The 125,990-nt window shown below is 57.1% G+C and overlaps 5 protein-coding genes and 1 long non-coding RNA gene across 15 annotated transcripts; all 6 read right to left on the bottom strand.

Moving 5' to 3' along the window:
• Positions 1-18,212: 18,212 nt before the first annotated feature.
• SNRPE (small nuclear ribonucleoprotein polypeptide E) lies at positions 18,213-20,138 on the bottom strand. Its single transcript, XM_088526932.1, has 5 exons — positions 20,041-20,138; positions 19,911-19,937; positions 18,954-19,016; positions 18,627-18,705; positions 18,213-18,342 (listed from the first exon to the last, which is right to left on the bottom strand). Exons 1-5 carry the CDS (start codon positions 20,092-20,094, stop codon positions 18,287-18,289), a joined length of 279 nt encoding a protein of 92 aa, XP_088383058.1. The 5' UTR covers positions 20,095-20,138; the 3' UTR covers positions 18,213-18,286.
• A 1,811-nt stretch (positions 20,139-21,949) lies between these two features.
• On the bottom strand, positions 21,950-36,598 carry ZC3H11A (zinc finger CCCH-type containing 11A). 5 transcript variants are annotated; one of them, XM_088526865.1, is made up of 19 exons: positions 36,510-36,545; positions 32,519-32,572; positions 31,071-31,123; positions 30,461-30,662; positions 30,214-30,333; positions 29,876-29,999; positions 29,468-29,671; positions 28,954-29,070; positions 28,381-28,461; positions 27,804-27,914; positions 26,926-26,988; positions 26,581-26,676; positions 26,302-26,367; positions 25,345-25,899; positions 25,119-25,195; positions 24,117-24,435; positions 23,781-23,950; positions 23,327-23,394; positions 21,950-22,648 (listed from the first exon to the last, which is right to left on the bottom strand). In XM_088526865.1, the coding sequence occupies exons 4-19, from the start codon at positions 30,512-30,514 to the stop codon at positions 22,402-22,404; spliced, it is 2,472 nt and encodes an 823-aa protein (XP_088382991.1). In that variant the 5' UTR covers positions 30,515-30,662; positions 31,071-31,123; positions 32,519-32,572; positions 36,510-36,545; the 3' UTR covers positions 21,950-22,401. The 5 variants fall into 5 exon arrangements, with proteins under 5 accessions (XP_088382991.1, XP_088382992.1, XP_088382993.1 ...); XM_088526866.1 differs by lacking the exon at positions 32,519-32,572 and having other exon boundaries at positions 36,492-36,598; XM_088526867.1 differs by lacking the exon at positions 32,519-32,572 and having other exon boundaries at positions 36,510-36,562.
• A 5,073-nt stretch (positions 36,599-41,671) lies between these two features.
• ATP2B4 (ATPase plasma membrane Ca2+ transporting 4) lies at positions 41,672-64,053 on the bottom strand. 6 transcript variants are annotated; one of them, XM_088526863.1, is made up of 21 exons: positions 63,816-64,052; positions 61,086-61,283; positions 60,101-60,358; positions 59,168-59,293; positions 58,771-58,896; positions 56,975-57,010; positions 56,158-56,319; positions 55,837-56,051; positions 55,500-55,742; positions 55,165-55,406; positions 54,593-54,827; positions 53,162-53,341; positions 52,907-52,994; positions 52,582-52,688; positions 50,889-51,080; positions 50,585-50,798; positions 49,988-50,199; positions 49,518-49,625; positions 49,224-49,406; positions 47,303-47,419; positions 41,672-42,082 (listed from the first exon to the last, which is right to left on the bottom strand). In XM_088526863.1, exons 1-21 carry the CDS (start codon positions 64,009-64,011, stop codon positions 41,777-41,779), a joined length of 3,744 nt encoding a protein of 1,247 aa, XP_088382989.1. In that variant the 5' UTR covers positions 64,012-64,052; the 3' UTR covers positions 41,672-41,776. The 6 variants fall into 6 exon arrangements, with proteins under 6 accessions (XP_088382989.1, XP_088382988.1, XP_010222615.1 ...); XM_088526862.1 differs by having other exon boundaries at positions 47,330-47,419; XM_010224314.2 differs by having other exon boundaries at positions 41,921-42,082; positions 47,227-47,419.
• A 193-nt stretch (positions 64,054-64,246) lies between these two features.
• LOC148594312 (uncharacterized) lies at positions 64,247-76,668 on the bottom strand. Its single transcript, XR_015913514.1, has 2 exons — positions 76,480-76,668; positions 64,247-64,284 (listed from the first exon to the last, which is right to left on the bottom strand). It is a non-coding gene; the product is annotated as an uncharacterized LOC148594312 (long non-coding RNA).
• An 18,302-nt stretch (positions 76,669-94,970) lies between these two features.
• On the bottom strand, positions 94,971-97,562 carry OPTC (opticin). The gene is made up of 6 exons (XM_088526931.1): positions 97,325-97,562; positions 96,689-96,827; positions 96,005-96,163; positions 95,616-95,818; positions 95,358-95,453; positions 94,971-95,141 (listed from the first exon to the last, which is right to left on the bottom strand). The coding sequence occupies exons 1-6, from the start codon at positions 97,547-97,549 to the stop codon at positions 94,971-94,973; spliced, it is 993 nt and encodes a 330-aa protein (XP_088383057.1). The 5' UTR covers positions 97,550-97,562.
• A 3,311-nt stretch (positions 97,563-100,873) lies between these two features.
• On the bottom strand, positions 100,874-104,073 carry PRELP (proline and arginine rich end leucine rich repeat protein). The gene is given in 4 exon segments (XM_088526858.1): positions 100,874-101,354; positions 103,127-103,684; positions 103,687-103,992; positions 103,995-104,073. Coding segments are annotated over 4 exon segments (1,110 nt in total). The 5' UTR covers positions 104,062-104,073; the 3' UTR covers positions 100,874-101,175.
• Positions 104,074-125,990: the final 21,917 nt, after the last annotated feature.

The following is a 125,990-nucleotide window of genomic DNA, read 5'->3' as shown; positions in this document are numbered from 1 at the left end:
GCCGCGAACACCGGGACCAGCGAGCCCAAAAACCCCATCCCGACGGAGCCAGAGAGGCTGGGATTGCAGGAATTGCCGCCAAAGGAAGGGGAATGTGGGGCATGCAGGGGTGCTGGGACGGATGCTGCACCGAGGCCGCTCGGGATGTCCCCCTGGGCCGCTGGTTCTCCATCCCGCTCCCGGCTGCGCTCCTCTCCCACCGGGAGCAAAGGGATTTAGGGACCAGCTTTGGGTCAAGTAGGGTGATTTTTGTCGCACGGCGCTAATAAGGCAAAAAATGAGGGCAGAGACGCGCATGGGGGAAGCGACCGGTGCCCCCCGTTTGCAAAGGGGGACGCGGTGGCCCGTCCAGCAGCACGTGCCGACACACAAGGGGCTCTTTGTGCGCGCGGCTCCGCGGCACCTGTCCCCCCGTATCCTTATTTACCCTCCTCTCCCCGGCCGGCTCCCAAGGGCCTTGGCAGCTCCTCGGGCCACGTGCCTGGTCCCGGGATGCGGGCACAGTTGCTGCACGCCGGGGCCCCGCGCGCCACTTGTGCCCCACGGCCACTGCCGGCACCGGCGTTCCCGAATCCAGCTGCCGGAGGAACCCCACGACGGCAATGCGTGGCTGGGAGAAGAATTCGGGATTCGGGTCTTTTATCACACCCCGGTCCTGCAGCAGAGCACTCAAATCGCAGGCTGAGGCCCTCCAGGATCTGCAGAGGTTGCAGTGCCCCTGCAGCGGCCAGCACAGGCACGGGGGGATCCTGCATCCGCAGGATCACCCTCAAACCAGCCCTGGCCACGGCTGACTCCTCCACATGGGAATTCCCGTGCGGGACAGACGCGTTATCCCCGTCCGTCCACCCGTGCTGCCAGCGACTCCCGTCCTGCGGCCACCGAGCCCGTCCTGCGGCCACCGAGCCCGGCGCAGGCTCCGGTGCAGCCGCTGCCCCCGGGGACTCCCTTTCCTGCGGGAGGGCAGCAGAACAATAGGGCCGAGCCCGCCATTGTTCGGAGCAGATAAGCGGGGCCGGGGCCGCAACCCTCCCCGCCGCCCGCGCCCACCCCCGGGGCTGCCAAACGGAGCCGCCGCCAACGAGGGGGCACGAGGGGCTGTGCCCCCTAATGCTGCCCATGCCCGGGCACGGCTGAACCTGCAAAACCTGCAGCAAGGAGCATCCCGCACCCCCATCGCTCTCGCCACATCTCTCCGCAATATTTAATTTATAACTTTGCCATCTTTCCTCCCAACAGGGATCTCAGCAGCTTCCAGAATTTAAAAAATTGCAATTTTGGCCAGCAGATTTGGGCGAGGGCTCCCAGGGCTCTGGTTGTGCCCTCCACCCACGTTATCTCGTTCCTCCCGATAAGGCGCCCGGGGGCCGCGCTGGGGACGGGCGCCCGGGCGCCGGAGCCACCAGCTGCGTTTTCACCACCGTGCCGAAAGCAGCGCGGCCCTAACGGAGCATTAAGCGAATTTCAGAGGTTTCGGGGCCATCTCCCAACCTGCTGCCCCAGTCGCAAGCCGGGGACCCGTCACACCAAGGGCCTTTGTTGGGGACTGGAGCGGCTCCAGCCTGGGGGACAAATGGCCCTGCAGCAGGTGGGAAAAGCGGGGCCAAGGGGAGAGCAGCCTCCCGAACAAGGGCAAATGCTCCAAAAGTTGATGCCTTCGGCTCTGCCAACTTTGCTGCTGCTGGAAGTGGCCGCAGGGGTCCAAGTTCATGTGCTCACATGGGCAAACAGCTCTGGCTTTGGAAGAGATTCTCCAAATAGACACAGACAGGGCAAAAAGTACCTGTGTGTTTCCAGTATTTGTTGTCACAAGCTGCACTAATATTTTTCACTTTCGTTTGGGCTCAGTGCAGGTAGAAAGGAGTGAGGCATCTTGCAAAACTTTTGCAATGCTCAAATCTTGCTCCCTGCAGCACAGTGAAACCAAAAGCTCCCGAAATTTGTGAAAATAAACAAATAGAGCCCAGAATAGCCCTGCATGGTTGCCGGGATCCCTGCTGTGCATCCCACGGGAGGACGGCCCGGCCTTGCCAGCAACTTTCCAGCCTCCCGAGGGGCCATCGGCCCCTTGCCAGGCCAGGCATATGAGGATGCAGCTCTGACAAACAGGGTTAGAAAAGGGGCTTTCTAGTTTTGGGGGAAGAAAACACCAATTTTTCACCAAAAGCTTCGGGCTGGGAGCGATGCTGTGTGCAGCAACACGGCTGGCAAAGGGAGAACAAAAGAGCCAAGCGTCTCTTCCCCACCTCCTGCCCCAGGTAGCCCTGCATGGACATTTTTTTTCCCCCAATAAATGCATATTTTTATGAAAATAAACAGCCTGCATTTTATTAGCCCGGTCAGGAGCTTGCAGGGTGCAAAAGCAGGGCAGAGGCGCTGACGGGTGGTCTGCACCATCCAGCACAAGAGCCTGTTAAAGGGTGTCTCTTGGGCACCGACGGCGTTTCTGATTTCTGCAGCTACACGGGCACGGGTGGCACCAGCTGAATGCAAAACCCCATGGGGAGTTTGCAGTGGGACGAGGCTGGAGCAGGCAGGAATATCAGCTCGCACGGATACGGAGCGGACACGATGGCCACCAGCCCGCGGGTTTTCCTGCCAGCCCAAAGGCACCGAACACGCACGGCCGCCCGGTCACCCCAACCCGCTCGAGCCACCGAGATCCTGCAGTTTCCCTGCTTGGGCCTTAGGGGAGCAGGATGCAGCAGGGAGCAGCGGCACCCGCGCTCTCCGCGCACGCCGAATGCACCGGGGAGCTGCAGCCGCCGGGATGCAGCCCCGGCCGGTGCCCACGGGCCGCACAGCCACCGCGCTGGTCCTGGGCCACCTCCAGCATCGTGTGAGCCCACGGGCACCGGGCCAGCAGCCCCCACGCGCCGCTAGCCCCGCGCGCTCACCTTGCAAGCGCTGCAGCCGCTGGCGAGTCCCTGCGGCGCCTTCCCCGGCTACGGACAGCGAGGGCTGCGAGCGCCCCGGGAGCCACCGGGTAAAAATAACCACCCTGAAAGGTTGGATTTACGGTGCGCCTGCCGCCGCGCACGGAAAACCCTTCCTCTGCATCCCGCAAAGCCCTCCAGCAAATAGCAACTTTACGAGCCTGCTCCGTCCTCGCTGCTCACGCCCGTGCCAGGGCACAGCACCCCCGGCGAGGCCTTTTAAAAGGGACATTGCAGCAGAGGGACAAAAAGTCCAACTATCCCCCCCCCGGGGCCATCTCGTCCTCCCTGTGCGGCCTGGAAGGAGGTTTTGCCCCTCGGGAGCCTTTTTGCAGGGGTGGTTTGGGTTCAGATTTGGCAAGGGTGAAAAAAGCAGGAGCACGAGGAGCATCCCGGTAGGATAACCCAAAGGGAGGGCCCTAAGTGCTTTGCCTGAGACAGGGAAACGTGCCCGGCGCGCTCAGCGCTCTTGCCAGGGGCACTTTCCGCAGCAAATGAGTTAAATAGGAGATAACATATTTATAAAAGTGGGCGATCTCCATTCCTACCTATTAGGCTGACGGGAAGGGGATTCGCCTCCCGCGCTGGCGCCTTGTGGGATGCCTGGGAAGGGGGAATCCGGCGCTGGGGAAGACGGCGCCTGTGGCTCCGGTGGCAGCTTCGTCGCTCGTAAGAAAGTGAAACAAATAAACGGCACGAAGGGAGATGCTGCTAAAAACGGGTCGGCAGCAAACGGGCCGGGAAATAAAAGCGCCTTGAGCCTGCCCACGTTTGTCAAAGGACAGCGGCTATTTTTAACACAAAGCCTCTGAAATCACCAGCTTTCAGAAAAAGAAAATAAAAATACCGTCTCAGTGTCAAGCGAATGGATGCTGTACGAAATTAAATTGAACTGAAAGGAAATGGCATGAATTACAAACATGAGTTATTGGCTCAGAAGAGGAGTAACTGAGTGATATGATCTGGTCTGTGCTATGGAGAAAATCGCATTAGCCGAGATAATGGTCCTTTCTCACTCCTAAAGTCTATTACTCCACATTTGCTTTGCAAGTCAAGTGTTCTCCATACGGACGGTACCTCCAAAGACTTAACTGCGACTTGAGCAACACGCGGCTCCAGCCTGCAATTTCTCCCGGGCAGCATCCTTCACTGCAAAGAAGCCTGGGCACAAAATACTGGAAATCACTAGCCTGGGGTGGAAAATAAGCGAGCTTTCTATTTATTTGCACAATTAGCCTGCAAAACCTCTTGTTTACACTCCCTCTGCCGCCGCTGCTCCTCTAACTTTGTCACCGTTTCACTTCGGAGCATCCCATAAGATGCCCACGGATGAGTCCCCACATGGGATAAATCCCACTGCCAGGAATGTTCCCGGCTGCCAAAGGTCCTGGCCAGCGGCGGGTCCCCCAGCTCCCGAGATGCAGCGGGAATCGCTCCGGCCGGAGCGGCAGGATACGGTGCCGAGGAAGGCGCAGCGGTGGCCACAGGGCTCGCGCGCCGTCGCCGTAGCCCAGCGCTCGCCCCGCGACTCAAGTCACCCTCCGGCAGCGCCTCACGGGGCTGCAATGGAGCAAAACGACCCCAAAACTGTCACACGCCACGAACATCCGCACACGGCGCTGCCGGCAAATTGTCCTGCCCGGAGCCCCAGCGTGTTTCCCAACGGGGGTGTCAGAACGCGGCTCAACGCGGTGATGATGTTGGGGATGGAGAACTTGCCTGTCCCCGCTGAGCTCTCCCCAAAATGCTACCCCTGCGTGTGACAGCCCTGTAGGGACAGGCATGCGCGTGGGGTGACCCACGGGATCCCGTGCACCGCATGTGTCAGGGGACGCTGTCCCTCTGTGCACAGTGGTGGACGGGGACCCTCCTCCGCCGCGTCTGGTGGTGCCAGCCGATATCCCGGTGTCCCCACATCCCTGTCCCAAACTGCCCGGACAGCCAGCGTCCCCCTCGGAAGGAACCGGGCAGGCAGCGGGGACAGGAGCCACCTTCACTGGGGAAAGGGCGAGAAATCGACCCGGGGGGGATCCCGGGGGACACTCAGGGGCCACCTCCTGGTGTCGGGGGTGTCCCCAGGGTTACTCCCTCGCCTGCCCCTCGTCCCGGGCTTCCGGAGGACTTTGCAGCCCCGCAACTTTGCAGCGGGGACGGCGCCTTCCCGTTGCCCTCCGGCTGCTCCTAACTAAGCTGGGGGGGACTCTGGACACGGGGTTTGTCGCTTGCCCGACGCCCCCCGCCCCCGCACGGCGCTGCCCGGCCGCGAGCGACGACCGCGACCCGGGGCCGCGTCCCTTCCCCGGGGCCCTGCCCGTGTCCCCGGCCGCACTCACGGCTCCGCGTCCCTTCCCCGGGGCCCCGTCGGTGCCGCTGCCGTCGCCGCCGCTGTCGGTGTCGCCGTGCGGGCTTCAGCTCCGCTCCATGTCGCCGGCGCCTCCGCTGGGAGCTGCCCTGGCGCCGGGCGGAGAGAGGGAGCGAGGAGAAGGAGGAGGAGGACGAGGAGGAGGAGGGAAGGGGAAGGAGGAGGAGGAGGAGGAGGAGGGCCGCCCTCCCAGCCAGCCAGCAGCCGCCTCCGGGGCGGCCCCTGGGCTCTGTCCCCTCCCTCCCGCAGCCCCACGCGTGACACCGCGGGCAGCCACGGGGCGAGACGCGGCGTGGGGAGCCGTCCCGCCGCGGGGACACCCTCTCTGAGCCCCCCGCGCTTCCCCATCCTCACCAGGGTCGGTCTTGTCCGGAGCGGTGGCTCTGGGGCTTCCTTCCCGCATCCCCCGGCCCCAGGCCCTGTTCTGGGGGCTCGAGGTCCGGCCTCCTGCCACGCTGCCCCCACGGGTGCTGTTTTTCTCCCCGTGTTTGGACAGGGGCCTCGGGTTCTCCCGTCGGCTCCAACTTGCCCTCAAACGAGCAGTGCCAAAAACCCAGTGCTTGGGAACGGCTCCTTCCCACCGGATGGAGATGTGGGATGCTCCACAGGGATGGGGTGGGCAGGATGCTCTTGCAGGCGGCTTCCCCCCATCTCACACCAGAGTGGCCCTTTGGGGCATGGAATTCCTAGGGAAGCGCTGGAGCAGGCAGAGCTCCAGCCCGGCACAGAGCATTCCCACAGCTGGATGGCGTTTCCGTGTGGAGAAGCCCACTGGGAGCCCATTCCTGCTGAACCCTCCAGGAAAAGCCGCTGCACCGGAAGCAAGAGGATACTCCAGCCTCTTGGAGCTGCGTGGCGGGGTGTTTGGAAATGACAAACATTTCATTCTGCCTTGTAAAATCTTTAAAATATCGTGTCAGCACGGAAGGGAAACTGTTCATGTTTCACCAAACTGGGAAAATTCCCATCGGCTGGAAGCAGTTTCCTCCCCTCATCCCATCACATTGTTCCACGGGAATTTGTTTTCCCAAGCGCTGTTTCCCCCCAGTCCCAGGACTAGAAAACAACAACAGTCAGAGGCCCCAGGATCTTGGTCCAGCTCCGGCTCAGCTGGGACAGCCCTGATTGTCCAGCTGCCACGTGCCGACCTGGAAAACCGCCTTTGCAGAGAGCATCCCGTGGCCAGAGCGGCAGGGAGAGCCTCCAGCCGCCCTCGCAGGGCTCCGGCGGGAGGAAGAGGAGGAGGAGGAGGGAGGAGCATCCCCCTCAGATGGGACACGGGGACAATGAACAAAGGGCCGAGGACCCACGAGCGCTTTGTTCGGGTCGCCATGGCAACAGCCCGGCCACCACTTTCACTTTCCTTTCCTTCCCCCCCCCCAGTCCTCTGTGGCCTCCGCTGCCCCATAGTGTCCCATGGCCACATGCGCCACCGTCCCCGCATGCCGCCGTGTCCTGTCATCCCCGCATGCATCCCGCCATCCCTGTGTCCGCATGAGCATCCTGCCATCCCCATGCGCATCCCGCCATTCCCGGGACACCCCCCATGTGTCCCTCGCCTGCGGGAAGCAGTGGGCGGAGGGGCCAGGAAAGGCGGGATCCTGCGGGCACGGAGCACGGGCCACGGCGCGGGAAGGCCGAGCCGGCCCTCGCCTTCCTCTTCCCAAACCGGCGGCGGGGAAGAAGCCGCCGGGCGCTTGGACCGGGGCAGGATGCGGCCGCCTGACTCACGCCAGGGCTCGCACAATGGCCTGGCCCCTTTACCCGGGCCGGAGCGGGCAAAGCCGGCAGCGCCGCTCCGACCCGGCTTCCTGCACGGAAGCGGGACCATTGTGCGGGAAGGGGCTCGTGCGCCGAGACGCCAGCCTGGGAAAAGCCGCCGCCGGCCGGAGCGCTGCCCCGTGGAGCGCTCCTAGGGAGGCCTTGGGATGGAAACGCTGCCCCGCAGCAGCCGGGTGGATACGGCACAAACTCTGGGAATGCGGCGGCTCCCAGCCGGAGCTCCGCAGGTCGGAGCGCGCGGGCTGCGAGCGCCGGGGCTGCTCCCTGCACGGCCCCGGCCCGCGGCCGCTCCGGAGGCGCCCGGCTCGGTGCTGCCGTCCCGCGCGGCGCCGGCAGCGCCCCGTACTGCAGGGAGCCGCTCGGCCGGGCGCAGCAAAGCCAGGGCACGTGGGATCCCTCTTGGAGCCATCACTGCCAGGAAAATAAAGTCAAAGCAACCAAATTCTGCAGGAAGACCCAGGGGGGAAATGGGCTGCGGCCACAGGTGAGCTCCAGCTGCGCGGGAGAGTGGAGCGGTGCCGAAATACCTGGGCAGAGCATGAGGAAGGACGGGAATGCTCCCTTCTGGCAGGCGCAGCGCTGCATCCGCAAGTGGCCAAACTTGCTGCTGGATAAAACCTGCTGCCAGGCAGCGCCGGGCACTCGATCCTTCCTGGCACCTCCAAAGGACGTGGAAACCGCGCGTGGCCGAGACACCCCGGGCAGAGCAACCCCCCGTCCGCACGCGGGAGCCTCGGCTGCTCCGCAGAGCGGGCAGCAAAGCGGCGCCCGGGGGGACCCGCGCCGCGCCGGGCAGCGAGGAGCAGCGCGGGGAGATGCCAAGAGGCTGCGGCGCCCGGACCACCCAGCGGGCCGGGCCGGGCCGGGCAGAGCCCACAAGGCGCAGCCGCATTCCCGGCGCCCTCGGCCAGCCGGGCTCCGCAGGGACCCCCGGTGCCACCAGTGCCACCCACCTCCCAGCAGGCCGGGACCCTCCAGCTCAGCCCTGACAGAGGGGCTTTTCTTGTCCCCTGCCTTTGTTTTCTATTTAGTGCTTTTGTTCCCCGCTCTTTGGTCCTTTGTTCCAGCTTGTCCTTTGTTCCAACGCCTTTGGTTTCTCTCCCCTTTGATGCTTTGTCACTCCCTTCATCTTGGTGCTTTTCTTTGCCCGGGTTTTTAAGCTGGCGGTTGTTTTCGCTCCGCTCTGGGCTTGGAATTCTTCTGCCTCGTCCACTCGTCGGGTCACATGGGCCCAGCACGGATTGTCTTTAAATCCCCATTTGTCTTGTTTTGGTGCCTGGATTTCCCTGCCTTTATGTCCTTTCTTAAGAGACTCTTAGCGATTTTTTTTCTTCTCACTGAGGAAAGTAGGGAGGGGGATTGGGGGCTTAATTAATTAGTGAGTGTAATCTTTAGAGGCATGGCACTGCGGGACATGTGGAGCATTATTACTAATCATTATTATTGTTATTAGGATGTTAAGGGTTAGGGAGGATTTAAATACCAGCTAATTGCAGTGGAGAGCTCCCAACTTTGCAAAACTGCTCTGCAAAGAGCCAGACTCGTTTCCCCCAACAACATTTTGGGAAATTGTGGCTCTCGGCACACAAGCGGCCGAGGAAAAACCCCCAGAGAGCCCCAGCTGGGACCATCCAGCTCCAAGGGACGCTAAATCCCTGCATCTCTTGTGAACTACGAGGTTTTTATCGCTCCTGCAACGCTCAGCAGCACAAGAGGCAGCTCGGAGCACGTGCGCAAACACAACCGCAAAATCAGATACCGGGCGGTCAGGATTAGGGAACCGTTTGCACGAGAACGGGCTCCGCGGCACCGCACGGTCCCTGCGCTTTGATTTAGTGCCCCAAACGCTTCCCCCCGGCCTGACGCCAGCGCCGTGTCCTTAGCAAGTCTGATCATGCCGTGACTCGCAGCCTGCGCAGGGGACGGCAGCGCTGCCACCAAGTCCCCGTGCTCCTGTGTCCCCATCAAATGCAAGGGGGGACCCGGCTTCGCCGGCACCAACCACCCCCCGGCACCCCCGTCCCCAGCGCTCGTTTCAAGCAGCTCCCGCTCGCTGCAGCACCAGCTGTTAAACTGAAGCAGCAGCCAAACTTAGCAACAGGATGTACCCTCAGATAATGTGATCGATATCTGAAATGCAGCTTTTCAAGTGAGCGCGAAACCCATCTGTGAAAACTGGGTGTTTTAGGAGATGGGCTCCGATACGGGGTTCCTTTGACTGTCTCTTCACAGCGCCCTGAGTCGTCCTCGCGCGAGTCACTTACAGTAACTCGGTGACGTCCCCGCACCTTGCGGCCGCTCGTTTTGGGGTGACGTAGGCTGCTTTTCCGAGTGGGGCCTCATGAACATGAGCAAGAAGGGCCCTCGCCGAGGGGGGATGTCAGCTTTGTGCCCAAAGGAACAGGCCCAGCTGGATCAGAGCGTGGCAGAGTGCTGCCGGTTGGTGCCTTGGACAACGTGTTTGAGAGGGGATCCGATCAATATGTATAAATACCCGAGGGGAGAACATAAAGATGGGGCCAAACTCTTCTCGGTGGTGGCCAGTGACAGGACAAGGGGTAATGGGCGCAAGTGGAAACACAGGAGGTTCCATCTCCATGTGAGGAAGAACTTCTTCCCTGTGAGGGTACCAGAGCCCAGAGAGGCTGTGGAGGCTCCTCTGGAGACCTTCAAACCCGCCTGGATGCCACTGTGTGCTCTGGGTGTCCCTGCTGGAGCAGGGGTTGGACTAGGTGATCCCTAGAGGTCCCTGCCAACCTCAACCATTCTGTGGTTCTGTGTTTGATTAGACCCAATAACAGCTCAATAACAGCCCAAAGTTATTGCTAAACGCGCTGCACCATCGTGACCCTGCTCAAGAGCATCAGCGGGGCACGCACGGGACTGACGCCTCGGGAAGCCCAAGAGGAGGGTTTTCCAGGCAGGAACATGGGGAAAAAAATAAAGAAAGAAAGAAAAAGGTTGCCAGCTCCGCCAAATGCGGAACCAGGATGCACGGAGTGCGCGCGGGCACGGATTGCTCCCCCTTTTCCTGACCGGGGCTGGCAGCAGCCAGGCAGCTCCACCGGGACCTGGGAGCCGTCTCGCTTCGGTAGGTGCCTGTGTCGGTGCCAACAACCGGCCCGTGTTAAAACCCGTGAAATAAAGGGCGGCCTGGGAAAAGCCATCGTTCCAGTCTGCCCGGTTCTGCTTCCAGGCCTCCCCGGGCCAAGGCGACGCTGGGGCCCGATAAGGCCGGGCCATGAGTCACCGGTGACCGAGCCAAGGCAGGACGGGGGGACACGGGTACGAGGGGCATTGCCCAGCGCGGCCACCCGGCCTGGCCCTTCCCGGCCGGAGCATCCACAGCCCTGCCCGTCCGCAGCCGCGTGGGAGCAGGGATGGGGAGCGGATCGGGAGTGGATCGGGAGCGGATCCCCCCTCGCTCCATCCCGTTCTCAGAAGGGCCGAACCAGTTTCCAGGCCAGAGCTGGCACCAGGAAGGCAAAAAAAAAAAAAAAAAGAACCAAACCCCCCTCATCTCTCTATCTGCAACCATGCAAGGAATATTGTTCAGCGCAGCACAAAAGCATCCCTGAAAATAGAAGCGCCGCGGCCAGGCCTGCCAGTGGCTGTGTGAGATAACGTCTACTTGCAAACAGTGTGCCTTTGTGCCGCTGTCACTGTCCCCATTGTTCAGGAGCCTATTGCCTCGGGGATATTGTTCCCTTCTTTTGTCTCAGCCCCGGCTCCTTTTTGTTTGACTTTACTTACCATTTCATTCCTCTCCTTTGTGCCGGGGCTCTTTCTTTTGTCTCTCCCTCTCTCCCTTTGCTGCCTGTGATTTGTATTTAGCGATTGTTCCGGGCCCATTGGCAGCACAATGGTCCCGGCGCTCTTTTCTCCGCGCTCTTCATTACCTATTCAGGTGGGTTTGTCTGCTCGGAGGTAACGCAAAGAGCGGGGAGGGCTCCCCGAGCGCCCCCGGCTCCAACCTTCGGGAAAAGCCGCTTTTTCCCGGGAAAAGCGGCGCTTTCAGCGGCAGGAAACATCAAGGTCTGACCTTGCTGCAGCGCTCCCTGTCCCCAGAGTGTCCCCCAGTGCCACCAAGGAGCCGGTGGGCTCTGGCCCCGCAGTGCCGGCTCCGGCAGGGAAGGGATTCGCCCCTGCACTCCAGAACAACCTCCGGCTTCTCCGGAGACCACAGGGAAGCAGAGAGGAGCTCGGGGCCTCGCGGGAAGGGGAGAGGCAGCCGGGAAGACGGAGGCCCCGAGGCCGCCCAGCCCCTGCAGGACTGGGGGGTCTGCTGGGCACCATCCTCCTTCCTCCTCCTCCTCCTGGTGCTCGGGGTGTCTGCAGGCACCGCGGGCCGGTCGGGGCTTTGCGGTTCAGCATCTCCCTCCCCTCGAGGAGGAGGAGGAGGAGGCACCGGGAACCCTTTGGGGACAGCAGTGACGGCGGCAGCGAGTGGCCGTCCCCGGGGACAACAAGGCCGCATTGTTCTCCGGGGCTCGGGCCGCATGACCCGGCAGGGCTGTTCTGCGGCTAACGCTGATGAAACAGCGAGGATCAAAGTCCGCTGGGAGCCGCTTCCTCCTCCTCCTCCTCCGCGCAGCCCCGAGGACGGCGCAGACCGAGGGCCTGGCCCCGAACCGGGGTCCCGCGCGGGTGGCATCGCACGGAGCGGGGCAGCGAGCGGGGCCGCGGCCGGGGGGGACGCGGGACGGGGACGCTGGGGGGGTGCCTGGGAATAACCCGAGCAGACTGGGCTCCATTGTGGCATTGTTAGGGCTTCAAAGGACAATGGGGCATTGTTGTCCCTGGGGATGCCATTGTTTGCTTGCTCGGCAGAGCCGCGCCGGGCATGGAGGCTTCCCCGGGGCCGGGCAGGCTCCGTGTGTGGGACACTAAATAACGAGGCCAGCGGGTTCTTACAGCACCTCTGGCCCAAGCCCCATGCACATTTTTTTTTCTTTTTCCTATGTAAAATTAAAAAAAAAAAAAAAAGAAAATCTGGGCGCTGTGCAAAAGTTGGGGGTGGGGAATCAAACGCGGCCATTTCTGTCACCAGCCCCCGAGCGGAGCCCCTTTAACAGGGGTCTGTCCACCCTCCTGGACACTTGTGACATGGCCCCGAATGCGGGTGGTTCCGGGTGCCGCGGGGCTAAAAGGCTGCGTGGGATCCACGCTGGGATCCGCTGGGATCCGCTGCCGCTGAGAATCCTTTCCCAGCACCCAAAGGTGCCCTGGGTGCTGGCTGGGACCCACCTGTCCTTGTCACTGTCCACCTGGCGCCTGGGAAGGGGGAAACCGTGGCTGTCATGAGGGTTTTATACAGGAGAGGAAACAATTACAGCTAATCAAGGTGTAAATACAACCTGTTTTTGTTTGCTTGCTTTTTAATCCCGGGAATTCCCAACATTGCTAGCAAAACAAGGGCGGAATTAGCCTCTCAAAGAGCTCTGAAGCTAATTTCAGTAAAGAAAAAAAGGGATATAGACCCGGCGCTATTGAGGAGCAATAGAAGCAATTTGGGGAAAACAGGGATCCTAAAGCTCCACATGCCAACGCCACCGACCGCAGCCCCATGCCCCAAAGCCCGGCCGGGCTTTGCAAGGCTCAAACGCGACCCGGGAGCTGCTCGGAGCCGCTGGCAGCTCCGTCCCGGCCCTGCAGACGCCGCTCGCGCAGGGAGGCCCGGCCGCCGCGCGTCCCCCCCTCGAGCGGTGCAATTTCCTCTCCGATAAAGAGCTGCCACCACAGGCCCCCTTTCCCTCAGCCCCCGTCTCGCGCGCCCCGTTCGGAGCCCACCTTGGGCTCCTGATATTATCTCACTTCCTCGCTATGAATATTAGCTCTGCTGTTGATTTGCGATAAAGGGATGGGCTCCAAAACACTGTACTCGGGGAGGAGGCCCGTGCCCCGGCGCGGAACAAAGCGGCGCGGAGCGGATGCCGCTACCTGCGCCCGTGTTCGCTTGAAAGCCCCGCTCGGCGCTGCCCTGCCGGCCCCGACACCTGCACGTGGCAGCGGGGCCCTCGCGGCTGCCCGTGCCCTGCAGGTGCCACCGGCTCAGAAATGACGCTCGGGAACGTCCCCGCGCTGCAAGAGACCCCGGGCCAGGGGCGCGGACGCACCTGAGTTGTGCAGCGAGGGCTGGTGCTTCTGCTCCGCTCCGGGTGCTTGTCCGGCTCCTGGTGGGGTGGGAGCGTCCTGGCTCCGGCGGCTGCTCGGATTTTCCCTTCTTCTTTTAAATAACACCCTAATCTACAAGATGCAGCCGAGGGCTCGCAGCATCCCGATGGAGGGATCCCCCCCTAGCTCAGCTACGAGGCCGAACGCGGCCACCTGAGCGGTCACCGCGGCCCTGCTGCCAGCAAGCGCGTTCGCATCCCCGTCCAACGGAGAGCACGGGGAAGGAGAAAAGCGTCCCTGGAAAACTCAGCTTTATTTACAAACCAGATTGCCTGGCAGCAGGAGAGCCAGCGAGACAGCAGGTCGGTGCTCAGAGCGGTTCCACTCAGCTGAGGCCATCACAGCGCTCCAGCAGCTATTACCCCCCTCGGGCGACTATTAGATATCGTTCCTATTTTGCAGGCAAGAGGCTCTGAAGAACAGCAGACAAGGGAAAATTCCAAAAATCAGCAGCCAGAATCAGTGCCAGGCACACAGAAATGCTCAAACTCTGGCCCTTATAACAAGGCAAGTGCTTCTGGAAAGCTCATCCCATTGGGCTTTTCCAGAGAGCTGGGCAAAACGCGCGACAGCACCACGTGTCCTGGGAGTCTAATGGTTGCTAATAAACATTTACACGTGAATCAAATGAACTGCCCCAAACTAAGGCTCTCGGCTGGGTTTCTCTTACTCTTTATGTAGCAGGGTCACTGCTCTGTATAAAATCACCCTCTTTGCTCCAGGGGAAGCAGCGCCGGTGCTGGCAGGGCCTGGATGTACCGTGGGCTACGTCGGGGCTATGCCGGGCAAGGAGCCATCGGGCACAGGGAGCTTGAACTTCACTATTCCAGCTGCAAAAAACCTGAACTCCAGCCCTCCAGGTCCAGGAGGGCAGAGAGCCCCCGAGAACCGGCTCTCCGAGGGGGATTTGCTGTGATTCCTCAGGCCGCATTCCCGGGATTTTGCGCGTGGGGAAGGAGGGAGCGTCGCCCTCTCCGCGGCGCGGGTTTCCGCGGGCTCCGGAGCGAGCAGCCGGGCGGCGGGAACGCGGCGCTGCGGCTGCCGCGGTGGCAGCGCTTCCCGCTGCGGCGCGGGCAGGATGCCCGTGACTCATTTTTCCAAGAGATGCTGCAAACAATAGTAACGATGCCCCTGGTGGGGATGAATGCGAAAAGGCCCGGCGGGGGGGTGGCCATGCTGGGCACCTTGTGTGTGGGCTGCCAAGGGAGGGCACTGCCACTCCGGGACCTGCCGGAGCCGGTTCGGGGGCGTTTTGTTCCGAGCGGGGCCACGGAGCGAAACGGCTGCCCGGCCGCTGCTGTCCCCACCAGGCACCGCGTCTGCTGGGGACGGACACCCGCCTCGTCATCCGGGCTGAAAAAGGGAGAGCTCGGAGGGAAAACGGCCCCGAATTGTTCCAAGCTGCTCCGGGAACAAGACGAGGAGCGGGAAGTCACCGTTACACCCTGATTTAAGGCTCTGGGAGCTCCTGTCTCTATTCAGATGCTGCCTTAAGGGGACAATGTCCAGGCCAGTGGATTCCTCGACCTTCCCGTTGTTGCTCCCTGTACTGTTAGTTTTAGGCATAAGGCGAAGCAGCCCTTGCAATAAGTTTCCAGAGGAGAGGCCCGAGGTGGTGGCACCTCCCAAGAGGCTCCACGGGCTCGAGGAGGTTGTGGGGCACCGTGGAGGGAAAAGCGACGTCTCCCCCGTACAGCCCACGCAGCTACGAGGCTCCTCTCATCATTTACCGATTTCAGCGACACTTTTAAAGGTTACGGAGCGGAAAATGCAGCAAACGCTGACGCTGGCCCGAGCTGAGCAAGCAGCGGGGGGACAAATCCCACCGCAGCGGCGGCTCCGCACAGAGACCGAGACGCGCGAGCAAAACGGCAGCATCATCTTTTGAGAGCAAAAAGCACCAAAACCACCAGCTAACGTCCCCAAAGGCATCTGGCTGGCTCCTGTTTCCTTTCAAGCATGTAGGGGATTACTAGGCAAATCCACAGCATCCTCCCCAGGAAGCACAGAGGGACACTCTCCCATCAGGAGACGGGACCGCGCTGCCTCCCTGCTCGGGCAGGAGGAGGGGACACGGATGTAGCTAAGGCACCTTCCACTCTCTGGCATCACCTTCACCTTAACACAGTCCAAACTGACTGCGCTGACCCCACTGTGGCCCGCGGGGGCTGTCATTCCCCTGCCAGAACCGGTGCAATGGTCTGGGGCTCAAATGCTGCCCGGTGGAGACCTCTGCCTTACCCAAGTGCCACCTTTAGTGCACAAACAGTCCTCAAATGTTGATTCTTAAGAGAGAGCTACAGGTTTGATTGCTATGAATCCATCCTATCTAAAACTACCCTTGATTTTCACCTGTAACATCCAAGGGTGTCTAGAGGCAGGAAAACTCCAGCTGGCAAAGTCCCCCAAAAGCACTTCCTTACCTAGGGACACGAGAGCGCTGCTGCTGCGGGGTGTCTGCTAAGGACAGGAGGTGACATCCCGCTGCAATAATGTCACCTCAGGGCCTCTTCTTCGGGAGTCTGCCCCCAGCCCGGTCCTCCCTGCTGCTATCCCTGAATCCGCCCCCCGCGCTCCAGGGGAAGGAATTTGCACGTTATGGAAAAGTGCAGCTCACAAAAGCAGACGCTTCGCTGCAAGCCGAGCAAGGGGAGCTCTCTAAAGAGGGCCCAGCTGCGAGCGGTCACCTTACCTTCCTCTTCCTCGCCGCGTCCTGCTCGCTCAGGACCAGAACCTCCGATTCCTCATCCCTTGCAGGAGCAGGGATGTCCCAGGGCTCAGGGGCTGGATGAGTCGGGGAAGAAGCTGGTGCCAAGGAGACGCGGGCGCCCTGTCCAGCCACGGCGCTGGCACGGAGCAGCCCAGTTTTCCTTCTTCCAGGTTGTTCGGGAGCCAGTAAAGCCGCTTGAATGCCGGGGAACTCGGTGTTCCTGCCCAGGCTGGTGACACTTGGCTGCAGGGCAGGGGACGGCTCGCCGGGGCCGCAGCACCCCCTTCCGTCTGGCGCCTTCTTTCGCAGCCGGCTCCGCGCGGGACGTCGCCTTCTTGCTGCCTGCAGCTCGGGAAAACTCGGGAAGCCCAAGGGATTCGGGATTAAAAACCCAGCAAGCGCCGAGGTGAGGCAGTGCTGCGGGTTCTGCGGGGACAGACGCGCTCTCCAGGGTTGTTTGTGAGCCCTGGCCGTGCCGTGACACGAGCGGCTCCGTCCTCGGAGCGCCGCAGCCCTTTGCCAGGCTCTTCCCTCCCAGTTTTCCTGGTTTCCTGCTGAGCAGCGTCGCATTCCCCTCCGCGACTCCCCCCTTGCCACACACACAATTACTGCCTATTTTGGTGCCTTATCATGAGATGCTTCAGAGCTGATTAGCCCGGACTTCCTTCCTCCCATCATCAAGCTACTCCAATATCAACATTCACTCGCACTAATTCGATAATATCAAAGAGCAGAGGAGCTCTAGGAGGCATTAAAGCATCTTCAAGTGCAGCATTTGGAGCTGGAAGTAGCAGTGCTGATAAGAACAAGCTATTCCTCTTCATGTCCAGCTTTTTGCAGAGAGCAACCTCTTGTTGGCCATGAACAAAAGGGAAAGACGAATCCCTGTAGGCTCCGAGGCAAATTCCCTGAACCGGAGCAACCTGATTGCAAGAGACTCTGTTAAATAACCTCCATCCCCACATTTGTATGGTATTTTCCATATATACCAGAAAAAAAAAAGTGATTACTTCAAAAAGAGGCTATATAGCTTTAGACAAAGACTCTCGAGATCATTATTTGTTTGTAACAAGAAAAGAGATGCAGGCAGGTAAATTTTCCAGGTGCTGAATCTGAACACTCATTACTGTAACACCTAAACTATTGAGAAAACTTCCTTACCTGCCTGAAAGCTTCAGCTGGAATACCAAAAATAAAATGGGAAGCAGCACTGGGGACCCAGTTACTATTTTATTCCCTGCATGGTAGTTGCTGGTGACATTTTGTGACTTTATTCCCAAATGAGAATGGTAGGTTATTTTTATTCATTGCACATTCAGAAGATTCTGAAACTTCTAAACACTAAAATAAAGCTACTGATTCCATTAGCAGCCTCTACCACTGAATTTGGTTTGGCTACTATAATATGTCACGTTGATTCTCAAAAATTTCTTACCTGGAATATCTGCAACAATATTCCCCATTCCTACAATATTTCTGACTTCTTGGAATGGGGGAAATGTGCTGGGTGATCTTTGCCAGAAGACTCGTATCTTGTATCTTTCTTCTGTGAGACAAGATTCTTCCATCTTGAACTTACTTTCATGATTAAAAGGATACATAAATTTCAAGATGAATTTCTCTCCACCACAGGTACAATTGTAACTGAAACTTTTCTCTTTTTAATCAGAAAAGCAATAGAGGAGACTGATAACAACAAGTAAAAAAACGTATCAAGAGGCTAATAATAAAAGATATATATAAAAAAGCAACCAATATATCCCAACCTATCTAACAGAACCATGGCTTAATTTGGGCACCCTGGCCAAAGAAGTCGGAATTAAAGATGCTGTCCAAACCAACTCCCATATTCTCATATTCTTGGGAAAAACCTGTAATGACTTCACTAGAAGCAGGTTCAAGCAGTGCCTGGGGCTCCAGTTTCCCCTCTGGACAAGTCCATCTTGGCACCATAATGCAGATTTAACAGCCCAGAATGCAAAGATTTTTTTTTTTCCATCAGAAACTGCACAGATCCACGGTGAGAAGAACTTCAAACACATTTCTCCCCCTCCTCACCTCACAGAAAGACACAGGACTGAAAACAAGCAGATTCACATCTATGGTTACTGTGAAAAATGTTTATTTGTGAAATACATCTTCTATCGTTCTCAAGTTAAAAAAAAATAATAATAACCCCACAAAGAAGCAGGTCATTTTAAACTCAGCATGCACCCCCAGCTACACGTAGCTTCCTGTCTACCTCTAAGTCACCTTCCTGCAATCTAACACTTTATCCACTCTGGCACACAGTAGCTATTGTTTTTAAGGAAAAAAAAAATTCTAGTTAGAAACACTTTGGAGAAGAGTGATATTGTCCCCTTTTAGCATGATCCGACCTGCAACACAGAGAAAGGAAAAGGGGCATTAGAAAGATACCAGGGTCTGGGGATAAGCTCATGTTTTCAAATAACATTCCACAAAGATGTTTGCAAGATGCCACATGGTAAATGGTGTGGGATTTTTTAGACCATAGCCAGGGAAGTCTCTTCCCTATTGGACACAGGGCAGCATTACCAGCCTGGCAGGACACATCCCACACGGACAGTTGACACTGCAGTGTATCAAAAAGGTCAATTAACCACATTTCAGACCATTTATCATTTAGATTACACCCACATACCCAGCTGTTTCCTTGATTTTGTTTTGGAGTGAATCTCCTCTGCGTCGTCCAGGACCAAGTTCATATATTCATCAAAGCCCTAAAAAACAAAACAAACAAAAAGCAGTTGGTGAACAAAGTTCCCTGCTCTCAACTTCAGCAAGAGTGATATTAATTATTGTTAAATATGGTGATGCAGGCTGGATAATTAGGGATTCATGACAGAGAAAAGAAGTGCATTTTTACTCTGTGCTTTTTTATTTTTAAGTCTGCTGTTCTTTTTTGACAGAATTTATGAACGTGGATAAACAAGCACAGAGAACAATAAAGGCTCCTCCTGGTACTCACAATGATGCAGCCTTCTATCCGCATGTTCACTTGCTCGTAGAGCCACACCTGGATCCTGGATCTCTGGAAGCGATGGGGAGCAAAATATGAACATAAACATCCTGAGCAACTTTGCTCCTCTCTGCTGTGCACTAAGAACTCAGCTGCACCCTCAATACCAACAGCCACTGGGGCTCTGTAATTTTTAAAGGACAAATTCTCAAGTTTGGTTTCAATCCTGCCCTCAGAAAGGTGTTTTTTTCCCCATTTGAGGCACTCGTGCTGCACGGGTACTCGGGTGTGTTTTAACACCGACACAGAGGGCAGCCCCACGCGTGCGAAGCCGACACCAGACCCGTTGTGGGGATAATCTGAAACGTGGGAGAGAAGCCCTGAGCCCAGAACCAGCTGCTCCGGACTGGGATTGCGGGAAACTCGCAGCTAACGAAGATCAGCTTTAAAAGCCAGCGTGGAAATGAGAGCGCTCCCCGTATGGGATCCTCCACATGGGGCAGGGATCCCTTTGCCCTCCCGGGGGCCCCTTTGCCCTCCCTGGGGCCCTCGCCCTCCCCAGGGTCCCTTCATCCTTCCCTCGTCCGCCTGGTATCCCCAGGGTCCCCTGATCATCTCCAGGCCTCCCTCACCCTCCCCAGGACCCCTTTGCTTTCCCGGGGGGTCTATCCGCCCTTCCTGGCTCCCCTTGTCCCCTCCAGGGTCCCCTCCCCGAGGTCCCTTCGTTTTTCCCTTTACCCCCCTGGAGCCCCTTCGCCCACCCCCCACGGGGTCCCTTCACTCTCCCCGGGCTCCCCTCGTCCTTTCCAGGCCCCCCTCGCCCTCCTGGGGGTCCCTTCGCTCTTCCCAGGCCCCCCTCGCCCCCCTGGGGCCTCCTCGCCCTCTCCGAGGCCCCTTCCCCCGCCCTGCCGGGTCCCTTCACCCTCCCCAGGTCCCTTCGTCCCTCCCAGACCCCCCGGCACTCACGTTTTGCAGGTAGCGGAAGATGAGGTTCTGGAGCGCGGCGTTAAGGGCGGCACCGAGAGCAGCACACGGAGCGCGGCGCCCCGCCCGGCCCGCGCCCCCCGCTCCCCGCCCCGCTCCCCGGTAAGGATACGATGGGCTGCACCATCACCTTCTGCACCTTCTGGCCCTGCCCGCGGTACGCCATGGCTGCGCCGCCTCGCCTCGCGCGCCCGCCGCCGCCGCCGGAAGCCGCGGGGCACGCCGGGAGAGCGCGCCGCGCGGCCGGAAGTCGCCCGCGCGGCCGCTCTGCCACGGGCGGGAGGACCGCGTCTCCACTGCTCCGCGCAGGCGCAAAGCGGACGGGGGGGGTCAGGCAGATTTGGGGAGAGGGGCAAATTTGGGGGGCTGCCCCCCCACGGGGCACTCAGGGCAGCAGCCCCAGCACCTTGGGGGGCTCCAGGGGGCTCGACCCCCTCCCCAGCCTGGGATGGGGCACCCAGGACCTCAACTTGTCCCCCCTCCTGCACTGGGAGGCAGGGGAGACCCCCCATTTCCATCCCCCCTCCCAGGACCCCCCATTTCCCACCCCGCTCCCGCAGACAGAGCCGCCGCGTCCAACTTTGCTAGGCCGGGTTTATTGGAAAACACCTGCAGCTTCAACAGTTCAACTAAGGGGGAGGCGGGGGGGTGGGCTACGTCTCGTACAATCCCTTAAATAGAATACAAATATAAAATGGAGGAGTAAAATATTTACAGGAACAATGGCAGACGCAGACTGCCGTCCCCGGGGCGGGGAAGGCTGACGTGAGAACGGAAGATTCTGCTGAAACCAGAACACGGAGAGGAAAATTTTACGAGGGGGGAACGTTTTCCACGCCACAGTCTTTCCCTGTGCTTCTCTCCTTCCCAAAGTCACTCCCGTCTGTGCAGAAGTCGCATGGTGGAAAATGTCCTTCAGCAGGATGAGGGTCGGCGCTGCCCTGCGCCGCGTGGAGGAAGGTGACAACGTGGTGACCCTGCTGGACCCAGCCGCGCCGTTTCTTCAGAAGGGGCTTTTCCAGCTTTGGTTCACCCCTTTCCTCTGGGAACTAAGACATCGCAGTGGGTTATCAAAGCACACGAGTGTGTCCTTCCAGAGAGAGAAATATTTACAATGCGCTAAACTCATTTTCCTCTGCCAGCAGCAAATGCCTGAGGGCCCCTTCAGCTTCACGAATCATAATAGGAAGAGACTAAAGTTCTTCAGAGATTTAAGAAAATAATTTAAAAATGTATCTGTTAGGGAAAAATGCTCACTGGTGGCAGGGTACTCAATACACCCCAGTCTCAGCTCTTTTCTGCAGGGCCACGCTTTCAAACTGCACGTGCAAATGGCCAATAACCTCCTGTCCTGGCTCCAAGCTGTCCCTCTGCAAGGAGCTCAGGCCTCCATGGTGGGCTGGGCGTACGGGGAGGTGAACAGATGCCCAGGAGATGCCTCGAAAGGAGAGCACAAAACTCAGCACTACCCAGCCCCAAGGTTGTGCCTGGGCACCGGCTGCCTGTTGGGTCAATGCCAACAAGTGACCACAGGGCCCCACAGAGGCCCAGCGGGCACCGGGTCAAATAAAGCTGAAATAAAGTGTGTTAATGTTGGTCTGAGCAGCTGCCACTTCGCAGCAGAAGAGCCAGCAGCTCGGGGGAGTGATTCTTGGAACCAAGAGGCACTTAAACCAATTCCTCAGTTCCTGCAGCCTATGAGAATCATGACTTCTCATCCCTGAATCCTATTCACATCAGCAAAAAGCACCAAAAGCCCCACGCTTTGATAGAGTACAATAAACTAGGAAGGGGGGATTCTAGCTGTACTGTATAGCTGCTGCTTTTCACATTGATATTGTATTATCCCTGATAATTGAAGAGAAATAAGGCTGGATGGACTGACTCCAACCACCACCCTTGGCAGCATGTTTGGTCCAAAATGCTAGAATTATTCTGCTCCCTCCTATCCCTTCATTTTCATTCATTTGCCCTAGAAGAGTCAAATCAAAATGGTAACATACATAAATAAAAATCAAGAGTTGACATAGTAACTCCAGGCTTTAGTATCAATAGTCCAAGAAATAAGAACGCAAAAACCATGAAGTACACCCAAAATGGCCTTGCCAAGGGGTGGGGTGCAGGGCAGGGAATGAAGCTTTCAGTTTAAGCCTTCAGAGCATCACTGACTCGGTAGATTAATTCACAACCTTCAGAGCTTGTAGATGAACGTCTTTCTGGTCTGAAATAACGAAGTGCTTTGTCCTCCCAACACTGAAGGCAGCCCCCAACAGTAACAGAACGGATGCGCAGGACTTCAACTCTGAACAGCAGGGAAATTTAGGACAACTGAGTGCAGATATTGCCAATTTCTACCAGTCCAACTGTGCTTTAAGACTCATTGCAAAGCCTCAGCTAGAAAAAAAGATCATCTTGGGGTATCCAACAAAATATACATTTTTTTTTTTTTTCTGGAAACAGAAGAAGATGAAGTTCAGCTGTCAATCATTTCAGAAAGTTCAAGGAGGAGGTCATCCTCGTCCTTCCCTGGGTCCAGATCAATTTCTGCTTCCAGTTTGCCTCCTGAGATTTCCCAAATCAGCTTCTCAAAGTCGTCGTCTACGGATAGAGGTGCTTTCCCAGCCCCTGTGGAGCTCAACCGGCGGGTTTTCACCACGGCTTGCGACGAGGTCGAGCTCGACACCTCCGACTGTGCCACGGGACCGGCCTGGCTCACAGCGCTTGGGAGAACAACAACAACCATCAGCACAGGACATTCCTCAACTGCAGATCCACTTTCTGGCAACCAGCCCTTAAAAATGCAGTTAATCCCTTTTACACTTTGCACAGGGATTATTATTCAACTAAGATGGGGCTACTCTAGATTCCCATACGCTAATGTTAGCAGATAAATCCCTGAACTGAAAATGTATCTGTGAAAACAGAGCAGCTGGAGATCCAGCAAATAGTTCAATTTTTGTAGCCACAGACATTTTGCTACATTTAATAATTTGACCACTAATTTGACCGTTACTCAATCTCTGCTAATACCTGCTTACTATTTTAGCTATTTTCTATGACGTGCTCTGCAGACTTGGCTCCCAAATACAAGAATTTGATCCTCATCCACCACTTGTCTTTGACCCCACCTCCAGCTTCACCCCATCTTCATTCAGCTCTTCAGATAACCCAAGAAGTCACTGTCAACTTGCAGCATTTTCAGAGAAGTATCTAAATAACAATTCTTGCTTGCTGCTGGATAATTCACTCACGATTTGTCCTAGCAGAGTCCTTATTTTTTTGCTTTTGATTTTGGCATTAATTATTTCAAAACTCTGATTTTTTTCCACATATAAAAGAATGTACAGTGCAAGTGAAAGCTACAGTGACCAAGAAAAATAACAAGTTTTGGTTGTCACCTGTCTTTGGGTTTTTCTCTTTCAGGTTTGGTGACCAGACTATCCTCTGGCAGGGCTGGAACAACATCCTGTGAAGAAGTGAGACAATATTTATTTATGACACACAAGTAAATGACTCCTTAGTAGATGCTTCTTCCACACTGCTTCTCCTCTGGCATTGCTGAGCTTTAGCAAAATCCAGTACCAGGTTGAGGAAAGTTAATATTATTTCCAGCTCACAAACAACCTCATGTTTAAGAATACAACATTAATGGAAATTCCACATAGAAATCATAGAAGAATATTACAAAACACCATCATTTATCTAATAAAGACTAGCAAGGCATAACAATCATCTTTAGACCACTACTGGACTTAAGATGGACCAAAAGACCTATAGAACCCCCTTGTTTTCTATCTTTTATCCACAAGAGTGAAACAAAAACACCAATTTAGTGGCAGACAGCGTCCTTACCAGAGCTGCTTTCTTAGCTGGTGGTTCCATCGTGTCCTCCTCGCTGCTGCTCAGTGGTTTCACAGCTGCCACAGCGGAGGGATGGCTCTCAGCTGCCTTACATTTCAGGGCCTGTTTTACAGGGGAGGTGGCTTTCCCATCCGACAGCTTCATGTTCACCTTGGATTTGGCTAGAACAAAAGAGAAAGAGCTGACATCGTCTGAGCCACAAGAAATATCCAGATCCTTCCTGCAATCCTTCCTCAGATCATTAAAATATACCTGCTCAGTAGACTTGCACTGCCGTTTTCCACACACACACAGCAAAACTTTGGAAAACCTGTAATAAACACTTACTTTTAGCTTTCCGGTCCAGAGGCTGAGATGCCTGTTTCCCTGAGGACACAGCAGCATCCTTTCCTGGGCTGTCAACCCCATCTTCCTGGGATTTCACCAATAACCTCTTTGCAATCTGACAGTTTGGCCCTGATACCACAGTGGATTCAGGACTCCCACATGCTGGGGTTTTAGCTGCTTTTTCCACAGTGGATGACACAGCAGCTGCTTCCTTCAGAAGTTTCTCCTCTTGCTGCTGTTTCAGTTGTCGCTTCTCCCTCATTATCTCTTCCAGGCTCTTCACCTGAACTTTAGAATTAGCTGCACTCTGATCAGAGGACTAGAAAAAAAGAGGAACAATTAGACAAAAATCTATACAGATTTAGTTAAGAAAATATGATTTGCTGTCCCTCTGCAAAGGGTTCCATGTGGAACACAATACATTAGCATAATTCAAATAACTGACTTTTTTTCTTGCTATGAAAATATTGTTTCATATGCCTGCAATTCCCAGCATGAAAAGCTTCTTCAATACAGCAAAAGCCTCCAGCTGTAATCTCTTCCATTCTTGTCAAGCAACAGCCATGCAAACTCCTAATACAGCACTCTCTGATAGACTGCTTACCTCTAATATAAAGTTCTATTTTTTTTCCTATTAAAATGCTTGTCTAAGGTCTTAAAAACCCCTTTGAGTCTGACAGAGTAAGTCACCGAGAGCAAAAACATTCGCTCCCCATTAACCATTAGATTAAATCTTGTGCTAATAGGATTTCTTTTTCATTGTCAGGTTTAATGAATGAGAAGTTTGAGGGCACAATGTTGCCCTAACTATTGGAAGTGATGGGATTTAGACTTAAATTCAGCCCTTCTCCCAAGCAGGGAAAGACAAGAGCTGGGAATACACAGCCAGTTACAGATCGACAAGACAGGACAGAACTTACCAGCTGTTCTATGAATATATACACATGTACATTACATATGTACATATACACACACATAGATATGTATTTGCTCAAGACTCACCTCTGGAGGTGCAGGAACAGCTTTGGGAGGAGGCCTATTCACTTCCACTACCTTCTTATCTCCTCTTCTTCCAGGTGCTTGAAAAACAAAGAAAAATCATTTTCAAAAGGAGAAATAAACAAACCTGGTTATTTTTCTTTCCCTGGAGTGTTAAGTTTCCTCATGTCTAACAGCGAAATCAAAGGGAAGGCTGCAGCACACGTTCATGCACAGCACATTTTATTACCTATTAGCTTTGTGATCCGTAACAACCTCCTCCCTGCCGGTGCAGGTTCGGGTTGGGCCGGTGGAGCTGGAACATTTTCTGCACTCTGTTGCATCCGCAGAGCTTTCTCCTGCTTGATTTCTTCCAAGGTTTTAATACGCACCTCTCCTCCTGGCTTGGCTTTACCTGTTGGCTCTTCTGGCTGTACTTTGCCAGGTATGGACGGAGTTTGCACGCTCTGCTTCTTGGCATCATTCTCAGCCTTTGCCTTCACAGGTGAATCTTCTGCTTTTTGCTTTTGTTCTGCTTTTTGCTTCTGTTCTGCTTTTTGCTTCTGTTCTGCTTTTTGCTTCTGTTCTTCCAATCGCTTGTGTTTTTTTTCAGCTAGGGCTTCTGAGAAGGTTTTGATGCGAACTGCAGCAGAAGGTCTTGCCCCTGGGCTGGGATCTTCGGTTCCACAGGGCCCTTCAGCCTGAGGCTTAGCTTGAGGTTCTCCTCGTCTCTGAATAGCTCTCTCGAGACGGATTTCTTCCAGAGTTTTCACATGAATCTCTCCTGCTGGCTTGGCAGCTTTCTCTGTCATCACCATCAAAAAAAAAAGCCACAAGAAAAGGAGTTCAGCAAAAACCAGGTCCCCAGAGTTTGTTACAGTACTAAGGGAAGTTAATGATCTTGACTATGTCAAGACTATCTAAACCGTGTCTCTCCCTCAGTATCTCTAAGGTTGGCACTTGGTAGTGATTTTGTCCCACTTGGGCCTTCATCTGCTCATGGCCCAAAGCAGGAACGTGAAATCTCGATGAGGCACAAGTGAAAAGGAAACACTCATCAGGAACTAGACCTCTGACAGGAGCCATCAGGAGAGTTCTAACATTCAAACAAAGGGCATAAGGCCTTTTTTAAAACTAACTTGGAGGTCTGTGTGGAAGTAGTAGAGGTTCATGGAAAGGAAAGGCAGATTTAGCATCTAGTTATTACCTGTCTCTGTACTGGTCTGTTCAGAAGGCAAACCCAGCCTCTCCTTCAGAGACCTGGGGACTTGAACTGCAAGGGAGAACAGACAAAATCAGGCAGGCTGCATAAACCTCAGCTTTGTGCTTACATTTCAAAAGTAGACAGCAGATTGCTGCACTGGGATTCAAAGCAACCCTGAGGCCTCAGAGAAAACACAGAGAGAACCAGAAGAGGAAAGCACAAATGGTAAGCCTAAACTGAGGATTTGTGTATCAAAATCGGGTATCTGTTTAATAGCTGTACCTCTCTTTGGTGCCTTTTCAGCATTTTCCAGACTCTCTATCTTCTTTCCTAGCCTTTCAGCGAGGCTGCGCTTCAGTGGAAGGCCACCTTCATCAGCTTCAGGCAGAGAGAAAACAGGAAACACTTAAAGAAGGTTTCTCCAAAGGAAGATCTTAGAACAGTCAAGAAGAAACTTCATTTTTTTTCCAGATATATTTTCTTGTATCTGTCCTCCAGTTGCTAATGCAATTGCCATTTCTACAACCAAAGTGCATGTCTGCCAGAATGTATTTTCTTCTCTCTCATCTCAAACACCCTCGAATCTAGATGAAAGCATCCAAGCAACAGCTCACAAAAAGCTCTTACCAAGGGTGCTTTTCCGTTTTCCCACTCTCTCTCCAAGGTTCAATCGAATTACAGGCTCCTCCCCTAAAACGGCAAAGTTTGGACTTTAGTTCACACAAAACAGCAGCCAGCAAAAATGTTACCTGCAAACCTCCATTTATACACTTATTCTGAACCCCTCTCCCCCAAATATTACAAGATTGCCATATTTTGAGAGTCAAACTATACAAACTAATATTTCACCTGTAAAAATCACTTAGAAAAACACTAATAGTTCTGAGTCCTTGATTCAACTTCCTGCGAAGCTGGTGACTAATGAACCAGAGCACGCATGAAAGCTACACTTCAGGCAGGACGGAAGGTTACACACCATGTAATAAGCAAGATAAATACCATGTGCAAACTCTTATCACAGTTCTGTTCACAAATGCCACTCCTGTCCTCTTTACTGCTTCAAAAATTGGTTTCTTGTGTGTATAACACTATCTCCTATAGCTCTTTCCATTCATCTCTCAGCTGCTTTTCAGCTCTCCCTTATTTGCATGCTGACATTTGGTTTGCCTTTACCCTCTTTTTCTCTGCTGCATTTCATTTAAATACTAATTGTGACCCAGGCTGTCAGTACAAGAGCTCGTGCACGGGTCCCACTGGGCTTCAGGAGCAGTGAAGTCAGGGACACACAGGTCAGGAGTCTGTAGGATGGTGATATATGACCAGCTATGGCTTTATGTCACACTGACAAAACCCACTTTTTGATCTCCTATTGCAACAGGACAAACTATTATTCCTGCAAAGTTTTTAATAGAAAAAGGCAGCACCAGCAGACTAAGATGCCTGAATCAGACCTAACCTTTAGCTTTAGGAAGCTCTGAAATGGCAACTGTGGCATTCCTTATTACCTTGCTTTGTAGATAGTGTCACAGTCCTGACCACTGTCCGAACATTTTCCTTTTCTGGCACAGGAATAGTCTGAGATTGCAGTGGATGAATAGGAACTCCTGAAGGACCTTCTGATCAGAGCAAGCAAAAAGATGAGAATGTTTAGCAGGGGATGAAAGAAAAACACCAAAGAACTATCACAAAGACCGAAAGTTATTAAGTATTTATTGCTGCCCAACACCAAATGACCAGTGCATGGAAATAAGAGCTTGAGCAATCTGCCTCTGATCTGCAATTGAAATTTCAATTTCAAGAAAGTAGCTTTTATGCTCGTGGAGCTTGAGAGCTCCAGTGGAAAGAACAGGTAAGTTTGTTCCCCAAGCAACTTCCAGTCAAAATCAATCGTGGGTCTCTACCCATTAGCGCAAAACAAAAATTTCCTTCTTTTGCAAATAATTATATCACCAATGCAGAGCCAGATACTCATATATATATATACATATATGTATATATATATATATACACACACACACACACACACATATATATATATAAAGCAGCAGAGAAGTTAGTGAGAAAGGGAGGATATCAACTCACCACCTTGCTTTTTTGATCTTTCCTTCAGTTTCTTCAATTTAATTTCTTCAAGTGTTTTTATCCCAAAATTCAACTTCTCATCTGAAAACACAAAATAATTAATGGAACAGAGGCTTAAAGGGATATGATGAGAAGCACAGATCCTCACACTTCTTAGCACCCAGCAATTTTCCAGAGCACTTAGAATCAACCCATGTGCCTCATCCCCCAAAGACATTTGCAGGCATTAAAAGTCCACTCTGTGCTCCCATTTTGGAGCACAAACCTAAGTCAAGGGACAAATAAGGAATCAGGTAGGAATGAGATCATGGAAACAAATAAGTGCATTCACCTCTACCATATACTCTTATATACTTACAATGTACTGCTTTTGAGTTAATTGTCAAGCTCTCCTTTATCTGTCATAAGATGTTACCTACATAAACACAAAGTTTTTCCCCTACAATAAAGGTTTCCTTGGTGTTTTCTCAGAGAAGTAAAGCTCCAATAGCACGCCTACACAATATTCCAGTTGTCTTCAAAAATACACTTGGAAGACAAGTGGGATTCATCCTACTGCAGGTGTTAGAATACCTTGTTTTGTAGTAGCATTAGATTTCCTAGTGGAAATTATCCGCAATCCGTTAGGAGTTTCTGAGGCTGGTTGCTGGACAGGTGTTTTCGTTTCATCTCCTTCTTCAGAAAGTTGATCTGCAGGGGAAAAATAAACCTATTCAATTAAGTAGGAAGAATTAGACAAGAATATCAGCCTGTCTACACGTGTAACTTGCACATGGACGTTTCAGTCCATGCTCAATATTCTACCCATATTCTTAACTGGAACAGAAGCAGTTTTAGATTAAAATAATGATAATGACTATTTTTATTATAGGCTGGACACAATTTTTGAGAAAATCAGGGAGGGGACTTTCAACAACACCAGCTGAAACAAGATTGTTTCTAAGCTTTCCTCCAGGACAGGGGGTTCTGGACACAGCCTGCCAACCATCTAGTGGTTCTTGCAGGAAAATCAGTTAGTTTTCAGATACTCCACAATTTACGTGTTCATTTATGGCACAAAAGCCTCAAAAACCTAAAGTATGCTCACCATCATCATCTTCATCATCATCTGCAGCATTGATTACAACTGGAGGATGTGTAGGACTTGGGACATTTTCAGAGTTCTCCACTTTCATTACTCCCCTCAGCTGCGGAGAGGGATTTGACTGGACAGAAAGTTTATTCTGCTGCAGAGACAGCTGAGCTGCTTTCACATCATCTTCCGCAGACTCAGGTGGACCTGGCAGTGTAGCTAGAGGAAGAACAGGATCATTTGTAGTTTGGTCATTTAAAACTTTGACCCCAATGTTGCACTCACTGAATAAAAATGGCAGGTAAGAAAAGACATTTACCTATCTGGCAACTGAATCTACCCCCTCCTTTTCCCTACTCTGTCACTGGTTACACTGTGAAAAATGGCTTTACTTTACACACAAAATCTCCTAAAACTACTCACTTTTGCTTGGTGGTAAGAAGAGGCCATCCACGTAACGTCCCTTGGTGTGATGAAAAGCACAGTTGGATTTCTGACAGCCCACTGGCTGATTCTCCCAATAGCAAGGAATCTCGCTGCGCTTTTTCTAAAGACAGAAGGAAACAAAACCTCAGTATTTCATACATTTCAGGGTGAAAATTTTGCATCTAAAATATTATTACCCCCCGATTTCCTTCCACATCACCTGTGGTGCTGCAGACCTGTTTTACTTTAAAGCAAACGCATCTATCCTGCACTTAGAACAGGAAAAAATGCTTTACTGATTTATTTTGAAAGTACACTGTAAGGCAGACACTCACATCAATTTCCATATGTCTGAACCTGCAGATATTCCTGAAACACCGACCCTCCTGCCAGAGTGTGCAGACTGTTTCATTCCCCAGAGCAGCTTCGCAGTGGCGGAAGGGGCAACTGTCTCCCTGTAACCAAGAGGAAAAGAACAATAAAAGCAAACAGTACAGCCTGAAAATGCTCATTAGAATCTGGATTAAATTACCTAAAAATGAAGTTACTAAAAATCATTAATTAAAAAACAGCCAGTCATACCTTGTTACACGTGGAATAGAAATAGAAATAGCAATCATCTCCCTGGTTAGCCATGTCGACCGAATTCCCAAATAAAGCTGGGCTACAAGCGTCGTCTCTCCACAGGGACCTCCTGCACTCTTGACAAGTGCTGCTTTCACTCTTTCTTGGGCTGAAAGTCTTCTACAGGCTTGATCAGTGAAATCTTCTTTTAAAAGTAACCCTGAAAAAAACATTGACAACTGGAATAAAAAATCTGATTACAAAGTTGGAAGCATTTTCCAGCTTTTGTCTGCTAAGCGAATTAGTCTCAAGAGGGATGCAACACCTCAAAATCAGCTGGCTTCAAAAATATCCCCGTATTAAAACAAATTTCTGTAAAATTGCATGAATTTGTCATAAAGGCTTCTCTTCTACACCCTTAGCAATATTTATTTGCAGCAGAGCATAGGAAAAAAAACACAGAAATGTTGCATGTAGCTCTAATCACAGCACTTGAGTTCCAACAAGTGACCCTACAGTAGAGCTATCAGTCAGTGATTAACTATGGGTATTAAACGATTTCAACAAAACGCAGTTTGACACATGAAATATTATTTTCCAATAGCCCTAGATCTTCAAGTTCACATACCTGGACAATCTCAGCAAAGGTACTGATCTTCCAAGACTTCCAGTTAACTTCTCCTGTAGGCCGAACCAACACTGAATCCGTGAATTAATAATAAAGGGGTAGAAAGAATTTTCCTCCTCACATTGCCAAGGGAACCTCTCATCCACAATTCAAACTTAGGATGTGCTTTTAAACATCTTACAACTAATGGAGGAAGCAAGTCCATTTGAATACTCTGAGAGACTGGAGACAGCCAGGGTTAGTTAGCTCTTCAAAAAATAAAAATTAAAAATAATGAAAAAAAAAAAAACCCAGTTCATTTAAAGATGAACTTGTGACTCAAAGTGGCTGCAAAAATGAAGATCCATCTTCCACAGCCGGACAATTTATATAAACATATATTTTTGTTTTAATTTAAAATTCAGTAAGTTCCAATTTCTGGTCTTCAAGATTTCTTCACCTATTAAGAAAACACAAAAACCTTCCCCCATCTTTATTACCTGTATAGCAAAAACATACTTGTGTGTATAAATACACAAATATGCATATACATATACACATATGTGCTTATACACACACCAACAGTGAGTCATAATAAAATCAGCAAGAGTGGTAACAAAAATCACACATTTTGGCTATTGGCCAAAGACAGTGCAGAAAAAGTGTCTCATTTTGAGGGAACTGGCAAAAACGGAAGGGCTACTTGATATTTTGATGAATATCTGAGGCTTTGAGAGTGATTTGGGGGCCAGCACACAAATATGCATGCTGAATGTACATGCATACAGTATCCACGTATCTATACACACAAGCTTGCACAGTATGTGTTGCATGATATCCATGTAATCAAGACCACCACTTGTAGCCCGGATCAGGCACGTAGAGTTGCAATCAGTTAGGAGCAGGGACACGGGAGATCAAGGATACAGCAAGCTCGGAGAGGCAGGGAAACGCTCGCTTTGGACATGGCGTGGCTGCATGATACCAAGATTTTGGAATTCTTTGATTATTTTGTCCAATTATTGGGTTTTTGAATATACATACGGAATTTTACAGGAGAACAAATACTAAGTTTGCCATCACATGCTGTTCCCTAATCCAGATATCCACCATTATCCATTGCTGTAATATCAAGGGTTGGAAAGGACAGTTTTGGTCCAATTCTTAACAGCAAATGATTTTTTTGATAAACAGAAGCTGAAATTGGTTCCATTTAGCCACAAACAGGTTTTTTTTGTTGTTTTTTTTTTTTTTTTGATAGGAAGTCATGACATTTTGCTTCTTTTAAAAGACAATAAATGCTATAAAACCTGCAACCAGACCAGATTTAAAAAATAATAAAGTGATTCTGATCCCTATCACTAAATGCTACACATTTCTGCGCTAAATAATTTCTTACTCTTTTGGACAAAACTGAATGAAATTAATTTCTTATAAATTAATAATAGAAGGTTGGACCTTTTACTCACACAAACACTAGTGAATTTTCCAGGATATTTTTTTGGCAGGGAATTTTCCCAAATCTAAAATAAAGAGAGGAAAAGTTGGTTTCTTGTATTAGTTATTGGTTTCGACTGCTTGACAAAGGGGATTAAGCGCAAGGCTTCTCCAGCACTGCAGTGATCACTCCCTTCTGACCTTTAGCATCCCAAAAAACAAACTTTGTGCCATACAAATTCCTACGCAGCTTCTAAAAATGACTGGTGCTCTTTTGCATGGACGCCTGACAAGAAACATTTTGCCAAGTGTGTTACCAATATCGGTGTTAATTAAATGTAATTTCAAGCACATTTTTTTTTCCAGTTTGCACAAGCCAACACTTAAACAGATGGTAATTAAGGACCATTGCTTTGCTGAGCAGAGGTACTGAAATACAAATCAGAAGGAATTCATGGTCTAGAAGGTGGCGTTTCTTTTCCTTAAGAAGAGGGAGAGGCAACTGTATAATGTAGGGTTCCTACATCCACCATGAAAAGAAAAAAAATGCCCCTATAGCTGTAGGTGTTTACAATGCCCGAGCAGGTCAGCTGCTTAAATTTAACCCATTTTGCTTGTTGCCTTCCATATTCCTAAATACACCCCGAATGCTGTTCAGAATTTGAATCTGAATGGATCTTGTTTAAGAAACAGGAAGAAAGAGAACTAAAACAAAACAAAAGCTCAGGGCTATACATTGCAGAAAAGTCCTTTCTTAAATAGAAAAAGTTAACTCAAAACTTACTTTTTCTTTTAACTGAGGTCAGTTGACTTGGCAATCTGAGTACCAAACAAAAATCACCTTAACTAGCCCTTGAAAACCCAAATAAAAATGAGTAACTCTGGTGCACTCAGCAAGTCTCCCAGAAGCTGGTAAGAATTTTAATGCCCTTTCTTTTTTTTTTTTTTCCCTCCTTCCAGAAATGTAGCAAAGTTTTCCTATTAGGATTGAACTGTGCTTACCATTACGAATTCATTTTAAATTTCCAGCTTGGTGACAAGCAATTGTTCTGTACTGAACTTACAGAGGAGAAAAGAGGGGCACAATTTTCTTTTTTTCACTCCAACAACTGCACGAAGGGAAGATTTTTCAGTCCTTATAGCACTGTGCTTATTAACTACAGATTTATCCACGGGAATTTTTTTGGACATAAAGGACAAACCACTTCACTTTTGGCAGTCCCTGTTCCTGGCCTACTTTTGTGTGCTTTTAATTCTTTATAAAGCAGCAAATATGCTTAGCAACCTTGTTCATAAGGGCAGTAGAGGTGTCCGAAGACAAGAAGGAAGAGCCCTAAGAACTGCATGATCAAATCCCATTTGTTAGAGCCCCTAGAGCTGGAAGAGCAACATGCACTAGATGTTAAAATTTTCTGTAAGAAACAGTGCATAAGATGCTGCATATATGAACAACACACACTTGGCTCTTTAAGTGATCTGAAGCACAGAACAATCTCCTGCTTAAAACCTCCTCCCTCCTACAAGCGATCTCATCCTTTGTAGCAAAGTCCAAAGCTCAGAGTAGAGCAATCAATACTCTCTACATTTGCTTTAATAAATTCTCAAGAGTATCTAATTGCAGACTTGGTGCACGTTCAAAAACTGAGCAGGGACAGGGGACAAGATGTCACTCAGGAGCCATGAAGAGCAAGGTGGCCAGCGAGGAAGAGGAGCTGGAGTGACCTGGCCTTCTTCCCCAGCAACTCAGCAGAGAATTGGTTTCAAGACTAAAATCATCCCTCAGATCAAGAGCTATAAAAGCACCTTTGATTTCAGGCTTTCCACACAGCTTGCAAAGTCAGGAGGAGGCAACGTGAGGACAGCAGCGTTTCAGCAAGACCCATGAACAAGCGGCTTAAGGATGTCACACGCTGGGGACCTGTGGAATGAGTTGAGAACAGCCCCGACCACCCTCCCAGGAAAGGCTGCACACACAAGTTGTGCTCCACCTTCTGCTGAAGTTGCTCTAACACATGAAAGGAAGATGTCTGCTGAGTGGCTCTTTGCTGCTCCAAGAGATCCTGTGGAAAATGCTTTGCATCCTGGGATGCCTGAAGGATTTGATGGGTTTTAGCAGAAAAAGCAAAATGACAGCAAGTCCCTTAAGATACTGCTAGGATGTTCCTGGTCCTCTCGTGCTCAGAGGAAGCCCCAAACCACTAAACCTAAAACAAACGTAAAACATGGCACTGACAACAGTGCCAGGGGGTTCATAATTATCAACAGCTACAAAGCCAGGGTGAGGGAATTAGGGAAAAGCCACACCAATTTGGAAACTGGGTTCTTATAGGACACTTGCTGCTGTAGATTTTTTTTAGCAAAGTCTAAAACCTCCTTGTTTTCTAAAAGGGAACTCCTGCTGCAGCACTCTGAGGAGCTCAGTGTATCACAGAAGACACCCCGCAGGTCATCGTGGTCACGCAGTCTGTGATGGGGTCCACACATCAGTTGCTAAATGTGTTTTTCTGCATTCCGATTTCTCCAACACACAAGCACCTTTGCAGAAAAGGATGTTCTAGGCGACAACTGATCACACAGTGCTGCAGCCTGTAGGAATTGCTGAAAATTGCTGAAAAGCCTCGGTCCAATGTGCAAAAGGGACGACTTGCAGATGCGACGGTCTCTGGTGAGTACCCAGCTTGTTGTGGCTTTTTTTTCTTCTTCTCCTCCTCTCTTCTCCTCAAGCGTATGCTGGTGATGCCATACCAGGCAAACCAAGGATCAACACGGACGAAATCCCACAAAACGGAACCCTTGACTCTTCCTCTAGGCAACGGCACACGCTTCAACACAATTCTCTCAACAACAGAGCTCTCTCCATCTTGCTCAGCAGCAACAGGCACAACATGTGCAGCTGCAGCAGTACCCGCGGGTCCAAATCCTTAGCAAATTTTTTAGATGGGACCTTATGCTGTTGTTTTAAGTGTGTGGCTTTCCCTTAGTCCCTAACCCCTTCCTCCCTATGCTATTAGGTGGCTCTCCCCTGCCTTTCCCTCTGCCCATCATGAATTTCCCCTCTTTGCTGTCAGAACAGGCCCTGGAAGTAAATTCCAAATGGAGGGCACTGGTGAAGCTGCTGCAGATGCTCAGCATGAAGGAACACACACTCATTCCTCTCCTGTGTCTGAAATCAATGTCAGGCCCTGGCAGCAACTTGCTGGGGGAGTAATGACAATTTGTCTTCCTCACTGAAATGTTTCATTAAATCTCAAAAAGAGGCCGTTTCCCCTGGAAAGCAGTGACTTGGAAGGGTGCCATTTTAGATGAGAAGGTACAGCAAGAGGAAGTTTTTTCTAGGCTAACGCTCTTCCTGAAACACTAGGCCATCCATATTAAAAAAAAAAATGCCTATCAAATTCTTTGGAAACAAAAAACAAACATCTTTTTTTTTTCTCCTTTTCTTAAACAAACTAAAGGAGAGATTACAACAACTGGGTGCACCCAGAGTTAGTCAGAGGCGGGGGGCAGCTCTGCGGGCAATGGAGGGGCCACGCACCCCTCGTGCACAGAGCTACAAAGGGAAGGCACGAGCTTTTCGCTGGAGATCATCTATCCCCTTAAGGCCCTGCGTCGGGATCCGAAGGTCGCTCAAGTGACCGTGCCTGGAGACACCCCAAGGCGCCTCTTGCGCGGGGAGGCCGCGGAGGCCGCAGGGAAACGGGGGAGCGCTCAGGGGAGGCCGGAGAAAGGGCAGGGGGAGCAGCGGGGAGGCCCTGGGGGCCTCGTCCGGAGCCGCCGGGAGCGGCTCCCCGCTCGCGGGAGCCCCTGGGCGCTGCTCCCTCCCCGGCGGAGCCCGAGCGGCCCCGCAGAAGCGGAGGGAGAACCGGGAGGAGACAAGGCCGCGGCCTGGGCGCTGCGGCCTGTTCCCCCTGAGGGGAGCGGGAGGGCCCCGGGGCCTGGCGGGGGTGACGGGGGGACCCCGGGCCCTTCCCCCGCCCGCGGCGGTCTACGAACGGCTCTAGTTACCGGCTAGCAACACTTTACCGAACCCCTGCGGAACTGCCGCCGCCGCCTGCTCCCCGCGCTCCGCCGAGGCCACCGCTCGGGCCGTCGCCTGCAGCCACTGCCAGCCTCAAAGATGGCGCCCTTCACATACGGGCACCGCCGCGAGCCCGCTGCCAAGATGGCGGCCAACGCCGGCTTCGACGCGTCCGATTCCGCCCGCTTGACGCTCTGGGGGCGGAACCGCCCTCCCTACGCGACAGCGAAGAACGCGCGGGCGGGTGCCGCCCAACGGCGCAATAACCGCGGTGCGGGCGGGAGCCGCGAGCAAAGCGGAGGGGCGCGGGCGCGGGCGGCCGGCAAAGCTGTGCGAGCGGCTCTTTTCTCCTCCTCCTCTTCCTCCTGCAGCTGCCAGGGGCGCCCTGAGTTACTCTAGCACTGAACAAAACCGTTCACTAAGGAGGGAAACTGCGGGGGAAAAAAAACCCTTCCCATCTGTGTGCCGCAGACACAGCATGACTCTTGCCCTCTTGGGATTTTTGGGTTTAAATCTCTGCATTTTGGGCTGACACAGGCAGTTCGAGTCCGCCCAAAGCTTTTGCTAGGGCAGGAGGCTTCATGGGGCTCAAGGCTTCAAGGGGCTCCATGGCCCCGAGGTCTTGCTGCAGTGTCTAGACCTGGGGAGGGGACAAGAGGTGGCCTCGACCCTGCTGCCACCAAGCAGGCAGATCCAACCCACCCATTCCGATCGGGATTGGGAGCATTCCCAAGGGACCCGTGTGCTCCCAGCATCCCAATGTGCTCCCAGGAGCATTCCCAAAGGACCCGTGTGCTCCCAGCATCCCAATGTGCTCCCAGGAGCATTCCCAAAGGACCGTGTGCAGCATCCCAATGTGCTCCCACGCGGAGTTACCACGGCGGCCTGGAGACTGGTGGCACCTCAGAGCCAAGATGGAGGTGGCCGCGAGGCCTCCATGCTGAGGCGGCACCAGAAATTCGGCCCTGGAAAAGCTCCTTTGCATGGAAAAAAGGGGCCCACAGGCCAGTTCCAGCCTCAAGAGCCCCCCATCATGGTGCAAACACCCTTCTCCACCTCCCATCCCTCTTCCCTGGCGCCCGGAGGCGGCCGCGGCTCCGTGTTAGCCCCCCACGCACTCGCGCACTGGTTCTGCTCAACAGCCAAAGCTTTTATTGATCGAAACCATCACCCTGCGGCCCCGCTCCTTTAATTAATTTTGCATTTTTTAATATGTACCCCCTTTCCCCCCGACACGACCGCTCTTCCATTGCCTCTGCTCAGAGCCTGGTTTCTCAGAAGCAGCTCACGGACAAGTCATTCCCGTTGCTTTTTCTCCCAAGAACCATATAAATTACATGCAAAACATTGTACAGAGAGATTAATATCAAAATGCAATACAGATCAGGTGCACTTTAAGCTGGACTGTAGGATATGGCAAACACACCAGGGTACATATTGCTTTGAAACCACCATTTTTTTTGTTTTTTTGTTGTTTGTTTTAAATGGCATGCATACCACATTATATTCAGCCTGTTATTTCGTAGTTTTCTGTCTTTTATACAAAAATACCAGTGCTTAGTATACGAGTTACCGGGGAAAAAAATAAAAGGAAAAAAAAAAAACATATCTGCGTGCTGTTTTTGATAGGAAGTTTTGTTGTAAGAGCGCTGCATAAATATATATACACACACAAATGTCGGATTAATACTGTATATATATATATATTTATTTAAGGGGAGGAAATAAACTAAAGACAGTTTTAGCCATGGGCTTTGCCGAAGGAAAACGGAGCTCTTGGTTTGGTGCTGTTGGAGCAGGAGGAGAAGAGGGAGCAGGCGAGGCCGGCGGGCTGGAAGATGCCGGAGAGGAACAGCCACGTGCCCAAAATCTTGGTGGATGGGACGGGAATAGGAGCGCTGTGACCGCAGGGGTTGAGCCCTGGGCGGGAGCCGGGGAGCGAGGTCCAAGCGCCCCTTTTCCGAGGGGCTCCGGTGGCTTCGAGGCTGCGGTGCCTCCGAGGACGGTGCTGGCGATGGCCCCGGGCTCCCGTTTTCCCGTTAAACCCAACGTCTGCGACCCCAGCAGGGTTAGAGGACAGCGGCTGCCCATGCTAAAATGTGGCTTCGTTTTTTTCCTTCTCGAGATAGGTTCAGGTCTCCTTTTTCCCCCCCCTCAAAGCTTATTGCACAAAACCTTTGAAAATTGTCTAGCTTCTGTGCAAATAATAATAAACACGAATTGCAGAATGCCAGGGCCTCAAAAGGACGGTCCAGCAATGCACGCAGGAAGTGAGGTGATGTCTTTGGTACCAATTCGCCAATTTATTGAACAGAAAACCACCACCACCAGAGACCCTAGGATGCGCAAGAACTGGATGCAAAATTATGTTCAGAGTGTTTTAATAACAAAGCATTCCAAGGCAAGTTAACACGGATCACAGGGTATTACTTCAGTTCCTGTCTGGCATGGCACTCTCCCCCGTGCACGCTCGTGGCAGTTCAAATAAAGCAAAAATCTCCCCCTCCTTCAAGGCATCTTGCAGAGAAGTCCCCAAAAGTTCATGCCGCCGGCCAGGCCTTTTAGCGTAGAGCACCAATCTCCCCCACCGGCTGTGTAATGTCCTCAATAACTTAACCCAATAGTCATCTGCTGCCAGTATATCACGGAAACTAAATAGAAAAAAATACTTTACAGAAGATGTATGCACAATAAACGCTTATACTTCAAGCAACCAGCCATACCAACATAATTTATATAAAAAAACATTTGTGTCATCCAACTAACATCTAGTATAAAGATGGCTGCTCAGAGAAAAGGAAGCTGACTGGCATCCAATCGCTGATATACTAAATTACCTGTCACTTTGAACCGCCGTCGCGCGGCCACGTGCCAGCACCGACACGTGGCTCAAGGCTTATTTTTTCCTTTAAACAAAATACATATGGCTGACGTAAAAATATCAGTTTCTGATCTAAAGAAAACTATATTTTTTGCATAATATTTATATATAATTATTTCTCCCCCTCCTAATATGGAAACTAGAACAACAAAAATATATCAACTAAAGAACAACCAGACCCTTGTGGCAACCTGCCAGTCACAGATTTCCGGGAGTGACTTTAAAGAGCCTCCAAAGTTAGCTTTTTGATGTTTTTTGTTGTTTTAAGTCTTTTTTTCCCTAAAACAGGTCTGAGGTAATAAAAAAATATCAAAAGAAACAAACAAAAAAAAAATCAGTGCCCCCCCCACAAAGTATTCAATAAATATGTAAGCTTGTAAGAACACCTTTTTTTTTTTTTTTTTCTTTTTTTTGCAAGTATTTAAAATAGAAAAAGTGATCTTTTTAAGCAATGTCATCTCTAGAACGGAACAAGCTCCCTTTTCCTTTTCCTCTCCTGTCGACTCGGGTCCGGCTTGGGAAACCCGCCGGCCCCGACCCGGCCCCCCTGGTTCTGCCCAAGGTGCCCTCTGAGCTCGCGTGAAGGACGGAGGGGGGGACAGCGACGGGGTTGTCTGCATGGGGGTCTCGACACGGGATTTGCAACCGAGATGGGCAGTGGTGGCAACTTCTCGCTGTTGGCAGTGTAGGGAGCCCAGTGCCCACCAGCACCGAGGCGGGAGAAGGGCCTGGGAGAGGAACGGAGCCACCTCGTCCTTCCTCCCACCCCAAGGAAGGGACACGTCGGTGCTGGACTGGGAAGGGACCCAAGACGTTGGGTTTTGGTTGCTGTCGTTTAAGGAACACTTATTTCTTGGCAAAAGGACTGGGCTCTCGCGTGGCAGGCGGTGCTGCAGGCAGTGCTTGGAGAAGGCACGGGAGATTCTGCTGTGCGTTCTTCAGAAAACGAAAATAAAAAGAAATCAGCCACCCCCCCGTCACTGAGACCCCTCTGCTTACAGGCTGGGCAAAGGCAACCTCATAGAGCCACTTACAACCAGGTTCTGGCCAAATCCAACGGGACAAAGGAGAGGAAGCAGTGGGGCTTCTTCCAGCCTCTTCCAACTGGGGCCAACAACTGGGAATGAACCTACAGGAACCTGCAGTGAAGAAACTAAGCCCAGGCAAACCCAATCTCCTGGTCTGGGCCATTCTTGGCTTTGCAAGGGGGGCGGTTCAGAGAAAAACTGCCCAGGACAACCAGGCCTTTGGAGAGAGATGGTTAGGAGAGACCTGTGGCCATCTCCTTCCTTTCCAGCAGCTCCAGAGCCCACCTGGTTTGTCCCTTCTAGGACCTATGGCTTGACCCAGACGCTCATTCAGGGCTCCTGAAGAGTTCACCACAGCTCCTGCTCCATGGTAGGAAATAGTTAAGCCTAAATGCACAAGCCACAACATGCAAGGGCCAAAAGCTCCTCTGTTCCTGCTGGCAGGAGCTGGAAAGGTTTGCGTGGCTCTTCCAAGACTTTCACAGCTATTCAAGAGCAGGAGAGGGGTATTTCTTAACATCCCCCAGGAGGCAGTCCCATGTCTCACGATCCCGGGGTTTCTCTTCACCACTCTCACACTGCCAGTTCACTTCCACCTTGGTTTTGTTGGAAAAAACCCCAACATCTTTCAAATCCAGCAAGGTGACAGCAAAGTCCCCTTCATCCCTTGGTCTAACAGCTACTGCTTTGGAAATCGAGACACGTGCGGTGCCTGCACACACAACTGTAAAGGCTCCAAAAAGGTACCGTTTTTAGAGGTGGAAGACTGGTGTGCATCCCTGTATCTACCAACCTGCAGGTAAACACCTCCCCTGGCTGCTCAATTTCCGCGCCACGCTGCTAGCTCCCCCGCTTCCACGTTACCAGGGGCCAATTTCACGAGCAAAGGAACAAACCCCAACATTAGGAGAAAAATAAACAGAAAAAAACAAACAAAAAAACAAACCTTAGAAACCACAAGTGGAAAAATAAAGTCACAAGTGCACCCCCAGCCCTCGGCGGGGAGCGTGCATGTAAGACTACGACGATCTGAGCTTCCTTTGAACATGCATTTCTCAAAGTGAACCCCCCCACGGATGCATGGAGCCCAACTCTCGGACTTGGCTGTTTGGCTCGGGCGAGTACCACTGAAAATCAAGGATGAGGATGCACGCGTTTGGCTTAGCCGCCTCCCAACACCCAGCAATGTGGTACTCTGGCTCCCGCTGCGAAATAATTGTTTAAAAAAAAAAGGAAAAAAATAAAGATATACGGATGAGCAGTTTGACATGGAGTGACCGCGGTGTGTGATCAGTTACTGGTGCTGCTATCACACAGGCGAGGGGCGAAGGTGGAGGAGGAGGGGGGGGTTGAAGTTCTAAGGTCAAACCGATGTCTCCAAGCTGTGTAAGGGGCTCTCGGCCTCCGGGACGGTGACCTCGACTTGATCGCTGTCCACTGCATTGTTATTTTTGTTGAGGGCCGTAGATCCATCCGGGCTACCCCTGCCTTGCTTTTTGAGTCCATCAGTCTCGGGGTCGTCTTCGGCGCCGTCAAGGAATGGTGTTCGAGGCTCGTCCTCCTCCAGGATGAACTCTGGGTGAGTCATGAAGTTATGAATGGAGCTTCTGGATTCGGGTTTCTCGAGGCCTTCGTACAAGGAGCTACGGAACGCATTCACCACCTTGATCTGCCGGCGGCCCAGGCGAGGGGAATGAAAAGGAGAGACGTTAGTAGTGGCGACACGAGGCCAGAGCTTCCAGGAGAAATAAAACACAATTAAAACAAACAAAAAAAGACACCATAAAATAAAAAAAGGGACAACAACAATCACCACCACTGAACAGATAGCTAAGTCAAAATGAGAGATCTATGGTGAACTAGGAGGGCCAACATGGATCAGACTCAGGCACTAGGTGTGTGATGGGGAATCAACCAACTATGGGGCGACTTCAGAAGCTGCAAGAAAAGACACACAAAAAAAATCAACTCAAACAGGTCATTTTGAATGAACGAAAGCCAAAAGGCATTAGTTGTCATTATGTGTGTGCACGCGCATCTGTGTGTGTAAACAAGGACAAAAAAGTGGAACTACAGCTCTAAAAAGGTGGGTTAGGCAAACACAGTGGGTTCACTTCCAGGCAAAAACTCTACTATGGGAGTGATGCGTTTGTTTTTTTTCTATTTCATTTTTAGACCTACAGAAAGCAATGGGTTTACAGGCATCACAAACTTGTTCAGGCCCATGTGAAGCAGAGGGTCCCAGTGGATGCCACGAAAACAGGACCCAGCTAATCATGCAAGAAGGAAGCCAGATCCGTGCGAGTTTCCCTGCTTGCTGCCACCTAATCCCGGGCTGGCGCTCCGGATCCCTCCCTACATGCTGGAGGGCACCTAAAGCTTCCCAAAGGCAGCTACTCTTTGGGATGCTCTGCATGAAAAACAAGCCCAAACCTTGCTGGAAGCCACTGTGAACCCCCAGGCTCTCAGCACTGCCAAAAGCCAGGCTCGAGGCGTTACAAGCAGGAGATGCAGAGCCCAGCTTGGACAGCTAAGGGTCTGCAGTGCCACCTCCGTTGCTCTAGAAGGGAGAGGGCTGGAAACGAGGCAGGACGGCAGCTGGCACTGGATTCACTGCTCTCCCTGCCGCTCCTCTGGGAATCCAGCCTGGAATGCTGCGGGTGGAGGGGTGACGAGCAGCAGGTCCAGCAAAGGAAGAGGGAAGGAGGCAGCGCAGGGCTCTCCCCTCGGTGCTGCAGCCACCCCAGCACTCACATGGGCACGTTAGGGACAAGCCACACGGGCACCCCGGGTGCCGGGGAGCGCCCTGGCTCCCCTCGATGACGGGGCTACAACCACAAGGTGCCAAAAGGCGTAAACTGCAAGAGAGCTTCAAACACAGGGGCTTCCTGTGCAGAGCCCCAAAGCCTCCCCAGCCGCAGAGGATCTGGCAAAAATCACACACATGGCTTGGCCTTTTACTGCAAACCCCAAAGGCCACAGAGGATCTGGCGAAAATCACACACGTGGCAAACCCTGAAGTCCCCATGCACCTCATACCGTGCTGTCCCCACCAGCACGGCGCCCACGAGTAGCCTCTCTGCAGAGAGGACCTCATCTCACCACAACAGGGCACATCAGCACCCTTGGGCCTTGCATCCCCCTTCCAGCCACCTGGAAACTAGATTTTCCCCTCTCTTTCCGAAGCAAGGGCAGAACTATTGGCAGAAGTTGTCAGCAAGGGTCAAATACCTTGCTGAAGTTCTCAGTGTATTATAGATTCTTTGGTTAACCAGGGAGTGCTTCAGGCCAGGAGAACTTGACTGCTCCTTTCTGAAGGAATTGCCCTCAAACCACAGTGAGACTTCACTCCTCAGCCCTCGGGAGCAAAGCCTTGGAGCTTCCCTGTCCCTCGGCCTGGAGCCGAGTGAGCAGAGACCACGCGGAGCTGCCAGAGGGAGAACGATGTTTGCATCACCTGCAAGCTGATGAGGCAAATAAAATATATATATATACATCTATGTATTTTACCAGTCCTTCGGGAAGATGCTGCAGATCTGCACCTGAACAGAGAGGACAAGCCCCTTCCAAGTGTGGGGATGAGCCAGGTTAAACAATCTCCTTGTTCTGCTGGTACCACAGGCAGGCTAGGAGCGAAGCCAAGAGCACCAGAGCCATGAGAGCCTCCTAGAGATCTTTGGTCTCAGCACAACAAAACACGCACAAAAACCAGCCCTGAGGCATCACTCGAGGTGCCCAAAACCTTGGAGGTTTTACCTGCAGGATATTCCAGGGGTCCCCTCTGACAAGGGATGTGAGTCTGTTCTCCATCCATCTCCAAGATGGTACCACAGTGCCATGGGCAGCACCGCAGCATCCCGCCGGCCCAGGCTCGGCACATCCCGGCTAGAAACAAGCCAATTCTCGCACACACGGACGGGCACAGGGACAGGCGCACACATACACAGGCTGGACAACACACACCCAAAGAGAGGGGCATCAGCCAGGGACCCCCGTGACACCAGAGCACCGGGCGGCCTGTGGAAATGGAGGGTTTAGGGGCTGGAAACAGGAATTCAGAGCCACTAATGACCACAGTGAGATCCTAGAGGAACTCGGTGTTTAGTGCCAAGGCCCAGGAGCAGGGAGATGGCTGGACCAGCTTCCACCAACACCGACATCCCCAAATGGCAACGGACAAATCAAAGCACCGACCCCTAAGGAAGCAGCACACAAAACACCTAACCAAGAATAACAGGGCTGGAGAAGCTAACGGGCACTGAGGTGACTTAGAGTAACTTCAGGATTAGTCCAGTGCAAGCTCTCTCCCTGCCACTGCACCAACAACTTCTGCTACACCCTTCCTCGGATATTCTTGTTGTGACTCGAGCATCTCTTGCAACAACTAATTTCTGACCTTCAATAAATAAATGCTCCTTTGCCAAAGGCACTCGAGAGCAGGAAAATGTTTTGAATAAGCCAGACAGTGCAAATAAAGCCACTGCCCTCCTCAAACAAGCAGGTGCTGAGGCTCAGAACAGACCCCTTCCTTGCAGGGTTTCTCCTTAGGCCATCTCCTTAGGTTTTGGAGGAGGGACACGGGACAGTTTACCTGGGCTGGCAGTAAGACAAGGGGCAGCTTCTCTCACCAGAAACCCCTCGAGGAGACACTTTCCAACTCTTCAGAGCCTCCGATGTGCCTAAACGGCACCTCTCGCCCACGCTTCCGAGCCCGGCACCGGCACGGCCTGGAAACCCTGCGCCCACAGCAGGGTCCGACTGCTCGACACAGCCTGGAGCCAAAGAGCCTTTGGGAAGCGTCTCCGTACAAAAAGGACCCGAGATCAGCACCGTAGGACACAAACGCCACGTTAGCCCACTGGGAGCGTAGGATGAACGTCAACCTCCCTGTCACCATCCGTGCAAAACCTCCAGCAACCCGCGTAACCTCCAAGCCTGGAGTTTATTCCCATCTCAGGCCACTGAGCAGCTGCATCACTACTAAGTGCTGGTTAAAAACCATTTTTCACATGGAGATGGGAATTGCATCTTCTGGGAGAAGCCAGCATGAGCTCCACCACGGACCACTGGCTTGCAGGGCCCTTGAACCAGGCCAAAACTCCGAAGTGAGACAGCCCTGAGCTCTGCAAACCATCCCATGGGTCAGCCACTTCCATCGGCACCCACGGGAACGCAGCGCTCGGAGCTGCGAGGGATCTAGCCTGGGATAACTCTCCTCCCAGAGATCGAGTGGAACAGAGGGACTCTGTTAACCCATATTCCAGAAAGTGGAGCTTGGAGGGAAGGAAAGCAGCAGAGAGGGAAACAGAGCACAGTAGAGACAGAAAACAGAGGGAAGACTTAGCACCCTGGGTTAGCGTTTGGTAAAGCTCACGGCTGGAAGGGCACAAGCCATCCAAGTTATCTATTGCCTGGTGACAAATCAGGGAGAACATTCCTGCACGGGCTGCATTTGAGTCTTGTCCACCCAAGGCCACTGCCCTGACACCCCTCTAAGCAGGTTTTCTTCCAATTGGAAAGTCAGGGCAGTGCTCAGATGCAGACGGGAACAGAAGGCAGCTGCGCTGCTTCAGAAACACTGGGGTTAAACAGAATAAAATTCAGGCATCAGTGTTGGCTAAATAGAGAGAAAACAAAAATTATCAGAAATTCTCTCTTCTCTCCCACAGTGCGTAAACAGCGGAGACTGAAAGCTATTCAAAAAGTCGCCAGGGGTGTTTCTTTAATAAGACAGGAACAAAGAAAATGACTGTGCAATAAAAAAGCCAATTATCCAAGGAAGATGTACTACCTACTCACAGTCTGGCAAAGCCCTGCGGAGAGAATTCGCACGCGCCTGCTCGCAGGCCCGTGTACCCAGCTCGTCACGAGCACGGAGAGGGGCATGATACGACAGAGGGGGTTCCCTTGAGCTGGAAACCCACAGCTAGCCCCAAATCCAGCGTGGGGGCCCGTGTTTTCCCGAGCAGGGTTTCTCGGTGTGCGTGCAGAGGGTCACGCAGCTCCACGCACGCTGCAAAACGCCGTGCGTGGAGCGGCGCCCGCCGCGGGGGGACGGCGATGCCGCGATGGGGCGCGCGGCGCCGGCCGCCCTCCGAGGGGCACAACATGCAAGTGAAGGCGCCGGCCACGCGCTTACAAGCGGGCTCAGCTGCGGGTGAGCGACGTCGGGGCAGCTCTGGGGCTTCGGTGCTTGCGGCCGGGCTGCGGCAACCGGGGGAGCCCCGGCCGTTTCGCACCCCCGTGCAAGAACCCCCGTTGCCGTAGCCCGGGTACACGCCAGGACACGTTACCCGCTGCGGGCCAGCCCAAGCACAGTCACCACAACCCCAATTTTGGGCACGCCACCCCTCTCCTCAGCACGGCCCTCGCGGGCCAGGCACGGCCACATCGGGAGGAAATTGCAGCATTTGGCTGCATTATTCCCCTTTGGCAGCAGTGCTTTTAATTGCTCATTAGCACACGGTTCTTTAAACAAGAAAGGCCAATTTTGCACCCTTCAGGAGGGTGGACTCATACATCAGTCCTGCAAAGGAGGAGAAGAGGTAAAAATAAAAAATAAAAATAAAAGAGGAAGCAACAAGGAATGGGGTGGGGAAGGGGAAAAATAAAAGGACTAGAAAGTCTCATAACCTTGTTAAAGATGCAACAGCATAAAAAAATATAATTTAAAATGTTCTCCCGCCCCATCCTTCATTTTAGGAACCAGTGTGTTGGTCAAAGGTTAGAGGGAGAGAGAACAGGCTGGGTTATGTTGGTGCAGTGCTCTCTGTGGTTATTAGAAGTCATGCATTGTAATAGACTATCACTCACTGCCCGCAGGAGGAGATGCAGCAGCAGCAGCAACAGCAGAAGTGGTGGGAGTGGAATTGACGGAGGAAAGAGCTACATGGGTTGGGCTAGAAACATTTTTTACATCGTGGTGCTGGCTCACGATGGAAGGCTGTCTCCTGAGGGCTCCCTGCAAAGAGGAGGCGCCGGTCTGGAATGTGTAAACTACGTCCATCTGTAAAGAATGAGAGAGTGAGATAGCGTCGCCCCAGTCCGAGAAAGGGAGAGGGGTCGGGGACGGAGCGGAGGGGAGCAGGGAGGCCGGGCAGACACACGGATAGGAAGGAAGAAGGACGGACGGAGAGGTGGGGAGAGCCCCCCAGCCCGCGGTCCCAAAGCCCCGTGCCGGTTCGGCTGGGGTTCTAGGGCAGAGTAGCTGCCTTGCTCTCGGTTGCAGGGGGCTGCATGGCTTAAACCACCACAGGAGGGGCCTCGGCAGCCCCGCACTGGGAGCACGTCCCTAATCCCTCCATCCCATGGGATGGGCAGCCAGATCCCGAGCTGCGCCGACATGCCCAGCAGCTCCAAGACAAGCCCGCTCCGAGGTCAGCGCTCGGCAAAGGGCTCGTGCACGAAGCGGAGCTGGTGGGGCAGCCGCGGAAGCGGCAGGGAAGCCCCCACGTCGCTCCGTGCTCCAAGGCAGGAGCCGGATGCGTGGGATTCCCAGGCACTTTATACCCGGTCTTTCCCCACGTGCCAGCTGAGTGGGACATTGCAGAGCCCTGTGCTGCTGCCCTGGCCACCACACTCCTGGCTGCAGCCTGGAAAGGGGCAGCGCCTGCAGAGCTGCCCACAGTTCTCACGTGCCCTGGAGATATTTTTACTGCTTTGCTCCTTGCCCACTTCAATCTCCTTCCACAGAGACACCCTCTTTTCCATAGTGCACCAGGTTGGGCCATGAAGAAGAAAACCCTTCTCCTTCCGGGTATGTTGGCTCAGGACACTGTCAGAGGCCTTTTCGAGGCTCTGGTTTGACCTGCAGGCTGCTCTGCCCAACTCGCAGCCAGAAAGGGAGCAGCTGAAGAGACTCCAGGACTTTCCAACAGTTGCAGTGTCCAGGAGAGATACCCAGAGTGTCCTGGTTCAGAGGGAGGACCCAGAATCAAAGGCACATGCAGCCTCTGCACATGTTCATACCTACCGTCCCTCCACCACCCGGATTGCTCCTGAAACAGCCTGGTAACCCAGAGCACTGCGGAGCCGGGATCAGGGATCGCAGCCGCTGCTCTCCGAACCGTCACCCATCACCGCAGCCTCCCGGCAAGAAAAACCAGCCGAGGCCGATTTGCACTTGGCTGTTCAAGCCCGGCAACGCGTTGCCCCCGAGGAGAGGGAGGATGAGGATCTGGACAGCACGAGGCCCAGCTGCTCTGTGCTCCATCTCCTGTTGGCACTGCCCCGATGGCAGAGCTCAGCACGGCCTCGTCTCTGGGTTATTCCAAACCCAAAGCTGAAACCAGCCTCAGGCCAAGGCTCTAAAGCAGGCGCAGGTGGGAGAGCACAAAGCCGAGCTCCAGTGCGCCCAGAACGTGTCATGATGTCCAATGTCTCCTGCACCACCAGGATGGAGCCCTGTATAGGGCAGCAGGAGCGGTGTCCCAGCAATGCCCCCGAGAGCAGCTTCAAAACCAAATCCACTGCATAACTCAACACACCAGGAGGGACCCAAGGCCCCTCCAGAGAGCTTCCAAACCCACTTCTTTGCTGAGCAAGGTGCCAATTGCCAGCACATTTGGGTGGCCTGTCCAGAGCTGCAGGATGCCCTGCTCTGCATCAGAACAGGCCAGCATCTCCCCAAGCTGTCCCACAAAAACAGGCTGTTCTGGCTTTCCAACCAGAGCAGAAAGGCACAGATGGTGGGGGAAACCTAGCCCACAAGGTGATGGCATCCTCCGAGCAGCAACAGCCACCTCTTTCCAGACAGAGCCCCTGGGAAGAGAGAAATAGAAAGAAAAGGAAACCCCACGGCCCTGCAGTACCTGAGTCTGTATCCTGTTGAGACCCCTGAACCACAGGATCTGCCCGCGCCGCAGCTCCATTTCAGCATGGTCAATCTCATCCACGTCCTCGGGTAGCTCCTCTTCTGGGATCTCCTCCTTGGTGATGCCATGGCCAGCTTCCTTCAGGAACTTCAGGTGGCTGGTCGGGACAGTGCAGATCAGCTGCGGGGAGGCAGGGAGAGAGCAGCTCCTTAGCTGGGCACCACCAAGACCACTGGCTGCCGTATGCCAAGCGGCACGGGGCACAGGGAACGTTTTAAGGCTGGCTCTTACCTGACCCCAAAGGAGCTCTCCCACTCCAATAAAAATACACCAGAACCACTGGCTCAGCGTGAGTCCGGAGCAGCTGAATGGCTTGCCACCAAACTCCACAATGATGATCTAGAGCACAGGAGAGAACAAGTCACACACTGAGGAGCTCAGAGGGCAGCACCGGGGCAACCAAGGGAAGACGGGGTCTCCTCAAGCCACGTAGCTTCTCCGTTGCCTTTGATCACAGGAGAAACAAGGACCTAGTATCTACGCTACTATCTTTACAGGACACCACAGCAATGTCAGGCAGCCCTGGGATCTCCCAACACATTTTAGGCCCTTGCGTCAGGTTTTATGTCACCAAGAACCTGCCAGAGAAGAATAAAGGGAAAAACAGAGCCAATAGCTGAGGTGGTGGCAGACCCAGGTCCTACCTGGGAAGCTCCCATGCTGCCCCGCCAGGCATCCCCATGCTGCTCCGAGGGCCTCACCTGAGCTGCAAAGGTCCCAAGCACCACCGTGCAGAAGATGGGGTTCCGATAGATGGACTCAAAGACGTTCCTCTCGCCGTGGATCTTGCGAGCGTTGATCTCGTTGAACAACTGCATCATGACGAAAGTGTTGAAGACGATCGTGTAGTGTTCGGTGGGCGGGGAGTGCAGGGGGGCATTCCGGCCACTGTCGATGTCGAAAAACTTCTCCCCTAAGAAGGCGAGAAGTATTGGGAGAAGGGATGAGGAAGGCTGGAGGAATCGGGAGGTGGGATCCTGTTCCTTACTCCAGCTCCGCACTGCTCGAGGCGAAACTAGGATCTCAAACGAGTACTGAAGAACCCAGACAGTCTCTCCCATGCTGGCCCACTCTCAAAGACCTTAACATGACGTTTTCCTGGCTAAAACCATCTTTGCTCCCAGCAAGACCCACACTCTTGAGAATCCTTTCATTATCACCAACATGCACCACTACCCGCTCAGTAAAACTCTGCCCTAGGATTTCTGGGCTCAGAACCAGGATCCCCAACACTACTCTGCAGGTAAGGGAATGGTCTGCCGACCTGCACCACTCCCACCCATTTTTGGGGGCCTTACCTGCAAAAAGCAACGTGAAAATGATAGTGAGCTGGTACACCGCGTGCCCCAGGATGTTCTTCATCATCGTGCGGGAGATGAGCGGCTTGTTGCGGCCGTAGGGCTTGCGGAGCAGCAGAGACTCGGACGGGGGCTCGGTGGCCAGGGCTAAGGATGCGAAGGTGTCCATGATGAGGTTCACCCACAGCATCTGCACAGCCTTCAGGGGAGAGTCCTGCAGAGAGAGGAGGGACAACCCGTTACGCTCCCTCTTTGCAATCCTCATTTCACAATTTTCCCCGTTTTCCTTTTTGGCTGCCTGTACCTGTGTGATACAGGCACCCGTGAACGCCACGATGACGGCCACAACGTTGACGGTCAACTGGAACTGCAGGAACTTGGAGATGCTGTCGTAGACGTTGCGTCCCCACATCACCGCCTTGACGATGCTGGTGAAGTTGTCATCTGTCAAGATGATGTCCGAGGCCTCCTTGGCGACGTCGGTGCCTGCGATGCCCTTGAGGGAACAAGTGGCAGCCGTGAGTCATCGGCCAAGCTCCGAGCTGCCCATCTTGGCTCCAGGACTCTGCTTCTTCCCAGAAACAGCGCCAAAACTGGTGCCAAAAGAGGTGGGAACCAGACCTGCTTCTGCAGCAGGGAAGCTGGATGCCAGATCCGAGCTCTGCTCTGGCTGCAGGACACCAGCTTGCCTCCCACCTGGAGCTCTGGACCAGCGCAGCATTTCAGCCCAAAGCCCTAAGTGCTCCCATGGAGCGACCACGGTGCAGGGAAGCAGGAGAGCAGCTTATAAGCAGCTGCCTCCTCCTTATGCCTGGAAAACCTGCGCTCCCTGGCTGCGAGGGGGAGCCAGGAGTCCCAAAGGAGCAGGAGAGCTCAACAGCATGAGCCTGCCTGGCCCAGGGTCCCCGTCACAGCCCTCCATCCAGAGCTCCGGCCACCAGATCTGCTCCGTGGCCACCAGATCTGCTCCACGGCCACCTGCAGCCTCTTGAAGAGCCACCCGGGGCCAGGCGCGAGCGGCTCCGCTCGCTGCGCTTCTCCTCGCGGGCACCGAGAGGCGCCCGATCCGCGCGCAGCCGCCTGCGCCGGGCACCAGCATCGTGCCCTGCCCGGGGAGAGCTGCTTCCCCAGGTACCTGCCCACAGGAAGTTCTCTTTGGAATTTGCAACATCTCAGTCGGGAATTCCTGCTTTTTGCAGGGCAAGGTGAAGGCAGAGCCGTTGAGGGAAGCACGTGTGCCGGCTGATCCCAACTCCTTGGGATGCCCTACGGACTATGCAGAGCCCCAGGGACAGACTCCCTTCTGCTGTTCCAGCTCAGGAATTATACTCACATCTATAGCAGCTTCCTAGAAATTCTCTTCCCCACCCCAGTAATTTTCCTTTGCACATCAGCTTCGTACAAGGGCTCACACACAGTCCCCTCCTGCAGCCAGCTCCTGCTCACCTACCAAAACCTAAACAATTCATAGGAAACCAGTTAAAACTGACAGGTTTATTTTCTTGCCTCTTCCAGAGGAGGCAAAGAAAAACAACGAACTGGAGATCAGAGCTCTTCACTGTAAATAAACCACCCAGGTTACTGCCAGTGCCGCAAGAGGAGCCTGGCCTGCCCGTTACGAGCCTGGGTGAAGAACTGCAGAGATAAACCAAGCCAGACTCAATTACTGGGCTCCCACCATCCTCCTGGACCTCACGCATTAGGAAACCAGGCCAGGCAGGGCACCGCTTCCAAGGGCACGCGCTGGCTGCAGGCATCACCCCTGGGCAGCTCCAGAGCCCTCTGCAAAACCTGCAACTCGCCAAGGGCCTTCTAGGTGGCTCAGGAAAGTCCACTTGGAAGCCAGGCTACCAGCGGACTGTTTCCCAGCAATCTTTCACTACCAACCTGTATCATCTTTCAAAAAAAAGAAGGTTTCTTTTATGTTTTTAAAGCCATTAGGTAGATTTGGAATACACATGATTCTCCAGAGCAAGGACCCCCCTGCCACTCCATACCATCGCAAATCCAACATCGGCTTTCTTCAAAGCTGGGCCATCGTTGGTCCCGTCTCCCGTCACGGCCACCACCTGCCTCTGGTCACCAATGGTGCTGTCGATAATTCCTGGAACGTGGACAAGGAGATCAGAGCAGGCAAGACCCCGACCAGGCTCCCAGCAGCAGAGCAGCTTGGCAGGAAGCAACAACCACCCAAGGGTGCAGCGGGAGCATCTCCCATCCTTGCGGGATGCAGCCTGGGGTGCTCCGGAGCACCAGCGATGATCCTGGAGGACAAGAGGTGGGGAGAGACCTGCAGAGGGAGAAGCCCCCGGCCGCGCTCACCTTTCACGAGCGTGTGCTTATCCGTCGGGGAGGAGCGGGCCAGCACGCGCAGCTTGGGCCAGATCTTATCGAGCTGCTCTTGTTCCACCTGCGGGACGAGGTGCACGTGAGCAAGATGCCGAGGATCCCCCCTGGCGCAATAACCATATCCAAGGAGAGGAGGAAACCCAGCCGGATCCGGGGGTCTCGGCTGCAGCATCGCTACCCGCACCCATCACAGCCCGCGCTCACCCTGTCCCCGGGTGCTGTCCCCACCTCTCCCTTCTCGTTGCGGATGAGCCGGTTGAATTCCTTCCCCTCCAGGCACAGGAAGTCCTCTCCCGGCAGCAGGATGCCGCACTTGGTGGCGATGGCGCGGGCGGTGTTGATGTTGTCCCCTGTCACCATGCGGACGGTGATGCCTGCGCGCTGGCACTTCTGGATGGCGTCTGGCACCTGAGGGGGCAGAGATGGAGCCAGGGCAGCACCGAGCGAGCGCCCAGCTGGGTTCAGCCCACGCGGAAAAGGGGCTCTGGGAAGCTGGAGAGAAGCAGAATTAAGGCAGCCTCTGGACTGTGCCCAAGGACACATCAGGTGGCTGCTTCACTTCTCTGCAGAGTGGCCCAGATTCCCAGTGTGAAAAAAACAAGGGGAAGAGCTGGGAGTCCCTTCCGGCCCATTGCATGGGCATGTGGGGCCAACTGCTGCCCTACAACCTGCAGAAACGGGGACCACGTGCACGGACATGCATCCCTGTATCAGGATTCCCGGCAGAGCCACGGGGCTTCTTTCCCACTTTCCTTAAATGGGAAGCAGAGCCACGAAGCAGCAGCTCGGTGAGGAACTGCTGAGCTGAGACCCCCTCCCAGGCTCAACAGCCCCAATTCTGGGGCCTTCCAGGCAACCCCCAGCAATCGAGGGCACCGCAGAGCGTCCTGCCCTCCTCGTCACCGCAGATCCCGCGTGGCTGCTCCGTGTCCTGCCCCTTCGGCGGCTCCGGCCGGACTCGCGTGCTTATTCGGAGCAGCTCCTCCGGCACCGGCAGCGCGAGAGGAGCCAGCGCCCGCCCTGAGGGGAAGGTAACCTCACTGCCTGCCGCCCGTCACGCCGCGGGGCCAGGCGCCAAGGCACGGCCGGGCAATCCATCAAACGGGGGCACCGCATCCGCCCCGCGCCGCGGCCGGCGGCGAGCTCGGCCCCGCGCCGCGCCGGCCGCGCTAATGGGTTTATCTATTACGGAGCGGTGGGGGAAGAGGATATTAGCGAGGAATTAGCAAATTGAATCACGGCCTCCAGAGCCGGCACAGACAGGGCATCTGTAATGCAATTCCCCAGCCCAGATACTTCAACGTCTAATTAAGAAATGATGCAAGCGGAGCAGGAGCACGGGGGCAAGCGCCCAGACGCAACCCAAAGGCAGGTATGGGAGGGCTGATTGCATTAGCCCAGCTGCCTGCCCATCACCCTGGGCAGAGCAGGGGGCAGCAAGCTGCCAGGGAGGAACCAGCGGGCGAAAGGGTGAGGAACAGTCTTGCCCTCCCCTAACACCCTCCATCATCTCTGGTGTCTCCATGCAGCTTTCAACCACGTGTGGAACCACAATCCGGCTAGTGCAGAGACCCCACGAAACAGAGTGCACAAAATTAGTGTGAAAACACCCTGAAACATGGGCACCGGGCAGCCACAGTGCTGCAGGGGCATCCATACCTCGGGCCGGACGGGGTCCTCTATCCCGACCACGGCGATGCAGGTCAGGTCGGACAGGATCTCGTTCTCACTGTCCCAGTCTGGCTCAGTGTCACCGTGGAAGTCGCGGAAGGCCAGGCAGATGGTCCGTAAGCCATGGCAGGCCATGGGCTCTATCACCTTCTTCACCATCTCATCCCGGTCCTTCACCTTGAATATCCGGGGATCACCATTCTTGTCCAAGATCCTGGTGCACCTAACGCCAGGAACAGGGAGAGGAGATTAGAAGAGACTCATCTTAGGGAGGTGCTCAGGAAAGACCCAACATTAATTGCAAAAGTCCATTCCCTTCGTTGTTCAGGTCCTCATCTGTAAAGTGGGCGCATCCCTCTGACCCACAGCTCCCAAGTGCTTTATCAAACCACAGCAAAGAATCTGCAAGACAGCACCATGATGACCTGCTCCCTCCCTGCTCCATCCCACAGCTCCCACAACTTCTCCACAAGGCACCACGACCCCAAAGCTGACAAGCTCGTGCCAGAAGGCTACACAAAAGCCCATGGGAAGACCTCGTAGCAAGGGAAGGCCGTTACTTGCGGAGGATGATCTCGGAGGCTCCCTTGCTGTACATGCGGAAGGTGCCGTTGTTGTTCCTCAGCACCGTGCTCATGGACTTGCGCACCGAGTTGAAGGTGTAGACCTTGTAGAGCTTCTCCTCCGGCACCTCGTTCCGCACAGCCTGGTAATCCTGCTTCAAGTCCAGCACAAAACCCAGCAGGGCGCACTCCGTCTTGTTGCCCACTTGCCGGGGCAGCCCCCCTTCCTTCTCTGGTGGCTGGAGAAGAAGAAGGAAAAGAAGAGTCAAACCTCAGCGCAGCACGACAAGAGCTGCAAGGAGAGCCCAATGGCCAGAGGGGCTGGGACGCACCAGGATTTTGGAGGTGTAGGCAGAGTTGACAGCAACACCATGGACTATGAGGTCCAGGACCTTGGGCAGGATGGCTTCAGGGTCGGGGATCTGGCGGTAGTGCGTGTCCCCCAGGTAGGCCTGCACCACGGTCATGCGGTTCATGGTGAGCGTGCCCGTCTTGTCCGAGCAGATGGCCGTGGCGTTGCCCATGGTCTCGCACGCGTCCAGGTGTCTCACGAGGTTGTTGTCCTTCATCATTTTCTGCAGCAGGTGACACAACCAGCACCAGAAAGGTTAGAGAAAAGGCCAAATCTCCTTCACACCCCACTGGGGCCCTGCTGTGTCATGGCCTCACCTTGACAGAGTAGGCCAGGGAGATGGTGACCGCCAGCGGGAGCCCTTCGGGCACCGCCACCACCAACACGGTGACACCGATGATGAAGAACTTGACGAAGTACTGGATGTAAATGGGGGTGCACTCTGCCAGCCAGGGCCGGCCCTGCACCCCAAACGTGTCGATCACGAAGTACAGCACCAAGATGATGACCGTGATGGCCGACATGATGAGCCCTGCAGGAAGAGGCAGAGGAGGAGGTGAAGATGCACAAGCCAGAGAAGCACTTGGAGACCTCCACGGAAGACCACGCACCGAACCTCCGGAGCCACCGCAACTCACCTGCCTTCCCGATCTGGACCGCCAGGCGCGTGAGCTTCCCTTGCAGCACCGACTTCTCCTTCTTAGGGACCTTCACCTTCTTCTTCTCCTTCTCCTCATTTTCCACCCCTTCCTGGCTCTTCAGGGGTTGGATCTCTAAGGCCACACCATCCTGTGTTTTAGCTACAGCCCAGGGCAAAACAGACACCACGTGTGAATAGGAGAGAGACCAGAGAAACCTCTCGGGCACCGTCGAGAAAGATGGTGGTGGAAAAGAGAAAACCCAGAGTAAAAAAATAAAATAAAAATAAAAAAACAACAGCAAAACCCCCACCACGTTCCCTGCAACACACACGCCTCCGAGCACATGGAAACCTCGCAGACCCCGACACGGACAAAACACGCACCCGGACACAAGTCTGACGAGAAGGAGGGAAACTGCTGAGGAGAGAGAGAGGTGGAGAAAGAGAGAGAAAGGTGTGGAAAAATGGGTTTCCTCCACAGCCTGCAAAGAACAGGGTGAGAAACACGGGCGAGGAGACGCTCACGGAGTCGAGGCGGCCGCGGCAGGAGAGGGTGCAACGGTGGCGGCGGCAGCTCCGCGCTCAGCCCTCCCCACCGCCCGTGGCTTCTTGGACGTGCCCAGCGGGAAGGCGACGACGGATCGGGACCCGAGGCTATCCCGGGAAAGGGCTGCGGCCCCGTTGCACCCTCTCCCGGACACGGAGAGGCCGCCGGAGTAAAGAGCACAGACTCATGAGAAGAAGGAAAGAAGGAAGGAAGGAGGAATGCTCGGTAGTTAGTGTGGTGCTGGTCAAAGGATGGAGAGGCTGGTTACCTTTGTTGCGATTTTCGGGGGCTCCGGGTTTTTTACCTGTTCAAAGAGAGAAAGGGGGGAGGGCTGAGCACAGGGATCTCGACATTCCCGGCTGGAGGGTCTCTGATCCAAGGGATTGCACTCTGCTCCGGTCCCCTCCAAGATGCGACCGCACAAACCACCCGTCCTCGGGCACCAACACTGTTGTCTGCTCCGGCACCGGGATGCGCAGGATTCCTAGGTGCTCCCTGGCTTTTCCAAACACTGCGTGTCCCTTTTCTCGGCACTTCCCTGCCTGCAAAGCACCTGCGATCACCTGCTACAAGCCGAGGAGCGCCGGCATTCCCAGATCCTGCTGCTCTCGGGTGCCGGCGGATCCCTCGGCCTGCACCGTGCAAACCCTCACTCCCAACCTGGGCACCACCGAGGCCCCAGTGCAGGGCACAGAGCCAGCTCTGCTGTGGGGCTGAGTGACACAGGCTGGAAAAAACACCAAGCTCAGGAAAAAAATAAAATAAAATAAAAAAATCCATCCTCAGGAGAAGCCTCAGCAGCACCAGAGCGTTTCTGCTAGCGTTTCTGCCTGTTCCCTCGCTGCCACCCTGCTGCACCTTGGCTGCTGGAGAGCTTGGCCGTGGCTTTTGCTTGCTGCAGTCCCGGGAGCCCCATGGGACCAGGTTCCTGGCCCAGCTCCGCTCCCTCGGACGGGGAGGTGGGATGGAGGCAGCTCTGCAGATTCCCTGCACCTCCCTGTCCCAGCAAAGGGGCATTTCCCCCCTCCAGAACCATTAACAGCAGAGCCGCTCCACATCTCCCCACACATCCCTGCTTTTACATAGCTGGCAAGACGGTGGGAAACCCTAAGAGCTTTGCAGACCCCACACTGGATGCTCCAGAGCAAACCCCTACCCCAAACTACTCCTACGGCCTTCCTGGCCCTGGGCAGGGGAGGCTTTCAATGCTCCCGCACGCCCCTCACAGCATCCCATCGGGAAGCAGATGCGGCACCGCAATGGGCTGTCCCGGTTGAGCGGCCCGGAGCTGCGACGGCTGCCAGGAGAGGCCTCTGTCCCATCTGGCACCGCTTCCCGGGCCGGCTCCCCGGTCCCGGGACGCCAGCGCACCCGGCACGGGGCAATGCCAGCTCCCTGCGAGCCCAGACCCGCAGGACAGGGCTGTGCGGAGACCGCGGCTCCCAAGCCTGGCTCCGAACCCTTCCCGAGTGAGAACGGCCGGTGCCGAGCAGGGAAACAAGCAGCGAGCGCCGAGGCAGGAAACTATTCAAGTCCCAGCACGACCAGGAACCTCAGCCCAGCTGGCTGCTCTCCTACCCTCCACCCACCTGGCACCGAAAACCCTCCTTCCCACTGGCTGCACTTTGACTCGTGCAGCTCCGAGGACACCAGGAGACACCCTCAGCGCGTCTTCAATGACCTTTGGATAACAGGAGTCACCTTCCCACCGCAAGGCGGGCGATGAGCACCGCGCCAAGGCAGTGCTGACGTGGCCTGTCCCCGCGGGCCTTGTCCCCCGGCCCGTAACCCCAGGCTGCAGCTGGCTAGAGGAGAGAGGTGAGGCCACGTCCTAGAGGAGCCAAAGAGCCAAGGAAGGAGCCGCATAAGGGGGTTTCTTGCAGCACCTTCCCCAGGCTGCAGAGCAGAGAGGTCTCCCCCATGTTGTCACTCACTGTACCTGCCTGGGCCATGCACTACCACACAGCCATGGCCAGAGCTTGTTGCACACTGGTAGATGCTTCCCAGGGTTGGGAGAAAAGCAAAAGGAAGGGAAAAAAAAACAGGTTCAAGGCATCTCCTTACCTTTCTTCACCTTCTTTTCCTCATCCCCTTCTCCTGCACCCAGGAGAGTGAAGATGATTCCCGTCTGCGAGTTTATACCCACAGCAGTCACCACCATCCGTCCCGATCCCTCCATCACGTGGGTACCTGGCACAGCAGGAAGGTCACAGTGAGACAGGTCTGGGAAGCAGGACATGGAGCAGCCTCCTCTCCATCACCAGCACAAACCCAAACCCCGTGAGGCTGCTCAGACCTCGCCGGAGGGAGCCGAGGGAAGCTTCCTTCCCAAGGCACCTCCTTCCATGGAAGCTCCAAGGCTTAGGACTTCAAAGCAACCTGAAACCTTGTGGGGTTTGGTTTTTTCCCTTCCCTATAAGCACTTCAGATACAGGTTTGGTTTTCTGTCCGAGAGCCTCACCTGACAGCAGCATGGGGTCTTTCTCAAGGGATTTCTTGACTTGGTCTGATTCCCCAGTCAGGGAGCTCTCATCAATTTTCAAGTCGTTTCCTTGGATCAGGATGCCATCTGATGGCAGGAGGTCACCTAGAAAGAAGGAAAGAGCCTTAAGGATCAGCCCAGATCTGGCAAGTCTCAGCTCAGCCCTTGCTGCAGTGTCTTAAGAAGAGACTTTCTGCATTTTTGAATCATTTTACCAATCTCAGACTTAATCTAGATGGAAAGGATGCAAAGGCTGGTATTAAAGCATGACATTTAATAGCTCTAAAATCTTACTGACATATAAGAGCATTAGTTTTGAGGCCCTTTGCTCAGTAAATCAGCTGGCGCTTTCCCATATCAGCTTTACTGAATCAGCAACATCCCTCCCAATGCCTCCTGATACCTTCAGACTGTCTCAGGATCACATCACCCACCCACAGAGGTGGAGAAAAATCCCCGTGTTAAAATCAACACCAGGCTGGCACAAACTAGCTCCTTTTGGGAGCTTGCACAGAACAAGCCTACCCTTTGGTAAGCAAGGACAGGGATCGATGGCAGCCCAAAGGCTGCCTGGAGCTGCTAATCCCCTCGTCGAGGGACTCCTTGCTACAGGGATTCTCACTGGCGGGGACACAGCTACGGAAATGAATCATTTTCATCCCAAAGCCAACGTCAACCCGCAGAGCCCTGCTCTGGCCAGCAAGGTGAGCCGAGCATCCCTGCCTATACGGGAGCATCTCCCACCGCTCCCGGCCAAAACGTGCTGCAAAACGGCACGGCCAGGGAGGGATAACTGGAGGAGACAGCAGGATCCGCCGTTCCCCTCGAGGCAAAAGGGACAGAAACAGAGGGAAGGACCCGACGGGCTCCGAGACGGAGAAGTCCACCCGCTCCACGCTCCTCTGCGCTCACCGTACTTGATCTGCGCGATGTCTCCCACCACGATCTCGGCCACCGGGATCTGGATCACCTGGCCCTTGCGGATGACCGTGAACTTCTGCTCCTGCTCGATGCGGCTCTGGAGGCCCCGGAATTGCTTCTCCTTGCTCCAGTCATTGAAGGCCGTCACCAGCACCACGATGATCACCGAAAACAAGATAGCGGCTCCCTCGATCCAGCCGGCCTGCGACTCCCCCTCGTCCTCCACGCCGCCCGTCGACTGGCCGCACACTGCGGTGGGAGCAGACGGACACTCAGCTGTGCCGGGAGATACCCGGTATCTCGAGGAACACGCACGGAGCAGAGCCTGGAGGATGCTCATTCCGATCTCTCCTCCCTGAACCGCTCCAAGGGCGGCCCTGGCTCCTGTTATTTTTCCTTTTGGTCTGTTTGGGGGTTTTGCTCTAGGCACAGGCCGACCTCGCCGTGCAAGGGTGGGGAGCCAGGGAATCTTTTTTTCCAGTTCCTCTGCTCCTCCCTCTCTCAGCCTTGGCACGAGTCACCATCGCTCTGTCCTCCAGGTCCCTGCCCCTTTTCAGGGCTTCCAAAGACATGGAAGTCCAAGGCCAGGGAGGAGAACGAAACTTGCCCAATGCCACGTGGCTACATGGAGGGATGCCACGGGACAGAGCCTTGTCCCTCCATGCCCCAAGCCCAGGGGAAAGCCAGGGGGACCTGGGAAGGCACCGGACTGATCCCAAAGGAGCATCCCAAGGAAAAGCAGCAGTGCCTCCACACCAGGGAATGGCCCACAGGGACAAGCCACCACTTAAAGGATGAGCAGAGGCGGCTTCACCAAAGCCACCAGCACCCGTCACCCTGCACTGGGCTGCAGACTCTGCCTGCACCACCATGGATATCCCTTGGGATGACCCTCAGTGAGGTCCCGGCTCCGACCACGCTGGCTCCCAGAGGCCATATGTCCCCACAGCAACACGGCGGGGACACGGGGACTCACATTCGTTGTCACCACCGGGCGGGTGGTAGAACGAGAGGCCCAGGGAGATTATGGCTGCAATTTCCAAGATGATCAGCGTGACGTCCTGAAGCGCCTCCCACACTAACTGCAGGAAGGTCTTGGCCTTCTTGGGAGGGATGAAGTTCTGGCCGAACACTTGCCTCCTCTTCTCCAGATCCGCCGGGTTCCCGGGCAGACCTGCGGGGGACAGAGAGGGACACGAGTGCAGGCTCGGGCATCCCACGGACCTTCCAGCAACGCTCCCACCCTGTCATTGCGATGCTGCCACCATCCCCACGGTGCTGCAAGAGCCGCAGGGCCCCGAGGAGCCCAGAGCAGGACCCACGGGGAAGGGCAGCGCGAGCCGAGCCGCCCGCGCCGAGCAAAGCGCCCGCGTGCCACCTAATGCCAGTTGGCACCGGGCGCCTTGTTTACACGCTGCATCAAATTAGCCGTAAATCTGGCACGGAGCGCGGCGCTCGGAGCTGTCGGAGCCACCTGATCCGCTCGCCGCTGCCAGCTCGGAGGGAGCCGCGGCCGCCGCCAGCGACGCGGCGCAGCGGGAGCGTCTCCGAGCGCGGCCGCGGAGCTGCTGCCCCGGGCACCAGCGCTCGCCCGCGGCGCCGGCGCGGAGACCGCGAGGAGCTGGCGCGGCGGCACCGGAGCTGCTCCCGCGGGAGCTCCTGGGAGGTTCGTGGGGTTTTTCCCCACATTGGGATACGGGTAGCGAGGGTCTGGAAAGGAGCAGGGCATCCCGAAGGGCAGCGTGAAGGCGGAGCGGTGCTTGAGCTGCAACCCTGCACCATGGCACGGAGAAGGGCGTGCAGAAAGGGACCGCCAGGCTCCTTTCCATGGGGCAGCAAGAGACTGCAACGTACGACACCCCCTTGGCACTGGGCTGCTTCCTAGCCCCACATCCGCAGTGAAGTTATGGGAGATGCAAAATCGGCATCCTGCTCCCGGGCAGCCTTCAAGCCCCAAAACGGCTCAGGGGGGCCCAGCACGAGGGCAGCCCCCCGTGCCCTGCACTACCTTAACGGGGGCAGGCGCGGAGCCCTCGGGCTCCCTCTCCACCTTAAGAGCGCCCGTGGCTCCCGCCAGCTCCCGAGATGCTCCAGGCAGGGCAGGACGATGCCGCGGGCAGGGCTTGGGACGGGGCACGGCGGGACACGATGCCGTGCCTGGAGCCGCCTGGCAGCGCCGCCGGCCCTGCCCGGGGGGGACCCTTCCCACCGGCTGCATCCCAGCACCCGGGCCGGCAGGAAGAGGCAGGACGAAACTGGTGTCCTCCCCAACGCTGCTCCGCACCCCCTTGGCTCCTGTGAGGAAAACCCATGGATGCGGATGCAGGGAGGTGGCGCGGAGGTGACGCGCTGGCAGAGCGGGCCCAGGCGCCCCCACCCTGGGATCTCCCAGGCCTTCCCGGAGCCCAGCCCAAGCAGGAACGCTTCCCACCCACCATCTCCAGCGGGATGCATGGAAAATATCGCTAAGAGCGGCGCGCTTTGACTCACGCCGGCGTCGGGGCCGCCGTGGAGCGGCTGTGCCTGCCTTCCCGCGGCACCGCGGGACGTGCCGGCACAGGGAAGCCTCCTGCACTCTGCAATGCAACGCAGCCACAGGATGCAGCCTTTCCCGAAACTTCCCCCATCCCAAGGGGCCTTCTTCCTGCTGGAGCATCCCCTGGGGATGTCCCTGCAGGGCCCAGACTCTCCCGCAGCCACCGTTTCCTCTCTCTTTAGCACCCGGAGCTTTGGCTTCCTCCCCTAAGAGCCGGGTGCACAGCAGACTCTTGCAGAGCAAACAAAAAAACCCTGCTTTTTGGTAGCAAATCCAGGCCCTGTCCAAACAGCTCCCAAGCCGCAACATTCCCAGTCTTGCCGAGGGCTTTGTCAGCTTGGAGGCGACAAGGAGGCTGCAAGGCCTCCAGTCCATGTTTTGCTGCATTCCCAGCCTGTACGAAATCCCCTGTCCGCTCAGGTCTAGGGAGCCAGGGGAGTTTTGAGGACAGATGACAGAAGTCACCTGCAAAGCAAGAGGGCCGTGTCCGATGGACATCACCCGCTGCGGATGCGGTGGCACGTGGCAAAGCAGCGGAGGGATCGCTATGGGCTGGGGGGAAAGATCTGGGCCACAGAGCAGCATTTGGGCCCCCTCGGAACGAGGCCACAGGCCAAGGGGGGTTCGTTTCCCACCGTCCCCTCCCATCCTGCCCCCGAGCGAGCGCGCTGCCGCTTGGCAAGGCCCCGCGCATTGTTTCGCGCTCGGGATTCGGCATTTCCACCGGGACACCCCCCCTTCTCTAACGACATTCCAATATTGTCCTCGCTGCCCCCTCCTTCCCGGCCCCGCTCGCAGCTGTGCCGTACCCTAATCCCCTGCTTTGGGCACTAAGAATAACCGGCGAGTTTGCCGAGCGCAGACACATCCGCGTCCCCCGCGCCGGTGCGATCCCGGCCGCGCGGGACGAGCGGAGCAGCGGCTTCCTCCCCAGCTCCGTGCTTGGGGCTGCACCAGGGGGGAACCCATCACGGCACCAAACGTTGCTGCTCCCTCGGGCTGCCCCTGCGATGCTCCGGGCACGATGGAGCACGGGGAACGGGACCTTCTCCCACCGGGTTTGCGATCAACCCCTGGCGCAACACGGCCCCATGCTCAACTTGGCCCCAAACTGGTCCCATCAGCCCGGTGTCCCCTGTGGGATGTCAGCCGTGTCCGGCAGCCTCTTACCGTCCGTGGGTGACGACTTCAGCCTCTTGCAGAGGTTCTGCACGCCCCCGTACGAGTCATTGATCCTGGCCACGGCCTCGGCGCTCCGCAGCTCCATGAGGTTCCTCAGCTCCACCATGGAGCACCCAAAGTCCCCCTCATGGTTGCTTTCGGCCACCGAGTTCCCGGGGTGGTGGTCGGCCACGTTGTTCGTCATGGTGCCGGCGCGGACGAGACGAGGGGGGATCCTAAATTCCAACGGCCCGAGGCTCCCGGGCGATCCTTGGCCCCGTGGGCCGCGGTGGCAGCAACGAGCAGGCGCTTCCCAACGGAGCTTCCCAGGTGAAGCGGGTGCCTCTAGCCCAGGCCAAGGTGTCCGGGTGAAGGTGTAAACAGGATGCGCATGTTACCGCGGAGGCCACCTTAGCAACGAGCAACGCGCGGCTCCTGCCGGAGGAGGCGGCTTCCCTGGATACTGCAGCAACCGGAGCTGTGGAAACGAGACACGGAACGAGAACACAGGCGTTAGGAGGCCCACGAGGCCGGTGACACCCGCCGGAGCCCCGCGGGATGGGGAGGCTGGAGCATCTTTCCGACAAGGAGCGCCAAGAGGCAACGCGGCGCCGAGATGCTCGTTGCGATGCCGCTTACGGACGAGCTCCGAGCGGCTCCCGGGACCCGTCCGCTCTTTGCCGACGGCCCCGAGAGCGGCCAGGTGGTTCTTCACTCAGCGCCCAGCTGTCCCCAGCCCAGAAAACTGTCCCCTCCCTTGTCTTTGGGTTTAAAAATACATCTTGGGAGTGGAAAACAGCTGCTTCCTGCCCCATCCTGGGGAGGGGGAAGCTGGGAACGGTGCCGGCAGCAGGTAAGCGAAAACATCCCATTGATTCAGGCGGCAGCGAGACGGGACTCGGCGCTCCGGGCTTTTCATTGGAGACACTCGTCAGGAATCCAGAGAAACCACTAAAACCCACACGTTTCTCCGAAATAAAGCAGCTCTTGCATTAATCACATCCTCACAGGCTCCGGCTCGGGCAGCCCACTCGTACTACACTTACGAGCGCTATTCCCAAACCCGGGAAGGAGGTGGCAAGGACAGCGGAGCTGCTGCCGCCCCATGGAGCCATCGTCCCCAATGCAGCCTCAGGCTTTGTCCTATGTGCAGCCTCCAGTGGGGACATTCCGAGCTTGGCCTGGGGACAAGGCCTGGGGACAAGGACCGGCCCCGAGCTGGTCCCCAGCACAGCAGGGCAGCAAGAGCCTGCTCAGAGACTACGAAAGCAAAGGAGAACGTTCCCTAGAACTACATATAGGTGAGCAGCAAAAGGGGGTCTCTTCTCCAAGGGCTGGCACGAGGACTCGGACCACGAGCGAGAAGCCACACGGACAAACCAGCAACACAAGCGCCTCCCTGCAAAGCCAGACCCCTGCGCCCCCCTCAACCCCAACTGCAACAGCATTAAACACCCACAACAGCACAAAAATCCCCCAAAACCGAAAGCCGGCAGGTGCCCGCGGCTCCCGCTCCGGAGGCCCCGGCGGGTTTCCCGCGTTATCAGGAGGCGGCAGGCGCCGAGCGCCGGGGCTGGCACCGTGGTCCTGTGTCACTTGGTGCCTGCAGACCCCGCAGGGCCTCGGGCTCATCTGCCGCTTCGGGCCCCAAAGCTGCTGCCCGCAGCAGACGGGAGCCGCGGAGCCAATTAAGCCGCCTCCTGTGGAGCAAGGGGATAAAGGGAATAATTCCTCCCACCTCAACACATGGATTTTTGTCCCCTCTTCTGTAGCCAGGAGTAGCTTCCAAAGGAAACCAGGAGGTTGTGAAGAGAAAGGCAGCTAATTAATATTGTAGCGGAGAGGTTCCTAATTAATGTGGGCATCCTCGTGTCAGCGCCCTGGCCCTGAGCAGGACCCCGCGGAGCGCCAGGACCTTCCCAGCATCCTGGCTGGGTGGGAAGGATGCGACAAGCAGGGAGCTCAGGCTTCCCTAACGGCTCTGGTCTAACGAGCTCCTAATGACTCTGGCAGCATTCAGAGAACGTCACCAAGAGGAATGAGTTTGCAGAGCCCCTGGGCACTGAAAGGGAAGAGCGGCTTTGCAAGGGTCTCTTTGGGGGAAAAGGGAGTGAGGAAGAGGAGGGAGACGCCACGGCCAGGTGTAACCTGCTCCCTGCAAACCGCCTGCACTGGATCCCATGGGGAATGGGCCTCGTGCCAGGACGGTGCCGGCTGCGGAGGGGGGCAGCAGCGAGGCCGGGCGCCCTGGATGCAGCGGGAAGGAGGGAGCCGGCGGCGCGGAGCGGCGAGGCCGGTGCAGTGCTGCAGACAAACCTGCCCGGAATAATAAACGGCTGCACGACACCTCCGCCGGGGCCGGGAGAGCTGCGGAGCGGGGAAAGCTGCCGAATTAGCTCCTAAACCTGGAGCGAGGAAAAGACATCAGGCAGCGAGGGAAAAGCCCCTGGATCTGCACCAAGCTGCAGGAGCACGGCTGGAGAAACAGGTTGCCGGGCAGGATCAGGCCCAAGTGAACCCACAAAAATCCCCTCAAGCCCAGCAAACCCTTCCTGGATGTTTTCCCTGCTGCATCGGCATGGGATACGGGATATGGCTGGGCAGCCCCTGCACTGTCCCGGGCTCGGGCCGCCTCTCCGGCACGCTCGGGCACTGGGGGCATGGGCGCTTGGCGGCTGCAGGTTGCCATGGCAAACGCAACGTAAAGCCGCACCAGGGATGCTGCTTATGCTGCCAAACGGTGACCGGGGGAGAAGTGACCCTTCCCGGCACAGGTTTAAGGGTTTTTCCTTCTCAGCAAGCTCCAGCTGCCGGGGTTCCCACACCGCGGGCGCTCCAAGGGCAGCGGGAACCCAAAAGCCACCTGAGCCGCTGCACCTGCAAAAACAACCCTGGTCGAGATGCAGTAAATGCGGCTGCTCGCAGGGAGGGTGTCCCGGGAGCCGTCCCCGTGGCCAGGCAGCCGCTTCGGCTCCCTGCCGAGGTGCGAGCGCGCGGGGAGTTTGCACAACGCGGGGCTGAGAGAGCAGCAGGGCCTGGGGAGACAAGGGGCAGCTCCAGCCAGGTCCAACCCGTGCGGAGCCACTAAATCCACCGGGATGAAGCCCGCGGGGACGAGCGAGCGGCAGAGCCGGCAGCGGCCCCGGGGCCTCCCGTCCCTCCCCGGCGGCGGCAGGCGGGTCCCCCCTCGCAGGCCGGCCCCGCACACTCACCAAATCGCAATGTGCAGATGGCAGCACCGCTCCCTGCGCCACCCATGGCCCCGGCGCGCGCGGCTGCCGCTTAACCCCTCCGGTGCCACCCGCCCGGGGATGTCCCGGCCGGGAAACCGCCGGCTCCGGCTGTTGTGACATTCCGGGCGGTGGCTCCAAGGGGCCGGGGTCCCCACGCGCAGCCCCTTGGCACGTCCCTGGGGATGCAGCGCACGGAGCGGCAGCAAAGGGAGCCCAAGCGCACGTGGATGCAGCAATCCCGAAATCCTGGGGTGGGCAAGTCCCCGCTCCGCATCCCCGGGCACCCGTGTCCCCAGCCGGGGTGTCACCCTGCGGCTGCCCCACAGCGTTACCTCCTGGCCACCGCGAGCGCCTCCTCCCACCGCAGCATCCGCTTCCTTCCCGGGGCGGCACGGAGCCCCACGGAGCGCCCACGGGTGGCAGCGCCCACGTGCACAGCACCAGGACCAACCCGCAGGGCACGGCGGGACCCTCGTGATGCTGGTGAGACCCTCCCGCTCCTTGTGCGATGAAGAGGGCGAGGAGGCTCCCAGCCTCCATCCCGCAGGAATGGGAGGCCGCGGGTACCCCCAGGGTGTCGCAGCTGGGGAAGGAGGCAGCAAAACGTCCCCAGGAAGTGGCCAGGGGCCTTGCACGTCCCCAGCTGCGAGCAGCAGCACTTTGCAGCTGGGGAAACCAAGGCAGGTGAAACCGAGAAACTGAAGCCAGCGGAACTCGAACCCCAGCGCAAGCCACTTGCTTCTCCCTACGGATCCATAGGGCTTCAGGAAAACGGGAGCGCATCCAACGCGCATCCTCCCTTGGCCACCTTCAGCCACAAACCTCCAGCTCACACAGCCAACGCAGAAATCCCACCCTGCCAACGCCACAACGCACCGCTCCTGGAAGCGGAGCGGTCCCGCTGCGATGCAAAGGGAAAACCACCGGCAGCACCGACTGCTCACGGGGACACAGACCCGGCGCCACGCGCTTTCCGCTAGCGTTTCGCCTCTTCCCAAAGCAAGGAAGCTCCTTCCCTTTTTGCACGCCCGCGGCGGAGCGCGGGGCTTTGCCAAGGGCTCGGGAAGCGGCCCCGGGACGCGCTGGAGCTCCCCGAAACCTGCTCGGCCGGGCTGGCTGCCATCGGCTCCCGCCGTGACTCACGGCTGCCCAAGCCCTGGCAAGACACGGACACGGGCAAAGGGCCCCCGGCGCCGCGCGGTGCCGCCCGCGCTGCCGGCTCGCTCCCGCGCCGGGATCCGCCCCCGGGCTTCCCCTCCACTGAAAAATTCCAGGGGGGTGGAAAAAAAAAAAGGGGGGAGGGGGGAAAAAAAGAAAGAAAGGAGGGAGTCTCCAGGCGAGCTGTCAAGGGGAATGTTTCCATCTAAGGCCTTGGTATTTCTCTCCTGGCGCCTGCACTAAATCACCCGGGCTCCTCTCATTATTCTTTTGTGCTTTACAAGGTAGCGCAGACATGGGGGACTCGGAGCGCGCACGGATTCGGAGCCGCCGCTCCTGGGAGGATCGGCACCCGCGTCCTCGAAGGGGCGACGGAGCCGCAGCATCCTCTGCCCGTGCCCCCTGCTCAGGTCCGAGTGCCCAACAGGGACGTGAAGCCCCGTTGAGGCAGGAGCCTTCGTCCTCGCCTGCCCCTTCGTCTTCCTCCCACATGGCCGGGCACTGGGGAACAGGTTCCTCCTGCCCCGAGCGCCGCGGACCGGCCGATGTAGCGCCCGCATTGGGCAACTTCACCCCTGCTTCTCCTCCCGCTGGTCCAGCGGGTTTGGCAATCCCACCGCAGTAATAAAACGTGATAGAAACGAGGCATCGAACCGAGGACGCACGTGCAACACGAGACGGGCGGGAACAACGCGCAGCCTTCCCGGAGCAACCGCCAACGCAGCAGCTACAGCCGGCGCACGCGGGGAAACCGAGGCAGCGACGTGCCCGGCGCCGCGGCAGCTTCTCCCAGCCACGCTGGTGGCAAAACCCCCGGATTGCAGCGCCCTCCTCCACACACCCCACCGCTGCAGCGGGAAGCAACGTCGCTCCGAAAGCGGCTCCGAAGGCGCGAGCACGGACCAACCTAGGGAGCACGAGGGAAGCGCGCGGGAAGCGGCAGCCGGGACACGCGGGTTCAGATGTGTTATTTTTAGCAGCCTTACACAGGCACGGGGGATTCCTACCCTGAATATCCCAGGGGCTTAAAATAGGCCCCGGCGCTTCCTCCCGACGGGAGCGGCGTCCACGGAGCCGCTGCCGGGGCCCCCGCGACCCCGGAGCCGGCGGCCGGGCCGGCATCTCCGCACGACTCACCTTGCCACGCTGCTCTGCCAGGCACGCTGCAACCTCCGGAGGAACGAGAAGTGTGTGCAAAAGGCAGAAAACACCCTAAAAAAGCCTAAAACAGCCCAAAAAATCCATGTTGATTCACAGCAAGGGAAACTGAGGCAGGGGAAGCGGAAGTGGCCAACGGTGCCGGGCAACGCGTGGCCAACCCACCGGGAAGGGACTCGTCCGAAGGGGAGGGATGCGCCCGGCTCCCGCTCCCAGAGCTCCCAATCACATCCCGGGCAAAGGGGGCTCCACACATCCGTTAACTTCCTTGAGCCAGGACAGGAGACGGTCACGGCGGAACAAGCCAGCCAGAAGGCTGCGTTTTTCCATTGGAAAGTCCCAAAGGAGATTTCTTGGGGAGCAGGGCAAGGGGAAGGGTTAGCAATGGGGGTTCCTACAAGCTTCCCCCCTTCTCCAAAGGGTTAAAAAATGAAAGACGGCAAAAGTGTGTCTGCAATAGGAAAAACACACGCGCTCCCAGGGAGAGCGAGCCGGCTGCTCGCCGTTTCCCTTCCCGACATGCCCCGCTCCTGGGAAAGTGTAGGCTGTTTTCCATATATAACTGCAAACTGTTCCATGCAGTAAGAAGTCTAATTAAAGGGAGGGAGGGCGAGCGGGAGAGACGCAGAAGACCGAAAGGCAATATTTATACGAAGGAAGAAAGCCTGCATCCCAGGCACCAAATTAGACCCTTGCAGAGCAAACGCCCGTGATATCATCGGGAGATCAAATCTGGGCAGAGCGGCAGCTTTGCACAAGAGGCAAATCAGAGCCTGGAAAATATGTACCAAGAAGTAAGCGGAGGGAGCCAGATGGGCCACGGGAGCATGGGGCGAGCCGGGGGATGCGGAGCTAATAAGAGCCAGTTGTTGGGATAATTCGAGGCACAGCGGGAGCGCCTGGACGCCCCCAGACCCCCTCGGTGCTGCCGCATTCCAGGGTCCCGGACGAGCTGCTCCCCACCGCCCCGCGCGTCCTGCTGGAGAACGACTTGCTGCAGTAAATAGCAAGGAATCCGCTAAATAATAATAATAATAAAACCACATGCGCACACAAGCGGGAACGGGGCCGGGGGAAGTGAAACTCCGGCAAGGGGAGGCGCCTGCTGGCACGGCGCCCTGCCGGAGCCGGCTGCTCCGGAGCGGCGGGTGGGAGCGGGCTCCTCCGGCACCGGGGCATCCCCCGGCACAGAAAAGCCCGTGCTGCAGCCTAGGATGCAGGGCAGAATGGGGATGAAACGCACCGAGGAAGGAAAATAAAGCCAAAAAAATCAATCCCCTCCTTTCAAGCGCCAAAGGCTCCGTGCCGCTTCCCACGAGCGCCAGCCGCAGGTAGCGCGCAGCTCACAGCACCTTCCCAGAGGGATCAGGTCCTCTGCCTACACGAGGTCCCCACGCACCTTAAAACTGTTAAGGTGCTTTAATTAAAGCGCCAATCCCTGTGGAGTCACCCTGCCCAGGTCGGGGGGCGCAGGGCTGAGCACCCCGATGCAGGAGCAAGGGCATCTCCATGCGCTCCCAAACATATCCCTGCGCCGCGGGCACCCAGCGCTGTCCCAACCTGCAGCCCCGACGCCTCCCCCTGTTCCCCAAAGGCTGCACCAGCCACCCCAGGGCTCGTCCCCGCACGCGAGGGCAGCCGGCACGCTCGGAAAAGCTGCGATTGCAGCAGCATCGCTCGCCCCAGCCAGGTTCCAAACCCAGAGACGCTGCAGCGGGTCCCAAAGCCACATGACGAGCAGTGCCCTCCCCTACGCGACACCGGGGCACCCGAGGGGACACCGAGGGGACACTACCTGCTTCGTGCCGCAGGGACCGGAGGCTCCTTTGCTGCGTGCGGCTCGCGGGCAGGCTTTGCTCCAGGTGGGTATCTAAGCGCCGGCGCTAATCGGGATAAGAGCAGCTTTGGAAGCGATAGGGCAGGAGATTACAGCAACAATCCGGGTTAGGGGCCTCGCGGTGCCGCGCGCACGGTGATCCGGACGGGATAAGCCCCGCGGACACGCACCCTGCCTTCACCCGCTCCGCCAGCCAGCCAAAGACACGTAAAACCCACGTGGCGTTTTGCATGGACGGGATTCCCGCTCTTCCTCCCTCCCGGCCGCCCCAGCCGGCCCTGCGCAGCGCTCCGTAACCCAGCCCCGAGCTTTTCCAGCTGCCCCACGGGCACAATCCCGCTCTCAGGATGCTGGGAATGGGTCCAGCCTCCCCGCAGCCCAGTTGCAGCACAAGTGGTGGATGCGCTTCACACTCGGATGTGGGAAGCTGAAGAAACACAAGGATCCCATGCAGATGCCACTGGAAAAGGGAAAAAACAAGGAGATGCTGCTTGCTGCACCTGGGGCTGCAGCCCTGGTTGCTCTCCCCTTCCTTCCACGCGCACGAGATGCCCGGGGCAGCCACGTACCCAGGCACATGGATGCCCCACAGCTCTGCAAGGAGGAAACACTGAGGACAGAGGGCAGCTTTGCCCTCCCCTTCACTCCTGCACAGCCCGTTTGGGGTCAGCACCAAGCACAAGGCATCGTTTGGGCCATAACACTTGGGCCCAACATTTGGGCCTCCTCCCGCAAATAAAAACCTCAAAGACATCATTTAGACGAGCTTAATTTGGACGCCTAAAAATAACCCGCACGAGTCACGCTGGAAAATGCAGGCTGGGGACTTTCACACTTTCGCAGCGTGACCCGGGACACGGGTGTTTCCGCTGACGGGAAGGGTCCCCGCGGGCACAGAGGGACACGCGAGCGGCGCCCGCGGCCCGGCCTCCCTCCCAGGGAAAGTTTTGGTGCCGGCACTTTCCCGAGCATCGGCACAAGCCAGCGGTGACTCATGGGCAGCCGGGCGGGATCGGCCGTGCCTCCGGATTTTCCATGGCGAAGCCAAGCTTACGGTCCCGGCTCTCTGCTGATTCACCTCCGCTTCTCCCTCTGTCCCCGGGCAAAGGCCTCGCTGCCAGCATTCCCAAGCGCATGGAGAAAGGCTCCGGGTTGAGGTGCTGGCACGGGCCACTGTCACCATTTTCCCTGCGTTTTGCTGCCACGCGCTGTGCAACCCTCGTACCGCACAGCCCAACGCACCTACAACCCGAGGCCACTCCATGACTTGCCAGTCACCTCTTGCACTGCCCCACGTGCAGGGAATATCCCCAAATCCCACGCGTGCAGGAGCGGGGCCCCCATCCTGGCCTGGACCATCCCCAGGCTGCTCCCGGTTATCATGGAGACTGCTCCGGCACACCTCTAATGTGGATCATGCTAAGTTGGGAATTGCAGGGGGGAAAAAAACGTGGGAAAAGGGGAAAAAAGTGACCCCGCGCGTTGCCACTTGTCAGCTGCAGCTACCGCCTGCCGGGCAGGGGGAGGAGAAGGGACAGTAAAGCTCCCGCTGCTGCAGCGGGGTCCTTAATTAGCATCTTAGGAAACCCTGCCTAAAACCAGACACCTTCTGCCCGAAATCCGAGCCCAGAGCTGAAGATCTGATCACTAGATCCGATGCTCAAAGAGCAAAGGTCGCCGGGAGGCCCGGCGAGCGCCGCGGCCGCGAGCGCCGCAGCGGGAGCCCCGCGGGGGCACCGGCGCCGCCGCCCCCCCGGCCGGATCGGGTACGCGTCGCCCCGCCGGCCGCCCGCTTATTTTTAGCCCTCTCGGCTCCCGGCCCTGCCAAAGGCGGCTTTTCCAAGCGGAGCTTTTAGTCCTGCCCCGCTGCTTCCCAAGGCCAGGTCACTGCTGAAGCGACTGCATCGGGCCTCAGCCCTCCCCGCGGCCGCCCAAGTGGGGGGCACCCCCTGAGCTCACCCTGGGGGGATTCGCCCTCCGGCTGGCATCGGCAGGGACACGCGATTCCTGCCCGGAATGAGCCTTCCTCCGCCCAGCGAGGAGGAGGATGCTGGCATCAGCCCCCGCGCGGCGCCTGCGGCCGGGACGCCTGGCAGCCGATCCCGGCAGCTTCCCAGCCCTCCCGGCAGGACTGACCTTTCCGCGTCGGAAACAAAGCGGAGATGCCGGCGGCGCGGGGTTTGGCCGCGCAGAGCCTCCCGCCCGGCACGGGACGCAGCTCCCGCCGGCACGGCGGGAAGCAGAGCGCTCCCGCTCTGCAAAGGAGGGATCGGATTCCTTCCTCCCCGGCTTCCCCAGGCTGGACAAACTCTTCCGGGTAGGGCCGCGGAGCCGGCGGGTTTGGCAGGGGGAAATGCACAGCTCCGCTCCCAGCACGGCCAACTCCGCTGCTACTTCCCGAGCACTTGTAGGAGCCTCCCGACAAGCCCCAGAGGATCCCGGCGGCTCCACGGGCGCTTCGGAGCGTTGCCGGCAGGCGAGCGAGCGGCACCGAGCAGGTTGCCGCGTGCTCTGTGCTGCTCCAGCCTCTCCTTCCTTTCTCCATCCACTCTGGCTTTTTGATCCCCCTCCCTGCCTGTTTGCAGCGAGCAAATAGAGGGGCAGGTTGATAAGTCCGCGGAAACCCTATTATCCCTCCGCATTAGAGACGAAAGCGGCTCATTAAAACATCAAAGCCGGGTGTTTCATTAGCGCAGCCCAGGGAAGCGCAGCCAGGAGGGAACAGGGCTCCTGGCCACAGGCAAACGCTGGCACAACCCCGTGCGCTTGTGTCGGAGCTCTGGCATGGCCGAGCATCCCGCTGCCTCCCGTGGTCCCTCCCCATTGCAGGAGGCTTTGCAGGGAGGAAGATGGGGAAGACCCAGAGCCCTCCAGGCAGCCAGGACGGATCCACAGCCCTTAGGGCGCAGGCAGCACCCGGCCCTGAGCGGGACCCATTCCCAAAATCCCCAAGGACAAGTCGGGGGGAACCAGGATGCCAGCGAGGTGGCAGCACTTTGCACTGCAGCGGCCGCCCCAATCCCAGGAGCTGCTGCCACGTCCCATCCCGCTGCCAAGAGCGGCTTGCCCCATACCCAGGACACTGGGGCCCTTGGGATCGAGTGGGATGAGGGTCCTAGCTGCAGGACTGTCCCCCAGAGCACAGCACGGATTTGCCAGGGGCACCAGGGAGCTCCCCTGCTAAGAAAGGAGCCTGAATGAGGGAGACACCAGAGCCCCCGGTCCTTCCCAGGGCCCTGCGCCGGGGTGGGAGACGGGCACGGGATGCAGCAGCTCCCTGCAGCCCGGCTGCTGCAGCAGGAACCTCCCTGCACCCCAGGCGCTTCCCCAGGTGCTTCCCGGCTTTCCTAGAGCCGAGGGAGCCGCCGCTCACCGAGAGCGGAGGGGGAATCTCCGCGCGGCTCCACCCTGCTGCTTTCCCGGCGAGCAACAATAGCGGAGCTGAACACCCGGCTCCGCGCGCTTACTCACCCCTCCGCTGCAGCCGCTCCCGGGAATGCCGGCGGGGAGCCGGTGCCGGCACCTGCACGCCGACGGGAGCCCCAATCCAAATCAAAACCCCACGCTCCAACCTCTGCAATCGCCACCTGCAGCGCTCGCACCACTCCCCAGGGCTGGGAAGCTCCTCTCCTGCAGGGAAGGAGCCGGCTACGCCCGGAGCTCCCGGCACACGGGCCTGCAAGGAGGCTGCTCCCAGGAATGGCCCCAGGCACGAGAGGGTGGCACAGGCCCTAGGAAGCTGCACCCGCGGGTGCTTCTCCGGTGACACCGGGCTCTGCTGCTGCGCGCTGCCGGGAGCACGTCCTTGCTCCGCTCCGACGGCGGGAGCGCGGCCGGCGCCGGCATCGCCTCCATCACACACTTATGCAACTGCACCGTGGGCTGCGCACTGGGCCGGGGTGGAAAATAAGAAAATAAGAGCCTCATATCCAAGCAGGGCTTGGAGGAGGCTGTGGGCAGCCAAAGGGCACGAGCTTTGGGGAGGCCTCCAGACCGTCCCCATTCATTCCCAGGGTGCTCTCCCTACTCGGGACGTCCCCGTAAGGGTGGCTGCGAAGCAGGGAGGGCTCCCCAGGGCCGAGAGCTCCGGGAGGAGCGCGGGGGCGTCAGCTCCGTGCGCCGACCGCTAAATAATTCAGGTGCATCCTGGTTTGCTCAAGGAAGCGAAAGATTGAGGGCAGCGCCCGGAGCCAGGCGGCGCGTGCACCGCGGCGGGGACGCCCCACGGACCCGCAGTGCTGCCCCCGGCCCCAGCATCGCCCGCCGCGCCAGGAGGGAACGGGCTGCGGGGCTGGAATGGGGCTGGAACGGGCTGCGGGGCTGGAATGGGCTGCAAGGCTGGAACGGGCTGCGCTGGCTTGAGGTTTGCAACTCAACCCCCCCCACCTAAGCGCAGGTCACAGATAAGAGGACAATGACTTATTGTCCCTGCTGGGGGGTGAGGGGCAGCCGGGCCAGTCCCGGGACACCCCTCGGCCCGTAACGCGGACCCCTCTGCAGCCCCCGGCGCAACCTCCAAAGGCACCTGCGGATTCCCTGGAGCTGCTGGGCACCCCGCGCCGCTCCCACCGCAGCCCAAGATGGGGGGCAGGACAGGGGGGGGGCTCGGGCTGCCGCAAGGAGCCCCCACGTCGCTTGTCCCCCCCCCAAGCCGGGCTGCGGCTGCCGCCCCTGGACGGTGACGGTGGCACCGGGGCGGGGGGGGGGGGGGGGTCCGTCCTGTTTTTTTTTCTCTCCTTGGAAAGGGGAATCCCACGCATTCCGGATGGGAAGGGGGGGGGGGTCTCCCCTCGCCCCACAGGGCGCCGTTTACCCCCCCCAACACCGAGCACCGACGGCAGCAGCCCCGAGCCCCGCGCTGCCCCCGCGGGGCGAAGCAACAAGTGGCGGGAGGCGAAGGGGGCCCCCGACGGCAGCTCCCGCCGCCCCTGGGGAGGGGGCGCGAGGTGCCCCCCGGCCACGTGCTGCGCCCTGCGGCGACAAGCGGCGACCCCGGGCGGGGCGGGCGGCAGCGAAGGGCGCCCCGAGGAGCCGCTCCGGTCCCCACGACCACCCGCTCGCCCCGCAGTGGGGGGCAACCCCCAAGGGCCCCATAGACACCCCCCCTTTCGCCCTTGGCGCCGCTTCCCCCCCAGGCCGGGGCCGGTCCCCGCAACCGGAGGCACCGAGGCCGCCGCCCGACGGGGCGCCCGGGGCGCCGCCCGGCCCGGGGCGGGGGGCGCGGGGCAGCGGCTCCCCCCGGTCCCGGTCCCGGTACCGGTCCCGGTCCCGCTCGCAGCGCACTCACCGGTCCAGCCCCCGCGGCGGCGCGGCCCGACTGGCGGCGGAGCCCCCGCGGGCGGCCATGGGAGGAGGAGGAGGAAGAAGAGGAGGAGGAGGAGGGCGGCGGCGGCTCGGGCGCCAGCAGGAGAAACTGCTTGTCATGGCAACCCGCGCCGGGCCGGGCCGGGCCGGGCTCCCCGCCCCCGGGCGGGGCGGCTCGAGGGGGCGGCCCGCCCCGCCGCCCGTTAAGGGGGCAGCGCTTCCCCCTTCCCGCAGGGCAATGCAGGGTGGGCACCCCCGTGTACTGCAGGCCCGTACCCGGAAAGTGGGGTGCATGCAAGCCCAACAGTGTGACCCCCCGCGGTAATGCGGGGCGTGCACCCCCAGAATGCTGCAGATCCCCCTGGAAAGTGGGGTGCATGCAAGCCCAACAGTGTGACCCCCCGCGGTAATGCGGGGCGTGCACCCCCAGAATGCTGCAGATCCCCCTGGAAAGTGGGGTGCATGCAAGCCCGACAGTGTGACCCCCCGCGGTAATGCAGGGCGTGCACCCCCAAAATGCTGCAGATCCCCCTGGAAAGTGGGGTGCATGCAAGCCCGACAGTGTGACCCCCCGCGGTAATGCGGGGCGTGCACCCCCAGAATGCTGCAGATCCCCCTGGAAAGTGGGGTGCATGCAAGCCCGACAGTGTGCCCTCCCCGGGCAATGCAAGGCATGTACTGCCATGTGCTGCAGACCCCCCTGGAAAGCAGGGTGCATGCAGTGTGCCCTCGCCCTGGGGAAATGCAGGGCATGCACCCCCAAAATGCTACAGACCCCCTCAGAGCAGAGCCGTGCATGCACCCCCACGTGCTGCTAATGCCCGGGCACCCCCAAGCACTCTGCACCCCCTGCGGCGGGTCGGTGCAGGGATCCCCCCTGCAGCTGCATGCAGCATGGTGCATGCACCCCCCAGGCATGCAGGAGCCGGGAGGCTCCTCGTGGGCACTGGGATTTGCCCGCATGGAGCTGGCACGGGACTGGATCCTGCAAAACAGCGGGCAGAGGCTCGGGGCAATCACATCGATTTATGGAGTGGGGGGCTACGTGCGCTCAGTGCAAGCCAAGGGTGGGAGCACAAATATCTCCTGCACGGATCTGACCACCCCCACGCTCTTCTCCAACGCAAGTAGGAGGGAAGCGCTCGGTGAAGCACGTCTGAGGCATGTGAAACGCTGCAGCCCTCGCGAGCCGCAACGCTGCACGGGTGCAACGGCAACGCTTGGGCGGCGGCAGCCCCAAATGAGCCTTAATCCTGTTTATATCCCCGCGTTCGGGCTTGCAACGCGGTGCAAGTTAAACCAGTGTAACGTGTGCGTGCAGGAGCCTCAAGCAACGTTTGTAACGTTGTTTTTTTTCCCCCCTTTTTGAGGACCTGCAGCTCCACAGCTTTGCATTCCTGCGTGGATCCTCAGAGGGATCCACACTGGGCCTATCCACAGGGATTTGCCTACAGGGTCGTGGAGCTGCTGATTGAAACGTGCTAAAAACGGATCCGTTTGGCTTTCAACGAGGTGGGTCTTGCCTGGGCCTTGGTGGTGCAGAGCCCGGCCGCGGCGCCAGCGCTTGTCCTCTGCAAAGGCAAAAAAAGGGCAGAAACGTGCTGGTTTTAGCCAGCACCTTGCTCCCCGGCCCCCAAAATAAGAGAGACCTTGTGCTGCCCCCGCTTTGTCCCGATGGCCCAGGAATGCCTTGAAAATACACGGAGGTGCAGACGGCGCTGCCAGTGCCCTGAGATGCAAAAGGGTATTGAGGCCTAATAGCCTTTTCCAGCAGCTTTTCCGAGCTTGGAAGGAATCTCTGACCATCTGGATTTGGACTCCTGAAAGGAAATCAGGCCTCCCGCCTCGGGGAACCTGTCGTTAGCACAGGGCAATTCGCATTTGCAGCAATGCCGGGAATTTGCAGCACCCTTAGGCTGCAGCTGGGATGGGGAATGGATTCGCGGCCCGGATGCTCCGTGCTGGGAGCTCCAGCCAAAATCCACTGCGCCATGAGCTGCCCCAGCAGCGGCACTTGCAGCACTGGAGCTTCCCAGCTTGCAGCCCCGTTGTGTTTCCATGCCATGGAGAGCAACCATAAACATTCCGACCAGAAGCTCCTTCCATTTTACATTTAAGGAAAAGCGCCTTGTGGAAAGACCAAATCCTGCCCCACATTGAGCTTAGCAGCCTTTTGGTTTGCAGCACTTGGCTTTTTCCTGCTTCTTCTTCCCATTCCCAGTCCCAAGCTTTGCTGTTTTGGGGCATCCCAGGGGAAAGAGACTCCATTCTCCACCTTTTGTCCTGCTTGTCCTGTTTGGAATTTGCCCTTCCTCTCGCTCCTGCCGCTTTGCAATCCTGGAGACACCCTGCTAAATAAACCTCCCCCGGACCCATTCTGCTATCAGTTCCTTTAACAGACCCATTAATTTCTAATTAGGCACCTACTTCATTATGGAGGGGGCTGTAAAAAAAATGCGCAAAAGGGCAGGGTTTAGGCCCCCGGTTTGCTTTAGGAATGCAATCAGGAGACAAAATTGTTTGCCCGCGTAAGGAATCGGTTGCCGAGTGACTTCCAGGGTGGCAGAGGGATCTGCTGGTCCAGGGAGTCCCCAGTCCCTCTTGTCTCCCAACGCTGAGATATTCCCTTTCGGAACTGGAGCCACCTTAGGCCCGCAGTGTATTGGTACCTGGTGTCAAAATCCCGATGTTTGCAGGAGCTGCAGGGGAGCTGCATCTCCTGGGATGGGATGCTCCATGCTGGAGCCATGTGGGGTCCTGGAGTTGCCCTCCAAAAATGGATTTTTTTGCTGCAAACGAGCGTGGTGCTGCGGCCCCCCTGCACAGGGGAAGCCCAGGGCTGCTCTGCCATAGCAGGAAGTGCCCAAGGGAATGGGAATGGGAACAGGAGTGGGAATGGGCAGTGCAATTGAAAGATCCCCGTTTGCTGGCATTTGGCTGATGCAATGGCCTCCCACCCAGCACTGCTTGAGAAAACAGCCTGGGAAAGGACAAACAGAGAAGAAAGAGGCAGAAAGGAAGAAGGAGGCAGAAAGAAAGAAAGAAAAAAATACATATATATATATATCTCCAACTGTGTCCACAGGAAGCAGAGAGAAACTGTTTTATTTGAATAACAAGCATCAATAATACATTGCTAAGGAGCTGCAGAAGACTGCAATTAAAAAAAAAAAAAAAAAGGAAAAAAAAGCGTTACATTCCCTGTGCAAAGTCTAAATGATTCCTCCCAGCTTCTGTGCTCGCTGAGGTATCAGGGCTCCTGGTACCTCTCCCGCTGTGCAAGGAGCATCCCGATGGGAGCCGAGTGCCTCCCGTGCCCGCGCCGGCCCCGGCGCAGCCCCTGCACCCGCCGCGAGCCGCGGCAGGTAGGAAAGCCTCGGCGCCTAAAAGCACCTCTTTAAAAATTAAAGCCTCAGCAAGGGAGAAATGAGTCGTGACGGGGAGAGATGGAGCTTGTGGCGTCTGCAAATCACGGTGGAAAGGAGCTGCGGCCAGCGCTGGTGCAGGGGGTACCGGGGCGACAGGACGCCGACACAGGGCACTTCTGCTGGGTGCATCCTCAGCCTGGGAGCAGGATCCATCCCTGTATCCCCGGGGTCCCTGGAGCTCCGAGGCTCCTTTGCAAGGTGACTGAGGCCTCCCAACCTCGTGTCACACGTGGTGCCACTCTGCGAGCACCGGCAGCCTCTGCATTTGCACCAGCCACCCTCATGCAGCCCCGCTCCGCTCGCCGCAGCACCAGCCTCCAGGGCCACCTCCTGCAAGGCGCTGGGACCCTAAATGTGGCCACCCCGGGGTCCCTAATGCCGGCAAAGTGACACTAACGCTGCTCTGCTGGTTGCCCGCGCGCTGCTGGAGCGGCTCGTGCTGCAAACCCGGCGCGGCCGCGTCTCTGCCGCGACATGTGCATGTGCCTCGCAGCTCTGGTGACGCCAGCAACTTTTATTTCCCCCTGAGTGCTGAGACGAGCGAGCAGCTACTTCTGGGCTCTGACGTGCGCGCCCGCCCTTAATTTCCACTGACACCAATATGTTCTCTCCTTCCCTGCTTGCTCCCAGCCTGTTTGCTGCATCCCCTTTGCTCGACGCACCACGCGGCTCATGTATCCCTTTCCATAGGGCTCTGGCACGGAGCCTCCTGCGAGGAAAAACAGCATTTTTTGGGGGAGAGAAACGGAGCTTTTGCCAGTGGCCTCTGGGGACGCAAGCAGCAGTCGGGGAGGCAAAACGCTGCGAGCGATGGGATCTCTCGGACCCGAGCAGCGCGGCAGGGAGATGGGGAAGGACGCGACCGCGGCCGTGCCAGGCGCCGCCCGCGCTTCCCCAGCCTGTCCCTCTCTGACTAATTTCCTTCCTCTCTTTCCTCTCGTTTTTTTTTTCCCTGCCCTCCTGCTTCCCATCTGCCCTGTCACGACAAGCCGAGCCCCCAGCTCGAGCCCACCAGCGTTTCCCTCTTTTGACAGTGGGGATTGGGTACACAGTTTTACACCCAAATCCTAGAGCAAAGGGACAAGGCGGCTCTGGGACTAGGATTATTTCCCCCAGCGGTTGGAGAGATCCTTGTTCAGGTTTCCAAGGAATCGAAGGCTTTTGTAGCCCGTTAGCGGCCGTCAAAGAGCCCAGACGAAACGCAGTCCTGGCCGCGAGCAAAATCCAGGCGCTGCCTTTAAAGGGAAACGGCTCCAACGGGGACGGGGACGGAGCCGGCCCGGCCGCCGCGATGACTAACGCGCTCCCAGCCCGCCCTCCACGCGCAGGCTGCAATGGGAAGCGCTATCCGAAAGCAGAAGCTGGTTCCTTCTCTCGCTCCCCACGCAGATTTTCCAGCGGTTGACGGAAACGCACCCAGCTCCGTCTTCTTTTTGTTTTTTTTCCAGTTGCGTCCGTCCGTTGTCCATCCCTAACCCTTGCAGGAGGGGTATCGCTTCCAGCATTGCACCACTGCATCCGAGCGGGACATGCGCTTGGCTTTGCACGTGCCAGCGCCGGGAAGCTGTGGCATGAGGACACCGGAGGCACGTGCAGCACCCGGCGCGTTGTAGCCGTCTCCAGGCACCGCGCGACACAAACAACACTCGGCGTCGCTCAGCACCGGCCATTCGAGCGGTGCTGGGCACGGTTTTGCAAAGCAAAAGAGCAGCTGGAGAGAAGAAGGGAGATGCTGCAGCCGCCCGTGAGCTAAATCTGCATATAGGGATCTGGGACTTTGGACCCAGAGGTCCCAGTAATGCAGGAAAAGCAGCAGGCACTCAAGAGCATTTCTGTAAAACCAGCTGGAAAACGTCCCATACCCCAGGATATGCCCAACTAGAGGCAACAGCCAGAGACTCTCCCAGCACTCCTTCCCCAAGTCTGTTTCTCATTAGCAGTTGTCTTACCCCTGCAATTAGTTGCTGGAGTCACTCATTAGTCACTAGGTACTAGGGATGATTTGTTTCCAGGAGGAGGCAGGGGGGGAATCGCCTGGCTCCTGTAACCCGAGGACAGGGAGTATCCGGATCCAGGACATTGCCTGGCCTCAGTTTCCCTGCAGGGTTTACCCGGCACGTGCAGCCTTTGGCCGAAGAGCTGAGTGCTTTGCAAGCTGCTGTTTGCTCTCAAGGAAGTAAAAGTGCTTCTGCGCCTCAGCGTTTAATTTTTCCCCAAACCAGACTCGCCAAGGAAATCCCCAGCCCGCAGGTGGAAAAAAGGCCTCGCGGTGCCCGCTGCTCATGGGCCCTTTTCCAGGAGCTGCGGTGGATGCCCCTGGAGCAGAAGCTTCTTTAGGGTTTCTCTGAACAGGCCAGGTGAGAATATTTAGGGAAAAAAATAAATAAATAAAGGTGTTAAGTGACAGAGGAGATGAGCTGCCTTCTGGGCTAATGGCTGGTAAAATTACATTAAGAAAAAAGTGGAACACAAACCCTTGAAGGTAGAAGAAGATTGTAAACAGCCACAGAAACTAGGACAACTTCTAAGCCAGAGCAGCTGTTTGTTGCTTTTTGATGGGGACGCTCCGATGCCTCAGGTTGGTGACCGCCAGGCCAGTAGTTTCCAGCTGTCCTGGTGGCTGGTTCAGGTCCAGGCTGAGTGAAGCAGTGACCGTCACCCTGTGATGGGCTGCGTGTCAAGGGCCTGCAGGACAAGTCCCTGCTCTCTGTGGGACCAGGTTTCCACCCAAGAAAGCTTCAAGTTGGAGGCTTTGGCTTCTTGCCCCCTCTCTGCAGATGCGTGATGTGATCTGGCCATGCGGATGGGCCACGCTCCCCAGCTCGCAGGGTTGGGGACACGGGAGAGACCTGCTCGGTGAGCAAGTTGCCCCTTATTGCAGTGTGACCAACCCCCCCAGACCACCCTGTGCTTTGCCCCCTGGGGAGTATCCAGGGTTTTCAAAGACTGCATTTCTTAACCCAAACTGCGGCAATTAAAGCTGCAAAGCTGAGAGCAAGAGGGCCATCAAGGCCTCATGGCCAGGAGCTGGTGGTGACTCTGCATCCTGTCCCACCCCGTGAGTCATCGGCATTTACCTCCTTTTTCTTTTCTTTCCTTATCTGGGTATCTTCAGCTTCAGGCCCATCTTTATCTCCCCATCACCACTTCCAGGCAGCAGAGGCTCCAGCCTTGTCCGGTGTCTTCTCCATGTGGATGTGAGGAGCTGGGCTCCAGCTGATGATTCCACTGGATCCATGGGGCAGAGTCCCTGGAAAAAGCTGCCCGCAGCATTCGGACACCCCTGGGGCCCGGACACATACCGAGCAAGGCGGATGCGTGAGGGCGACGGGATAAATCCATCCAAAAGGCACCAAAAGGAAAGCAATGGATAACGACAGCAGCTGGGCATGAGACAGATAGCAACGGGCAGAGCGATGGATGCAGAGGGACAGAGAGGCGAGCGCGTGGCCAGACAGCCACCAAGGCAGATGCATAAATACCCGAGCAGGGCTGTGATGAAGAGGGACAGGGAGCTTGCAGGTGCGTGGCCAACGGAGGACATGGGAGCAGCACGAGAGGCTGCGCAGGATGGGACGTTTCTCCTGCCGCCCTTTGGTTTTAGCTTGTCGCACCCGGCCTCGTGCTTTGCTGAAGGGGACGTGGTGCCAGCGCTCGCCGTCCCGTCCAAGCTCCCCGCGAGCATAAACACAAGCGCATGGCCCGTGCACCACGTGCATTTCATAGAATCACAGAATGCTTAAGGTTGGAAGGGACCTCTCCAGGTCATCCAGTCCAACCCCTGCACACGCAGGGTCACCTAGAGCACGTGGCACAGGGCTGCGTCCAAGCGGGTTTGAAGATCTCCAGAGAAGGAGACTCCACAGCCTCTCTGGGCAGCCTGTTCCGGTGCTCTGGCACCCTCACTGTTAAAAAATTTGTCCTTAAGTTTATTCATTTCCGTAAGGGGAGCGAAGCCTGCGCTGCCCGACGTGCCCGCTCCGCTTCCAGCCCGCCGGCGACCTTGCAGCCCCCGCGGCCGCTCCAGGTGCTGCTTCCCTGCCCATCCGCACGGATGTCCCCGCGAGGAACGCGCGCGGCACATCGCTTCCAATATCCGTCTGTTTTCCTACCCTGCCATGGAGACAGCCGCCTTATATAAACCCTGCTAAGTAGGACGGCCTTTTATATCTCTTTCTGCCATCGCTCCGGGTGGCTCCGCAGGCACCGGGTCCCCGAGCAGCCCAGGCTGCGTGTTTGCCAGCCGAGGGCAAACAGCAGTCAGTGCATGGCCGGCCAGGCTGCACGTGGTGACACCCAGCACAGGGACATTGCATTAGCTCCAACACTGGCCCAGTGCCACCATGCACACAAATGCCCCTCGGTCCCCTGTTCTCAGCACCCTGCTCGGCTGCAGCATCCCGACTGGAGCGTGGGCATCTCCTCTCCCCTGCACCTCCCCACTGCCTTTTCTCTGGCTCTTTCCGATCCAAAGTGACGGCATTAATGAGTAAATTTTTGATGAACAGCCTATTAAATATTTGTGACTGTTGCATGTCCTTTCAATTATTCAGCACCAAACACAGGCGAGGCGCAGGCGGGCTCCAAGCAGCATCCCAGGCTGCTAAGGACACCGGCCCTGCACGTGGCCAAGGGATCCCGGCTGGAGCACGGACCTTCCAGGATCAATCTGTCCCCTGGCAAAAAAATCCCTTCAGTTGCCACAAAGATCTTCCCCAGCAGAGGAAGGACAATCCAAGCAGGAGTACCTTGGCCTTGCCAGCATGGAAAACACTGCTGTCTGAATGGGGACATCTTCGTGCAACCTTGAACTCGCTGCCTGCTTTTTACACCCAGGTTTCCCACCGTTCCCAATGGATGGGCTCTGCTGGTGCCATTGGAAGCGCTCTGCAATGGAACTTGCTAGCGGAGATGCTAGAGAGAACGCTGCCCCGTTGGGGCAAAGCCAAGAAATCCATGGGTTTGACTCGGCTGGGCATTGCTGCTCCCGAGAGGCAGGGATTGCAGCTTGCCGCAGGGGGAATAAATCAGGTCACACCGGAGGACACTAACAGCTCTGCTGGTTTCCCCAGCTGACGAGCAAACCCTGAACGCTGCTTGGGCCAAAATCGTGTTTCCCACATGAGAAATGCATCACTCTGACCAGCTCAGGTCACCCGCTCTTGCCTGGTAGCCTGGGCACGCTCCAGCTGGGGGGTTTATTTGTCTGTAGGAGCCACCGCTTGCATTTCATTCCCACTGCATGCAACAGGGCCACGGATGCACGCTCGGTGGCTTCCAGCTTCATTCTGCTGCTGCAAATGCGGGATGTTGTGGCTGGGATCCTTGCAGGAGAGGGGCCGAGGACGCAGGTGCCACCCGAGCGCGCTCCGGCAGATCCCTGCTCCGTAATCAGGCAGCCCGGGAACATACGTGGGGGAAGCGGCCAAGAGGCATAAACTCCCCGCTGAGCCACTGCCAGCGGAGGAGCTGCAATTAAAACAAAATGATTAATTGCAAACAGTGAGTGGCTATAAAACTTCCCAGTATTAGGAGCGAGCCTTGGATCTGCCAGCACATGCTCCCAGCAATGCCTTTGCAGCAGGGTCGAGAGCACGAGCGCCAGCTCCACCAGTGGCAGGAGGGTCCTCAGTTGCCTCCAAAGTGCCAAATTCCAAATTTTGGCTCCGGAGGGAGGATGATGGGGCTGGAGAGCAGCTCTTGGGCAGGAGGGAGGATGCTCGGGGGCTGCATGCCCTCAACCATGGTACCCGCAGCGTCGTTGTGTGCCCCTTCGCAGAGGGCAGACACCCATGTGTGGGTTGCTCTTGCAGCTGTGGGTGCTTTAGGTTGGGATATGTCAGCAGGGGAGGATTTGGGGTGCTCCAGGTTGGGATATGTCAGCAGGGGAGGATTTGGGGTGCTTCCTGCACCGAGCATCACTTGGCAGCTCCCCTAATGCTGCCCCCCTGCTGGGCACACAGCGACGAGCCCCAGTGCCACCTTCATTCGCTTCGACCAGCCAGGGGAATAGTGCAAAAAAATACCCACAAATTACACAGCAAAGCATCACCCGTGCAACCCGATTGCCCACGGCCTCGTGGCAAGGGGAAGAGGAGCCCCGGGGATCAGCACACGCGTGGGAGGACCCACGGAGCCAGGATGCAGGCGCAGCCGGGTACCCACCGCAGCGCGCCGCAAACTTCCCTCAGAAAGGAAAAACCCAGGGGATTAGCGGGGCCCTTCCATTACCATGACAACCCACAAACACCTCACAGCAGCAATCGCGGAGAGGCCAGATCCTGCTTCTGCTGGAAAAAGGAAGGAGGAAAATCCCCCCATTCCAACCCAGAGCCTTTTTGAGCCCTGCTCCATGCTCTGCTCAGCAGCACGTGGGAGCTGGGCGGGATGTGGGAACGTCATTGCTGGCACCTGCCGGGATGATTCATGTCACCTGCCAAAGGGATGGAAAGAGCAATTGGTTTGGTTTAGTCCCACTGCATTGCTATGGCAGGAAGAAAAATCCATTTCCAACTCTTCATTATTCTTATTAGTAAAGAAAGAAAGAAAAAATCCTTAAAATGGTGATGCCGACCTTGGCGCGGGGTGCGAGTGGAGAGTCAGCACCAGCTGGGGTAAATGGGATTTCTGGATGCATCTCAAGTCATTAACTCCTCCCAGGCAGTCATTAATCCACAGGAAATGCCCCGTGACTTGGATCATTGCTGCCTAATTAATACGAGCTCCCATTCCCGAGCCGCGGCCAAATCCCGAAGTCACTTGGTGCTTCCTTGCAGCTTGAGCCCAGTGGGACCTGCCGTCCCTATTGAGATGGGTGCAGCAAACACCTAATTTTCCCCCTCTTCTCCTTAAAACAGCCTCATGCAATTAGCTTTGTGGCCCTAGACTTATCAGAGATTGAGAATGTGACACCAGCCCTTCCCTGCTCTCTCCTGCCATCCCCTTTCCACCATCCCTCTTTCTAAAGCCCCATAAAGCCCCATTCATCACAATAATGAGTTTTATTTCCCAGCACAGCAGGTGATTTATGGACCTTTTTCACAAATTCCCCTCCTGCCACTGGCTGAAGGGTTGAGGGGTCCTGGGGTATCCGGATGCGGTGGGAGTCTCAGCCGGGATTTGCCTCTTTCCCCGCTCCGTGTTGGCAGTTGATGTTTTCCAAAAGTGAGTGGTTTTGGGGAGCATCCTTGCAATACCCTAAAATGCTGGACCCTTCCCAGCATCACCAGGCTGCACTTTTGGACTGCCCATGGATTTGTTCATTTTTTGCCTGAATTTATTTGCCTGCATCCTATTTCCTTCTGTTTGTCTAAAGCTATGGCTCAAAGGCAGAAGTTGAAAAAGAAATAAATAAGAGAGAAAGAAAAGTCAGTTTATAAATAGTTTACTCTAAATGCTTCTTTCCAGAAATGATAGGGAGCTGCTCACAGTGAGCGCCACGGCTCCAGGGAGGGCAAGGGGACAGGGAATTTTGCAGTGTGTCTAATGGGAGCACTCGGGATTAATCATTTTGTGGAAGCGGGACCAACACACTGTCCATGGGATAACCCGGAGCAGTGACTTTGGGAGGAACCTGCTGCTTGCAGGACCCTGGAGGCAGGCACAGGCATTGCGCTCCGTGCTGGACTCTCCACTGGGACCATTTTCCTCCTGATTTCTTTCCTCTTGCTCAGATTTACCAAATTCCTGCACAAAACAGCTCTCTGTACTGCCCTTGCTGTGCCGCTTACCCCTCCATCTGCTCCTGCTTAACCTTTTCTCCCTAAATATGCCATTTTGTTCCCAAATAAAGGGACGCGGGGGAAAGACGGCGCTGTTTTTTGCTGGGTGTTTCCTTTTATTATTTGTTTCTTTCCCCTCTTGCTCTTTCTGTTCCTGGTCGGGATGGAAAGTTTTACTTCAGCTTGTTCTTGTGACTGGAAAATGCACCGACAGCACAACAAGGGGGTTGTTTCTCCTGCCTTTGCCCATTCCTGCTGTCCTGGCGGATGCTCCGGCCCCTGGCTGGGTGCAAGGGCCAGTCCAGACCCCCCTGCAGCAGGACAGGAGATTTGCCTCCCCTCTCAGGGTCCTTTTTGACCTCAAAAAAGGGAAATTTGGGGCACATTCGGAGCCCCAAGAGATCTGCAGCAACCCCACCACATCCTCCATCGAGGTCTTGGGGGATACCAGAAAAGGAACAGGTTTTGTGCAGTGCTTTCTCACTCCACCTGCCATGCCTGGGTTATCCCCATGGATAAGCCGTATTTCCAAGGCTCCTCTCCACCCTCAGAGTGCCTGTTTTAGAACTGTTAACATGTTGAGAAAAAAAATCACATTCAGCTCGTTCCATCCAAAGGGAGGAAAAGCAAGAGGAAACTCCAGTTTCTGTCCACAGCACGTGTGCTTTTACTTGCCTTTTTTTTTTTAAAAAAAAAAAAAAAACAATATTATGGCAAAGCACCCATGTTAAATCCATGGTTTTTCATTGCTAACTGAGCTCCCCATGGCCATATCCCACCTGGAAGCAAACTCCCTATTGCAAAGTGCTTAAGCATCGCTGACCTTCTGGACAGAAGGTGAAGGATGCTTCAATCTCCTGCAAAAATTGTGGGAGGAATCCATCGAGGCAGGCGGTTATTTCTGGGAGAAGGGCTTTGACACAGCAGCTTTGGCATTTTCCTGCCTTTGGGAAGTTACTTTGGTGGCCACAGGGCTCCCATGCTTGGGAGCAAACACCTTCTCCCTGGGAAAATCAAAAACTAGTGCAAAGTTATTCAGTTGCTTAATATTTAGGGGGTGGAGGAGAGTGCAAGGTGTAGGGAGATGGCAGCTTCATAAACAGAATAAATCCCATTTGCAATTTTTGTTGTTTTGTTTTTGATGAATTTTCCCAACTTAACCATCCTGGAACAGGAAGAAAAAGCATCCTAGGAAATAAATAAATAATAAAAAAAAAAGGCTATGGAAATCCAAACCCAAGCTGGACTGAGTTAATCACAGTGCATCACCAGGAGCCTCCCTAACCATCCGAGAGAATTTCAGCCTCCTTTCAGAGGAAGATCCTGCCATAAATTTACTTACATTTCAAAATGAAAAGTAATTTGGAGCTGAGAAATGGATTAGGTCTGCCGAGACAGTGTTCAGATGGGGTCTTTGGGCAATTTGAAAAGCTATTTCCCCCCAAATCCATGCTGAAATAGAAATCTGTTGAAACCAATGCTTTCCCATAAGCGCACCGGGTTTCAATAAACCCCCATTTCCAAGTGAAAACATTTAATCTAAAAATTACCTATTTTGCCTGGGACTGCTTGAGTTCTCCTGAATGCAGTTAGGCGGGAGCAAGAGGCAAGTGACTCCCTGCAAGTCACTTCAGCCCCATCTCAACATGGGGCTGCTGCTGCATGCATCACGTGTATCCTTATATATTTATATAAGTACACGCACATGGACATATGTATATACATGTATATATAAAGTATTTGCAAAGCCACACTGCTCTGCTGGGGCTTTTTTTAAGGAAAAATCCCATGAGTTTTCCACTGGGCAGGCACTGGGCATCCCTTAATACTCCCAGTGCAGAGGGACTCTTTGAGCTGTGACAGTGAAACCCGATGAAAGCAGCACCGAGAGCCTGAGCCACAGATCAATGAAACCAGAATTAAATATCGATTTTGTATTTTTTTCCCTTCTCTGGGCAGCTATTTTAATGCAATTGGCATTCCCCTCCCTCCTGGGAATTCTTGCTCTCTCTAAGGCAATCCGTCAGGACGGATGGGGCAGGAATTCCCCCTCTTGCTGCTCCTGCTCTCTGATTCCCTGCTGGCTTTGGCTCCGTGATGGAATGATCGATGCCAGCGCGCGCGTGCGCACGCTCCTCCACCTCGCAGTGCCCCCGAACCCGTGAGTCACCACCAGGCTCGTACACAACAGCGGGAAAAAGCTTTAATTGCAGCGATGGTGCCACAGGAATGACACACGGCAGCACCAGGAGCTGCGGAAGCCGATTGGAAATTACACCCCTGTGCATATGCATAGGGCGCACGCTCCGTGGCCTCCAAATCCCATCGCTGCCCTTCCCAAGGCTTCTCCCTCTGGAGAGGAGCATCAGTGTGTACTAGCAGCACTACTCGGCCATGGAAATGCCCTAATCTTGGCTTAAAGCACCCAAAATTAGGAGATTTGCTCCCAGTCGTTAGCGGCGCGCACGGAGCCGGCAGCATCGATCCAATAATTCCCAAGCGCAGCCGTCGATGGGCGCGCGGCCACGTGAGCCACCCCCGGGCCTCATTAGCCACTTGGCCGAGCCACCTAATGACCTTCCAGAGCCCCTCGCTTGGGAATCCGTCACCCAACGGGGTCACAAGGGGACACGCTGCTGCAGCCCTGTCCGTGTGCACCGCGTCGGCATCCGTCTGTCCCCGGCCACCAAGCCTGGGTGCAGGGTCAGCAGAGACCAGAGCCCTTGCAGGCTCCGCTTCTCCTTTCCCTGTATTTTGGGCAATTTTGGTGCTGGAGGGAAGCCCAACTGAAATGCCCACACGAGCCAGACCCAGCCCCAATCTGCACCCGGTCTTGTGCCACCCCAGCAGTGGTTTTTGCCTGTGCTCTTATCTCCAGCAGCCAGGTTTGCTGTCCCGGTGTGCGGACGCTGTTCCACGAAGGTGGCAGCTCAGCCGGGGACCAGCTGCCCAGGGAGGCGCTTGGGATGTGGAGCTCATCCCACCGCACGCGCTGGGATTCGCCTGTGCTGGGAAGGACGGTGCAAGGATGGAGAGGAGCGGCGGCGCCGCACGAGCGATCCGTTCGGGATGTGCAGCGCTTCCTAATGCGCCCGCGAGGCTGCCCGGCTCGGCGGCAGGCGATGCTTAGAGAAGCAACCCACGGCTTGCTGCAGCAAAACAGCGTCACCCGCCGCGTGTCACCCAGCCACGGGTGCCCGCCGGCATCCTCGGGGTGCAGGGACCCAGCACCCTGCTCCTGCGACCCTTCTGCCCCACCACCAGGCAAATCCACCCCAGCAATCCCACCCACAGGTCCGGAGTTCCCAGAAAAAGCACCAAAGGGCGGCTGTGGCTTAGAGCAGGATGGCAGCAGCCCCCAAGTCCTTTCCAAACCCCATGTCCTTTCCCTCCAAGGACAAGGGCAAGCAAAGCCTTTAGGTGCCAGGAGGTAATTACACGGGCTGGAATTCGGGGTAGTTTTGCCCTGCTTTGCTGCTATGTGCCTGGAGGGAGCTTTTCTGCAGCCCCCATCCCCATCAAACAGCCCCATCACCGCCTGAGCACCCGGCCCTTCCCCGCCGCCTTCCCGCTCCGACACATCGTTCTCTGATCATAAATTAGCAATACTTGCGCTCGCTCAGAGCTTTTTCTCTCTTCCCCCTCTCCAGGTTTTCCGCATCCTACAGAAACGGAAGATCCAGGCTCTGGCTGCTTATTTTAAAAGGCGGCGATCAATCAGGGCTGGGAGCGGGGTGGCCAGCACGCCAACGCACCAGCTGCTGCCTCGCGCATCCCCCCGGGACCCTCTGCTCCAGGGGCAACAAGTGGCCCGATCCCCACGGGAAAAAGATTGGAATCACCTGGAAAAGCCAAAGATGGGAGCAGGGAAGGGGTTTCCTGGAAGCTGGGGGGAAGCCCTGAGGCCATGGTGATGGGCTCCCATCCCAAGCTGGTCATTGCATGCTGTTTTGCACTGTCTTGCTCCGGAGCAGCCGGGTGCCGGAGGGCCAGTAAAGCTCCAGCTGGGACCGGAGACCTGTGGCCAGCTGCAAGGAGCAGGATGGGTTTTTATACATTATTTATATATTAAATAGCCAAGTCTTGGTGGTGAGGGATATGAAAAGGGTGGGGAGGAATGTGTTTTCTCATTTCTCAGTGTTTTTTATCCTGGAATAATGCACCTTCCGCAGTGCCCATGCAGCTCCAACCTAGGAAATCCCAATGCTCCTGCAACATTCAGAAAGCCAGGACAGATCTGAGAGCTGAGAAGCAACATGGGCCATGCCAGGTGGCCAGGATTAATTAGCCTTATTAGTATTAGGGTCATGTACCCCACAGGAGCCCTAAAGGGCCATCAGGATTGCTCCATGTGGTGCAAAAACAGGTGGCAAAGGAGCCATTGGGATGAACATGGAAGTGCCTGTCCCCCCAGGACACGGCCACGCGGGGTCCTGCCCTGACGCCGGGTGATGGGCACCCAGAGGGGCTGCGAGCGGCACAAGCAGCCGCCCTCCGCGGTCACACACGGAGCGCCCAGCGGTGCCTTGAGCCAGCAGCCCGCTCAGTGCTATAAATAAAGCTGTTATCACCCGTGCACTGAGCGAGCCGGGCCCTGCGCTTCCTCCCCGGCAGCATTTAAGGGTGATTTCTAGCCCGGAGAAGACCAGGATCTCGGCATCATCCGCAGCCCAGGAGCCTTTTTTTCCATCCTGCCATTGATTCTGCATGTGGCCAGCGAATGCCCTGGGCACAAGGCAGGGCCACCAGGAGCTGGGGCAGCACCTGGGAGCGCTCCCTGGATAAGGGAAACCCTGGATAACAGGGCAGAGCAGCCGCCCCAGACAAGGGAAGAGGCTCCTTTTCTCCCTGCTCCCGGCTTTGGAGCCCGCTGGGATGGTGGAAGGGGGGCCATATGGAGCCGTTTCTCCCGGAGAGCAGCAAGATGCTGAGCTGGCGCGAGCCGGGGCGCTCGCTGCGCCGACGGCTGCCGGAGCCAAGCAATCAATATGTGAAAATCCAGCCCAGGCGGGAAGGTGACCTTGAGCAGCCGAGACACGGCGAGGAGGAGGAGGAGGAGGAGGAGGAGAGCTGCATGCATTACCCAGGGAGGAGGATCCTGCAAGGGCCGGGAGGAAGCAGAGCCACGAGCAGGGCACCCTCCGCATGCCGGGGACAGGGAAGCCGCAAAGGGGGAACCAAGTACCTTGGGTTCACGCGTTGCTCCATGTCCACCCTGGCCAGCAAGGCTGCAGCTCCCTGTGCAAGCAGAGCCTGCAGCACCCGTCCTTGTTCCCTGTGCTGGTGTCCTTGGGGTGGCCGTTGCTTTGCAAACGCTCCCAGCTTGGGGCAACGCTGGGCTCTTGCACAAGCCAGGGGGGTACAAGGAAGCGCGTGTGTCCCAGCATGTCACTGCATGCAGGACACTGCACAGCCCCTGTCCCAGCAGCCACTCGCTCGCAGCCCTCGTGACCGTGTCCCGAGGCCCCCGTGGGCAGAACCACGGGCATCACCACATGGAGAGGAGCCAGGATCTCTCCGGCCAAGGAGGGGGCATCAGGACATGCCACAGGGCACCGCAGTGTCCCCAGCGCAGGGAGGGAGCAGGCACAGCGCAGGCATCCACATCCCACCCCTCTTTCTCATGGAACCACAAAGCAGGGAACTAAACCAGCTGCAGCACAAGCAGCTCCTTCCCTCCGGGACACCCTGTGCTGTTCCCACTCCTCCATGATCCAAACCCTTCTCTTCCTGCAGCTCCCTTTAATCCCTCCCAGCAAGCAGGGAGCACCTGCACCAGAGCTTCCCGGCACCTGTGCTCCGTGCTCGCCTGTGCCCATGGAGGGAGAATCCAGCAGCAGCTGGGAGAGTCCGGAGCTGGGGTCCGGCATTGCCGAATACTCCGTCTTGCCATCTAGCGGGATGAAGGCGAAGGACGGGGCCCAGCACGGGAAAGCTGACTGGCTCCCCGGCCTGATGGCTCCATCTCATCCTTCAGGAGCAGGAGATATCCCTGGGGCTGAGGGACCATCAGGAGGATGGAAAGAGATGGAGAAACACAGGAGGACATAGGCAGGGAACAGGTAGATACTGCTGTTCCAAGGACGACGTGACAACAAGGCCAATAAGCCCTCAAAGGAAAGACTGGAACAGGACAAAATTGCTTTTTCCATTGACTCAGGGGGAGCGGAGCGGAGCAGCCCCGCTCTGTGCATTGCACGAGCAAGACGAGCGCGGGAGGCAGCTCCAACCCGGCCTTGCACGTTACTTGCAAGCACAGAAAGTTCCTCCTGGCGCTGCTGGGGCCTAGGGCGCGTGTCCCCAGCGCGGGGTGGCACGTGCCATCGCGCCCCGCGTGCCGCGGGCCCATGCAGCGCACGGAGCCGCGTTTGCAGCGGCCCTCGTAGGAGGAGCTGGCTCCTCTTGCAAGGTTTTCTCAAGCCGCCTTTGCCTCCCCGAGCCTGGAGCATGTGGGCTGAGCTCAGTGGTTTCAGTTCAGTATTCTGGATTCTCCAGGGATGTGTCATCCCTCTCACGGTTTGCATGTTTATTGCATGTGTATAAAAATACAGCGGATGAATACATTATATCTAAAATATCCCCCCCCACTGGACAGCTCGCTCAGATCTTAAGAGCTGGGATGATATGAGGCGTTTTAACTGCCTCCAAAGGGAAAGCGGCTCTTTCTGCTGGCTCCAGGGACGCTTGGCTCCACACAGCCTTCCCCTGCGGCCAAGGGAACCCAAACCGCGGGCAGAGCTAACGGGGGGACCTTGGGCAGCCACCGACCGCAGTGCCAGACTCCAAGCTGGGATCAGGGATGGGGCTGCAGCAGGTGACAGAGGCTCCCGGTCCCCCACGTTGGCATCTCCTGTTGCATCCTCTTTGGAGGCCCGTGGCAGCACGTGCAGATGCTCCAGCTGTGGCCGCCGCTCACATCTGGATGTTAAATGCTCTCCTGGAGCAACAGAAATGCTGCCAAGGCAGCGGGGAGGGCAGAAGGGACAGCCTGGTCATGCAGATCAAATCTCATGTGGCCAAATTGTTGCCTCTCTGGAGCAACAAAGCTCCTGATCCAGGCCCAGGAAATCCCAGGCGCAGACACAGAGGGGTCTTGCTCAGTCTCCCAAGAGGCCAGGGCTGGGAATGAGTGGGAATACAGGGAAGTCCGTGTCCCAGCTAGCCCAGGGCCACGTACCAAGCATCTACAACCCGCTCAAGGGCTTCCTGCTGGCTACAAGAGAGGCCTGTGGAGATTTGAAATTCTGGGGTTTATTAGAGCTGCCCATAGGCTGCGAGCACCTTGTCCTGCCTCCGTCCCCGCGCCGTGACGCAGCCCCCGGGACTCAGTGGAAGCGGCCGGTGGGCAGGCGCGGGAGGCAGAAATAGGCGTCGGGGAAGAGGCTGAGGTTGATGGGGTTCCCATCCAGGCGAATGTCCTCCAGGGCCCGGCGGACGTGGCCGTGGTCGCGGCTGTCACAGAACGTGTCCTCCTGCAGGCTCCGGATGTTGTTGTTCTGGTCCCGGGGGCAAAGGACAACGTCAGGTTTGGAGGAGGAGGAAGGGTGGGATCCTGCTCTCTGCAAGACTCACACGCAGGCCCTGTGCTCTGGGAGGGCAGTGAGGGGAGAAATAGGGAGGGGAGGAAGGTCCTGGGAGGACTAAGGGGGTGATATCTTTGGGAAACCGACCACGCATGGGGTTACAGGGAGGGATGTCCCGGCCGCTGTCACCTGTAGGTGCAGGGAGCGCAGGCTCTGCGGCAGGGGTGCTGGGATGAAGTCCAGCTCGTTGTCAGACAGATGCAGGAACTGCAGCTGGGTCAGGTCCTGCAGGGACGCAGAGAGACGCTGCACTCAGGGAGACCACAAGATCCCTGATCCCGCGCACCGCTCCGTGCACCCGTTCGCGGCTCAAAGCAGCCGGGATTCATCCCGCCGCCTCTCCCTGGTGCATTAGGAATTCCGAGGATGAGGGTGTCCGGCACCCACCCGGAACGCGTCGGGCCGGAGGCCGGTGCTGGGGATGCGGTTGAGGCGGGCGTCCAGCCGGACGAGGCTGCGGGGCAGCTCGGGCAGCGCCGTGAGCCTGTTCCCAGGCAGCAGGAGCTCCTGCAGCTTTGGAAGCAGCCGGAAAGCGTCCGCGTCCGCCCGTGAGATGGAGTTGCTTGTCAGGTCTATGCGCTTGAGCTGCGCTGGTGGGGGGACAGGGAGAGAGGGAGGCGGTGAGCAGGGATGCAGCAGCCCCAAAACCCCTCATTGACCCATGCACGGCATGCGGGAGCGCGCATGAGCCTTGCTCCATGCAGCATCCCGGCTCCGGAGCCGAGCAAAGCCCTCGGTTGCAATGGGAAGGTGCCCCGTCCCTCGCCTGGACGTACCCAGCCCCGCGAAGTCGGCGGCTCGGACGTGGCCGATGCGGTTGAAGCGGGCGTAGAGGTAGGCGGTGTGCGGCGGCAGCGGCGGCACGCGCTCCAGGCCCGCGTCGTCGCAGTACGCGGACGAGCCGAGGCACAGGCAGCGCCGGCAGCCGGGCGGCCCTGGGGACAGCGGCGGCGTCAGGTCCCCGCGCGGCTCCCGGCAACATCCCGCGGGTCCATCCGCAGCAAAGGAAACAGCTTTGCACGGAGCAAAACACCCCGTCCGCATCGCGCAGGCGGGAGCAGCCCCGTGAGCCGCATGGGACCACCGGGATGCGGGTCCGTGTCCCCCGCGCCGCTCCCGGCGCCCACGAGGCTCCGCATCCATTAGTGGGGGAAGTTCAAAGCAGAAAGGCAACAATTTCCCTCCCACTTAATTTGTCCCAGTCCAGCGTGACAGAAAATGAATAAAAGATATTTATCCCTCGCTGCAGGATTTTAATTGTCACTAATCTAATTGCTACTCTAGCCGACTGCGCAACGTTTCTGCTCATTAAGGCACCGCCGCTTCGCCGGGGCTGCCGGCACTCTCGCTTCCCGGAGCGATTCCCGGGAAGGACTTCACCACCAGGCTCCGCGGTGTCCCGGTTCCTTCCCTGCCACCCGGAGACGTTTGGTGGCTCCTGGGAGTTGCCCCTCACTCACCGCCTGCAGTGACGGGTTCCAGGGCACCCGGGTGGCCGCTGGGGGACGGGGGCTGCGGATCCAGCATCCCAGCCGTGGTGCCCAGGCCTGGGGGAGCTTCCTGGGCCTTGGAGCGGGGAGCCAGGGTGCCCACCTCGATCTGCAAGTCAAAGAGCGAGAGCTGCCCGGGAGAGGACCCTCTGCCAGCCCTGTCCTTCAGCCAGGGCAGGAGCCACCCAGGGACCCCCATCAAGCATCCAGGAGCACCAGGAAAGCTGGTTTCTGCTTGAACACCTCTTCTGAGCCAGGGCTTGGGAATTGCCCTTCCTGTTTATCCACTGGGAGACAGGAGCCATCGTGTCCTTTGGTCGCTCCCAATCTCCTGCAGCGATGCTCCTTTTACCGGCAATGATGCCAGCCACAGGGTTGGGAGTGAAGAGGGACCTGGAGGAGGCCGGGGGCTTGGAAAAGCTGCCACCGGCACCGAGGGGGTGGACGAGGGACCCAGGTCCCTAAGCCAGGACAGGGGACGCGAGGCAGACTCGGGGCTCCAGCCGGGTGCAGGAGCCCCTTTCCCATCACGGGCAGCACATCCACCTCCATCCCTCGGGATGCTCCCAGGAAGGGCTGCCCCGTGCCCGGCACTCTCCCGCTCACCTTGGGAGCCAGGTCGCCGTAGTCATAAAGCTCCTCGTAGTTGCTCAAGTCGACCATCTCACCGTAGTTGTCCAGCGGGAGGTCGTAGTTGTCCAGATCCAGGTTTTCGTAGGCAGTGGGATCATCCCCGGGCTTCTCCTCCTTCCTCGTGCCCTCGTCGGCCGGCGCTGCCCACGCGGCCATGAGCAGCAGGCTGGCGATGCCCAGCCCAGCCACGCACCCCATCCTGCTCCTGCACGGAGAGCGGGATCGCCACGGAACCCCTTCCCAAGGCGGGAAGACCCCCGGACCGACCCGGAGCGAGTATCCCCCCTGCTCCAGCCTCCGACCCGCCGTGCGCCGTGCCCACGACTCACCCCGGGCAGTGCCGAAGCTCGGTGGGCGCCGGGGGAAGCGGGCACGGAGGTTCCCGCGCGTCCTGCTCGGCACGGGCAGCCCCGCGGCAGCTCCCGGCGCAGCGGCCGCCCGAGGATTTAAGGGGCAATTGGAGGGCAGGGCCGTGCGGGGGGAGGCGGGATGCTGCCAATCAGGCCAGCGGCACCCGCTGTCCCCGGCGCTGTCCCCGGCGCTGTCCCCACGGCGGCTTTAATCTGCAAGATGGGGCTTGCATGCAGGACTGCCAGGGTTGGGACATGGGATGTCATGGCATAGGCTAGCGTGATGCACTCCTGCCTGGTGTCCCCATGGGTGACAAGGGACGCCCTGGAGGGGTTTCCACCCACATCCATCACCGCGGATTGATGCAAAGCCCCCCCACCGCTCCCCTGCATTTGGGGTCCCTGGGATCACCCCCTTCCCTCCGGAATGCCACCAGGATGAGCAGGGTGGGAGGGAGGCCCCGTCGGGCTCCCGCTGGCCGTGGGGGAGCCACGTGCGCGCGAGCGTGGCCGCCCACGGCCACCAAGATGTTCCGGGCTGCCCGCACGCGCCGAGCGCAGCCCCCGCGCGCTCCCACCCGCCACGCGCGCCCATATGCCAGCATTGCCCGCATCGCCCCCCTGCAAACCGCCACCGTCCCCAGCCAGCCCCCCCCGGGCCACCCCCCCCCGCACTGTCCCCAACCAGCCCCCAGCCCCAGCCAGGCGGCCCCCTGCCCGCAGTGCAGAGCCAAGGGCCACCGCTAATCCCTGCTAAGCCCCTCATTAGCGAGCGCTGCGGGAGGGGAGGTGACAGGGCAGCCCCGGCGGGGGGGTGGCAGGAGACCCCCCTCACCACGAGGACAGACGTCAGTGCAGCGTGGCCAGAGGGACAGACAACCTTGAAAATGAACCTCTGCTGCACCCGAGAAGGAGCCGGCATCCATCCCGGCGCCAGCTCCATCCCCAGGGCAAATCCTTCGGGAACGCCATCGCCGCGGGGTTCCTGGGACCTTTGCTGGGGTCACCAGCTGCCTGGGGGCTTCATTCCAGCAGCAGTTTCTCATCCGGCAGCGATTCCTCACCCTGCAAAGCGCCCGCGGCACCCAAATCCCGCAGGGAAGAGCGGCTTCCCGCTGGGGAGGCCGCGAGCGAGGGCACCCCTGGGAGCTCGGGCACCCATCCCGAAACGCAGAGATTTCCTCGTGCGGGAAAGCGAGGCGCCCGTGCCCGCTCCGCGCATCCCGCCGGGAACGCGCCCGCGGCGGCGAGCGGAGCCCGCGCGTTCGCACCCGCGCCCACGGCCGCCCGCTCCGCCGGTGACTCACGCGGGGACAGCCGCCTACACCCGCTCTGCTTGTGCAAAAACACCCCCGGATACCGGCCGGGCTCCCTCCAAGGCCACCGGCATCGTCCCCCCAACCCGTCCTCATCACCCCCAAAAGCTCCCGCCGAGGATGAGGATGGGCCCCGGCGCAGCGGGGAGGAAGGCAGTGAGAGGCGGCAGAGAAGCAGCTCTGAGCTCAGCTCCGCACCCCTTTTGAGTCATTTTATTTTCACCACTGCGGAGAGGAGGAGTGAAAATACCATTAAGTTGCCATCAGTCAGGAGCTACGTGGGTCTATAGATGTATCTGTACAGTCTACCAGTATATATACACATTATATATAAATATATACATAGGATCTCCGGGTTTAAGGCTGAAACCTGTCGAACCCAATAAAGCCACGGGAGGAAGAGCTGCAGAAGGGACTTGTCCCCAAACTGCCACCCTTGTCTTGGCACGAGGAATGACGGATCCCAGAGGGAGGGGGCAGCGCTGGCGCTTCCCACAGGCTCCGGGCAGCTTCCCACAGCCGCTGCCATCCCACGGAGCCCGGCCACGCTTATCCCACCAGCCTCAGGTTTGGTGGCTGAACACAAAGGAGGCAGCTGCTCCTTTAATTGCTTTAATGCTTAGTGCAGGTGGATTCATTTTTTTTCTCCCCTTTTTTTTTTTCTTCTCCCTCTAATGCTCAGCTTTTAATCTAAATCCTAAGAATCAGGAAGGAAAAAAAAAAAACAGAGAGAGAATAATCCCCCCTAAACCCGGACGCCCTATATATGCAGGTACAGCTATCAAAGAGGGAAGCAATATATGCAGAAAGGGGGAGGAGAGGGGATAAAAATAAGCTTTTCCAAGGAAGGAAGATTTACTCTTCCTTTTTCTTCATTTTCATCAAACAAAGTCAAACTCGGACATACGTGCTTGCTCCAAGAGAATAACTGGGAGTGAAACTTCGGGAATTGAGTGATAAGGAGAGAGGGGCTGTGAGAGAAAAGTGGAGATTTCCTGGCATAACCCAGGCCCAGGAGTGCCCGGATTTGCACCCGCCGCCTTGCTCAGCATCCGGCACCGACGTGCAAGGGTGAGATTCGCGCCGGCATCGGGGCCTGCCCGCTGCCGCGGGGCTTTCGGATGGAGCCGGGAGCTGCGGATGGGACACGGAGTCGTGCACTGCATCCCGGAGGGGACGGATGCAGGAGCAGAGCCAGACTCAGCCCGGGAAGTTGTTGGTAGGAAGAAAACAGGGACCGGGAGCGGGCAGGAGGGGTGGCTGGGTCCTATGCGGGAGGGGAATTACTCTGGGAAAAGCGGGATGAGCTCTCCCCCGTGCAGCAAATGCCGGCTCCGTTTGCAGAAGCCAGAGGCTTTTCCCCACCAACATTCAATAAGCCCAGCCCAAACTCCAGGGGTGACCCTAGCGGGATGTCCCTTCGAAGGGACCCAGCGGGAGGAGCAGGGCCACCCTGGGACACGGTTCTGGCCACGAGGTGTCGTTGCTGGCCCTGCCGCGCGGCACCCTGTCCCATCGGGACAGGCCCTGCTGCACCTCCAGCACCGGCAGCTCATCCCTAGGGATATCAGGGCCTCTTGGAGCACGGGGACACCCCGAGCCCCGCAGCGAGTCAGGAGGGGCCAAGCGACCCCCTGGCTTTGCCAAAAATGGGACCCCCTTGTCCCCCCCCCCCGGCTCAGGGCAAAGGGGAAGCTGTGCCCGGCTCCTTGCAGGATGGACACAGCTGCCGCAGGCAGATGGAGCTCTGATTTTTAAGCCTTCCTGCTTTGGCATCCGCGCTGGGCATGGCTCTATATCTCCCTCATCCACTCCATCATCAGCTGCCTCCACAGAGGACAAATCCCAAGCTCCCAAACCTCTTCCCCGGGTGGAAGGGGAAAGCCAGCCCCAGCTCCAGCCATGGCCAGGGGACATGGCAGGGAATGGGGATCGCCGGCGGGATACCAGGGTGAGGGTGGCACCCATCCCATGCTGCCCAGGTACCTGCCCTGGCCCGGGATGGCGCCAAGGCCACCAAGGAGAAGGGGGAAATGCAAAACAGAAGGAAAAGCAGGGTGGGAAAGGGAAGCAAAGAGGGTCCCAAGGGTCAAAGACTGACAGGGCTCGAGTCTCTGTGCAAAGCCAAGTCCCGGGAGAGGCTCGGGGCCAGGCAGGGCTAGAAGACCACGGACTGCAGGAGGCGGAAGCACATCATGAGGTCCAGCGGGATGGGGGGCTTCAGGAGGTTCCCGTCGAGCCGCAGGTAGCGGAGCCGGGGCACGCTGTCCAGGTCCGAGGGCGAGAAGTCCTGGATGGACACCAGGGACGTGGGGCAGATCTGTGTGCCGTTGATCTCTGCAGGACGAGAGGCAAAGCGGGAGGCTGAGAGAGGAGCTTGACTCCTAATGAGATAGACTTAACCCCCGTGCTCTGGGCATCTCTAATTCAGCTGCTGCCCGGAGCCAGGATGCAGCCCCAGGGCCCCAACAAGAGCCGAATGCTGCTTTGGTTCAGACTTGAAACCATGTTCAGCCAAAGCAAGATGAGGAATATGTTATCTTCAGAGAGAGAAGAGGGATGATTCCAAATGCAAAATCAGCCCAGCCACCTCTAAGCCTTCAAAAAAGCATCACCAAAACATGCCGCAGTGTTGTTAAGCTGAAGATAACCTTAATAATCACCGATTTGGCTTGTTGTATGTCACCGAGTTTCCACGCATTTCTCCCCATCACCAGGCCCGTTTGCAGAAAATAATCCTAGGGACTCTTATGTTAGTACCCAGCTCCAGGAATTGAAATCTTATAAAAAATAGGTGCAAAACGATACCAGACAGCTGGGGTAAAATACAGAGCTGGGGCAAGACTCGCATCTCCCCGTGAAAAAATATAAGCAGGACTTTGTTATGTGTATATATTCCCTGAGGTCAACTGCAGTCACAACCATAACCCAGGATCCCTCTAGACAACAGCTGGGTATTTAAACAAAATGCAGAGTAACTCACATTTCATCCTAGGTCATCACTTCCTCATGAACCAACTGCAGCTGCTTCCATCAGACAAGGAATTTGGCTGTTTTGGTCCTTTTTTCCCCTGGCATCACGTCTCACTACATTTGGCATCAAGGAGAAGGCTTCTCCCTCTCCCAGCTAACGCTGCAGTCGGAGACGGGACCCTGCCAGGAGCCAGCTTGTTTGTACTGCAATTTTACGGCTGCTCTTCAAGCATCGATTACTTTTGCATAGAAAACCATGTAAGATCACTGCAGAAAAAATACACCGGGCACCTGCAGCCCCTGTGCTATGCCACTCATTGCTGGGCTCAGTGACCTGCCTGGTGACAACCACCACCTTGGCTGGTCCCAAAAACCCCCTTGCAACCCAGAATGAACCTGCTGTGCACCCTTCTCCTGATGCACATAGAGGGTTTTGGCAGGATCGCTGCATTCCTGCTCCCTGCGGATCCGCTCAGCGAGGACAGCAGGTTGCTGGGCCTCCAATGTCACCAGAGCTGCTGGGAACAGGCCTCTCTCTTCTCTACATTAGCCATGTTTACACATTTCACAGGCCAGCACCTCTCCCGTGAAATTGCTGTACTTTGCCTGAAATAGTGTGAAATTGCCCCGATTGATTTGTCAAGGCAGCTTCCATTGGAGCCCTGTTCTCCCTTTTCTTTGCCCAGCAAGGCTCAGCTAGAGAGCTACGCCGTGTTATTTCGCACCATCTTGACTGCATACTTGGCATCTGTTCCCGAAATATGTGCACAGACTCTCATTTTAAATATACATATTCCAACATACATATTCCCTCACCCTGCTGGGGAAGAAAACCTTTCGGTGGCAGATAGGCATGAAAAGGAATTGCCCATGACAGAAAGGGGGAGAAAAAACTCTGGAGCAGCACAGGGAATTAAGCTCTGCTCTTCACGCCCTGAGTTATGGCCCTAATCCTGGACCTCTGCACCCAGACCCGTCCTCCCGCATTAATAACGGCCAGCAGCTCTTTTCATACCGCATTCCCTCTAGGAAGGTTCAGATTCCGGTGGGTAAAAGATGCCCTTTTCCAATGGGATGCATGTCATGCCCCAGGATATCTGCTCGCCACGGCCTCCCGCCCCAGGAGCTCGACTCACTTTCAATGGAGTTGTTATTTAGGTAGAGGTGCTCCAGCTTGGGGCTGATGAAGGGGACGTTGGTGAGCTTGTTGTGGGCCAGGTGCAGCACGAGCAGATTGGTGAGGTTGAAGGAGTTCTTGGGCAGCCCTTTGTCAGAGATCTGGTTGTAGTTGAGCCGGATGAACGCCAGGTTGGGGAACTCCTTGAAGTAGTCACTGGGGATGTCCTCAATGTTGTTCCTGTCTAGGAAGAGCTGGTGGATGGCACTGGGCACCCCCGGTGGCATTTTCCTCAGGATGTTGTGGGCAAGGTTGAGTTGCATGAGGTTCTTGAGTCCCTTGAAGGTGTTTTTGTTGAAGACCCCATCGCTTAGCTTGTTGTGGTGCAGGTCCAAGAGCACCAGGTTCTCCAACTTGTTGAAGACCCCAGCAGGGATCTTGGAGATCTGGTTCCTGCTCAGACGCAGCTGTTCCAGGTTGGGTGGCAGGAAGGCAGGCACCTCCTTGAGCTGGTTCTTCTCCATATAGAGGAAGATGAGGTTTTCCAGCTTCTCCAGGACCCGCCTGTCCACCTTCGGATGCGATTGTTGTCTAGGTTGACCCATTTCAGCCCGGTGGCGTTTCTGAAGGACTCCTCGGGGAGGTCGTCGATGAAGTTGTTCTGGAGGTAGAGGTAGTGGATGCGGGACGGGATGATGGGCACCTTCCGCAGGTTGCGGCTGTCACAGTAGAGGGCAGAGGGGAAGTCCGGAGGGCAGTAGCATTCCCGGGGACAGTCAGGGAAGATGGAAGGAGGACCTGGCGGAAGGGGCGGCGGCAGCTCCGTGGGCTCCACGGGCTCCACCGGCTCGGGGGGCGGACGCGTGGGTTTCCGGGGAGGCTTCTGCGCTGCCCGCTCACCTCCGACACCAGCACAAGGAAGAGTGGGAGAAGCAATCTGAAGGCCACCTTCATGGTCCAGGTATTTCCCTGAAGGAGGCAACAAGAACAGCTGGGTTAGGAGCAGCCCGATTTGGGCTCTACGTCACCTCCCGTCTCACCCAGCTCCAACAGACAAGAATTCACCCCACATCTCAGCCTGGCTCTTTTCTCTCTGCCTGCCAAGTGGTGTTGGAAGCCACAAGACCTTTCCCAAGGCGGTTTCTTGGCTGCCATGCGCCCCGTGAACTGCATTGCTTCTCGGTGACACGGGTTCAGGGTAATTGCACTCGCTCAGCAAGAGGGAAGGGAGCTGCACAGAGGTCCCAGCCCTGCAGAGAGCTGGGTAATAAATTTGGCAAAGGACAACACAGCAGGCAGGAAAGCAGAGAGCCAGACAGAGCAGAAATCCCCCCACCAGCTGGGAAGTGAGCAAAAGATGGGCCAGAAAGGACATTTCCCCACTTCTCTCACTAGAACAGGAGGGTTTGAGCTGCCGCTTCCCTTCAGCTTTGACAGATGGTGTCACCGGCACGGCCACCTCCGACGTGAGGCCCGCGGCGGTGCCAGCGCTGCCGGGCAGAGCCTGGATCCTCTCCAGAGCCCTGCTGCCACCGCCACCGATCCCAGAAGGATGGATCGCCTCCTCGGAAGCGCTGATGGATGGGGCTTAATTTTGCCACTGAGCCAAAAATCAATGGTTCAGTAGCAAATTGGCTGAGCGACGATAGCAGGAGGCCAGCAGCAGTTAGCAGGGCAGTGGTGACAGCTAGTGCGGTGCTTTGGGGACTCGGCTTTCGTGCAGGCCAGGACAGCCCCTGCCAGGTGGTGTGACAGCGAGGACACCTGCAAGTCTAAGCACAGGAACTGCTGCATCCCCTCCTGTCCCACCGCATGATGATGGACTGGAATGACCGTCCCAGAGGAGCAGTTGTGGATCAGGAGAGCTCCCTGCTTGCTGCTGGCCCAGCAAATGGGGCTCTGAAACAATCCTCCCTCTCCTGAACAGCAGCACAGCCCCTTCCCAGGCTCGAACATGCCCCATATCTTCTTCCCATGGAGGAATCCAGCTCATTGCAGCAGAGATGCCCAGAGAGCCCCATGCAGAAGGTGCTTTGGATGCTGCCAGACTCCAGGGAGCAGCTGGAGGCAGGATGGGCTCCGCAGTTGCTGTGGAGGTGCCAGAGGCCTGGGGCACTTGCCAGGCTTTTTCCAGGGGTATTTGTCACGTGGAGGGAATGGAGCCAAGGTAGATGCACAGTTGGGTAGATGGAAGAGCTCAGAAATGGAGCTGGAGAAGGGATAAAGCACAAGGAGACAGGGAGGAGGTTGGGGAGTCCTGGGGAAGGATGGACTTTCTGGGACAGAGCACCGGACTCTCCAACAGGACATGCAATGAGGTAGGGATCAGCTCCGCACTTGCAGATGCTCACGGAGCTGCTTTGAGCACCAAAGGAACCCAGGGAAGCAGGAATGGGCCTGGGGTAGCCCCGACTAGCCCACCCTGGGATGCCACCCACCATGGTCCACATCTCACCCTGGGATGCCCTTGGGGACCCTCCTCAGGACCCCAGCTCCCTTTGAACCCCGTCCTCATGCTTCCAAATCTTAAAGCATTTGGCTGCATGGAAAGAGACCCTGTTCCTCTCTCCCCGGCCCAGCCTGCGACTTTCCTTTCTGTTCCGCTCCGCTCCCATCTGGCTCCATTTAACCCTCCCAGCCTCGTGCGCCTGCTGGTTTCAATCAGGGCTCTGGCATCTTGCTGGGGGAAGGGAGGATCAGGCGAGGAGCAGCGGGGAAGTATGGAGCCGAAATGCTGCCAGATATTCAGCTCTAACAAGTCCCCTTGGGGGCTGTACGTGCGTGCTTCTGTGTTGCAAGAGGACAGATTAAATAGAGGGCAGCAGAGAACAGACAAATTCATGGCAGGGGGCTGGTCTACGTGTAGCTCCCCTCCCGGCCCCACGGGACCCACATTTCTTGCCCAGCCACGTCCCTCTTCATGCATGTGCCTTGCCCCAAGCTGCTGCCTCTGCTCCAAAGACTCAGAGCTAGATTTTTAACATCGGCAAAGGCAGGGGACAGAGGGGGTCCCAAGGTGAGACTTTGGCTCATTGCAGCTGGAGAAGGTGGCTGCAGAGCTGGGACACTGTTTCACAGCAGCACATGCCAAGATCCAGGTGCTCGGCTCGCTCATGGAGCGCTCGGTCCCCATGTGTGAGGCTTTAGCAATGCAGGTGTTTGGGCACCTGAGTTTTAACAGCAGCGGTCGCTGGGCCAGGAATCAAGGGTAAAAGCTGGCAGCAATATCTGCCATTTGTCACCGCAGAAGGAGAGTGTCACAAAGCAGAAGCGAGACTTTCCATCCGCTGCCCGCCCCAATGGGGCCCCCACGCAGCTGCCACCAGCATCACCCCACATCGCTGCCCGGGGTGACCCCAGAAACAGCCCGTTCGGGGCAGCAGCATCCACTTCCCGAACAGTCTGCAGGCAAGTGGCTCACAGACAGCATCTCTGTGACAACCTGATATCCCAAATATCCTCGCACTGTCCACATGGTTGGACCTGGTGCCCCAAACCCAAGGCCACCATGATCTTGCACCACCTCCAGCCCGCTCGGGTGCTTTCAGCCAGCTCCCCTGCACACACGTGTCCCTCCGCACTCTGCCCATTCTTGTGTGGTCGGATTTACTGACATAAAAATCAAGAAGTGAGTTTCGAAGCACCAGCAGTGGTGCGTGTAGCGGACACGCTCTGCAAACGCCTCCTTCCAACCTTTCCCACCAGCCCCAAGCAGATGGAGCAGCTGAGATTCAGGAAACCCACTAGGAAGCTGTGCAACTGGAATAAAGTTAAACCGTGAAGCAATGCATATTTGAGGAAACCAACTGCTCATGGAGCTGAAAAGGCCGAGCTCGTGACCCAAAGCGGTTCCGATGCCCCAAGCTGCAGCCAATGTGCCCAGCTGTGATCAAGGGTCAAAAATTTGGGGTAGTAGCTGGAAGATCCAGCCCCAAAGAATTTGCTCTCTGAAACATTTAATTTGGCTACATCTAGCTAACTCAGAGCTCCCAGAGCAAGGGATCCTTTCCCAGACCATTTGCCATCCCCCAGGAAGTTGCAGGCCAAGCTGCTCCATAGTATTCCCAAACCCCATCGCTATGCAGGTTGCAGACACCCACAGCAGCCCTGGGAACCAGCCCGTCAGCACAGAAAGAGGAACGCAACCTAAAATAACAAATAGGAGCCAGCAAAGCTCCCTCGCTGGCCTCCCTCCACGTCCCACCGCTGCAACAGCCTGGTAGTGTCTGCGGGACGCTGGGTTGGATTGGCCATACCCAGAACAGGGGGCCCTTTATCCAGCTACCCTGGAGAGCCGGGCAGGGTGGAAAAGGGCCAAACACGGTGCAAACGTGTCCTCCTGGTGAGCGCTCATCCGAGTGGATGGGAGTTCCATGAGGATACAGCTTGTGAGGAGCGGGGAGGCAATGCACAGGGCAGGATTTCTGCAGCATTTCTCAAGTGCACGGCAGCCAGCAGACGGGTTGCAAAAGGCTCCACTTAGCACTGCAACCCCCTTCCTGCCTGAAGGTCCCTTCGACAGCAACAGAAACAGCAACAAAAAGTCTCTGCTCCCCTCCTAGGGCTGGCAATTCCTTCCTCCTCCCTCACTCAAAGCCTGGACCCTTCCCCAGGGCTGCTCCCAGCGCCCGCAGGGCTCCTCACCACACACAGAGCAAGAAGCTGGATGCAGAAAAAAGCAACTGGGGAGAGCAAACGCTTCCAAAGTGATCACAGCCCAGCCCCGGGGCTGCCCACCCACACCCCCCAAGCAGACCCAGCTCTGCATTCCCGGGAGCGGGAAGCTGCTCTTGGATGCTTTGTGGGCTCCCTCCCCTCCAGGCTCTCCCCCAGGGCACAGGGCTGCTCCCCCAGCTGCACTTTCATCTCCTCCCAGCTGGGAGCTCGCAGCCTCACGCCCTCCGCCTCCCTCCACCCCAGGATCCCGCTGCCCGTCCTGGCGGAGCGGGTGCTTCTCAGGAGCTCACGGGATGCCCCAGACAAGCACCACATAAGGAAGGAGCCGCGCAGTGTTCCCAGGCCCCCGCGTGTTTGCGCTGAGCTGCCAAGAGGATGAATTGCCCCTTTCCACAGCACGCGGGCGTCTCCAAGGAGCAAACGGGCAGGGAAGGGCTGGGGGGCTCGAGGCTCTTCCAGGCACATGAAGCCTTTTCCCTGGTGAACATCCCTCTCCTGTTGCTCCCTCTGTGCATTTCCCATATGTGTTGAAGCTCAGCTGGAGAGCCAGATCCAGGCTGTACCTGTGGGGCAGCCGGACAGCTGTGGTGGGTATAGAGGGGCCAGGCATTGACCCTCCACCTTGCCCATCTCTGTCCCCCAAAATCCCTGCAGAAACTCAGCTCTGTACCCAGAGCACCACGATGCTGCTCAGCCACAACATGGCACAGTACCGGACCCAGGACACGGCAGGGAATCTGCTCTGCTCCCCATTCCTGCAGCCCCACGCAGGGCAAGGGGACCTGCCAACCCCTTCTCCCACACACTCAGCACAGGGGACATGGGGTGACCAGCAGCCTTGGGATCACAAAACCCCAAAGCTGGGGCTCCCCAGAGTCCTGGCTATGAGGGCATCCACTCTCTTCACAGCCTCTCCTCCTCCTCTCACGCTTTCTCTGCTGCTTCCCAAGGTAGGAGACAAACAGGTCCAGGAGGAACCCAGGAGTCCAGGCAGGGACTGGGCTGGGGGGTGTCCCCGGAGCCCCCCAGGAAGCAGCCAGCAGCCTCCACAGCACAGATACTGTGAGACCTTCTGCTGCCTTTGCAGCTCCAAACACCCCCATCCACAATCCCAGGCTGCGAGAAACCCCTTGGAGCAAGGAAAGAAACAGGAAGGAGAAAGACTCCAGCTGCTGGAGAAAAAGAAGGAAAAGCAAAAAACTAAACCCAAGAGAGACAAGAAAAGGAAGCAGCAGATGCCGGCAGGACGGAGAAGGCAGGAGCATCGGCACAAGGAGCCGCTTACCTGGGCGCTCCGCTCCCTGCTCCGGCCCTTCCCGCTGCTGCGGCGGCTCCGCCACGAGCCCCGGGTTTTGTCGCCGGGCGCCACCCGGGGGGGACGCGCGGGACGCGACGGGGCCGGCGCAGAGACCGCAAAAACAAAACACAAAAAGCCCTTCTCGTTGCTGGCAGCCGAGGGCCCCGGGCGCCGAGCCCGGCTTCGCTGCAGCTCCAGCGGCCGCCCGCGAGCGGGGTTTAAAACACGGAGCTAATTAATCATTTAAATAAGCCCGGCCCTCGCCCCGGCCCCTCTTGGAGCAGCGCGGGTTTGGGCTCCGCGCCGCGGCCCGGCCCCCGGCCCGGCCCCGCTGCGTGTCCCCACCTGCGACAAGCGGCGTGTAGGTGTCCCCAGCCCGGGTCCCGCTTCCACGCGGGCCGTGGGGGCTCTTAGGGGACGGGGGGAGCCGCGAGGACCCCGTGAGCTGCAGCGCTTTGAACGCTGCGGGGACGAGGACACTGCTGATCCCTCTGCAACGGGTTTGAGCTCCTGGCTGGACGAGAGCCGGCAAGGGGCTTAATCCAGGGGGGCTTCAGCCTTCATCATCCCGGATGGTTTTAGGGTCTGCAGGAAAACCATTAAAAAAAAGGTCAAACATCTCCGCTAGAGACAAAAAGAGCAGTCAAAAAAAAAAAAAAAAAGTGATAAAAAGGTGATCCGCATTCCTACAGGCATCCCCATCACCATGATCCCCATTCCCAAGGACATCTCCGTCACTATATTCCCCATTCCCACGGGCATCCCTGTCACTCTGGTCCCCATTCCCACCCTCATCCTGGCAGCCAGTGGGGTACTGGGTGCTTCAAACTCAGCAGGGAGTCCGAGTTTGAGGCAGAGAAGGGAAAGGAAGGAAAACACACAGTATTCAGTGTTGTTTAAACAGCATCTCGGAATGGAGATGTGCGTTTGCCAGCTGGAAAAGCCTCAGAATCAATAGGGAAAGAAAATGCTGTTTTCCAGCTGGGAGATTCACACTAATTGTTTTTAAATTGTCAAGATTCCCAAAGCTGGCAGCTCTATGCCCACAGCTTGCATGTTTATTTTTCCTGCTACCTGATAGCCACATGCTGCCTGAAAAGAGAAGGGGAAACTGAGGCACGAAGGGCGGCTGCTCGCTCAGGGCTTGGCGAGGTCTCCTCTCCTCCAAACATCACATCGGGTGCTGGAAGAGCCTGGGCAGCTGCCGGAAAGCGCCAGAGCCCTGAAAAGCTCCTGCGAGTACAAACCCAGCCCCGAGCTAGGGCCGCTGCCGCTTGTTGAGTTTTCCTCCTGCAGGAATCCCTTTCGGTGTCCAAGTTTCACACGCACCTTCAAAGCCCTTCTGTCTGTTTTGGACTCCCTGGGGGTCCGGGCATCACACGTTGCCTCCATCCATGCTCCGGAGCTGGAGCCCACGTTGCTCTTGTGCTCCCCAGATCCTGGCATCGGGGCGTTTTGCATTGCATTTTGCTCCTTTTTGTGTCTTTTGCATTGCATTTTGCTCCTTCATGCCCTTTCTCCCCTCATTAATAACAAGGGACAGGGGTGGGCAGGGGGAGTGGGTGGGCGGCCAAAGCTCCTACCCTAGGGCATCGCTACCAGCTGTGGGGACAATGTGGTCCATGCCTGGCTCGTCCCGCAGTATTTTGCAGCAGGAAGGCGGCTTTGGTCTGGCGGAGATAAGAAAGGAAATGTCTGAGCACGAAAGCACCAGGAGCTTGAGCCAGGGCTGCAGGAACGGGCTGTATCGCCTGGGGGGACAGAAGGACGGACACAGAATGGGTAAACACGGAGGACGCTGCCCACACGAGTCACCGCGGCCCCGGCAGCTCTGGGGCAGGACAGCAGGGATGTGGCCCCGTCATCCTTGCGGGAAACCTGCCTGGCCTCCCATCAACCCTAAATCCCTGCAGCTCGGCCCGGGCCAGGCTCCGCAGCAAAAACAACAGAAAATGTGTTATTTTTTTTTTTTTTTTGGCCGGAGAGAAATATATTATTTATACCAGCATCGCCGCACCAAGCCAAACCGCTGCGCTCGGTGCTGCACAGGCACCAGGAGCAGTAGCGCAAGGTGGCAAAGCCTCGACGGAGCCTGGGGGGACACTCGGCTCCAGAAATGAGCGGCAGGAATGAGCCAAGAGGGAAACTATGCGGCTCGGCGACGCACGGGTCCGGCGGCCTGGACGGACGCGTGCGCTCACGGCCCGGCAACATCTGGGAACATCTGGAGGCAGATGCGCTCGGAGCGCGGCCCGCTGAGGGGTCACATCTGGAGGGCAGAGCACGAGTGGAGCCCCCGCAGGGAGCGCAAGGGCCCAGGTTTTGGGGGTCCCATGGCCCTGAGTGCCCCGGAGCACCGGGAGGCCAAAGAGCAACCCCCGGAGGCGAGAGGAAGAGGAGGAAGAGGAAGATCTGCCTTGCTTCCTTGCATCCTTCATCCTGAATATCCATCCCTCCTTCCCAGGCATGGCCTTGTCTTCTCCATCCATCCTTGTGCATCTCCCCCCCTTTCCAAACTGGGGAGCAAACCCACCCGTGGCTGCTCCAGCTGGGCCCCCAGGTAGCAGGTCACACACTGCAAAGGACAAGCTGGGTGAGAAAGATGTCCGAGAAATCCCATGGTCCTCGGCCCCAGCCAGGTGTTTGCAAGGAAAAAAGAGAGGAAAAACACGATAATAACTGGAGTTCGAGCTGGTTTGGTCATTAAATCTACGGGCAAATCTCCCCTGGAGAATGGTTTGGGTATTACGGCAACAGAACACATCCGCTGCCACAGCCGGGGAACAATTAGGTAATGGAAAAAACGCGTGCAAAACGCTCCAAACTCATCCCAGCGTCAGGGCTCGGGCTGCCCGGCAGCTCCGGGGCTGCAGCCTCCCATCCGGAGCGCAGCGAGCCACCGCGATGGATGCAAACGGAGAGCGGGAAAAGCCCCCGAGGAGGAGGACGGTGGGGAGGAAGGCTGGGGCTGCATCCCTTGTATATGTCCCGGGAAAACTGAGGCAGGAGGGAGCCCCGAGCATGCCGTCCCACAGAGCCGGCCGCCCTTCCCGGCGTATCCCGAGCTGTGCTCCGGGTTCTGTTCCCGCTTCCCGAGCCTTGGCACGGAGCGGCGGCCGCGCACACCCTGGCACCGCGCGCCTTTCCCTCACCCAAATCCACCCGCCGGGACCCTTCAGGAAGCACCGGCTGAGCCTTTGCAAACTCATTGCCGGGACATCCCCCTGCCCAGGGGCCAAGGGGAGGCGGAGGGGGCCGGTCCCCACCGCTCATCCCGGCGTCTCCCTGCTCCCGCAGAGGCCCCGGTCCCTCCTCCCCCCTTTTTCTGGGCTGTTCTTGTGGCCGCTTTAAGTACAGGGAGGGATACAGAATTCATCAGCCCTCGCATTGCTCGGGAATTAAATCATCCGGCTCATTTCTCCCAGGGAGAGAAGAAGTCCAACCCCCCCCAATCCCTTTTTTTTTTTTATTTTTTTCTTCCTTTTTCTATTTTTTTCCCTCCGTGCCGGGCTGAGCGGCCCTGGGAAGCGCATGTGTGTCCGCAGTGCGCGGGATGCCGGGGGCCGCACGCTTGCAGCCCAGGCACGATGCTGCAGGAGGCCACGATGCCCCGTGGGGCTTCTTGTCCTCCCCGGTGCCACCGTCCCTGTCTTGTCCCCTCTTCTGCGGGTGGCGGAGGGGGGACGCGCAGGGACCTTTGCTCTCGGCCGGCGCGAGGGCCGGGATTTTCCCAGGCTCCGCAGGCTCCCCGGGGAGCACGGACAGACCCGGCTGCCCCAAACCAAACAGCCACCGCCAGCCCCTGCTGCACGCGCTATGAGGGCTGAGGCTTTGAATAAGCAAAGGGAAGCGATCCCAAAATCCCATTCCTGGGATGGAGAGCGCCAGGCCGGCGGTGCCGCAGCAGGGAGAGCGGCCAGCGATAGTTAGAGCCAGAACAAGGGGGTGATTCAACGAAGCGCCGCGGCACAGAACGCCAAACTGGGGCAACAATTGCCCTGGGCCAAGCGCTCTATGAGCCGAAGGGACCCATCAAGATGCTGGTCGGGCCAAAGCAGGATGGGGCAGTGCCCCAGGAGGCCACCAAGGGCTTCCGAGCAGCCCTGCATGTGGGTCCACAGAGATCTGGCCACCAGGATGTCACGGGAACGGGCCCCGGTGGCTCCCTTGCACTGTTGAGGCTTCGTGGCCGAGCGGCCGCGGTGGCTGTTTGCAATGGAAACACCTGAGCCGCAGTTAGTCCTTCCAGGCCGCTCTTGGCTCTGGCCTCCTCCTCATCGCCTTCCTCCCGCCCAGTATTTTTCCTCTCCGTGGACGGAGCCAGCAGCCCATTTGCCTGCACGGCACCAGCTGCACCGGGACCCCAATGGCTCCTCCAGCCCCAGGGTCCGATCCCATGAGCAGCCCTGGAGAAGGAGACGGGGACACCGCGATTTAGGGCTGATATGGGGGAACCAGCAGCCTCCAAGCTCGCAGGTCCTGGGGGGAATCTTTGCCGTCGGCGTTTTCCTTCTGTGCCAGAGGGAAGTGGCATGGAGGAGCTCGCAGGGAGGATGCAGGATCCGAAGGCTCCTCATTGCGGCTGCTGCAGAGCTGCCCGTGCTGCTTGGCCGGGAAGGCGAGCGGCAAACAGGCCTCTGCGGAGCCCCAGCGGTATTCGGATAATGCTCCAAATATTACAGCTATAAATTCAGCTCGTTTTTCTAGCTGCTAAGAGCTGCCAGAGGCTTTGACCTAATCCCCCTCCAGGCAGTCCCCGTGCTGGCCCTGGCGCCCGCGTGTCCCTTTCGGTGCTGCCTCCTTGCAGGGAAACGCTCCCTGTGCTGCCCCGAGCTCCTCTCCAGGAGTAACGATCCCGTGGGAAAGATTCCCTGTCCCTGAGGCCCTCAAGGAGCTGGATTTGCGCAGGGAAGAGTTAACTCTGCCTCCCAGAGCCGCCGCACGCGGGCCGGCTGCTGCTGGGGAGAAACCTCGGAGGCAGCATCAGGTTTCCCAAAGCATTCCCAGAGCCAGAGCCGTATCCACACGGCCCCCTCCCCTCCATGCACTTTCCTGCCTCCCTCCAGGCCTTATCCAACCCAGCATCACCCCTGTGCTCGGTAGAGCCGGGATCATCCCGCGTGGAGAAGCATCCCTGCAGCTGCGCTGCCTCCTGATGCTGCTTCCCAGGTTTCCCCCACTTTAGCAGCCAGCCCCTGCTTTTACCCCCCCACACACACACACCAGTTCCATCTTACAGGAATTTTGTTTGTTTTCATATCATTTTGGAGTGGAAAAATAAAAAGGAGGGGGGAACGTGGCCTGTGGTGTGGATGGCGATCGATCCGGCCTCGGCTCTGGCTGCTCCCCTGGCAGCTCCGCTCTGTTCCTCCTCGGCGCCTGCGTGAAACCGCTCCAGCCCCAGCAGAAACCTCCGGAGAAACTTTGCAGGAACGCTAATGGAAGCCTGAGGAGAAGGGGAGGAGAGGAAGCAGCAAATCCATCACGTTCCTCCGTATTTTCCACCACGGCGCGCTCCATCCCCGAGCGCTGCACTCCCTCCCAGCCCTTTCCTGGCCCTTTTGGGCAAAGCCTTTGCCGTGAATCCTGTGGCAGCTCTTCCTCCTTTTCCATTTGATCTGTGGGGAGTGGAAAGCATTCCGTACCCTATTGCCCTGCTCTTCTCCCTCTTGCAGCTTGACCCAGAGGCTGTGACACCTCTTGTCACCTGGGGATTTTCTCCATGGATTCTGCCCTTGGTTTCAGGAGGCAAGAAGCAGTTCAGATGTTCCCCAGACAAGTAGCTCCTCCGCTCATCTCAGTCCAACTTGGTTCCAATCATCCTCCTAAAGCCACAGGGAACAAGACGACCCCAGACCCCAGCAAGGTTTAACCCCTTCAGCTCTCTGGGGACAGGGGGACAAGGCAGGACTGGGTTGCCCAGGGCTGATGGTGGCCCCCAAGGCCCCCGTGCTGGTCATCTCCTCCTCCAGGAGCACCAGGCCGTGGAAAGCCAAGTTGGGGCTGTGCTGCAATGGGAGAAAATGGGTGTTTTCTGGATCTTTGCATGAAGAGTCTGCAAAGGCAGAGCCCACTGGGACTCGAGAGGCTCCTGGATGGTCCCAAACCAACCCCGAGGGTGAAGGAAGAGCTTTGGGCACCGTCCTCACTTTGGGGAGGCCGTTTGGAAAACGTCCTTGTGCCGAGATGGGCTGGTGGGAGCGGAAAGGGCCCCCAGCTCGGTCAAGGAGCATCCAGCTCCCCGCAGAGCGCAGGGATGTGCCGGCCCCATCCTGAGATCCAGGGGTTAATCCCTGGGCTGGTGAGTCAGAAAACCTGCGGAGCAGCCAGCGGGAGCTGAGTAATCCGTGGAGGTCACATTGCCGCTCGCTCCTTCTGCCTCTCGCTCCCTCCCTTCCCAGCCTGGACTCTCCTCCTCTCCCTTCCCAGCTCTCCGGCTCTTCCCGCTGCCCTCGCCGCTACCGACGGGCATCACGCGGCCTCTCGGAGCGCTGATCCCGGTCTCTTTGCTGAGGAACCGGCAGCGAGCGATGGTCAACCTAGCAACTCGTATTCCCAATAAATCTGGGTGGTTACAAAGCACCAGGGTGGCCAGAAATCGTTCCCTGCATTTAATCAAACCATTTTATTAGGCTGGTTATTAAGCAGGGAGCTCTGGGAGCACCAGGGCTTCTCTGCTCTCAAACAGCCTTTGGAGAGGGAATTTATGGCAAATCTATCAAGGCCCAGGCAAACTGCCTTTAATCCATCCTCAAGAGCAAAGCATCCCTGCTCCCACCAGCCCGCGGGATTGGGATGGGGATGGAGCAGGCGGTGCATCGGGAAGCTGAACGAAGCAGCATTCCCAGGAGCGCCCACATCTGCGGCGTGTGGAGCCAGTTGTTCCCTGCATCTGCTTTTGTTTCCCAAACTGGGCCTTTGTGTCTCCTGCAGATTTTTCTAACCCCTCTGTCCTCTCTGGTATTTGCAAATCCTCCCCGTTCTGCATCCTCGGAGGATTTTGCGTGTCTGCTATTTCCTCCCTCATGCAGCGCGTTCACGGAGCCGTGTAAACACGGCCGGGCCCTGGGGGACGTGCGGAGACCTGCACTTCCAAGCGCTTCCAATGTTTGCGAACGCACGGAAAAACTTTCTGATGGAGACACAAACATCTCTGCCAAATTCATGTCCATGTGCCCCAACATCTACAGGTCACGTCTGAAAAGGCTGTTGCTAAACCCCTCTTTGCAGGGGGTCTCACCATGCTCAGAAATTAGACCCCCAAAACGGTGAAAAAAAGGGCAGGATGAGGAGCTAACGGAGCCGGTGGTGCTGAGAACCCCCAAACTCGGTGCACCTGCTGAGCCAGGTCTGCCCATGTGCCCTGGACGGCCCGTCCTGGTGCGCTCCGAGAGGGAAGCGCGTCCAAAGTCCCGCCGGCCGGGATAAACACAGCGTTCCCGTGACAACAGTACGGCGGCGGTCCGGACTGCGGGAATGCCGGGCGCGCGCGGAGCATTGCCGGGAGCCTGGGTCATGGCTCCAGCGGAGCCGGCCGGGAAGCCCCAGGGAGCCGCGGCGGAGCCTGCGGAAATGTCAGGTGGAGGTGGAGGAAGTGTCTTCATCCCGGAGGCATCCGCGCCGCTTGTCCCCGGCCAGGCAGATGCTGCGGGAGCCGCTCTATAATCCCGGAGGTTTCCAAATATTTGGCTCTCCTGCGCATGGCGGGATGCGGAGCTGCCGTCACCCCTGAGCTCCGGCAGCTCTGGGGACTTGGGGACCTGGTGAGAGGAGCAAGGGATGCCAGGAGACACCCATGGTTACTCCTCCTCCAGCCCCTACCAAATCCCAGGAAGTTTCCTGGGAAGTTTCCAGGGAAGCCGGCTCTCTGGATGCAGTGGCAAGATGTGGCACCTCGGCTCTCCTCCGTCCCCGTGCGCAGGACACCGGGTACCCACGGGGAGGCAGTGGTGACGATGCACGCAGCCTGTTTATTTTTGGGGGCAGATTGGCACTTTTCTGGAGCTGGAGGAATCCGTCTCCCTGAAAGAGCCTTGTTTTTTGTGGAGGAAATGAGACAGCGTGCTTTTAATAGGAAATAAAAACACATCAAATAGAGAGAAACTGAGACACAGACCTGGAAAAACGGCGAGCTGTCCAGCTGCGTCGCGCCAGCAGCCGGGGCCGTGCCAGCAATCCCAGCGGTTCCGCCGCGCGCTGCCCTCCCCATCCCGGCGCTTCCCGCTCTGGCCACATCGGGACAGGGCGCGTGTCCCCCGTTCCCTTGCATGCCCTGGCCCAGGGAGATCGGGATGGGAACACAAGGAGCAGCACCCGGCACCAGGGCAGAAGTCCCTAAGAAAGGGGCCAAAAGCAGCAGCACAACCTGCCTGTTGGAGCCATCCCTTATCCCTCTTTGCTTCCAGCGCGCGGAGGTGCACGATGTCCCAAGGCAGAGGTTTAATGCAGGATTGGAGATTAATAAGAACCGTGTGGCTGCCTTGGGGTGCATTAGCATTACCAACCTGCCATACGTTTGCATGGACTCCTGGCAGGGGGGATGCAGGGAATAAATGGAGTTATTAAAAACCACCCCAGGAAGCAACACCAAGAAACAGCCCCCGGGGCACCCGGGTGTCTGGGTCTGCGGGATGAGCTCCGTGATGCCACATGCAGAGCCGGGCAGATCCATGTGGCTATCGGCAAAGCAGAAAAGGCAAAGGCCAATTCCTGATGCTTTCCTAGCTCCCAGGGGCAACTCGGGCTCTGAATTCTCCTGTTGACTCTCCGACCTAGAGCCATGCACATGGGAATGCGCTTGCAGGCGCTGCAGAGGGGCAGGATGCAGCCCCTGCAAGGACACGCGTTTGGTAAACAGGCAAAGAGAAGCAGCCAGAGGCATGGGAACAGCTTTCCCAGCTGCATGTTTTATAGGGAGCTGCACTGGGATCATTCACGGTCCGTGATGTGCTTGCACTGATGAAGGGAGACAGCGGAGCCGCTCGGGCAGGGCCGGAGGAAGGAGGTGGCGGCTGGACGGGAGAACAGACCGGGCAGCAGCCCTGGCCATGCGGCTGACAACAGTTTGGTGCTTTATGGCCTCGCAGTAAATATCTTATTAAATTGGAATGAAATGCACATCTGGAGATTGCACTGGGGAGCGCTCATCCTGCTGCATTGCTCTTGCGCCATTATCCAGCCCCGTGTCCCTCCGTTCCCGGCCTGTGGCTTTCCCATCAGCTCAGGACATCCAGCGGCTCCTGGAAACACGTGCCAAGCCGCAAGGTCAGGGACAAAGTCGAATCCTGGGAATTGTCCCCATGGCCAAGGTGACACCAGGCCAAGGAGCAGCTTCACTGACTCCATTTATCTTAAGTCACATCCTTACATCGAAGGGAGCTCCCAAAGCCCCAGTGCGGCTGCCACCGGCATCACACGCGTCCTCCCGCTCCGCTCCCGGCTCCTTCCCGCCAGACACTGTCCTCACATATGAACTCAAGCTGTTGGCTGGAGCTGTTGGCTATCAAAGACACTAGCCGTAGCTACAGACGCAAACAAGCGCCGTGTTTCCATGCCGGGCTCCTTCCAGCCTCGTCCTCCTTCCCTGCGGAGAGCCGCACCCAGGATCGGAGCCACGCGCAGAGCTTTGGTGGCCCCAACCAGGGATTTCTGAAAAAAATGGGAAACCTGGGAAAAAGAGAAAAAAAAAACAGGTTGTCTAGCATGAGGACAGGGAGGTGCAGATCCTGCAGGGATCAGAGGCTTCGGTGGCCCCATGTGCTCGTGGCTTCAAGATGCTCTAGTTCGAGTCCTGCCAGTGTCCTCCTTGTCCTCGGCTGATGTCCCCACGTTAGCATCAGAGACCGGCACAGCCCTTTGAAACGGCTCCTCGAGGGAAACCTGCTGGATTCCCAAAGCTGCCGCCGCTCGGAGACGGCCTCGCTCGGAAGCGTTTAATTGGGAGGGCTGGAGGCAGAGAAGAGAAAGGCCGGGGCGTTTGGAGCCTGCAGGGATCACAGGAAAAGCAGGGAATGGGCTGGCATGTCCCTACTCCATGCCTGCGCCAGGGCATCCAGGGTCCTGTTCTCCGCTGGGGACAGGCTGGAGCGGGAGGGATGGATTGGGACCGCGGATGGGTTTGCAAGCGGCTCCGGCAGCCGCTTCCCCAACAAAAGCTCCTTTGGTCCCGGCGCTGCCGGCCCCTCGCGCGGAGCCAAGGGTAACATTTGCGCATGTGGGGCTATACGGGAACGTGTTTATTTTTCGGGCCGCTGCTGAAACCCTGCACGCTCGGCTGGCGAGAGGCCGAGCCCGGGGCCAGCTCCCGACCCGGCTCCGTATCCCGTATCCCATCCAGGAGCCCCTGCTCCAGCCCAGGCTCCTTTGCTAAACAGCCCCCCTCTCAGTGCATTGCTTTGCAAAGCCTGTCCCCATTTCACTGCATTTGCACCAACGGCTTCTAAATTGCCCCTTTGCATCCCAAAGCAGCCTGCAAAGGGCTGGCACGAGCAACCCAGATGTCTGGGCTCCCCTCCGGACTCTGCATCCCACCCTGGCTCCAAACCCCCACAATGACATCCCAGCCACGCATCCGTGCCTGCTAAAGGGAGAGGACCATGGGCACCCGTTCCAGGCCATTTTCCAGGAAAATTCCAGGCCATTTTCCCCCTTTTTTTCTTTCTCCCCAAAGAGGCAGAGGTGAGCGGTATCTGTAGGGTTGGACAGAGCTGCCTTTGAGGCTGCAATTCCCACCAGGAGCCTGGGGATCTTCAGTCGGCTGCACCAGCAGTGGCAGCGTTTGCTCCCGCGTTCCTTACACACCCCTGAATGGAGACATTTACTTAGGATTTCACATTATTAACAGGAAAAGGTCAGGGAGAGGCAGAACCCTGTGTTATTTCCCTGGGGAAATGCTCCTGGAGTGGAGGCCAATGGGGTTTTCCTGCAGCAGCTCCATCGCAAGCAGCAATTTGCCCCTTTAGAGAGCAAAGGAAGTGCCCAAGGAAAAATATTCCCAGGTTCCATGTGTTGTTGAGCCCCGCGGTGCGACCATCCACCATGGCCCCTCGGGGCATTATGCAAGAGGATTAATTAATTTTTTCGCACGCTGCTCAGTGCCGGGCTGGGTGCACTCATGGATTATTCACCCATTCGATAACACGGCTGATTTATTAATGAGAAGGTCGGGCTGCTCCGCAGAGAAGCTTCGCTTGGAAATTGCTCCTGGGCGGGAGCCGGGGGAGCCCGGGCTTCCCGCGGCATCCTGCGGGATCAGGCCCTGGAGACGGAACGGGCCGTGCGGAGCCGCGAGGGACCCGGGGAGCCGAGCAAACCCAGCCGGTGCGGCTCCCGGAACGGGAGAGAATCCCGGGAAGCGGCTCCTCCCCGTGGCACCGCGGCCGGCAGGGAGGGAGCTGCTTCCTGCTCCACAGACCCCGGAAAAGGGAAAAGGGGAAGGAAAGAGCAAGAGGAGAGGGGCAGAAATGGCTCGCGGTGGCTGCAGTGCCAGGCAGGGAGCCAACGGAGCTGCAGACCCGCAGCAAGCAGAGCTGGGCAGGGGCAAGTGGGGCAACCGCTTTTTTGGGGACAAAACAGGGTTTTCCAGGATGTTCACAGGCAGCAGGATGAGACGGGCACCAAGCCAAAAGCCTCGGCCAGGGGTTTGTCACAACTCGGTGCTTCTTTCTGCCAAGAGCCCAAGCAGAGTGTGGGCATTCAGTGCTCCCGCCCCTCTTTGAGGAAAAAAAAAGCTGGTTTCTGTAAAAAAAAAAAGGCTGCGAACAGACACCCCGGGGGCAGGCAGAGCAACGTCCCAGCGGGGACGTCGGAGCAAGCGCAGCCGGCGGCCGTGCCGGCCGATCCGCCCGCACACGCTGTCCTTGGGGAGGCCCAGCGGAAACCGCAGGAAAACAAAGGAGGAATTTATTGCACGGAGAGGGCACTGAACGGGCCGCCCGCCCGCTGCTCCGGCCGACATCGCTGCATCACCCCCTGCGCCCAAGGCTGGTGGCCCTGCCCCTCCATCACCGCCTTCTTGCAAGGAAATCTTCTTGCAAGGAAATCTTCTTGCAAGGAAATGTGCTTGCAAGGAAACGTGCTTGCAAGGAAACACTTCTGCTCCATCCTCTAAATTCCCAAACCCCTGCAAGGACCCCCCCTTCCCCGAACTGCCACATTCGGCTGAACAGAAGCAAAGCCAAGAACGCCCACGCCCGGCTTCTTGCTCCTGTTTATCTCCAAAGCACACACACGCACACAAAAGAGAAAACCAGAAAAAAAAAAAAGAAAAAGGAAGAAAAAAGCAGCAGCAGCTGCTGCCTTCCCTTATCCCGGGGAGCGTTTGCATCCCGGAGCCAGGGCCGCGGAGGGCAGAGGTTCGCGGCCGTTGGCCGGATCAGCTCCGCGCCGGCGGAAAGGGCGCCAGGGCGAAGAGGCCCTGGGCAGCGGGACGTTTTTGGGACGTTTTCATTTGTTTGTGCGCGCGGGGAGCCAGGTGGCAGGAGCGCTAATGGCTTTCCCAGGCGGCTGCTGTTTCGCCGCTGTTCATACTTGAGATGCTTCGGCGAGAAAAACAGCCCGCGTGCCCCTGGGGAGGGGATTTCTGCACCGTGACCTCCCCAGAGCCGGGGGGATTTGTGCAAAAAGCCAAAGTGGGAGCCGGGAAAGCCTCAAAATGCTGCTGGGCAGCTGGGCAGCCCATTCCCTTGGGGATTGACCCCAGAAATGCTGGATCGGGGCCAATATTCACACCCAGGCCCTTGTGAGCTGCTGCACCCACCCCAGAGCTGCCTGCATTTCACTGAGAGGGGAACAGAGTTTGGTTTTGATTTGCCTGAAGGGTATTACCTAAGTTTGACAGCAATACAGATACGCATTTTAAAGGCACCCTGAGCAGGGGGACATCCACGATGTCCTTCCATCTGGTCCTGGCTGAGCCAGCAGGGACCCACAGCTGCAAGGCTCCTGTCTGCAGCACTCTCCTTGTTTGCTCCCCAGCGCAGCTCAAGCTGCCTCTTATAATTTATTAAACACTACACGCGGTTATATTTGGCTCTCGGCTTGTCTACAGTGCTGTTTTCAGAGAGATTTAGGAGCAAAATTTACTTTGGAGGAGGATGCCCGCACCCATTGCCCTGGCTACAGGCAGCCAAGGGGCCCCGGGCTCCAGCACTTTGCACGGAGGCTCTGCAGCTCCTTGCACTTTGGGAACATGATGCGAGATTTTCCCCATGCAGGAGCCTCCGTCAGCAGGCTGGCCTGAACCTGCTGCTGTTTGCAGAGCTGGGAGGCTGCTGAGAAGGGCAAAGTGTTCAAAGGGCCTTTGAAAACATGAAGCGAGGGCTGTGAGCGAGGAAAAACGGCATTTTTTCCTTCTGCTCCTTGGACAGCCGAGCTGCTGGCAGCATCGGAGCCGCCGCGGTGCAGAGGGAGGAGGAGCGGGGTCCTGCTTGCAAAAGCAATGCAAAGCAAAGCAATGCAAAGCAAAGCAAAGCAAGGACAGGCCTCGTGCATGGAGCCATTGCCACCAGCAGAGCCGCGATGTCCCCGTGCTCCCATCCCACCCGTCCCCACTGTCCCAGGCCCTTTGCAAACATCCAGGGAGGTCTCAGCCCCCCGAGCTGCATCTCCCATGGCCAAGACGGCTCCAACAGCCCAGGCACGAGCCGTAAATCAGCAGCAGCAGCAAGGCCCATGGCACCTGGTGGCCATACGTGATCTTTTCCAGGATGCCAAGCAGCACCGGGGTGCCAAGAGGAGCTTATCACATCACAGCAGCAGGGGCTCTTCCCAGGCTACAGCTGTCCCCTGCCTCGGGGATGGGTGACACATCCCTGAGCATCCCTGTGTCCGGAATAGAAATGAGCTGCACCAGAGGCAGGAGCCTGCTAAGCTGCTGCGCTAAGAGACAGGCGGCCACAACATCTCTCCATAGCCCTGGGCTGTATCCAGCACATGCTCCCTTCCCACCAGAAGCTGGAGGAACCAGGAATGTCGCAGATCTCTCCTGTGAGCTCTCTGGCATAACAAATTAAAGATCCTGTGCAAGACTTGCAAGGTGCAGGGGTAAAGTCGGAAGGGAATAGCTCCAGCCCAAGGCTTTTCCTGCACTTGCTTTCCAAGCAAAGAATCCAGCAAACTGGATTTTGCTCTGGGACCAGCACTTGGACAGTCTTGTGCAAACTGCTCTCCTGGCTCCTCTGCAAAACCTGGAGGCCCTCAAAGTTCTTTCACTGCCTGCTCGTAAGGAGCCTCTGCTCCCCATGTAGATGTTAGCGGTGTAAAGTGTGTGTCCGTGGACAGGCCAGGGAGCTACTGGATGAAGAAGCACTTCATAGTTTCCAGCTCTGTTCTAAATTAAGCAGCCAACCTTTGCAAACACACATTTCACAGCAAATATGAATTCTGGCCCTCTTTGCACAGCTCCATCCTCCCCCAGGACACCAGCCCCAGGACAAGGCTGAGCCTGGTGCAGGGGGGCCAGAGGAGCCCACGGGGTGGGATTTAGGGAACCCAGGGCTGTAGGGACTGCCAGGGTATGCACAGGGGTCCAGGGCACTGCCATATGCAAGGACAACGATGCTGAGACCACGCAGCCCTTGCAATCCAACCTCCCATGCAAGCGAGACGGCTCGAAACACCTCCTTGCAACATCTCCCATGGAAACTGGGCAATCCCGGGAGAGCAGGGAGCGCCGGGCCCTCCTGGAGCCGCTCCGGCACCGGCGCCCCGATCGCGGTCAGAATTTCCAGCAGAGCCCGGGGCTCTCTCCGCCGTCACATTGTCTCCGAGTGACCCGCTCCCTGCAGACTGCCTCGAAGCGCCGTTCAGGAATGTTGTTTGGGTTGCAGCAAGCATTGCAAAAAGAGGGAAAAAGAGGGAGGCGGGAGCAGGGAGGCGAAAGAACGTTTGCTCCTTGACCCGTGCGTGTTTTGGAGAGCAGATCACAACTGGAGCCGCAGCACCACGCGGGAGCAGCCTGGGGCCCTCCTGCACCCCGAGCCTTGTCCTGGCACTGCAGCCCCGTAACATCCCCAGGACAGGAGGATGGAGCTGCAGCATCCGAGCAACCTGGCGGAGGAGTTTTCTCAATACAACCCTCTCCTGTAAGGATTTCCCTGCGTTGCAGCCACCCGGTGTCCCCATCTGCCCAGCTTTCCGCTGCGCTTTCATCATGGCCACATGCCAAAACTGCCTCCTTCCCAGAGCTGGGCTTCAGAAAAACCCTTGGAAAAGGGGCAGCACAGCCACGGGGAGACACAAGAGCCAAAAACACCTCTGAAAGCCAAGGGCCCCCCTGGCTCCTGCTTGGACTCTTGCAACTGCCCCTAAAACAGCAGCTGGGACCTTCTCCCTTTAGGCCAGTGCACAGTGAAATTGTTAAATGAAATCCCTCATTTTCAAGCACCTGGAGCCCCGAGAGGCTGCGAAGTGTCTCAGAGGTGCAGAGGGTCAAGGACATTACAGGGAACAGGGTAAGCAGGAAGACACAGCAGCTGGTGGCTCCAGCAGAGCTGAAACTTCTCAGAATGTGGAAGAGGCAGAAATAACAATTCCATGAGCATAAAAGAAAGGTACTTGGAAGGACCTGTGCTTATAATAGCCACTGATTTGCAATGCACATGGTGCATTTAATAGTTCTCTCTTCATCCAGGCATGAGATGATGCTCCTGCTAAGGAGAGTTTTCATTTCTTGTTATGGCCTTGAAGCCTGCAGCATCCTTGCCAGAAGCGGCCTGACAAACCAGTGTCTGTCTGCAGAGAAGACAACACTCGCAGCACACAGCTCCAAATACAAGATTTGCAAACCCGGACCAGATTTGGTAGTTTCAAATACAAAACTCAAGAACATTTGATCAAAGAAACTGGAACAAATCCAACCAAAATAGGTACTGTTCGCATCAGTTGGGTTTAGAAAACCAAAGCAAAGCAGGACAAGCATCTGTCTGGCCCTGATGAAATGCAGATGGCAGAGCATCGGCGCTGGATCACTTACGGACTGATAGGGCCAGTGGCCCAGAGCAGGCAGGACAGCTTGTTCCCAGCTCCTGTCACCAGTTCAGGGCTTTCTTTGAAATCTCAGCAATAGGAACATGGAGCCCACAGGAGGAGAGGCTTAAGAAGTTTAATGAAAGTCACCTGGGGACAGGGAAAGAGCCATGGAAGTTTTGTCTTGGCCCAAGAAGAACAGTAGCATTGAGGTCTTATCAAAGGCCACCCTGCGTGCCAGGAACATGGAGCAAGATGAGCAGGAGCCTCTGGCAGCGTGAGGACATTGGCTGCCTGGAGCATGAGATTGCAGGGTTGACAGGGTAAAGAAGCCTTTGCGCTTCTTTAGATGGCAATAATTCACTTCCCTGCAATGTCTTTGCCTTCCTAGAAGGGAGCAAAGCCAGACAGATGATGCCTCAGGAGAGCAGCAGACCTCAGAGCAAGCAGAGGCCACAGCAAGGGCAGTGTAGCTATGGGCAAGTGTCCCCTTTGGGGACAGCCATGTGGCAACACTGGGCTGGAGTCCCCTGGGGACCAGGGACTCCCATGAGGGCAGGAGCCTGTTGGCCACTGCAGAACCCCCTTCCCGAGCCCAACACCTCGGCCTGGGCGCCTGCCCGGAGCCACCAGTATTTTTAGCCTCCAGAAGATGGAGAGGCCACATTTGTTATCTAGCATTGCCGAGGAGATGTTGCTTTTCCAGAAAAACATCCAAGCCCTCCGAGCTCTTGGCCACCAGCGCCTCCGGAGCTGCCAGAGATGTGACGCTGGTTGACACCATCCCAGCACGGCGCAGCAGATGTTACTGGCTGCCGCTACCCGCCGCAGCCCTTGCCCTGGAACGGGGCTGTCTCCAAGCTGGGTTGTTCTCCACGTTAGCCTGGAGATTCCCCCTGTTGCAGTCCCCGCGTTTCATCTGGAAGCGGAGATGCCACCTCCC

The sequence above is a fragment of the Tinamus guttatus genome, unplaced genomic scaffold, assembly GCF_059628265.1.
Source record: "Tinamus guttatus ecotype Peru unplaced genomic scaffold, ASM5962826v1 Tinamus_guttatus_pri_ptg000259l, whole genome shotgun sequence".
Classification (NCBI taxonomy): Eukaryota; Metazoa; Chordata; class Aves; order Tinamiformes; family Tinamidae; genus Tinamus; species Tinamus guttatus.
The sequence above is the reverse complement of the archived record's forward strand: the minus strand, read 5'-3'. Positions and strand labels throughout refer to the sequence as shown.

Coding starts and splice junctions, on each gene's coding strand:
- OPTC (XM_088526931.1), bottom strand. CDS start 97,549: ATGGGGTGCGTGGCTGGGCTGGGCATCGCCAGCCTGCTGCTCATGGCC. Junction 96,164..96,688: donor GGAACCCGTCACTGCAGGCG/GTGAGTGAGGGG, acceptor CGCTGTCCCCAG/GGCCGCCCGGCTGCCGGCGC. Junction 95,819..96,004: donor CGCCGACTTCGCGGGGCTGG/GTACGTCCAGGC, acceptor TCCCCCCACCAG/CGCAGCTCAAGCGCATAGAC.
- SNRPE (XM_088526932.1), bottom strand. CDS start 20,094: ATGGCGTACCGCGGGCAGGGCCAGAAGGTGCAGAAGGTGATGGTGCAG. Junction 19,017..19,910: donor TCTTCCGCTACCTGCAAAAC/GTGAGTGCCGGG, acceptor CATCGCTTCCAG/AGATCCAGGATCCAGGTGTG. Junction 18,706..18,953: donor GGATAGAAGGCTGCATCATT/GTGAGTACCAGG, acceptor TTTGTTTTTTAG/GGCTTTGATGAATATATGAA.
- ZC3H11A (XM_088526866.1), bottom strand. CDS start 30,514: ATGGCTAACCAGGGAGATGATTGCTATTTCTATTTCTATTCCACGTGT. Junction 28,462..28,953: donor TAATGCTACTACAAAACAAG/GTATTCTAACAC, acceptor TTGTGTTTTCAG/ATGAGAAGTTGAATTTTGGG. Junction 25,196..25,344: donor ACGGATCACAAAGCTAATAG/GTAATAAAATGT, acceptor TTGTTTTTCAAG/CACCTGGAAGAAGAGGAGAT.
- ATP2B4 (XM_088526863.1), bottom strand. CDS start 64,011: ATGACGAACAACGTGGCCGACCACCACCCCGGGAACTCGGTGGCCGAA. Junction 52,995..53,161: donor TCCGCAACGAGAAGGGAGAG/GTGGGGACAGCA, acceptor CTCGTCCCGCAG/GTGGAACAAGAGCAGCTCGA. Junction 49,626..49,987: donor TTGGGACCTTTGCAGCTCAG/GTGAGGCCCTCG, acceptor CCTGTGCTCTAG/ATCATCATTGTGGAGTTTGG.